General features: G+C 36.8%; 1 protein-coding gene, 1 long non-coding RNA gene and 2 pseudogenes across 3 annotated transcripts; 2 read left to right on the top strand and 2 right to left on the bottom strand.

Annotated features, from left to right (window-relative positions):
* Window positions 1-57,711: 57,711 nt before the first annotated feature.
* Window positions 57,712-64,344, bottom strand: LOC144615843 (transcription factor IIIA pseudogene; annotated as a pseudogene).
* Window positions 64,345-70,446: 6,102 nt separating this feature from the next.
* LOC132672095 (general transcription factor 3C polypeptide 6 pseudogene) lies at window positions 70,447-71,192 on the top strand (annotated as a pseudogene).
* Window positions 71,193-83,769: 12,577 nt separating this feature from the next.
* Window positions 83,770-109,537, top strand: SLC5A7 (solute carrier family 5 member 7). 2 transcript variants are annotated; one of them, XM_060610152.2, is made up of 9 exons: window positions 83,770-84,113; window positions 85,424-85,652; window positions 89,969-90,082; window positions 90,827-90,982; window positions 95,247-95,395; window positions 98,791-98,934; window positions 102,318-102,471; window positions 106,169-106,386; window positions 107,631-109,537. In XM_060610152.2, the coding sequence occupies exons 2-9, from the start codon at window positions 85,475-85,477 to the stop codon at window positions 108,255-108,257; spliced, it is 1,740 nt and encodes a 579-aa protein (XP_060466135.1). In that variant the 5' UTR covers window positions 83,770-84,113; window positions 85,424-85,474; the 3' UTR covers window positions 108,258-109,537. The 2 variants fall into 2 exon arrangements, with proteins under 2 accessions (XP_060466135.1, XP_078300460.1); XM_078444334.1 differs by lacking the exon at window positions 83,770-84,113 and having other exon boundaries at window positions 85,275-85,652.
* LOC132663676 (uncharacterized) lies at window positions 95,055-115,190 on the bottom strand. The gene is made up of 3 exons (XR_009603212.3): window positions 115,054-115,190; window positions 111,377-111,543; window positions 95,055-95,448 (listed from the first exon to the last, which is right to left on the bottom strand). It is a non-coding gene; the product is annotated as an uncharacterized LOC132663676 (long non-coding RNA).
* Window positions 115,191-144,179: the final 28,989 nt, after the last annotated feature.

Here is a 144,179-nt window from a genome sequence, read left to right on the forward strand (position 1 = left end):
GCTCGGATTGAAGAGGCAGAGGAGAGAATAGGTGAACTAGAAGATAAAGTTATGGAAAAAGAGGAAGCTGAGAAAAAGAGAGATAAAAAAATCCAGGAGTATGAGGGGAAAATTAGAGAACTAAGTGATACACTAAAAAAAAATAATATACGCATAATTGGTATCCCAGAGGAGGAAGAGAGAGGGAAAGGTGCTGAAGGGGTACTTGAAGATATCATAGCTGAGAACTTCCCGGATCTGGGGAAGGAAAAAGGCATTGAAATCCAAGAGGCACAGAGAACTCCCTTCAGATGTAACTTGAATCGATCTTCTGCATGACATATCATAGTGAAACTGGCAAAATACAAGGATAAAGAGAAAATTCTGAAAGCAGCTAGAAATAAACGTGCTCTAACATATAAAGGGAGACCTATAAGACTCGTGACTCATCTCTCTTCTGAAACTTGGCAGGCCAGAAAAGAATGGCAGGATATCTTCCATGTGATGAACAGAAAAAATATGCAGCCGAGAATCCTTTATCCAGCAAGTCTGTCATTTAGAATAGAAGGAGAGATAAAGGTCTTCCCAAACAAACAAAAACTGAAGGAATTTGTCACCACTAAACCAGCCCTACAAGAGATCCTAAGGGGGATCCTGTGAGACAAAGTACCAGAGACATCACTACAAGCATAAAACATACAGACATCACAATGACTCTAAACCCGTATCTTTCTATAATAACACTGAATGTAAATGGATTAAATGCGCCAACCAAAAGACATAGGCTATCAGAATGGATAAAAAAACAAGACCCATCTATTTGCTGTCTACAAGAGACTCATTTTAGATCTGAGGACACCTTTAGATTGAGAGTGAGGGGATGGAGAACTATTTATCATGCTACTGGAAGCCAAAAGAAAGCCGGAGTAGCCATACTTATATCAGACAAACTAGACTTTAAATTAAAGGCTGTAACAAGAGATGAAGAAGGGCATTATATAATAATTACAGGGTCTGTCCATCAGGAAGAGCTAACAATTATAAATGTCTATGTGCCGAATACCAGAGCACCCAAATATATAAAACAATTACTCATAAACATAAGCAACCTTATTGATAAGAATGTGGTCATTGCAGGGGACTTTAACACCCCACTTACAGAAATGGATAGATCATCTAGACACAAGGTCAATAAAGAAACAAGGGCCCTGAATGATACACTGGATCAGATGGACTTGACAGATATATTTAGAACTCTGCATCCCAAAGCAACAGAGTATACTTTCTTCTCGAGTGCACATGGAACATTCTCCAAGATAGATCATATACTGGGTCACAAAACAGCCCTTCATTAGTTTACAAGAATTGAAATTATACCATGCATACTTTCAGACCACAATGCTATGAAGCTTGAAATCAACCACAGGAAAAGTCTGGAAAACCTCCAAAATCATGGAGGTTAAAGAACACCCTACTAACGAATGAGTGGGTCAACCAGGCAATTAGAGAAGAAATTAAAAAATATATGGAAACAAACAAAAATGAAAATACAACAATCCAAACGCTTTGGGACGCAGCGAAGGCAGTCCTGAGAGGAAAATACATTGCAATCCAGGCCTATCTCAAGAAACAAGAAAAATCCCAAATACAAAATCTAACAGCACACCTAAAGGAAATAGAAACAGAACAGCAAAGGCAGCCTAAACCCAGCAGAAGAAGAGAAATAATAAAGATCAGAGCAGAAATAAACAATATAGAATCTAAAAAAACTGTAGAGCAGATCAACGAAACCAAGAGTTGGTTTTTTGAAAAAATAAACAAAATTGACAAACCTGTAGCCAGGCTTCTCAAAAAGAAAAGGGAGATGACCCAAATAGATAAAATCATGAATGAAAATGGAATGATTACAATCAATCCCTCAGAGATACAAGCAATTATCAGGGAATACTATGAAAAATTATATGCCAAAACACTGGACAACCTGGAAGAAATGGACAAATTCCTCAACACCCACACTCTTCCAAAACTCAATCAGGAGGAAATAGAAAGCTTGAACAGACCCATAACCAGCGAAGAAATTCAATCGGTTATCAAAAATCTCCCAACAAATAAGAGTCCAGGACCAGATGGCTTCCTAGGGGAGTTCTACCAGACTATTAAAGCAGAGATGATACCTATCCTTCTCAAGCTATTCCAAGAAATAGAAAAGGAAGGAAAACTTCCAGACTCATTCTATGAAGCCAGTATTACTTTGATTCCTAAACCAGACAGAGACCCAGTAAAAAAAGAGAACTACAGGCCAATATCCCTGATGAACATGGATGCAAAAATTCTCAATAAGATACTAGCAAATCGAATTCAACAGCATATAAAAAGAATTATTCACCATAATCAAGTGGGTTTCATTCCTGGGATGCAGGGCTGGTTCAACATTCACAAATCAATCAACGTGATACATCACATTAACAAAAAAAAAGAGAAGAACCATATGATCCTGTCAATCGATGCCGAAAAGGCCTTTGACAAAATCCAGCACCCTTTCTTAATAAAAACCCTTGTGAAAGTCGAGATAGAAGGAACATACTTAAACATCATAAAAGCCATTTATGAAAAGCCCACAGCTAACATCATCCTCAATGGGGAAAAACAGAGCTTTTCCCTGAGATCAGGAACACGACAGGGATACCCACTCTCACCGCTGTTGTTTAACATAGTGCTGGAAGTTCTAGCATCAGCAATCAGACAACAAAAGGAAATCAAAGGCTTCAAAATTGGGAAAGAGGAAGTCAAGCTTTCGCTTTTTGCAGATAACATGATATTATACATGGAAAATCCGATAGACTCCACCAAAAGTCTGCTAGAACTGATACATGAATTCAGAAAAGTTGCAGGATACAAAATCAATGTACAGAAATCAGTTGCATGCTTATACACTAACAATGAAGCAACAGAAAGACAAATAAAGAAACTGATCCCATTCACAATTGCACCAAGAAGCATAAAATACCTAGGAATAAATCTAACCAAAGATGTAAAAGATCTGTATGCTGAAAATTATAGAAAGCTTAAGAAGGTAATTGAAGAAGATATAAAGAAATGGAAAGACATTCCCTGCTCATGGATTGGAAGAATAAATATTGTCAAAATGTCAATACTACCCAAAGCTATCTACACATTCAATGCAATCCCAATCAAAATTGCACCAGCATTCTTCTCGAAACTAGAACAAGCAATCCTAAAATTCACATGGAACCACAAAAGGCACCGAATAGCCAAAGTAATTTTGAAGAAGAAGACCAAAGCAGGAGGCATCACAATCCCAGACTTTAGCCTCTACTACAAAGCTGTCATCATCAAGAGAGCATGGTATTGGCACAAAAACAGACACATAGACCAATGGAATAGAATAGAAACCCCAGAACTAGACCCACAAACGTATGGCCAACTCATCTTTGACAAAGCAGGAAAGAACATCCAATGGAAAAAAGACAGTCTCTTTAACAAATGGTGCTGGGAGAACTGGACAGCAACATGCAGAAGGTTGAAACTAGACCACTTTCTTACACCATTCACAAAAATAAACTCAAAATGGATAAAGGACCTGAATGTGAGACAGGAAACCATCAAAACCTTAGAGGAGAAAGCAGGAAAAGACCTCTCTGACCTCAGCCGTAGCAATCTCTTACTCGACACATCCCCAAAGGCAAGGGAATTAAAAGCTAAAGTGAATTACTGGGACCTTATGAAGATAAAAAGCTTCTGCACAGCAAAGGAAACAACCAACAAAACTAAAAGGCAACCAACGGAATGGGAAAAGATATTTGCAAATGACATATCGGACAAAGGGCTAGTATCCAAAATCTATAAAGAGCTCACCCAACACCACACCTGAAAAACAATCCAGTGAGGAAATGGGCAGAAAACATGAATGGACACTTCTCTAAAGAAGACATCCGGATGGCCAACAGGCACATGAAAAGATGCTCAACGTCACTCCTTATCAGGGAAATACAAATCAAAACCACACTCAGATATCACCTCACGCCAGTCAGAGTGGCCAAAATGAACAAATCAGAAGACTATAGATGCTGGAGAGGATGTGGAGAAACGGGAACCCTTTTGCACTGTTGGTGGGAATGCAAATTGGTGCAGCCGCTCTGGAAAGCAGTGTGGAGGTTCCTCAGAAAATTAAAAATAGACCTACCCTATGACCCAGCAATAGCACTGCTAGGAATTTACCCAAGGGATACAGGAGCACTGATGCATAGGGGCACTTGTACCCCAATGTTTATAGCAGCACTCTCAACAATAGCCAAATTATGGAAAGAGCCTAAATGTCCATCAACTGATGAATGGATAAAGAAATTGTGGTTTATATACACAATGGAATACTACGTGGCAATGAGAAAGAATGAAATATGGCCTTTTGTAGCAACGTGGATGGAACTGGAGAGTGTGATGCTAAGTGAAATAAGCCATACAGAGAAAGACAGATACCATATGTTTTCACTCTTATGTGGATCCTGAGAAACTTAACAGAAACCCATGGGGGAGGGGAAGGAAAAAAAAAAAGAGGTTAGAGTGGGAGAGAGCCAAAGCATAAGAGACTGTTAAAAACTGAGAACAAACTGAGGGTTGATGGGGGGTAGGAGGGAGGGTAGGGTGGGTGATGGGTATTGAGGAGGGCACCTTTTGGGATGTGCACTGGGTGTTATATGGAAACCAATTTGACAATAAATTTCATATATATAAAAAAAAATTTTAAGATTCTTAGAAGCCATTTTGTCTAAATTAGCAGGTCTACTTGTCACAGATGTAAACCTGGCTATGTCAGTGCTCCACAAAGTGTGGTCTCCAGACTAGCAGCATCACCTGAGAACTTGCTAGAAATGCAATTTTTGGACCCTGCTCTGAAACAACTTAATCAGAATCTCTTAGAAAAGAAGAGATACCATGTATTTTAACAAGTCTTCCAGATAATTTTGAGGCATACTGAAGTTTGAGAACCACTGTTGTACATAAGGGTCTTACATCCACACCTTGACTTGATCCTTATCAGAGGTATTTTACAGTGATAATCATTTGCAAACTAGGGAAACTAGGGATGAAAATAGTTTAATTTTTGAATCCAGCAAGTGTTACTTACACAATACTCCCTCTACATTCTACTTACAAACTGAAAATTTCCTTCCTTCATTTGTGTCTCTCATGCATCTAACAGACCACATGAAGCTTGGGGAACCTAACTGGTTTTTCAACATTCTTCCTAGAGATCTCCTTAGACAGATCTGCCTGTTTTATTAGGGACCTTTTCTATCACCTAAGTTGTTCTACAACTAAATGACATGGGCTGTCCATGTTTACCCTCAGTAACAATTTTCTCACTGATTTTTCAGCTTCCATAATAGGTTGCCACTTATTTTTTCTATTCTGGTTAACAATTTCCTCACTGTCTCTTCAGTCTTTGGTGTTCACCCTGGCTACCGCTAAAGCAAAAGCTACATGTTTTCAATTATTGATACAGCAGCATCTTACTTTTAAGTATTAAATTCTGTGTTCATTAGCTTTTGCTGTGTGTCTACCACAAAAGTTAACGTTTAAAACAACTTTATATTTCATCCTAACTCTTGGGGTGTCACCTCAGGCACAGCTGAGCTATCACTGACAGGTCTCTCATGCACTTGGAGTCACTTGGTAATCCTGCCGGGTGCCAGCTCAGAGCAGGTAGCCTCACTCACATACTGAGAGTTGGCTGCAACTGTGGGTGGAGATGTCCCTGCTCTTTCCCATCGTCCCTCAAGCACACTACACTGGGCTTTCTAACATGGCAGCCAAGTCCCAAAAGGGCAAAAATGGACACTTCAGGAATACTTAGAGCTTTATTGCATCACTTCTGTTGCATTTCTTTGGCCAACACAAGTTGCAAGCCTAACCTAGATTCCAGGAAGTAGAGAAACAAACCACCTTTTGCTGGAAGAAGTGTGAATTGCAATGAGGCCTATGTACAAAGACTAGAGAAACATTTAGCCATATTTTATAGTGCACCACATTATGCTTGGGAAATTTATTTTCAAAGTAAGCTCAAAGCAAATTTGAGTTAATATAACCTGGAACCTTGATTTAACTGCTGCAGTAGATTTTAATAAGTCTGTAAACAAAGAGACCTATGAATAACTTTATTAAAGACATCATCTGATGGTTTTTGGTGCAATTGTAAAATGGATAGATTCCTTGATTTCTCTTTCTGTTGCTTCATTGTTGGTGTATAGGAATGCAAACAATTTCTGTGCATTTATTTTATATCCTGCAACTTTGCTGAATGATCTTGGTCACAGTAACTTCTTACTCAACATGTCTCCAGAGGCAAGGGAAACAAAAGTAAAAATGAACTATTGGAACCTTATCAAAATAAAAAGGTTCTGCACAGTGAAGGAAACAATCAGCAAAACTAAAAGACAACCAATGGAATGGGAGAAGATATTTGCAAACAACATGTCAGATAAAGGGTTAGTATCCAAAATCTATAAAGAACTTATGAAATTCAACACCCAAAAAACAAACAATCCAGTGAAGAAATGGGCAAAAGACATGAATAGACATTTCTCCAAAGAGGACATCCAGATGGCAAACCAACACATGAAAAAATGCTCAACATCACTCATCATCTGGGAAATACAAATCAAAACCACAATGAGATACCACCTCATACAGAAAGTCAGAATGGCTAACATTAACAACTCAGGCAACAGATATTGGCGAGGATGTGCAGAAAGAGGATTTCTTTTGCATTGCTGGTGGGAATGCAAACTGGTGTAGCCACTCTGGAAAACAGTATGGAGGTTCCTCAAAAAATTAAAAATAAACTACCCTATGACCCAGCAATGGCACTACTAGGTATTTATCCAAGGGATACAGGTATGCTGTTTCGAAGGGACACATGCACCCCCATGTTTATAGCAGCACTCTTAACAATAGCCCAAGTATGGAAAGAGCCCAAATGTCTATCGATGGATGAATGGATAAAGAAGATGTGGTATACATATACAATGGAGTATTACTTGGCAATCAAAAAGAATGGAATCTTGTTATTTGCAACTACGTGGATGGATCTAGAGGGTATTATGTTAAGTGAAGTTAGTCAGTCAAAGACAAATATCATGCGATTTCATTCATATGAGGACTTTAAGACACAGAACATATTAATACAAGGGAAGGGAAGCAAAAATAATATAAAAACAGGGAGGGGGACAAAAACATAAGAGAGTCTTAAATATGGAGAAAAACAGAGGGTTACTAGAGGGGTTGTGGGAGTGGGGATGGGCTAAATGGGTAAGGGGCATTAAGGAACCTACTCCTGAAATCACTGTTTCACTACATGCTAACTAACTTGGATGTAAATTTAAAAAATTAAAAAATAATTAAAAAAAGAAAAGACATCATCTCAATGAATAATTATCAGCCAATGTATTATGGCACCAAACATGGCAAGAGGTGAACAAAATAATGCCAACAGTGGCTTTTAAAATGGCAAATCCCAGCATTTCTTAGGGCTTATATGCCATTTGATTGATAATCAAAAACTGAAAGCCAAATAAGGGAAAGAGTAGGTTAAAAGATTATCTGTTAATATACTGAGAAATATGATTAAATCAGAAGATGCTCATAATGAGATTGGAATTGCAGATTACAATATGAAGGCACATACACATATAGAGTCCCTGGAAAATATATGATCTTCACTTACTTTCACATAAAATTAGAGGGAGGCCAACTGGGAATTAGTAGATTCCCACATATTAGATAATGTGAGACACATGCTGGGGACATCAGAATATGAAGGCAGCATGTAAAACCAATTATAATGAAAAATGAAGAAAAAGGAACACCACAAAGAAAAAAGAGTATGAAAAGAAGAGATGGGAAAGAAAACAGAAGGGGAAGAAGAAAGAACCTTTGGAACCATTCATCAGGTCTATCCCAATTACAAGGAATACAAGTTTGCCCCAGAGACAAATTCCCGTTTCCATCCTGAGCACTCTTATGTGCAATTAGGTCTAATAGTTTGAGAAATGCAGTTTAGATCCATAAAGTGTGAAGTATAGTCTTAGTGCCTTCTCTGACCCCATGTACTTAACCCCAAATGTGGACAGACAACAAATGGCAAAAACTTAACTTGTCACCATTGTACTTGTCAAAACACAGCTGGAATTATGTTTCACATGTACCTATCTGTTTTCATTGTCAGTCCTCCCCTCCCAGGCAAGGACTATTTCTCTTTGGTTCAGTCCTCTGTCCTGAGTCTGGACCAGTCCTGACATAGAGGAAACACTCCTTGTTAAATGAAAGAACAAATAAATTAATGGAATGTGAAAGTGTGTGGCAATGTGGTGAGTATGCATAACATTTGCTTGATTGCTTAATTCAAGAGATTATAAATCATTATGTTAGTTAAGTTATATTCATATCTATTTTCTCACCTGGATACTGGAATAAATTCTCCTTTAACATAAAACTGAGAGTTAAAATAATCCAACCACATATAGTGTTTTCTGAACTCACAAAATACATTAGTCTTAGGAATAACAATCTTTAGGATTTGGGAATGAGATATTAGGATTCTCTGAAATTCTCAGGAATTTCTCAAATCATATTATACTGTATTTTTCATAAAATGCTATTTAAGTCTTTCAAAATACTTATTGGTAACTATAATAATAAATAGTGAATAATTTTTGTGAAACTAACAAGTTTTAGAGGTTTTCTATTAAAAAGATAAATAGGAGAAAGCAGCAAAGGAAAAAATGTACCTAATGAACAAGGGAAGACAGATCAGGTTTGCAGCAGACCTATCCACAGAAACATGGGAGGCCAGAAAAGAGTGGCAGGATATATTCAGTGTGCTGAATAAGAAAAATATGCAGCCAAGAATTCTTTATCCAGCAAGGTTTCATTCAAGATAGAAGGAGAGATAAAAAAGATTCCCAGACAAACAAAAATAAAATGAGTTTGTGACCACTAAACCAGCCCTGCAAGAAATTTTAAGGGAGACTCTCTGAGAGGAGAAAAGATGAAAAATACACACACACACACACACACACACACACACACACACACACACATAGAGATAGAGATAGAGATAGAGATAGAGAGAAATAAATAAATAAATAGTAAAAGCAACAAAGATTAGAAAGGACCAGAGAACACCACCAGAAACTCCAACTCTACAAACATCATAATGAAATAAATTTATATCTTTCAGTACTCACTCTATATGTCAATGGACACAATGCTCCAATCAAAAGACACAGGGTAACAAAATGGGTAAGAAAACAAGATGCATCTATATGCTGTTTATGAGAGACCCACTTTAAACCTAAACACACCTTCATATTGAAAATAAGGAGATGGAGAACGATCTATCATGCTAATGGTCAACAAAAGAAAGCCGGAGTAGCCACACTTATATCAGACAATCTAGATTTTAAAATAAAGACTGCATCAAGAGATGCAAAAGGACATTGTATCATAATTAAGGGGTCTATCCACCAAGAATACCTAACAATTGTAAACATTTATGCACCAAATGTGGAGGCACCCAAATATATAAATCAATTAATCACAAACATAAAGAAACTCATTGATAGTAATACCATAATAGTAGGAGATTTCAACCCCCCACTCACAGCAATGGACAGATCATCTAATAAAAAAATCAACAAGAAAACAATGGCTTTGAATGACACACTGGACCAGATAGACTTAACAGGTATATTCAGAACATTTCATCCTAAAGCAGCAGAATATACATTCTTCTCCAATGCACATGGAACGTTCTTGAGAACAGACCATATACTGGGACACAAATGAGCCCTAAGTAAGTACAAAAATATCAAATCATACTGTGCATATTTACAGACGACAACACTATGAAACTTGAAATCAACCACAAGAAAAAATTTGGAAAGGTAACAAACACTTGGATACGAAAGAACATCCTACTAAAGAATGAATGGGCTAACCAAGAAGTTAAAGAGGAAACTAAAAAGTATATGGAATTCAATGAAAATGATAACACCATAACCCAAAACATCTGGAATGCAACAAAGGCCATCATAAGAGGAGAGTATATAGCAATCTAGGTCTTCCTAAAGAAGGAAGAAAGGTCTCAAATACACCACCTAACCTTATGCCTTAAGGAGCTGGAAAAAGAACAGCAAATAAAACCCAAAACCAGCAGAAGACAGGAAATAACAAGATTAGAGCAGAAATTAATGCTATTGAAACAAAAAAAAAAACCACATTATAACAGATCAATGAAACCAGAAGCTGGTACCTTGAAAGAATTACCAAAATTGATAAACCACTAGCAAGTTTGATCAAAAAGGAAAAGGAAAGGACCCAAGTAAATAAAATCAAGAATGAAAGAGGATAGATCACAACCAACACAGCAGAAATAAAAACAATAATAAGAGAATATTATGAGCAATTATATACCAATAAAATGGGCAATCTGGAAGAAATGGACAAATTCCTAGAAACATATACACTACCAAAACTGAAACAGGAAGAAATAGAAAATTTGGACAGACCCATAACCAGTAAGGAAATCGAATTAGTAATCAAAAATCTGCCAAAAAAAACAACAGTCCAGGGCCAGACGGCATTCCAGGGGAATTCTACCAAATATTTAAGGAAGAGTAAATACTTATTCTCTTGAAGTTGTTCCAAAAAAAATAGAAATGGAAGGAAAACTACCAAACTATTTCTATGAAGCCAGAATTACCTTGATTCCAAAACCAGACAGAGACCCCACTAAAAAGGAGAACTATAGACCAATATCCCTGATGAACATGGATGCAAAAATACTCAATAAGATATTAGCCAACCAGATCTAAGAATACATTAAAAAAATTATTCACCATGACCAGGTGGGATTTATATCTGGGATGCAGGCATGGTTCAATATCCTCAAAACAATTAACGTGATTCCTCACATCAATAAAAGGACAAGAACCACATGATCCTCTCAAAAGATGCAGAGAAAGCATTTGACAAAATACAACATCCTTTCTTGATAAAAACCCTCAAGAAAGTAGGGATAGAAGGAGCATACCTCAAGATCATAAAAGCCATATGAACGACCCAACACTATCATCATCCTCAATGGGAAAAACTGAGAGCTTTCCCCCTAAGGTCAAGAACAAGACAGGGATGTCCACTCTCACCACTGTTATTCAACATACTATTGGAAGTCTTAACCTCTGCAATAAGACAACACAAAGAAATAAAAGGCATCCAAATCGGCCAGAAGGAAGTCAAACTTTCACTCTTCGCAGATGACATGATACTCTATATGGAAAACCCAAAAGATTCCACCAAAAAACTGCTAGAACTGATTCATAAATTCAGCAAAGTTACAGGATATAAAATCAATGCACAGAAATCGATTGCATTCCTATACACCAACAATGAAGTGACAGAAAGAGAAATCAAGGAATCAATCCCATTTACAGTTGCACCAAAAGCCATGAAATACCTAGGAATAAATCTAACCAAATAGGTGAAAAATCTATAAACTGAAAACTATAGAAAGCTTATGAAAGAAATTGAAGAAGACACACAAAAAAGTGAAAAAATATTCCATGCTCCTGGATAGGAAGAAAAAATATTGTTAAAATGTAGATACTACCCAAAGCAATCTACATATTCAATGAAATCTCTATCAAAATAACACCAACATTCTTCACAGAGCTAGAACACATAATCCTAAATATTGTATGGAAACAGAAAAGACCCCGAATAGCCAAAGCAATCCTAAAAAAGAAAACCAAAGCAGGAGGCATCACAATCCCAGACTTCAAGCTATACTACAAAGATGTAATCATCAAGACAGTATGGTACTGGCACCACAACAGACACTCAGATCAATGGAACAGAATAGAAAACCCAGAAATGGACCCACAAATGTATGGACAACTAATCTGTGACAAAGTAGGAAAGAATATCCAATGAAATAAAAACTGGACAGTGACATGCAGAAAAATGAACCTGGACCACTTTCTTACACCATACACAAAAAATAAACTCAAAATGAATGAAAGACATAAATGTAAGACAGGAAGCCATCAAAATCCTCAACGAGAAAGCAGGCAGAATCCTCTTTGATATTGGCCGCAGCAACTTCTTACTCAACACGTCTCCAGAGGCAAGGAAAACAAAAGCAAAAATGAACTACTGGGACCTCATCAAAATAAAAAGCTTCTGCACAGTGAAGGAAACAATCAGCAAAACTAAAAGGCAACCGACAGAATGGGAGAAGGTATTTGCAAATAACATATCAGATAAAGGGTTAGTATCCAAAATCTATAAAGAACTTATTAAGCTCAACACCCAAAAAAAATGATCCAGTGGAGCAATGGGCAAAAGACATGAATAGACACTTTCCAAAGAAGACATCCAGATGGCCAACCAACACATGAAAAAATGCTCAACATCACTCATCATCAGGGAAATACAAATCAAAACCACAATGAGATACCACCTTACACCTGTCAGAATGGCTAACATTAACAACTCAGGCAACAACAGATGTTGGCAAGGATATGGAGAAAGAGGATCTCTTTTGCACTGCTGGTGGGAATGCAAACTGGTGCAGCCACTCTGGAATACAGTATGGAGGTTCCTCAAAAAACTAAAAATAGAACTACCGTAGGACCCAGCAATTGCACTACTAGGTATTTATCCAAGGGATACAGGTATGCTGTTTCAAAGGGACACATGCACCCCCATGTTTATAGCAGCACTATCAACAATAGCCAAAGTATGTAAAGAGTTCAAATGTCCATTGATGGATGAATGGATAAAGAAGATGTGGTATGTATGTTTATACACACACACACACACACACACACACACACACACAATGGAGTATTACTCATCAGTCAAAAAGAATGAAATCTTGCCATTTGCAACTACGTGAATGAAACTGGAGGGTATTATGCTAGGTGAAATTAGTCAGAGAAAAACAAAAATCATATGACTTCAGTCATATGAGGACTTTAAGAGACAAAACAGATGACCATAGTGGAAGGGAAACAAAAATAATATAAAAACAGGGAGGGGGACAAAACAGAAGAGACTCATAAATATAGAGAACAAACTGAGGGTTACAGGAGGGGTTGTGAGAGGAGACATGGAATAAATGGGTAAGGGGCCCTAAGGAATCTACTAGTGAAATCACTGTTGCACTACATGCTAACTAATTTTGATGTAAATTTTAAAAAATTAAAAATAAATAAATAAATAAATAAATAAATAAATAAATAAAAAGATAAATAGGAGCACCTGGGTGGCTCAGTTGGTTGAGCATCAGACTCTTGACTTCAGGTCAGTTCATCATCCTACAGATGGAATCAAGCTCTGCATCAGGCTCTGTGCTGAGGGTGGATCATGGCTAAGATTCTCTCTCCCTCTGTCCCTTTCCCCAGCTTGCACACTCTCTATCTCTCTGAAAATAAATAAATAAATAACATTATTATATATGGGGACAATATTATATAATTCAACATATAAAATATTAATTTGATTTGAACATTTGATAATAGAAAACATTAAAAGAAAATAATACCAACACAAAATAAATGTTAATAAAATGCATTTAAAACTAAAGATAATGCCATAAATATTCAATATTTAAAAATTATCTTTTTTATATGTTTATTTATTTATTTTGAGAGAGACATAGATAGCATGAGTTGGGGAAGGGCAAAGAGAGAGGGAGAGAGAGAATCTCAAGCAGGCTCTGCACTGCCAGAACAGAACCCTACACAGGGCTCAAACTCACAAAACGGTGAGATCATGACCTGAGCTGAAGCTAAGAGTCAGATGCTTAACCAACTGACCCACCCAGTTAAGAATAATTTCTAGAGTTTTTCTTAAAATGAAATTTTAGGGGCTCCTGGGTGGCTCAGTTGTTTAGTGTCTGGCTCTTGATTTCAGCTCAGGTTATGATCTCAGTTTGTAAGATTGAACCCCACATCAGGCTCTGCACTGGCAGCACAGAGCTTGCTTGGGATTCTTTCTCCCTCTCTCTCTCTCTTTGTCCCTCTCCCATTCTCTCTCACTCTGTCTCTCTCATAATTAAAAAATAAAATAAAATTTAAAACAAAAAGGTAATTTTTCTGACAGTTTTGACCTTGTTCCATTACAAATATTCTAAAACAAAAAAAAATGTTTCTCTTTTATTCATTTATTTTTAAAGATGAAAATATTTTTGTCTACTTGCTTGGATTTTGGTTTTGCCATTGGAATTGATATTTCTCTGGCTAACTCAGATTTTAGATCAGTTGCTGATTTTATATCACAGTATTCCTCATCAGCCCCATATGCTCTTTGCATGTCTTCCGTTAAAGAGCACATGCCTATGCAGAATATCCTGACACTGGAAAACACCAGCAAACTCGGGTTTCATCTGAATAACACAACATCTGGGTCCCCAAACAAAGTCAGCAGCACTACACAGAATCAGAAGTTGAAATTGTCAGTTTTCAGGACTCATTTGCTTTCGATTTGGGTTTCTTAGAATGTCACTGTGTTGATTGTTAACTTTTAATTCCACAGGAGAGTTATGCTACTTTTTTTGGTTTCCTCATTTCTTGATTTTATTTATAGAACTCAGAATTCTTAAAAACATAAGTTTCCCAAGAAATACTAAGAGGAAATTTCCCCTTAGAAACACTATCTTCACTTTACCATATGCTATTCTATAAAAATCTTGACTTTGTGCTTTAAAACAATTATCTGGTGGGGGGGGGGACAGTTTTTTCTTTGTAATGAATATTCATATGAGGTTATTTTGGAATAAAGTAAAGACCTATATTCTTTTGGATGAGATTAAATATCTGTTGTCTGGTGTTTTATTTTCTTTCCAAGCTGTACCTTGCTGTGTAGAGTTGAAGTCTATTTTATGCCTTACTCTTAAATTGCTCAGATGTCTGTCTACAAAGGCTCAGTCCAATATTTTAGTTCACATTTTATTAGCTCTTATGTTATGAAAATAGGTTGTCAGTTGGTGAACCTCTTTCAGTATCACAAATGGGTAACTGAAAGGGCTGAATAATAACCAGTTTCCCTTATTAACACCTAAACAAAAGATTCTCAAACATTCCACTTGAGTATATAAAATGTAAGCATGATTTTTTGTACCTGTCCAAAGAGAGACTCTTGTATCTTTTTTGGGAGGGGACTTAAAAAATATCCTTTGTTAGTTCTTAACTTTTCTTCTTTTGTTGTACTCTTTCACTCCCTTCTGTTAGTGAATATTTTACCAAAATACCTTTTGGAATTCTTAGAGTTTTGTCATGGGAAATTTTCCTGAATCTGATCAATGTGGTTGTTACTCTTTCTTCTTTTTTATACAATATGACGGTTTGAGTTATGCAAATACCTACTTGCCCAGAAGCTTGTTCCAACAACCCTTGCGTTTTTAGATCCCAGGAAATTTAGATGCTTCCCCTACTCCATTTGCCAAGAAACAGTCAAAGGCCAACATCAGTGTCTCCTGTATAACATATTCTTGGAAAAGAGCACAAGGATAGACCCCTCTGGATAAAATGAAGGTCACAGCTCAAAGTATTGTTAGATCTCTGCTTGCACCAAAAGTGCCTTTTGCATAGCTTGACACAAATGATTAAGTCCTTTTATTTGTGGTGATGTTGGAAATGGTGGAAGATGAGAGTGGGGTGTCCTCACAGTTCCATAATGGATGCAGAATAGCCAGCACGCTATAAGAACACAAATTCTACAACACTTCAAGTGCCTCTCAATATCTACACAACCTCAATACTCAAAGCTACCCCACCTCCACTGGCCACAGGTGTCTATATTTATTCTGCAATTGTCTGTATCAGGAAGCAGGCCAGCCAGGCTCCCTCTACATATGTAGCTAAGAATGCAGTCTTGCCATTTCAGCACCTGAAGTTAGCCACAGATACCCCTGCTTCCCGCTTCAGGAACAGCCAAGCTCTGCCTCTCACACTTGTCCACTCTGATATCTAACATTCCATCCACAAATGCCTTTTGTAGGACAGCCTCTGAAAGGGTCATTGGGTTGCTACGTTAAGTTTTATTATCTTCCTGGTTTCCACTTACCCTACAGTGCTATCCTTTGGATCATTCTCAGCTTCAAACTCAGAAGTCCTGTCACCCAGCTAGGGACCCAGTCACCCTCTGGACTGGAAGGAGATTTCAAATAGCAGAAGCAACTCTGTGATAATGCCACAGGCTCCATAACCGTCTGCAGTCAACCCCTTCCCTCCTTCTCTTGCCTCAACCCAAAAGGTCCAATTTTCATTCTAAAGAAACAAGGCAACTTCCAATTAAGGATCCTAATTTATGGACTGTGGTCAAACACGAATGCTATAAACATAATGTATACAACATATATTGATTAAGCAAAATATAGCCCTATATGATGCAATTAATCATTGATTCTCATTTTCTTATTAACAAACTTAGACAAACAGGATTCAGAGCAGAAGCCACACTGGAATAATCATAAAATGCATTTTATGAAATAGTATGGAACAATAAGTGCTCTTACATATAGAGAAGATACTTGATTTTAACGTTCAAATCCTTAAATACATTTCATTTTGCATTTTATTCTTCAAACAATTCCCAAAGATTACAAGTTTAATATCAGCACCACCATAATCTGGAAGTTGGAAAGGTGATAGCCACTACATTCCTGCCAGTCTACATTCTTCTGTAACTTCATTTAAATTTGTAATTAAACTTGAATTACCAATGCTTTCCATGTCCTCAGGTATCATAGATGCTTCCAGGCCAGGAGGGAGTCTACACAGAATGAAGTCAGCTGTGAGTCTCTCTTTCCTCTTCTTCCTAGAAATTATAAGTTACCGAGAAACCAATGGGTACACTCCCCAATTACTACTGAGAGGGAGCACAGCAATATTTTTATCTTATATACTACTTGTATGCTACTCACATGCTGTAGAACACCTGCTTCACCTTTGATGCTCTGTTTTTACTGAGAGGATTTAAATAACAACAGCAACAACAATAAAAGCCCAAACTTGTCTTAAGGGCTTATAAATGTAAGAGCATTTACGGGAAAGTAGCACAAGGCATGCAACTTGTAAACCAGCTTCTTTTATTTCTTCCTTCTTGATACAATGAAATGACTCTCTTACAGTAAAAATCTGTTTTTATCATTCCTTTTATGTTTGTTTTTGTTTTAGTGCTTAAATGACCAGAATTCTATTTTTTTTCTTTGGGGGGGTGGTATGAAAGACTGGGGTGATATGTTTTAAATAAATGGTAGCTTGGGAATAACCATGACATTGGCCTTCACTTGCAAAAATAAATTGTTTACCTAAATCAGTAAATGGAATAAGTATTTAAATGCATTATTAAAACCCAATACACAAATAATCTCAGCAATTATAACAGCACCTGTGCCTGGGCCAGTTGAAGAAAATAGACACTTTTCACTTTATTATGCATAAACAGAGTAAACAACTTTCATCACCACCAACATAAACCACACACACACACACACACACACACACACACATACACACACACACAGATGGTTAGTTGTCACAGAACATTCATGCTTCTTTCCTTCTCATCAGTAATTTCATCCCTTTGTTTCTGATATAGTCACACGTGACTTAGAGTAGGATGGGTCTGTAAACAGCATGTTGTACTAATGGATGACACTGGGGTAAAGAGAGATCATTTGTTGCAGAGCTAGGACTAAAATGAGGTTCTTTTCAAAAATCTAACCAGACTTAAAACTCTAACCTTGCTTAAAACCTTTCAGTGGTTCCTGATAATCTGATAAAATTCCAAACCCATGGCCAACCTCTCCAACTTCATTTTGCTCAACACTTTCTTGAATTCTCTGTGGTCTAGCCATATTGAATATTTATTTTCTGTGCCTCAGATATGCTGTCATTCCAAAAGGACATTCCCATGTGGTTTTCTTGGCTCAAAATACTTCCCTTATGTCTTTGACCACAAAATGTCTACAAATGTATAGGTCTCTAGCTAAATATTATTCCTTAATAGTCTTTCCTGAGTTCTTGGAATGAGTTACATTCACTCACTATGAGTTCGTTTAGCAACACTCACCTTCCATTTTGTTAAGGCCCATCACGTTTGTAATTAGTTGTCCAATGTGCGTTCTTTATGCTGGTTAATAAACAATTAGAAGGCAGGAATGACTCCTGTCTTATTATATCTTCCATTTAGTGGGCAGTACGTGGTACATACTTCACTTCCAATTAAAATTGGATAATTTAGGGGCACCAAGATGGCTCAGTTGGTTAAGTATCTGACTCTTGGTTTCAGTTCAGATCATGATCTTGCGGTTCATGAGATCAAGCCCTGCCTCAGGCTCCATGCTGCCAATGCAAAGCCTGCTTGGGATTCTCTCTCTTCTCTCCTCTCCACTCTCTTTCTCTTTCTCTCAAAATAAATAAACTTTAAAAAAAATAAAATAAAATTAGATAATTTATTGTTAATCGATTGATAAATGTGTCTTGCTTCACTGATTATTTCCAAATTGCATCATATTGTTTCCCCAATATAAAATCCATTTTACAAATACATAACTTTATAAATGTTTACCATTAGTTTCAACTAAAAATTATTCGAGGGTTTTTCCCCAGTAATTAGAGTTACTGCAATTTCCAAATAGCACATAGTGGAAGAAACCAGAGATTTGAAAGAGATGGTCTCACATTATTTCTAACAATGAGTCTAACTGCCTTTTACTATCCTACTTGAGTAATGAAGCTCAGGAGAAGACAAATTCTGATATTTATCATACATCTGAGCCTTCCTTATCATATCCTAGTTCCAACATTAACCATAACTGCCAAGTTATGAGCATTTTTGGATACTTAACTGACATGTGAAAGGTGCTCAGTGTCCAGGGAAAAAATTTAGATATTTACTCTCATATGCATTTATCTGGCTTTTAAAAAATTAAATATTCATGTTCAAATGATTTAATGCTTTGCAAAATTTATTTTATATCTCTATGCCAGCTAGAGAAAAATGCATACCCAAGTACGTTTAATTTGCAAAAAGCCTTAGAGTGATTGACAGTATCCTAAAAGTTTGTCTGATTCATTTAGGGTTATGAAACACGCGAAGCAGTGACTGAAGCACACAGAACAACTTGCAGTAGTAATAATAATGACAAAGGGAGTGACTTGGGATGTGATGAGTGATTTGGAAATTTAACATGAAACATCATTGTTACTGTTACCATAACCATTTCAGCATCACATCAGGATATCCAAAACTGAAAGTGATTGCTACCAGCACCATGCTAGGGATTGTCCACACAAATCATCCCTTACATTGTCATAAATGCCTACAACTCCATGTGGTCAAGTGATGTTTTAAAAATTTTTTAATTACACAATATTCCACATATTAATTGAAATGTTTTATATTTTTAGTACTTATATTTTCATTACATAAAATGAAACATATATTTGTAACATATATTAATATATAATGTTAATATTACTATATACAGTAAAGCCTTGTATATAGGTTGTATATATACAGCCTGTGTACAGTATATATACTGTATATACAGTATATATACTGTATTGCTATATACAGTATAGCCTTTACTATATACAGTAAAGATTACGAGTAACTTTTTCTGCAAGTATTCCGCAAGACAAGCAAACATTTCTAATAAATTTTAACTTGATAAATGAGCGATGTCTTGCAATGTGAGTAGTATGTGGCACCAAATGTCACATGATCGCAATGGAGCCAGTGGTTCTTCTCTCATGTGCTGTGGGATTGTGGGTGATCACCTCCCATGTTCAGATCCTCAGTCTCAGGTCACAGTGTTTGGCAGAAATCAGTGATTTTTCAGAATGTTGGAAGGTGCCCAAAACTGGCAGTATTGTATTTTTTATCACTTCAAAGTACCTATGGGCAGTCTTGTGCTTTTCTGTACAAGAGTAAGCTTAGGGATGCTTTGTTTCATTCTAGGTCAGGCTGCCTGCAGGTATAGATCCTTTCCTCTGCTGCCTTATTGCCAGCAACATTAAAAACAGCATATTATAAGAGTTTATTAATACTGTACTGTAGTCAACATCTGTGCGAGCATATACAATGGCCCCCATGCAGAAAAAGATTCCATTGAGCGATTCCATTAGTAATAGTGAAAGTTGCCCTACACAATAACCCACCTCTCTCTTGTCTCCCTCACACCAGCCACGAAGGTTTTCAAAGGTAAGTGCAGGTAGTAGATAATATAACAATATTACAGTATTGTAATCATTTTTATATGAATATTTTTGGGTTGTGAAATGAAACATCTGAGTTTCCATTATTTTTTATGGGGAAATTCACTTTGATATACAAGTGCTTTGGATTACAAGCATGTCTCTGAAACAAAGTATGCTCGCAAAGGTTTTACCGTATTACTATATATTTTTATTTAATATAACAATAAATATATATTCAGCTGTTTACGAGTGATTGTGCCTAATTTTTATGGGCACTGAGCTCAATTTGGCTTAAATTGTATTTATTCATATGTCTCATGTCCCAGGTTGTTTTGAAATGGGTGCTTGTTAATTAGCATTATCATATGTAGTATAATTAAAACTGAACAGAGAGAGAAAGAATGGAAAATAGTTCCATCCACACAAGGAATGATATGGCATGAGATAAAAATAAAGTTGAATCACACTGAGAGTCAGCTAAAAGTCTGCCCTTACTTCATATCACACTGGGAAGCCAACTTTCAAACTGTATTGTTCAGTTCATTAGGCTCTTAAAGACCTAACTTCTTTTTAAAATCAGATCCATATTCTAGTTTAGTCAATCAGGAAAAGCTCAGTGGGCCAATTCTCATTCCAGCCCTCTTACATACCAAGTCTGAGTAGGAAAGCTCATCAGTGTCAAGGGCTGCCCTAGGAACCTGCACAAGAAGGGTAGACGCTGGGTCACATGACTTCTTTTGGGAAACACTGGAAAATTCTGATGATATTAAGAAAGCAGACAAAGTTTACAAGAGATCAAATATCTTTGATTAAAAGTGGAAGAAGTAAAATCCATTCCAGTGGACATCAGGAAATTGTACTCTAGGACTGCCAAATTATTTTACAAGAGTTAACAGATCTGTAACATTTTGAACTGGTCCATCCATATCTTCCTCTTGCTAGTTAACTTCACACAATTATACTGAACAGACAGCCTCAAAATTTATGCTAAGAAAGATCATGTATTGGTACACAGTGCTCTTGTTGACTCTAGCCTAAATAATTTTAACATGATTGTTAGACTTGCACTGACTTGGTCAGGTTTCTGTCCAGTACCCAAGTAAATGTAAGAGAAGGGTCCATATTGGGTCCTAAGTGGAGGAAGCTATTCCTTGGTTCCTGGAAAAACTACTGGAAGTCAATTTTTGATGTGGTAGTTCTAGAGGTGTCCCTGGTTTGTTTTGTCTTTTGTGTCATAGAGGGGTAAGGAAAGAGAAACTTTTAGCCAAAAGTGACACTACCCATTTTTCTGCCTGAATTGATTAAAAATGCCATCATTGTCTTACTGCTTTGAGAGAAAAGACCTGGATTCAATGAGACAGAAAATTTGCTTACATTGCCTTTTTCTCATTTAAGATATATTTGGGGGAAGGGTGCCTGGGTGGCTCAATCGGTCTGACTCTTGATCTTGTGGTCCATTATGCTGTGCACTGACAGTGTAGAGACTCCTTGGGATTCTCTCTCTTTCTCTTTTTCTCTGCCTCTGCCTTGCTCATGTTTGCTATCTCTCTCTCTCTCTCTCTCTCTCTCTCTCTCACACAATGTAAATAAATAAACAAACCTAAAAAAAGATATAGTTGGGATATATGACAGAGTTATAATGAATCACCACAATTTTGATTATTTCCTTAATGAGAATAAACAAGCACTTTGATTTCTATACAAATGGAAGGAGAAAAATAGATCCAATAAAATATCCCCAAAATCAATATTTATGATTCTTTTCAGAAATACATGACCAAAGGATCACAACTTCCAGGATAAACTTCCCCCCCAAAGATATGAATAAAAAGAAACTTAACAAGTCACAACATTTTATCAAGATCATTCTTGATAATCCCTATGGCTCAGGCACAAGGGAACAGGTCAACTCAGGTAACTGACGTGCCAAGAGCAGTGCTGCCTTCCCGAGGGGCCAGTGCTCTGCTGACCCCTTTGGGCTGGTTGCCCCATCAGTTTCTTCTCTTGTCCTTGCAGATTGTGAGACAGCAGCTATAGATCTCACATCCTTTCAAATTCACGTCTAGTGACAGAAAAGCGTCCTTGTCAAAAATCTCTTTTTGCCTGCAAGTCATCTCAAGTGCTTCTCCCTGATCAATCCCTATAACCAGGGAAATGTAATATCCAGATTCCTTGTTCTACCTTTAGATGCTTAGTTAAGACTCCACTGAAGCCACGTAGTCTGTGAAGAGAGAACAGGGTAGCTTTCCACAGGAAAACGAAGGTATGGTTACCGGAAAGCAAACACATGCCTTTGTGGGGAACCAAGACAAGAACAAAACAAAACAAAACATACTCACACAAAGATTTTTTTTTCCTTCTGTGGAAAATTTGGAATATAAATCAAGAAGAAATCTACCAGTATCCTTGCTCCAATATCCAGAAATATATTCTATTAGTATTTTGATGTATTTCTTCTGAAGATACCTAATTTTTTTTCAACATAGCTTAATATGTTTTATTTTTAACCAATGGACTTATTTCTTTACAAAAGTTAAAATCCACCTGTTCTTGAATAATATACTTTTCTGTATTTAACATTATTCTGTGAAGACTTTTAGAAGTATCAACATAGCCCTCCTGTCAATTCCTCTTATAGCAAAATGTATATCAGAAAATCTGATACTTAAGCTTATTCTGCTCTTAGGGCAAAGTAGTTGTGTGTAAAAAGAGTGCAAAAAAATGCCTCTTTAATAATCATATGTATTTAACATCATTGGGAGCCTGCTTTTGAAATAGCCTCACCACCATGCAGCCCTGTATTTAGATCATTTTTTCCTGTGTGTCACTGAATGGTATTGATAACATGAATATTAATAGTACCTCATATCCCTTTGTCTGGATGTTCCATAATTTATTTGGCCGATCTCTACTCTGGCACTTCAATTATTACAGCTTTTAACTATTATATATAAAAAATAACTCCAATGAATATCTTTGAATATAAATCTACACTTGCATCTCTAATTATTTCCGTAGGATAAATACTTCAAAGCAGAATTACTGGATAGGATGGTCTAAAATGTTGTAAGTCTTCTGGTACATATTGCCAAAATGCCCTCCAGAAAGATAGTTCTATTTATATGCACAACACCACTCTTACTACACTTGGTATTAAAATTGTTTTATTTTAAGTTTAGAAATAGTGTTCCTGTAGTTAAGAAATTCCAGACAGTCCCATTATTTCAATAAATTCTACTTTCAGTGCATCTGCTGAAGAACATTATAAATCTATGGAATCTGTTTCTGTTTCCTAATATATCACATTTGAATTGCATTTATTAGCTTCTGTGCTATAAAATAAGAAAAACAGTTTAACACACCTGTACTACATTCCCTTCTACACCTTCTAGCAATTTTATATTATTATATTTAGATTTCAATATAACTTGATCTAAAACCAAGAGTTTGTTGTTGTTGTTGTTGTTGTCTATCTGTTGGGGTTTTATTACATTTGGGCAGAATCCTACTCCCCTCTGCTAAGTAAATTAGAAAATTTGTTCAGAGGAACTTTTCCCCACCACCACGACCCCTCTACCTCTTGCCTCCATTGGCGGTGCCATTTCTCCTCCATTAGAGAAGGGCATGCAGGAAGATGGGGTTCATCAGAGGGATGTGCTATAGACCTCATTCTGGATACAGTGGAAGCCACAAGAACAAGGCATGAAAAGCAGAGCATAATATTAATATGATAATATTTAAAGCCTTTTACTTCATCCATAACAGGCTTTCCCACCTCTGTACAATTAACCTTTTGGGCCAGAACTTTGTTGTGGGGCCTGTGTGGTCTGTGCAGGGTATTTCCAGTATCCCTGTCCAACAGATGCCAGTACTAACCCTACCACTCTGACAACAGAACATGTCCTTGGGTATCACGCACTGTCTCCTGCTGGCACAAATTGTTGGGAGGCCAACCGCTGGGCTGTCTGAATCTCCCCATAGGTCTATCCACACTGCTACTTTGATTTCAGTGGCAAGAGCAGGCCACTTACCATACCTGTAGCAGAGGCAGTTCAGGGGCAGGGCCAATAATAGAGCAACAGAGGGGTGAAGCAGGAGGACTCCTCGGCTTGGTGCTTTTCCTTCCTGGGAAGAACTGACTGTTTTTGTTTTCTCTTTCCTCTTCAGTTTTACTGTGGACAACTGTTTTCCTTTTTCCTCAAAGGACACACCCAGCCGAGAGCCAGAGCAACAACTCTCAGTATTTACTTCCCTTTCAAGTCTATCTGTAATGTTTACCTCCTAATGTTTTGTAGTTTCCTTACAGATTCAAGCCCTACCCTCAACATTTTGAATAATTTAAGCACATGTCTTTAAAATTGTTTTCAGATTGCTCTGGATTTACAGTGCCTTCGTTGTGAATTCTCTATGTTACATTTTTGCTTTTAATTTTTGACTCTGAGCTTATCTTTGATGGGAATCATTTTCTACAAGAGTCTAGAGATAATAATGTGGGGAAGTTTTTGCTTCTCACTAGGCACTATGAGTTTTATCAGTTTCACTAACCAAGTATTTAAGGTTAATTTCTCAGCTCATTATTTCCTCACCATGTACAAAATTCAAGATTGGATCACATCCTCCTGCAGAGCACAAATTTGGGTATCTGTTTTCTTGCTCCTGGAGGCTCTTTCCACATCCATGGTCCAAGGCAGATGGCATGCTCCATGGGGCATTTCTGGCCTGGTGAGCACAATTTTATTTTAGTTCCCATTCATGGATGGAACACCTCTCCCCTGCTTCCTCATTCGACAGCCTCAGTTCTATTTCATGTGGAGCACAGGGAATGCATTCTTAACTCTTCAATAGAATGGGTGTGAAAACCCACTCGAAGAGATAGATCAAATACTAATGTCTTTTTGAGTTAATGGACATTCCAATCTGGTCATCAAGCAACTGAAGATGTCCCCTACTTTAAGCTCATCTGTGCATTTTATTTTATATTGTTTTATTTATTGCTGCTGTTATCAATTGCTCAGCTCCCCTCTGTCTTTAGAATAGAGGTAGAAGAGGCACCTGGATATCTCAGTTGGTTAAGCTTCTGACTCTTGATTTCAGCTCAGGTCATGATCTCGTTTGTGAGTTCAAGCCCTGCCTCAGGCTCTGCACTCTCTGCACTTAGGATTCTCTCCCCTTCTATCTCTGCACCTCCCCTGCTCTCACTCTTTCTCTCTCTTTATCAAAATAAATTAATTAATTAAAAAAATAATGGTGGTAGGGGACAAGAAGAGCACATCAGTCTAGTCTGCCATCTTGGAGTGTCTTGACAGTACTCCCATGCATGGTGGGGAAAGCCAGGCTGGTGTAGGTAGAAACTGGGTACATGAGCAATGGGATGGGCATGAGCTGAAGTGGTGAGGTAGACACCAAACAAGTCTCAAGGTCCTCACAGGGCACAAAAAGAAATCCATGCTTTCTTTTCTTCACAGGACCAGAGGTCAATGGAAATTTTTAAGTACTAGCAATGCATACTCAGACTTTTTTTTTTCAGAAGCAAACTCTGACAGCATATAGGATTGATGGCATGGAGTACAAAATATCTAGTGAGCAAAGACAATTAGAGTGTGGGTGATAGTGTCAAACAGAGATAAGATGGTAAGGAAGAGCATTAATGCAGTGGTAGTTGTGATAGATAGGAGACAAAATTTAGGGAAACTTCCTGAGATAGACTTGCAATGTTTAGTGAGTATTAAGGGTGAAAAAAAAAAAAAAAAAAAAACGGAGCTTGGGAGGACACTGAGGTTGCTGCATGGGATACACTAAAATACAAAGGACCAGCAGGGGCAGATTTGAGTGAGGCTGCCCCACACTTGGAAATCTATGTCTATTGCTCAGAGGAAAATTGTGTCCAAGAAAGAGAGTCAAGCTTGGAAAAACAGACTTGGAAAACATGGGCACAAGGGAAACGAGGTGGACAAGTGGACAGCATCACTATATCCCAGGCAAAGCAGCAAGCCAGAACCAAGATGGAGCCCATGGGAATACCAACAATTAAGAGCCAGGCAGAGAAGGAAGAATGAAAACCATGGATGAAAGACACAGACCTAGTAGTAGGAGGAAAAGACAAGAAACACGGCTGTGCTGGGGAGAAGCAAGATGTTAGGAAGAAAGGATCCATCTGCACTGTCAGTGATGCAGAAAGTGAAGAGAGAGGTACTAGAGTTAAGAAAAAAGGACAAAGTGAGGATTTAAATGTACTGAACCATTTTATTTCTTAAAAGGGGCATACTGAAGGAAATATGATAAAATATTAACATAAGATACAATCTAGATAGTACATTTGTAGATATATTATACAGTATTATATTATTTTGTATATCTCATACACTTTCTATGTATATACAAATATGTAATATATGATTACTAAATTTTAACAGAAACTTGAAGTGAAAAAATTAAACTGCTGACTAGTTCGGGAAATTAGAAGACATTAGCTACCCTATGAAAACACTTTCCACAAAAGGAGTGGACACACGAGTCAAGTCATGTTAGCTACAGGGAGATTGACAGTGGAGTAAGTGAGGACCAGAAAAACCAGTTATTCCAGAAATTTATAAAGGAAGAAATGGTGGGGGCGATAGGATTGAAGTTTTTAGAACAGCGCACTAGTTTGTGGACTCCTGGTAGATGAAGAGAGGTGGAAGATTTAGTAGACAGAAGAAATTATTGATGAAGAATCATGGAGAAGATAGGCCCTCTTCAGATTAATAACTAAAGGCCACATGGAAAAATTTTAAATGCAGTATTCAAATAATCAATTACTGCTGTGTAACAGTTTGAAACTAGCACTGGTTTTCTTGGATACAGAATATATTCTAAATTGAGGCTTCCCACGCAAGCTTTACAAAATAACTTCCAGAGGACTCACTTTCAGAAAACACCGCCATTTGTCCTGGAGGTGAGCTGGAAGGGGCGTGTTACACTGATGCTCCCCACATCTGGATGAGCAGTGGGGTGGGGGGGACACAGTTAACACTCAGATGCAATGTTCATCAATAAGTGTACTGGTGAGTATTCCTTGCTAAGCAGACCCTCAGAGAATACAGACATCTCAAATTCTCATGATCCCAGGAAAAAGAGAAGCAAAATGGATCTTCAAAATTTCCTTCAATTGCAGTTTCATCAACATGTGAAGTTTATGTTGTGTAAAATACAGTAAAAGGGATCTAGTTTCCATGATTTAGTTTTATTTGATTCACATTTTTTTTGTATATTTGTCATAAAATTTTAGGCTTATTCAAATAAAAGGGAGTTCTATATAGTGTAGCATCCAGGGAAGATTATCTGTATCTTTCCTTTTAAGCATCTTCATTGACAAACATTTTTAAAACATCAGCTATATAGGAAGCAGTGAGTTAGGCATGGGAAAGATTATGATAATAAAAGGTGTGCCTTCAAGAAATCTGTATTCTAACAAAGCAGACCAGTGGTGCAGGGCCAAGAAAATCAGCAGGTGAAAACAACCAGAGCTGAGTGTGGGCTGAGCATGGAATTAACTTGTTTCAAAATGGACACATTGTACTAATTTTATATTTCAGCTCAATAGCAAGTAGGCAATTTTATCTAGGTGTAAATGTAAGAAAAAAGTAAGACTGTGTGGGTTACCTATAAATGTGAGCATAATCCTTGAGTTGAAGGGAAACAGGCATATGGTTAACATGTGGTGCTCACCACAGGAAGGGACTAAATAGCAATTGACATTTGGAGGGCCTGAATGACACCAGACTTGACACCAAGGATTTGAATTTGTGATTTGTGTCCTGCTTTGCCACTTACTACCCTATGTGAGTTTGGAGAAGAAATTTAATCTCTCCAAGTTTCTGCTTCCTCATCTGTAAGCAGGATAGTCATTCTTATCTCTGAAATTATTCTAAAGATTAAATGAGATAATGTATCTTAAACTGTCTTATAAATACAAAGCTTTATGTAAATGTTAATTATACATAAACATTAAAGGAAGTTATAAAGAGACAAATGCTTTAAATATGAATAAGCTAATACATCTGTAGAGAATATGTGCCTTACATGAAAGTAAATTCTCTCTATGTTATTCAGAAATAAAAAATTCATTAGCTTAATAAAAGCAATGAAAATTATGTCCTAGGATTTCTCTCAGTATCCCCAGAAATGATGCATGACTTTGGATTTGGTAGGGTTCCACAGAGCAGACGGTGTTTTTAATCTTCAGCTGCATTTTAAATTTTAGAGTTGGTTTACCAGGAGGCGGGGAAAGTGGGCTCTTTCCAATACATTTTACATTTTGATAAACCTGGACATAGCCAATAAAACTACAAACCTTCAAGCAAAGAAAACACATTTCCTCTCTGAGATCATAAAAATAAAATCCAAATTACATTGACTAGTTAAATTAACTCACAGTTCTAGGTTTAATCACATTTGGTGATTGTATGAATTATCATTTATTGTCTCTGTGCATTCCATTTCTTTCCTTCCTAAAAGTCATATATTTTCAACTTTCCATGTATCATTTCTGCGAAGAATCAACTGTTAGTTTAGCTATATTTTAAACAAGTCCCAGATTGTTTTCACAGGAAGGATAACAATATATGAAGCCACCCACAGTGTCAGAGACATAACTGAAGGATTCAAACCAGAATGGGCAAAACATAATTGGATAAATGGAAGACAGTTGTTCTCTGGGTGAGGCCACATGTCATTTGAATTAATGGCTAACTCATTTCTGCAGTTTAACAGGCTTGCTTTTTTTTCCAGGGTTGAAATGTAAGGATTTGTTCCATATTACAATTGGAATAACTTAAAACATCTTAGAAAGTGTCTTTGGAATGCATACATTTGCTTTCCAGATCATAAAACCAACACGAATAATTTAGGTCAGATTGGAAAAACTATAACTCACTGATCACCAGCAAAGCCCAGTGCTAATCCATATTTTATGGAATGTACATATTTAATGAAGCAGGAACAATTTTCCATTTCAGAATGAAATGAAATGTTGGTTGTTCTGTAATTAAAGGGAAGGGTGATGACACCCACAGCTGCTTTTACTTTTCAGGATCCAGCTTCCTGGTGGGGACTCACCCCAGGGAAGGACCTGCTGTGGTCCCTTTCTGCCACAACTCTTTCCATCTTTTATTAAAGCTGCAGGGCAGGGGGCAGGAACTGTGTTTACTTCTTCACAATCAAACTTTGCACATACCTGTCGGCAAATATTTAAGGCTATTCCACATGTGTTTGCCTTACTACCCCAGGGAGACCACACCAGAAGCCCACATGGCTTTTCTCTCCAAGGGCCAATTTTGTATTCTTCTGTAGGTTTTGGCCCACATATGAGACAGAACTGGGTAAAGGTTTGCTAGGGCCTGAGTGTGGGAAGAAAGACAAGATCATTTCTGACAGAATGACTCACTCCTGTGGACTGAACCTGAGTTTTGGTAGAGAGATAGCAGATACACAGTCTCAGAAATTTGACTCAAAGGCCTTCCCCAGTGTCCAAAATGTCACCTTTAATGATTTGATCCTCTATGTAAAAATGCATGTGTATCCAGAAAGAACCCTGGAATGCACAAAACCTTTAAAAAGTCATCATATTTCAAAGCATGATGAGTCATTTATATCTCGGTATGTGTTTGTGATCAGGTTACTTACTGGATTACGGGTGAATGGAGCTACAGGACAAGTGGGTTCTTATGAGAAAACCTACACAGATCCAGGTGTGGATCCAGGAGTGATGGGTGGGCATAACACGTATGCCAGGTATCCTAGTAACTAGGGTTCAACATTGAGCCACAATTTCTTGGAATAAGGGGTGGAAGGAGACCTGATCGAAGGGAACAGAGAGGAAAATTTGAAAATCAATTGTGCATTGATGTACATTTCTTTCCATATCTAACTGATGAGCCTCCTGTTATAATGCAGGAATCAAATGAATATGTCTACAGGACTCAAGTGCAATGCAGACTGAAATACTTTTATTGCGATGGGCAAAACTAGAAGTACCAGAATGAGAGAGAAAGAGAGAGAGAGAGGGAGAAGGGGCTATTTCTGAAGAGAAATATTACCTGCTTTAGATCCTTGCTTAAGGTCAACTAGTTACTGCATTTGGAATAAGTATAGTCCATATTACTCATTTGTTTGCTTTTCTTTTTTTCTTTTATTTATATTGAGAGAGACATAGAATAGGGGATGGACAGAGAGAGAAGGGTATAGACGATCCTAAGCAAACTCCATGCCAATTGTGGGACTTGAACTAATGAACTGCATGATCATGACCTGAGCTGAAGTTGGACGCTCCACTGACTGAGCCACTCAGGTGCTCCTGTTTATTTTTCTTTTTAAGGAATGGAGTCACCCTACTGTTTCCAAATACACATGTTGTCTTCAGAGAGTGGGGAGTGTGGGGGAAGGGACAGATTGACAGACTTGGCCAAACATCAAGGGTGCTTGATCTCAGATGCCAACTCTTAATGGCTAACTGAATTGAGATCGCTTTCTTTTCAAAAATATACTCAGTCATCCAATCCCCAAAAAGGATGCGAGGAACCATGTTTAACTGGCAGGTTACCATATTATATAATATTGTGAGTGCACAGAAATTGTATTTATGTTTTCATTCCTTACGATGTTCATGGCTGAGCATTAACTTCAAAACTTTTAAAATACTATTCTGCAGTCTATAAGCAAGACAAAATTTGGGGCACTAATAAGGAAGTGATTTCATTAGGATATTTCCAACAAAAATTGAAGGAAAAGTGGAAGAAAAAAAATAGTGTGAATGCCTTTAATTAACATAAAAATAGAAGGCATCAAATTCAATCAGTAATCAGCTCCTAGCCCATGGATGCATTGACTGAATTATCCATAGTAAGTTTATCCTCAAAATAAGGGTGGAGAAAAAAAAGTATCTTAATTTGCTTCACCATTAGATTTGACATTTGGACCCTAGTTGTTTTTAGGAAAATATGGAACACTAGCCTAAATAGGTATTTAGTTTTCTATGTAATTTCTGGCCTTGCTTCTTTGAAACCTTTTCCTCTATCCCCCTCTAGTGAGTCAAAAGCAATAAAACAGAAGAAGCACAAGAAACTCATTCTGGTAAAAGTTTAAATTGTGGGAAAAAATAATAAAAACAGAGAACCCTCAGGACCCTTATGCTAAAGGTCAAAGTAACTTGTTTTTAAGCCTGCATTGTTCTCAGTTTGGATATTAACTCTATTTTTGTGGGGGTTATTTCAGAATAGCAATGATGAGATCTTTAAAGTAATGCTATCTAGTAAGTCAGGACAAGGTAAGCTTCACTGAGACAGAGCAGGCTTTGTCAGAACCAGATGGTGTCCATACAGGTAACATGTTTCAAGTACCAAGGCAGACAGGTCAGAACGGAAGACATGCAGTTGGATCCACCATCTAAATCATCAAGAAAACAAAAAGAAGAGACCATGCAAAATCAGTTAGATAATCATGGCCCCAGATTTCTACCAAGCTCCTCAGAACCTGACAAGTCATGAGAACAAATCCACCAAAGGAGAGGAAGTGGAAAAATTTAATTCCATAACTTCTTAGAAAGGATAAATGGAACAGAAAATGACTTGTGTTATATCTGTGATTGCTGAACTGTGTGACTGAGAAGGCTATGAAAACACTCTCACTTTAACTGTGGGGTTTGTTCTCAGAGGATGTGGAGGCTTGAGTTACAAGCAAGGCTGGGATGGACTTCTTCCCACTCTCTGAGTCTGACTTTGGGGTCCTCTTGGTGGCTTATTAAGAAAACTGGTAACTCTAGCTGTTCCCAGCTAGCACTGAGCAAAGAGAATAAATAGAAGTATATAAATCAAATAAATAAAATAGAAGTGTCTAGTGGTATAAATACGGTTTTCATAAGCATATATCTTAACTTTAAAAAAGAAAAAAGAAAAAAAATAGATCTGCAGTATTTTAAAACCTTGGGATCTGCTAAGCCCTCTGTTGCTATGAGTCTCTAACCTTATCTGATGCTGAAAGCTTGGGTATGTTCTTCACATAACATAAACCAATGTTTATGTTCTTAACCAATGTTATGTTCTTAACATAAACCAATGTTAAGTAGAAGCCATGACTGCTGATCCATCAAGACAAACCACATGATTGAAGACATAATGGGAAAGCCTTCTCCTCCCACTGACACTCAAAAATGCCAACTCAGTATCTGTTTATGGGAGTTCAACTTGCTGTCATGAAAGCTAGACTATAAAACAGCTCAACAACTAAGTTTAGAATAAAGATAGTAAACAGATAAAATTTGAAATTTTATTTTTTAAAAAATTTTAACATGTACTCATTTTTGAGAGACAGAGCATGAGTGAGGGAGGGGCAGAAAGAGAGGGAGACACAGAATCTGAAACAGGCTCCAGACTCTGAGCTGTCAACACAGAACCTGACACAGGACTCAAACTTAAGAGCCGTGAGATCAAGATCTGAGCCAAAGGCAGACACTTAACCAACTGAAACACACAGGTGCCCCTGAAATTATCTTGCTATCATTAAGTGGGACCACCATCAACTTTGATTCAGTAAACAGCAACAAATAAAATTTCATTTTAGATATCACCAAGATAGTGACCTAGGAGGCTCATAAATTTTCCTTCTGCCACAGATATGCCAAATGTAGAGCTACACACCGGGCAATCTCCTCTGAAAGAAATCTGGGAACTGGTTGAGTGATTCCTATACCTCAGATGACTGACAAAATACCTACACTGAAATGAGTAGGAAAGGCTGAGACACACTATTGTTACCAACCCAATACCTGGCACAGCACCTTACAACGGGGAGGGACCCTCCAACTCCCTGCTTCTCCCTGAGGAACAAAAGGTTTGGGCCTTACATCAGGTGTCCCAACTTTTAAGGTTGCATCCTGATGGATAGGTGTCCACATCACATAGTTCTGAAAGCCAGCAGGGCTTGTGGTCACAAGTACCACATGAGTATAGCAAACAAAGGGCAGTTGTTAATGGGTACATGAGCACTCACCACAGCTATCCTCTCAGGGCCCTATACAGAAGGAGCATGCATCTAGGTACTATCTGCAATCATCCTGGGAGCCAGAAAAATCAGTGGCTCTTCTGGGTGGGCTCTTCTGCCACCTGGACCATTCCAACAATAAAACCAAACTTCCAGCTTCATCTTAGAAGATTGTCCATACATCTAGTGCCCCAACTTTTATGGCTGCCATTAAAGAGATGGGTCCCCAAATTACCTATCCCTGATAAACAATGGTGATTATATTAATGAGTCCGACAGGACTATAGCAAACAAAGTAGTTGTTAAACAGGAACACAAGCTTTGTGTACCTCATTACTGTCCCCCTGGGATCAGCACAGGAAGAACGGGAAAAAATGCCCATCTCCAAGTTTCTCCCCAAAAGGTATTTGAGTGCATACATTCCTAACGACTTCCTGAGGTTCTGGATTCTAATCGATTTGCAGGTGGGAGCTGCCTACATTCCCCCAAGAAACCTATTAGAGCTAGTGGGCACATCCTCTGCTGCTTCCCTTTATCTTGCTCCAATAGTAAAACGAAGTCTCCAGCTTCTTCCTGGAAGGAGCTTGTCCACACATCTGTACTCTAATTATTATGGCTGCCAAGGAATAGGCTCCCAAGTTATCTAACTCTGAAAACTGATAAGGTTCAACATTCATAAGTCCCCTAGGATCACACAAAACAAAGACACATTTCCATCTGGAAGGCCAGTAACTTGTCCCTCTAACTCAAAACAGTAAGTAAGCAAAAACACCCAGGTCCCAGTTTCACCCAAATAGGGGGTAGATAGACTACACATATACCTAACAGCTTCACTTTCCAATGTGCTGTCCAAAGTGGATTAATAATTAGCCTGCATCAGGGAGCTGAAGGGACAGACAATTAGTCATGTTCCAGGAGCCTCAATAGGTGTATCTCCCCCACCTTTGGGAGATCTTGACACATGCCCAATTACTGGGAACCACTAAAAAGAAAGATAATGGTTTGTGCAAACCCAAAAGTTTGAGTGGCAACCAGGAGCTTGGTCTCAGGCTGACTGATGAAGCTCATTTCCCTACCAGGAAGTCAAGATTGAGACAGGTGGCTCTTATATCTAATGTGCAGAAACCAACACAGAGACTCAAGGAAAATTAGGAAATATGGTAATAAGGCTCAAACAAAAGAAGAGGAATCTCAAAAAAAACCCACAAAAACAAACAAACAAACAAACAAACAAACAAACAAACAAAAAACAGTGCTAGTGAAACAGAGATGAGTGGTTTGCCCAATAGAGTCATAATAATGGTCATAAGCATGCTCACTGAGGTCAGGAGAGCAACGTGTGGACAAAGTGAGAATTTCAACAAAGAGAGAAAACATCAAAAGTGTCACACACAAATAATGCATCTGAGAAATAGAATAGCTAAACCGAAAAATTCAAATGAAGGTTCTATTACCAAACTAGATCTAATGGAAGAAAAGATCGTGAACATCAACATGACACTGGAATTCATCTAACCAGAGGTGGAAAAAGAGAAAAAGAATGAAAAAGAATGGAGATAGCTTCAGGACTTGATAGACCACCATCCAGTGGACCAATATTCAAATTATAGAGAGGACAAGAGAGATATAAAGGGCCAGAAAGCTTATTCAAAGAAATAATGCCAAAAACTTCCTTAACCTCAGGGAAAAAACAGATATCCAGATTCAGGAAACACAAAAGTACCAAAAAAGATGAATGTAAAGAGACCCACAACAAGGTACATTATAATTAAATTATCAAAAGTTAAAGACAAATATACAAAGAGCGCCTGAGTGGCTCAATCAGTTAAGCATCTGACTCTTGATTCTGGCTCAGACCATGATCTCACAGTTCATGGAATCAGGTCCTGCATCAGGTTCCGTGCTGACAGCATGAAGCCTGCTTGGGATTCTCTCTCCCTTTCTCTCTGCCCCTCCGCTCCCCTTCTCTCTCTCTCTCTCTCTCTCTCTCTCTCTCTCTCTCTCAAATAAAGAAATACTTCTTACAAAGGCAAAAATGTGTGCCTGGATGGCTCAGTCAGTTAAGTGTCTGACTCTATGTTGGCTCAGGTCATGATCTCACAGCTTGTGGGATTGAGTCTCACATCCAGCTTTGCACTGACAGCATGGAGCCTACTTGGGATTTTCTCTCCCTCTCTCTCTCTGTTCCTCTTCCTCCTCAAAATAAATAAATAAGCTTAAAAAAAAGACAATGAGACACAAAAGCATCAAGAGAAATGCACCTTATTACACACAAGGGACCCCCACCCATAGGACTATTAAAGGTATTTTCAGCATAAATCTTGCAGTCAGAAGAGAGTAAAATAATATATTCAAAGTGCTGAAAGAAAAAAAAAATGCCACTCAACAACACTCTACCCAGGAAAGCTGTCATTCAAATTGAAGAAAAGATGAATTGAAGGAGTTCATATCCATTAGACCAGTCTAAATGAAAAGTTAAAGGGAGTTCTTCCAGCTGAAATGAAAGGATGTTAATTAGTAATGGGAAACATACAAAATATAAAACTCACTATTAAATGTAAATGTAGTGTTAAATAGAACACTTTATTTTTTTTTTATTTTTTTTAATGTTTATTTATTTTTGAGACAGAGACAGACAGAGCATGAACAGGGGAGGGTCAGAGAGAGAAGGAGGCACAGAATCTAAAACAGGCTCCAGGCTCTGAGCTGTCAGCACAGAGCCCGACGCAGGGCTCTAACTCACAGACTGTGAGATCATGACCTGAGCCGAAATCGGCCGCTTAACCGACTGAGCCACCCAGCCACCCCAGAACACTTTAATATTATAACAGTGATGGGCCAATCATCTATAACTCTAGTATAAAGTTTAAAAGACAAAAGTTTTAAAAATGAGTATAAATGCAACGTGTTGTTCATGGACACACAATATTATGAGATGTAAATTGTAACATCAAAAATATAAAATGTGGGAGACTGTAAAAATGTAGAGTTTTTGTATGTGTTCAAAGTAAAGTTGTTGGCAGCTTAAAATAGACTGTTATAGGGACATCTGGGTGGCTCAGTTGATTAAGGGACCAACTCTTGATTTTGGCTCAGATCATGATCTCACAGCTTGTGAGATTGAGTCCAGCATTGGGTTCCACGCTGACAGCATGGAGCCTTCTTGGGATTCTCTCTCTCCTTCTTTCTCTGCCCCTCCCCATCTCTCTGTCAAAAAAAAATAAAACTTTAAAAAAATAGACTGTTATAACTATAATGTGCTTTCATGTAAACTTCATGGTAACTAGAAACAAAAACCTATAGTGGATATACAAAAGATAGAGAGATAGGAGTCTGAACATACCACTACATAAAATCACCAAGTCACAAATGAAGAGAGTAAGAAAGAAAGCAAAGAACAAAGGAAACATAAAAAATCCAGAAGACAAATAATAAAATAGCAATTATAACTCCATATCGATCAATAAATACTTTGAATATAAATGGACTAAATTTCTCAATCAAACTGAGGATGGCTGGAGGGGTGATGGGCTAAATGGGTGATGGGCTTTAAGGAGGGCATTTGTTAGGATGAGCACTGGGTGTTATATGTAAGTGATGAATCACTAAACCCCACTCCTGAAACCATTATTACACTATATGGTAATAACTTGGATTTAAATAAAATTTAAAAAATACACAGAGGGATGAATGGATAAAAAGTTAAAAAAAAAAAAGAATTCAACTGTATGCTGCCAATAAGACTAACTTAAGCTTTAAGGACACAAGTAGACTGGAAGAGAAGGGATGGAAAGAGATACTCCAGAAAAACAGAATGAAACAGAAAGTAGTGGTAGCTACACTTACATCAAACAAAAGTAGAATTTAGCTAAAAACTACAACAAGATACAAATTAAATCATTATATAATGACAAAAAGCCCAATTCATCATAGTAATATAACAATTATAAATACTTATGCACCCACATTGGAGCACTTAAATATATAAAGTGAATATTAATAGGCACAAAGAAACGAATAGACATTTGTTCAATAATAGTAGGGAATTTTAAAACCCACTTTCACCAATGGATAGATTTTCCAGGCGGAACATCAATGACATATTGGACTTAACTATACATTAGACCAGATGGACCCAACAGATATGTACAGAACACTCCAACCAACAGCGGCAGAATACACATTCTCATCAAACATACATGGAACATTTTCTGGGATAAGTCATATGTTGGTCCATTAAACAAGAATTAATAAATCTGACAATACTGAAGTCTTATAAGACATCTTTTTGGACCACAGTGACTAGGAATCAATTACAAGAAGATTGGAAAATTTACAAGGATGTGGAAATTAAACAACATGCTCCTAAACAACCAATGGGTAAAAAATAAAAAGGAAAATGAAAAAATATCTTGAAATAAATGAAAATATAAACACAATGTATCAAAACTTGTGGGATGCCCACAAGCAGTTCTTAAAGAGAAATTAATAGCAATAAATGCATACTTAAAAAAAAGAAAGATCTAAAATAAAAAATCTAAATTTGCACTTCAAGAAAGTAGAAAAAGAAGAACAAATGGAGCCCAAAGTTAGTAAAAAGAAGGAAATAACAAGGATCAGAGTGGAAATAAATTAGATAGAGACTAAATGAACAATAGAAAAGATCAGTGAAACTAAGAGCTTAATTTTTGAAAAGGTAAACAAAATTCATAAACCTTTAGCTAGACTAAGAAACTAAGAGAAAGGACTCAAATAAAATCAGAAGTAAAAGAGAAAATATTACAAGTGATACCACAGAAATACAAAGGATCATAAGAGTCTACTTTGAACAACTATATACCAAAAAATTATATAACCTAAAAGAAATGGAAAAATTGGCGGAAACATACAACCTATCTGAACCAAATCATGAACAAACTGAAAATATGAACAGATCAATTACTGATAAGGAGATTGGATCAGTTCTCAGAAACATTTCCCTCCCCCTCGAAAAAAGTCTAAGACCAGATGGGTGGTGAATTCTACCAAACATTGAAAGAAAAATTAAGGTCAATCCTTCTCAAACTCTTCCAAAAATAGAAGGAACACTTCCAAATTAATTTTTCAAGGTCAGCACTACACTGGTACCAAGTGAGGTGACACTACAAGAAAAGAAAACTACAGGCTAATTAATATCTGAAATAAACATACGTGCAAAAATACTCATCAAAATATTAGAAAATCATTGGAGTGTCTAGATGGCTCAGTTGGTTGAGAGTCCAACTTGATCTCAAGTCATGATCTCATGGTTTGTGAGTTCAAGCCCCACATCAGGCTCTGTGCTGACAGCTTGGAGCCTGGAGCCTGCTTCAGATTCTGTGTCTCCCTGTCACTCTGCCCCTTCCCTGCTCACACTCTGTCTCAATCTCAAATACAAATAAAGAATTTTTAAAAAATAAGAAAAATAGCAAATCAAATACAATAGCACCTTAAAAAGATCACAAATTATGATCAAGTGGAATTTATCCCTGGGATACAAGGATAGTTGAACATACGCAAGTCAATTAATGTGACAGTCCACATTAACAAAAGGAATAACAAAACATATATATGATGGTCTGAACAGATTCAGAAAATGTAATTGACAAGATTCAACATCTTTTCATGATAAAATCACTCAACAAATTTTGTCTAGATATAATGTGCTTCAACATAATAATGGCCATATATAATGAGACTGCAGCTAGCATCATACTCAGTGGTAAAAAGCTGAAAACTTTTTTTCTAATTTTAGGAACAATATAAGGGTGTTCACTCATACCACTGTTATTCAACATAGTACTGGAAGTCTAAGTAAGAGCAATGAGGTAAGAAAAATAATTAAAAGGAATCCAAATCTGAAAAAGGAAAAGTAAAATGGTATCTATTTGCAGATGACGTGATCTTACACATATATAGAAAACCTTAAAGACCCCACCAAAACAACTGTTAGAGCTAATAAACCAAGTTCAGGATTCAAAATCAACATACCAAAATCAGTTGTACTTCTATACACTAATAATAAACTATCAGAGAAATTAAGAAAACAATCCCATGGGGTGCCTGGGTGGCTCAGTCTGTTAAGCATCTGACTTCAGCTCAGGTCATGATCACATGACCTGATGTTGAGTTCGAGCCCCACATCGGACTCTGCTGAAAGCTCAGAGCCTGGAGCCTGTGTCAGATTCTGTGTCTCCCTCTCTCACTGACCGTCTCCTGCTCGCGCGCTCTCTCTCTCTCCCAAAAATGATAAACGTTAAAAATTTTTAAAAGAAAATCCCATTTACAGTAGCATGTAAAAGAATCTACTTAGGAATGAATTTAACCAAGGAGGTGAAAGAACTGGGCACTGAATACTAGAAGACATTAATGAGAGAAATGCAAAAAGAAAAACGGAAAGATATTTTGTGTTCATGAATCAGAAGAATTAATATTGCTAAAACATTCATACTACATGAAGTGATATACAGATTCAAAAGAACCCCTATCAAAATTCCAATGGCATTTTTCATAGAAATAGAAATAAGAGTTCTAAAATTCATGTGAAACCACAAAGACTCCAAATAGCCAAAGCAATCTTGAGGAATAAAAAAATAATAATAGTAAAAAATTTTTTTAGAAAAAGCTGGAGGCATCACTTTTCCTAATTCCAAACTATATTACAAACCATAATAATCTAAACCGTATGGTACTGGCACACAGATACAAAGATCAATAGAACAGAATAGAGAACCCAGTCCTCATATGAGTGAAGTCATATGATATTTTTCTTTCTCTAAGATCGTTTAGCATAATACCCTCTAGATCCATCCACATAGTTTAAATGGCAAGATTTCATTCTTTTTAATCGTTGAGTAATACTCCATTGTATATCCACATCTTCTTTATCCAATCATCCATCGATAGACATTTGGGCTCTTTCCATACTTTCGCTATTGTCGATAGTGCTGCTATAAACATTGGGGTGAATGTGCCCCATCAAAACAGCACACCTGTGTCCATAGGAAATATCTAGTAGTGCAATTGCTGAGTCATAGGGTAGTTCTATTTTTAATTTTCGAGGAATCTCTTTACAGTTTTCCAGAGTGGCTGCACCAGTTTGTATTCCCACCAGCAGCACAAAAGAGATGTTCTTTCTCTGTATCCTCACCAGCATCTGTTGTTGTTAATGTTAGCCATTCTGACAGGTGTGAGGTGGTATCTCATTGTGGTTTTGATTAGTATTGCCCAGATGATGAGTGATGCTGAGCATTTTTTCATGTGTCTGTTGGCCATCTGGATGTCCTCTTTGGAAAAGCGTCTATTAATGTCGTTTGCCCATTTCTTCACTGAATTATTTGTTTGGGGGCTTTTAGTTTGATAAGTTCTTTATAGATTTTGGATTCTAACCCTTTATTTGATATGTCGTTTGTAAATGTTTTCTCCCATTCCATCGATTGCCTTTTAGTTTTGCTGATTGTTTCCTTCGCAGTGCAGAAGTTTTTTTTATTTTGATGAGGTCCTAATAGTTCATTTTTGCTTTTGTTTCTTTTGCCTCTGGAGAAGTGTTGAGTAAGAAGTTGCTGTGGCCAAGATCAAAGAGGTTTTTGCCTGCTTTCTCCTCGAAGATATTGATGGCTTTCTGTCTTACAATTAGGTCTTTCATTCATTTCGAGTTTATTTCTGTGTATGGTGTAAGAAAGTGGTCCATGTTCATTTTTCCGCATGTCGCTGTCCAGTTTTCCCAGCACCACTTGAAGAGACTGTATTTATTCCACTGAATATTCTTTCCTGCCTTGTCAAAGATTAGTTGGCCATACACTTGTGAATCCATTTCTGGGTTCCCTATTCTGTTCCATTGATCTGAGTGTCTGTTCTTGTGCCAGTACCATACTGTCTTGATGATTTCAGCTTTGTAATACAGCTCGAAGTATGGTATTGTGATGCCTCCTGCTTTGGTTTTCTTTTTCAAGATCGCTTTGGCTATTCAGGGTCTTTTCTGTTTCCATACAAATTTTAGGATTATTTGTTCTAGCTCTGTGAAGAATGCTGGTGTTATTTTGATAGGTATTGCATTAATATATAGATTGCTTTTGGTAGTATTAACATTTTAACAATATTTGTTCTTCCTATCCAGAAGCATGGAATATTTTTCCACTTTTTTGTGTGTCTTCTTCAATTTATTTCATAAGCTTTCTATAATTTTCACTGTATAGATTTTTCACCTATTTGTTAGATTTATTCCCAAGTATTTTATGGTTTTTGGTGCAAATGTAAATGGGATCGATTCCTTGATTTCTCTTTCTGTCACTTTATTGTTGGTGTATAGGAATGCAACCGATTTCTGTGCATTGATTTTATATCCTGCCACTTTGCTGAATTCATGAATCAGTTCTAGCAGTTTTTTGGTGGAATCTTTTGGGTTTTCCATATAGAGTATCATGTCATCTGCAAAGAGTGAAAGTTTGACCTCCTCCTGGCCAATTTGGATGCATTTTATTTCTTTGTGTTTTCTGATGGCTGAGGCTAAGACTTCCAATACTATGCTGAGTAACAGTGGCGAGAGTGGACATCCCTGTCTTGTTCCTGACCTTAGGGGGAAAGATCTCAGTTTTTCCCTATTGAGGATATTAGCATTGGGTCGTTCATATATGGCTTATATGATCTCGAGGTATGCTCCTTCTCTCCCTACTTTCTTGAGGGTTTTTATGAAGAAAGAATGCTGCATTCTGTCAAATGCTTTTTCTGAATCTATTGAGAGGATCATGTGGTTCTTGTCCTGTCTTTTATTGATGTGATGGATCACATTGATTGTTTTGTGGATATGGAACCAGCCCTGTATCCCAGGTATAAATCCCATTTGGTTGTGTGAATAATTTTTAATGTATTCTTGCATCTGGTTGGCTAATATCTTGTTGAGGATTTTGGCATCCGTGTTCATCGGGGAAATTGGTCTATAGTTCTCCTTTTCAGTGGTGTCTTTCTCTGGTTTTGGAATCAAGGTAATGCTGGCTTTACCAGAAAAAGTTTGGAAGTTTTCCTTCCATTTCTATTTTTTGGAACAGATTCAAGAGAATAGGGCTTAAATCTTCCTTTAAATGTTTGGTACAATTCCCCTGGAAAGCCATCTGGCCCTGGACTCTTGTTTTTTTGGAGGTTTTTGATTACTAATTCGATTTCCTTACTGCTTATGGATCTTTACAAATTTTCTATTTCTTCCTGTTTCAATTTTGGTAGTGCAGATGTTTCTAGGAATTTGTCCATTTGTTCCAGATTGCCCATTTATTGGCATATAATTGCTCATAATAGTCCCTTATTATTGTTTTTATTTCTGCTGTGTTGGCTGTGATCTCTCCCCTTTCATTCTTGATTTTATTTATTTGGGTCCTTTCCTTTTTCTTTTTGATAAAACTGTCTAGGGGTTTACCAATTTTATTAATTCTTTCAAAGAACCAATTTTGGGTTTCATTGATCTTTTCTACTGTGTTTTTGTTGTTTGTTGTTGTTGTTGTTTGTTTGTTTGTTTCAATAGCATTGATTTCTGTTCTAACCTTTATTATTTCCTGTTCTGCTGGTTTTAGGATTTATTTGCTGTTCTTTTTCCAGCTTTTTAAGATGTAAGGTCAGGTCGTGTATCTGAAACACTTCTTCCTTCTTTAAGAAGGCCTGGATTGCTATATACTTCCCTTTTATGACTAACTTTGCTGCGTCCCAGAGGTTTTGGGCTATGTTGTTATCATTTCCATTGGCTTTCATGTACTTTAAAAAAAATTAATGTTTATTTTTGAGAGAGGGAGAGAGAGAGAGAGACAAATACAAGCTGGGGAGGGACACAGAGAGAGAGGGAGACACAGAATCCAAAGCAGGCTCCAGGCTGTGAGCCCTCAGCACAGACCCCTATGTGGGGCTTGAACCCATGAACTGTGAGATCATGACCTGAGCCAATGTCAGATGCTTAACCAACTGAGCCACCAGACGCCTGGCTTCCATGTACTTTTTAATTTCCTCTTTAACTGTTTGGGTAGACCATTCATTCTTTAGTAGAATGTTCTTTAGTCTCCAAGTATTTGTTATCTTTCCAAATGTTTTCTTGTAGTTGACTTCGAATTTCATAGCATTGTGGTCTGAAAATATGCATGGTATGATCTTGATCTTTTTGTACCTCTTTAGGGCTGATTTGTGTCCCAGTATGTGATCTATTCTAGAGAACGTTCCATGTGCACTGGAGAAGAATGTATATTCTGCTGCTTTAGGATGAAATGTTCTGAATATATCTGTTAAGTCCATCTGGTCCAGTGTGTCATTCAAAGCCATTGTTTCCTTGTTGATTTGTTGATTAGATGATCTGTCCATTGCTCTAAGTCAGATGTTGAAGTCCCCTACTATTATGGTATTATTATCAATGAGTTTATGTTTCGAATAAATTGATTTACATATTTGGGTGCTCCACATTTGGAGCATAAATATTTACAATTGTTAGGTCTTCTTGTTGGATAGACCCCTTAATTATGATATAATGCCCTTCTTCATCTCTTTTGACAGTCTTTATTTTAAAGTCTAGATTGTCTGATATAAGTATGGCTACTCCAGCTTTCTTTTATTGACCATTAGCATGATAGATGGTCTCCATCCCCTTACTTTCAATCTGAAGGTGTCTTTAGGTCCAAAGTGGATCTCTTGTAAACAGCATATAGATGGATCTTGTCTTTGCTTATCCATTCTGTTACCCTGTGTCTTTTGATAGGAGCATTTAGTCCATTGACATTTAGAGTGAGTACTGAAAGATATGAGTTTATTGCTATTATGTTTCTTGTAGGGCTGGAGTTTCTGGTGGTGTTCTACAGTCCTTTCTAGTCTTTGTTGCTTTTGGGGTTTTTTCCCATCTTTTCTCTCCTCAGAGAGTCCCCCTTAAAATTTCTTGCAGGGCTGGTTTAGTGGTCATGAACTCCTTTAATTTTTGTTTGCCTGGGAAACTTTTAATCTTTTCTTTTATTCTGAATGACAGCCATGCTGGATAAGGAATTCTTAGCTGCATATTTTTTTTTCTGATTCAGCACATTGGATATATCCTGCCACTCCTTTCTGGCTTGCCACGTTTCTGTGGACAGGTCTGCTGCAAACCTGATCTGTCTTCCCTTGTAGGTTAAGGACTGTTTTTTCCTTCTTGCTTTCATGATTCTTTCCTTGCCTGAGTATTTTGTGAATTTGACTATGATATGCCTTGTTGATGGTCTGTTTTGGTTGAATCTTAAGGAAGTCTTCTGTGCTTCCTGGATTTTGATTTCTGTGTCTTTCCCCAGGTTAGGAAAGTTGTCTGCTATGATTCACTCACATAACCTTCTACCCCTTTTTCTCTCTCATCTTCTGTGTCCCCTATGATTCTGATGTCATTCTTTTTTAATGAGTCACTGATTTCTCTAATTCTTAAATTGCGCTCTTTTGTCTTAGTCTCCCTCTTTTTTTCTGCTTCATTATTCTCCATAAGTTTGTCCTCTATATTGCTGATTCGCTGCTCTGCCTCATCCATCCTTGCCACCATGGCATCCATTCAAGATTGCAGCTCAGTTATAGCATTTTTTTAAATTTCATTCTGACTAGCTTTTACTTCTATTATCTCTCAGAGAGGGATTCTAATCTATTTTCGACCCCAGCTCATATTCTTATTATTGTGGTTCTAAATTGAGGTTCAGACATCTTGCTTGTTTCTGTGTTGATTAAATCCCTAGCTGTCGTTTCTTCCTGCTCTTTCTTTTTGGGGTGAATTTCTTCTTTTCATCATTTTGAAGGAAGAAAAGAAATTGATTAGGTAAAACAATTTAAATTAAAAAATTAAAAACAACACACACAGAAAAACATCAAATAAATGATGCTAGATTCTAGGTGTGTTTTAGTCTGGTTATTGAAAGGAGCTTGATAGATTAGAAAAAAGAAAAAAAAGAAAAAAGAAAAAAGAAAAAAAAAGGAAAATGTTTGAAATCTTGAGAAAACTAATGCAATGAAATAGATTAAAGTGAAATGATAGAAGTAAAACAGAATTTGAAAAATTTACAAAAAAAGTAAAAATATAGTAGAAAAAATAAATGAAAATATATTTAATAAAAATTGAAAATAAAAATAATTTTTTTCTCTTTCTGTATTCAAGGAAAAGAAATGAAAGAAAAAAGAAAAAAAAAATTGAATACATAGACCAGCGATCTGACTGAAGTATGATAGAAATTACATCAGTTTCCCCTAGAAGTCAAACTATGAAGCACTTTTAGTCCATAAAGTAAGCTGGCAGAGAGATTTGTGGTGTTCCTAAAGAGCGAGGTTGGCCCAGTTGGGTGTGGCTTAGTGTAACAACTCAATTCTTCACTAGATGGCACTGATTAGCTTACTGTGGTGGATCGTTGTGGAGCTTGTAGGTGTATATGCACGTGCATGGGAGGGTTGAAAATGTCATCTCCTAACTACCCAGTCTCTAGTATTGGAACTCTGTGCTCTTCCTGACCAGCAACCAAGCACTGTCCTTTATCTCTGGCTTCCGTCCACTCCCTGCTTTTACACTGTGTGTGACCAAGCTTTCAGGTTGCCAGGCAGTACCTCCCTCCTGAGTTTATCTCAGATGTGGCTGTGTTTCCCAGCCCCTCAGTTTTGAGGGACTGTGGCTTTATCCCGCTCAGATCCTCTGGGGAGGATGTCACCGAGCAATAGCCAGGGGCCAGCTGCACCCAGTAATGTTTACAAGACCATGATGCTGCTTATGCCCAGAGACTATGGCTGGGCACGAGCCCACCACAGAAAAAGTTCACATGATCATGTACACAAGATTCCACGTACACACAACACACATCTGGAAGCAGGCTTCTTCTTAATGACATTGTTCCAGCACCAGTGAATGTGGTTGTTCTCTGGGGTCTGCTGGGACTGAGTGGCCACAGAGCCTCTACCAAATGTCCTTCCAGCAGTGGAACCGCTTCTCTCCATGTGGCCTGAAAACCTCCTGGACCCCACTCTGCTCCTGGGGATTCGTCCTTCCCACCAGAGCTCCAACAGGTGTTGAGCTTCAGAGTTTCAGACTCTGTGCTCCTCCTGTTTATAGAGTCTTAATAGGATTTAAACCATCTCCTTTCTCCTTTCTCCAGTTTTAGTTCAGTGCTTGTGACCGTTTCCACTTTTCCACTTTCTCTCCAGCTGCTTTTGGGGGGAGTGCTTTTCCTGAACTCTCCCCCCTTCTCTGTCCTCTCTCTGCAAGCACGAACACCTCCTTGTCCTCTGCGGATTATCTCTCCCCCAATTCACCTGTCTGCACCACGTACCTGCTGAATTCTGTGCTTCAGATTGTGCAGATAGTTGTGTTAATCCTCAAATCAGTTTTCTAGGTGTGAAGAATGGTTTAGTGTTGATCAGGCTGTGTTTCATGAATGCAAGACTCAAAAAAAGAAAGAAAAAAACTTTCATGCTGCTCCGCCATCTTGGCTCCTCTGAACCTGACTCTTGATTTGGGCTCATGTCATGATCTCTTAGTTCATGGGATTGAGCCCTGCCTTGGGCACTGTGTTGACAGTGTGAGCCTGCCTGGGATTCTCTCTTTCCTCTCTCTGCCCCATCCCTGTTTGCATGTGCATGCATACTCTTTCTTAAAATAAATAAACTTAAAAAAAGGATGAGATCTTGCCATTTGTGACAACATGGATGAAACTGAAGAGCATCATGCTAATTGAAGTAATCCAGACAAAGAAAGAAATACTGCATGGTATCACTTACATGGCTAAATAAATAAATAAATAAAAGCAATAAAGAAAGAAAGAGAAAAGAAAAGAAAAGAAAAAAGAACTCATAGAAACAGAGAGTGAAATGGTGATTGCCAGAGACTTGGGGTTGTCTTTCAGTTATAAGATTAATAAGGTCTGAGACTTATACATTAGGTATAACATGGTGACTATAGTTGATTATACCGTATTGTATAATTGAAATTTGCTAAGAAAGTAGAACTTATATGTTCTTATCTTACCAAAAAAAAAGTGTATGTGAGGTGACAGATGGGTTAATGAAGTCGATGGTAGGCATCCTTTCACAATGTATATGTATATGGAGTTATCATGTTGAACGCTTTAAATATACCACAATTGTATTTGTCAATTATATCTTGGTAAAGCTGGAAAAAAAACCCTATCAGTCTCACTGCATTTAATAGCTGAGCTTCCCATCCAGTTCTGTTTTCCACCCTACAGACCTGAAGTGTAGACCTTTATGTTTCTGAGTCTTAATCTTCTAATTCTTTAAGAGTACTGGGTGTGTGGAAGGTAGAGGTGAAAAGTGGAAGACCCCACAAAAGGTTATTTTATCCTCCCAAAATCTTAACCTATTTTCATCCCTTATGTGGGTTCACCAGCAGAGGGCCCCCCAATACCTTTTTTCTTCTCCCCCAAAGCAAAACCATTTAAACAAGTGGTCTGAAAAATCAGAATCAATTTGATTATATCATATCGATCACTTACCATCCTTACAAGCAATCAGAGATGCTCTTCAAGGCACAGAGTGCATGTGTATATCTTTCTGGAAACGGAGACAAAGCTCAGTTTTATGGAGGACACACTGAGAAGTGGTAGGTAGCTTATAGCTATTTCAGCAAATGCAACACATTTGAACTAGCCTGGTAAAGTCATGTAATTTAATATGAAAATTCTTGCAAATGATGTTTCAGAATTAACATGAAAATGCTTGTTTTTAAAAGGTTCTGATTTTTGCGTATGTCAATTGAGAATTTACTCTTCAATCAAGTTGGAGAATCCAAGATTATTTTTTTAATCTAAGCTAATCAGTTAAATGAATGTTATTGGCTTCCAGCCTACTTTTAATTGGTAAATTTAAACCTTATAAAAGCAGCATGTTATCCCACTGTTTCTTCTAGGAGCAAACTATTCTAAATCAGTAATCTACCTGATTTCCTGAGCAGGATTGTGCTTCTCAAAGCATTTAATGGTGATTAAGGACTTTATTTGCCTATTTCATTTTCCCTGGAAAACCATGTGATCTCTGACTTTTAACTTACTTAAAATTCAGTTTTGTGTTCTATCTGACACTGTACAACAGAAAAAGTAAGCCTTAATATGAATTATGGACTTAAGTTAATAATAATATATCAATATTTGTTTATCAATTCTAACAAGTATACCGCACTGAGACAAGATAATAATAGGGGAAATAGAGTGATAGGAAGAGAGTATATACAGGAACTCTTTGTACTATCTTCCCATTTTCTTGGTAAACCTAAATCTGCTCTAAGATATAAAGTCTATTAATTTTTTTTTAAGATAGAGGAAGAAATAGAATAAGATTCTAGCACTGTTTGGCAATGCCTGTTCCCACTAGATTCTGGGTAGAGCCTTGGAGAGTGTGGCCTCAGATAATTTTCAGTCTACTGACTATTTTATTCAGTTGTTGACTTAGAAGGTTATTTATTGGGAGAGGGTACACAGGACAAGTTCTGAGATGATGTTTCAAATATGTCCAGGCAGAAGAGCCACCTCACAGAGATTTCTGCTGCATCACAGGGCAAGGAAGCCACAGACATTCCCTGACCCTCAAGCCAGGCAGTCCCCATGATTGGAAGGGCCAGGCCTGTCAGCACAAAACCATGAAACTGAAAAACAAACACCACAGTGGACAAAGAACATCTCCATATCCCTGTGGGGACCAGTGATGCTAGGACCTGCCATCTCTTGCTTCCCATGTTGGCACTTCAGAAACTCCCCAACCTGATTAACACAGCCTTGGAAAAGGGAGAGGGCCTCAGTTAATAAGATTATTGTTACTGCAGCTGAGTGAGGGCTTGAAAAAGAAATAAAGCTCAGTTACAGTAAAAATAATATTTGTTACACATACACATAAGATATTGAAGTTGTGGTAAATCCATTGTTTACCAAAATTAAGGAAAAAGGGAAAAAATTTTAAGCAATTAATAGAGAAATTCATTCCTCATCATTTGTGTTATAACATATATTAAAATAAATAATTTCGGGTGCCTTGGTGGCTCAGTCAGTTGAGCGTCTGTCTCTTGACTTAAGCTCAGATCATGATTCCAGAGTCTTGGGATTGAGCCCTGCATGGGGCTTCATGCTAAACATGGAGCCTGCTTGGGATTCTCTCTCCCTCTCCCCCTCTACCCACTCTCTCTCTCTCTCTCTCTCTCATATATATATATATATATATATATATATATATATACACTTCAATGATTTCATACTTCTCAGGTTTGAAGAAACATATTTGTTTCATCATAAAGACTGGTACAAATTGATATTTATTTACAAATTTTGATATGCTTATCAATCAGAGACAATGTCATAAGATTCAGGATATAAACAAAAAAGCACCTGAAATTTTTTGATGGTCTCACTATTTATAAACTCTTATATACAGGGTAATTAGTGATTACATCTTTACATACTAATTTTTTTGTTATTACTCAAGAAAGAATTCCACTACTTCATTCTGATAATGCTGGCTAACATAGTTCATTAGCCAGAACAGTTCAATTTTATCACAAGAGCAGAATTAAAAAATGTCATTGCAATCTTAAGCCAGCATTGACAGAGCAATTGTATTCACAATTGCTAAAATTGTTTCTGACACATATTCCACCTGCCAAACCCATAATCCTGGCACAACTGTAAAGGGGGGGGGGGGATGTAGGAAAGAATGAAAGCCCTAAGTTTATTTGAACATTTGCAGTGGATTTTATACAGTTGCTCCATTCAAATGGATATATGTACTTACTACTGTCCATTTTCTGGATGGCTGGATGTTTATCCCATGTGAGAAATAGAAGGTCTAGAGAAGACAGTTCACTTTTGGTAGGGATAAACATCCAGCCATCCAGAAAATGGACAGTAGTAAGTACATATATCCATTATTCACCTATTTGTGTATTGACATATTTTGTAAATTTTGCAGAGAAAGTAATGTGAAAGAGCTTTGTAAGACGTGGCTCATCATATAGGAACTACATTCTCTTATCATCCTCAGTTATCAGAGAAAATTAAATGAGGAAACCACACCCTCAAATAAGCCTACAAACTATCTGAAGTCTTACCGTAAAGTTTTATGCAGGCCACCTCAGTTTACAACCAACAGATATAGACAGATTTTTCTACACATGAAGTACAGGAACCCTTGCAAAAACTTCAGCTCAGAGACCTGGAAACATCACCAGTATCTGACTACCCTTGAACCTCATGGAACTAAATCACAGGTACTGTGGGGGAGGGGAGTGTACTATGGTAAAGCCTATGGAATCAACCTCTGAGCTCACATTTCTCCATTAAACAGGTGTGACATAACCATACCTTGGACTCCATGCCTGTGAGTTATGTAAACTAAGAATCTCTTGAGATTCTTGGCAAGCAGATTATAACTTGAAGGAGAAATATTTCCCAAGACTTTTCAAGACTCTTGGGTAAGAAAGGCTTCTACCCAGGCATTGAATCAAGAGTACCAGGAGCTTGTAACCACACACCCCACCCCCTTTTCTTTCATTCTTTTCCTCCTCCTTCTAGCTGCCTTTCCCTCTCTGTTAGTTTAACATTCATATTTGTTAAGTATCAAGGACGGAACTTTTATCTTTCTAATAATATCTTCCATTAATTCTGATGCTTTGGTTTTCAGGACTAATCCCCAGCATTTTGATAACTGCCTAATAGGCAGAGAATGTGAGCAAGTTTGGAGACTACAAACTACAGCACTCTCGGGGTGGACCTGGGATCTCAGACACAAGATAGGGTTTGTTTTTCTGGTTGGGACTAGAGAAAACAGGTGAATGGATGAGGGGAGCATTTCATGGCACCTTGATTATATTATTTCTCACCTTTCTCTACATCACTAGGGGCAGGTGTACTCCTATTCTTCATCATTTTTTTTAGTCTGGAAAATTGAAAACAAAATAAAAAACAACATAACCATCTACTCTGATAATATTTCCAGGCTTCATCAATATCAGACCTCTTTTCAGAAAGATGATTATGGCCTCACACTCAGGTTAATTCTGAAAAACAAAATCCAATAAATATTATGTTTGCACTTTTATTGTGTTTTCAGTCTTCAAGATATTTACTCAACTGAGCTTTTAGATGATGTGAAGTTTGTTGACTTCGAACTATTACCTTTTCTTCAATAAAATACTAAATTGCAAGAACACAGCTTTAAAGAGATAGAGAGAGAGGTCTCTCAAGCTTTGTGGTTTCCATAATAATAAAAAATATTTATTGAGTCCCCACTGTGTACTAAACTCTATACCAAGGGCTCTACACTTATTATCTCATTGAATCTTCAAGTATTATCTTGTGGTAAGATTAGGACTTTGGGATTCAAAGAATTTAAATAACTTGCCCTGTGTCAGGAGATTAGTAAGGACCTATGAATGAGTGCCTATATATGTGTATGAATGGGATCTTTGTATGAGTTATTAAATATCACTGATGCTGAAAAATGTTTTTAAGATTTGTGCTTTGGGGCGCCTGGGTGGCTCAGTCGGTTGAGCGTCCAGCTTCGGCTCAGGTCATGATCTCACAGTCTGTGAGTTCAAGCCCCGCATCAGGCTCTGTGCTGATGGCTCAGAGCCTGGAGCCTGCTTTGGATTCTGTGTCCCTCTCTCTCTCTGCCCCTCCCCCACTCATGCTCTGTCTCTCTCTTTCTCAGAAATAAATAAACATTAAAAAAATAAAAAAGATTTGTGCTTTGGTGAAGATGATACCCACAGTCCAAGCATCATTTATTCTACTGCCAAATTAGACTGTGAATCCAGAAATGTTTTGCTGCTGCTCAGAAGTCAATCAATACCTCTGCTGTAGATGCAAACACATAGCTTTTGTGAAGTTTCCCACTTAATGTAGAACTGAGTGGATCATGAGAAATCACTATAGTTTGAAAAGTTAAGTTGTCTCTCTCTGAGCAGGCTGTAAGGGCCACTGTCAATCATGTCTGTTTGGGGGTGCAGCTCTGTTCACAAGCAGTTCTCCTACATTGTAAATGAATCTCCTCACTAAGTGAACAACCTCCATAAGCTTGCCCTGTCTCCCTAGTCTTAAGTGACCTTCTCCAGTTACATGAGAGATTGGCAAGTTGCAGGTGCCCATTTCTTTGCACAATACTGTGTGCCTGCCCCAAACCAAGCCCCACACTTGGCATGGAACTCCCCACCAGACTACATGCTCATTCACAGTAGGGACTTTGTCCTTCTGCTTAAAGTCCTCAATTCCTAACTGGAGATGCTTACAATTTTTTTTAACCACTGAACAATGAAAATCTTCAAATGAATAAACTAAGAGTTTTGTCCATAAGTCTTCAATGACTAAATTCATAATCTAAACAAAACATATAGGGGCACCTGGATGGCTCAGTTGGGTAAGTGTCTGACTCTTGATTTCAGCTCAGGTAATGATCTTATGGGTTCAAACCTGGTGTTGGGCTCTGTGCTGACAGTGCAGAGCCTGCTTGGGATTCCCTTTCTCCCTCTCTGTCCTTCTCTCTCTCTCTCTCAAAATAGATAAATAAAATTTTTAAAGCATATTAAAAACCCCAAATTATATAAATCTTTCTCCCAAGCTCCAAACTCATAACTTTATTCACTTTCATCATGGACATCAGGAGAAAGAGGAGACACATCCACTAGGAAAAATCTCTGCTCCTCTTATACCCTCAAGTAAATTCTAAAAAAGGAAATATTTTGAGAACAGAAAGTAAAGTAACATAGTAAGTAAAAAATATGAAATAATAAAGGTAAAGATTTGATAAAGAAAAAGAAAACACCTTAAGGAGGGAGTAATACAAATGCACATGTAGGTGAAGAACCCATCTAACATTTACCATGTAAGTTGCTCAAATGTTTGTTTAGGACATTCTGTCTTTAAATTTTTCTCTGTCTTACAGTGAAGTCATATTTATGTATGTTTATCATTGTTGAATGTGTGTGTGTGTGTGTGTGTGTGTGTGTGTTTGTGCTATATGCTTGTGTAGTAAGGATCCAAAAATTAATAAATTGTAGAAGGTAAGATTTACCAATATATCTGGTCAAAACTAATGGAGAACAAAAGTGTAGTGACTATCTTCTGTTTTCTACAATTCAGAATTCCCTTCCCTGTCTCTTTTTAACTGAATACCTTATTTTCCAGAGGAGAACCAGCTTATTCTCACTGTTTTGGTGGGACTCCCAGTCTTGGTGGGAACATTCATAATGGTACCCTCCCCACTTCTACCCAAGGTACAAGTGTCTGACCCAGCAAGTTCTATCTGACACTCTCTCCAGAGGTTTTAGCATTTTAATGAATCTGCACAGGATGGAAAATAATCTGCTTGAGTATTTCCAATGAGCATCCTGCAGAGGCTCACCCTCTGTTCTTACTACCTAGGTCTCCAGGACAATCCAACACTTCTTTTCCATTGATTGAATGAGCTACCTCAAACCTTTTCTTTTCACCTAAGTTAGAGGCAGATTCTGTTTCCCAAAATCAAAACATCCTAATGGGCCCAAGAAAAGTCAGATAAAGTAGTCTGAGAACTATGAAGAGATTATTTTTTGGTTAAAGGGATTAGAAAAGAATCCATGGATAGACTGGCACTTTAGTTAATCCCTGAAAAAAATAGCTAGGTTGAATTAAAAAAAAAAAGAAGAAGAAGAAGAAGAAGAAGAAGAAGAATAAGGAAAGGGGTGCCTCTAATAGGATAGTTATGTGAACAAAGATATGTGGGTAAGAAACTGTGGAAGATTACAAAGGAAACTTCAAATAGTTTATTTGACAGAAACCATTTAAATGGAAAAACTAATAAGATTGAAAGATAAAGAAAGTAATACAATTGACTAAAAGTAAACTCAATGCACAAAACAAGGGCCTCAATTTCACAAGTTGGACAAGTAGACAACTTGTCTGTCAAGTGTGTCCTGTCACTCTTTTCCACCCTTGTTCTAACTTTGTTATAATGAATACCTGGAAAGATAATGGCCTCCTTATAGGGACCACTACATTATTTAAAATATTGTCCCCTTAAGACACCATTGAAACTCTATGGGGAAGACTTTAAAATCTTACTAAAGTGTGACTGGTTCAGATTTGAATGCTAGTATTAAAGAGAAAGTTTTTTATATGACAGCAATGCCATAATGTCAAATGAGAAGATATAACTCTATTCACAATAAGTGAAAATCAGAAAAACTAAAAATAATTCTGTAAAAACCCACAGGAAGAAAAGTTTTTAAAAAGCTAAATATTCAGTGAAAGTAGAGAATAAAATTTATAGCTATTTCAATACTTCTCTGGTTTGTTTAGAAAACCTTACCCAAATTTACAGTTTTTGTCTTAAATAGAACTTTAATGATTCCAAGATTTATTTGAAAGAATAATATAGTCAAGAAGTTTTTTTGGAAAAATACCAAAATACTTTTAACAAAAAGGTATTAGCTGTATTTATATATAGTTATACAGAGTCAACAAAAATCCATGAGGCAAGAAATATTTTCAAATGTATTCAAAGACACTATAGGGACAGAGGTTCAGAGCATGGACTTTGGAATCATGGAGAATTGCAACTGACTCTTGGTTCCAAGACTCATTTACCAGCTATGTGACTTCAGGCAAATTATTTACTCTCAAGAGAGCCTTAGTGGCCTCATCTGATAGTATCTCATATTGCTTTAGGAAGATTAAAAGGATGAACTGATAAGTAGTCAATTCTTTCTTCTCATTCCTTCTGGGCAACAGAACACTAAACGATACTCAGAAAGCTCAATACTTGTGCTGGCTCATATCACTTGGGCAATTAGGCCATCATCCAATCCAGTAGTAATGATGATAAAATGGAATACATGGATATTCAAGAACATGCTGAGCCTTAAAAGGAGTTTTGTAATATTACTCATGGAGGAAAGAATATGTGTATTAAGGAGTCCTGTCTTTGAGTACTGGTTAATCACTCAGCCATTAATATGACATTTTATTCAGGTGATACTTTTAGCTCATCACCCAGAAATCTAATAATTAATCTTGCTAATTCAGATAATGTTGCTGAAATGCAGATAATTCATACATGAACTGAGTATAAAGGAGAATTATTTGAAAGATCATTTGCTTGAAGAGAAGTACAAAGAAATCATTTCCTAATGTGGTTAGAGGCAGTTTGGGGAAAAGATTTTACACAATAAATTAGGAAATCTTTATAAGACTTTTAATGTTTGCCAATTTTAGACATGAGAAATGACATTTTAGTCATATTATTTTAAAAATTATTAACGTGATCTGAGTTCTAAAGACAAAAAGACTGTCAGCAATAAGAAGCAATCAGATCACAGTATTCTTTTCCTTCTGGAGGCATTAAGGACATCAGATTAAACATTTGCTTTTCTCAGATGTTCCTGAATTATTACAACTGTTTTGCTTTAACCATTTGCAAACAGGAAAAGTTTTAAGAGAGAGAGAGAGAGAGAGAAAAGAGAAAGAAACAGGGATACAGCTGTGCTGTAGGGGAGGCAAATTTTTTATGGCTTTCCTAAGAATATATCAAACTTCCACCATTGTTACTCCATAGCTACTTTCCAAAGCAAGCCATAGGATTTTTTTTCTCAGCTTCACTCTGTTTCTCCATAATGGAGAGTCTCTAGCCTCACCTTTAATAGTGCATCAACCAACCTATAATCGCCTTGAGGACTCTCAACTGGGCAATCACTTATAGCTTTAAATTGTAAGGGCATTAGCTAAAGCCACTGCCATTGTGACTTATGAATTGACTTCCCTCTGGTGGACCCTTTCCAGCAGATGGATTAGGAAATAGACACCATAATCTCGTGAACCCCCAGTGTGTACAATGAAATTGTTTACAGTTAGTGATGGTGACACCTGCCTGAAATTATAGATGTTTGCCTTTTTTTACTTCCTGTCTCAAACAAGATTATAAATCCATTCATAGATCTGACTGATGCTCAAGTAATGACAGATGAATTGTTCTATTTTTCTTTGGAGGATATTCTCCTTTTCTCCAGGGAAACTCTATAATTCTTGCCAGGATTACTTTTTCCTCAGTAGAAATAATCTTCTCCTCCTCAATAAATCAGTTATCAAATTTTTTCACTGCACACTATCAATAAGTTTTGGGAAATTCTATCAGACTTAAATGGAGAGTATCTATATAACATGTGAGTTTTTATTTTGGCTCCTATCTAAAGACTAGTATATATTTGTACTAACAGCTAATGACATAGGGAATTCAACTCTCGTTCAAGAGATTATCATGTAACACACAATAAAAGGAAGTACATTTTAAAGAAGTAAAATTAGTTAGGAAATAATTATTATGGACTTCCATGATAGTTTCCTGGACCATGCACTCCTTTATAATAATATCATGTCTCCCTCATTTCTGCAAAATCAGTTCCTAAATGAGTGCATAATATTTCATTCATTCAATGGCCACTGCATAGAATTTAGCTAATGAAACCTCCAGTACACATATGTACACAAGTGCATACTTGTTCAGAATAATGTTCAAGTATACTAGAGGTCACAAACTAGAATGTATGGGCTCCAGGCAAATAATACAATTAAGGGAGATAGAAATGGTGAAACAATTGACCCTCTCTATCTCTTATTTTCCTACTTTTGAAAGAGCCATTTTATTTTTCACCTTCACTCTATAAAAGGCAAAATACATATGAAAAAAGGAAGGCAAGATGATGTTTGCTCTTAGTCTCAGGAAAGTCAGAGCGGTCACTAAGGTCTATGGCTCCACATTTCAAGGGAGTAGTGATCATTCATCCATGCCTGGTATTGTCCTATGAGAACTAACAACCCGCCAGGTCAGACTTTCAACTTTCATGGGAAATCTGAATTTTTATGTGAAATCTGATTTCAAGATGTTCAGATAGGCCAAAACTATGTGGCTCAAACAAAGCAGATATTTAGATTGAATCCAGCTCATAGAACACCACTTTGTTGCCAGAAGAGCCATATGGAAACCAGGTGATGCCAGAGAACTGAGTAAAGAAGAGTTGAAGCCTCAGTGAAGGTATGTCACTAATGCCAATAATAACAGTAACAATAAACCTTGTATATTTCCATTTGTGTCAGAGATTTAGACTCACTTTACTAGTGATAATTACTGGGATGGAAAGAAAAAGAAAGTCCTATCCATTCCCCCCGCCTCCAGGATTTTATTCCCCAGATATAATGACTTATGTTGTAGAGGTAGAGAGAACAGGCAAGTGGGTCAAAACTGTTGCCTTAGGCACAGCCCAAGAGCATCTAATAAGTGAAAGAATTGTTACTATTTTTTTAATAAAAGACTATTCTGTTTATAATACTGCCACGTTTATTTTCATTTGAAATATTTTCTTTTTGTTGTTGTGCATCAGTGATTTTAATCAGCAAAAATGTTTTTCTGGGATGAAATAACTGAGCCGGCCGGTCTACAGTCCTTTGAACAAAGCAATCTGATGTCTGGTTGGGGTAAGTATCCCAACCGTCCAGGACACCTTGTTTTCAGGACAGTTCAGTGACGCACCACGTTCAGGCGAGGATAAACCTTGTTCTTGTTTCGTGTTAGGAGGATTATATCCACTGAGACGAGGGGCCAAACCCCATTTTTCAAGGGAAGGTTTTACTTCATTTTCTTCTTGCCATGGCCACGCACAACAGCATGCCCAGTGAGACTCTGTTCCATCGTAAACGTTTAGCCACAGCTGCCTGGTTCACCTGCAAGCGCGCGCCTTTCCTCCTGAGAAGAGAGAGTGTGGCTCTGCAGATGAGACGCAGCAGTGCACAGGTTGACTCACAGGGCTCTCTTGGCAGCTGCATGAGTTCCTTTCTGGGGTCTGGGTTTTCATATATTGCTTATGGGAATGTTTGTGTTCACGTGTTTTCTGGCATACTTTGCATTTTCTGTCCTCTTTATGGGTTTCTCTCGCATGTTTTAGAAGCTCTATCCACGTTTTTGCCACAAAGGAGCATTCTGTTGGACACACAGAGCCGTCGTGGCCTTCCCATGTGTCTTTTCAGCCTGCCAGATGAGGCAAAGTGAGTGTCCCACCTTTCTTGTACGCATTTGCATGCGGTGCTGGCACCGATGGATTCGTAGCCCCTGGGGTTTCTTAAAGGTTCTTCTCACAACCTTCGAAAGTGCATATATATCGTTTTTGCTGATTTTTATGTCTGCATTCACAATGCCCCTTCAAGTTTGGTTTTGTGTTGAATTTGTGATCACAGCCACTAGTTGTACAGACGGTTTTTCCCAGGACGGTGAATCAGGACATGACAGCTCAGAAGATAGTCCCCGACAAAGGTTTTGCCCCACCATTCGTGGTAACACACAGCGGGTCTCTCTCCCTGTGGGCTTGCACAGGTGAGGGCCTAGCTTCTGCGCCTTGTTGTGATCTGAGCTGCAGTCAGGCAAGGGGCAGGTGAACCTCTGATAGGGTACAGGGGGGCAGTGGGGCGGGGCTCTCTGTCTCCTGGGGGAAGGGGGGTGGGGATGTTAGTTCTTGACCAAGTATCACCTTGACCTTGGCCTCTGGGCCTGGGCTCAGCTAAGCGCTGAGCTGCTACGCACAGCCAACTATCCCTCGGCTCTGGAAGTCCTTCCGCACGACTTGAAATACTTTGTAAAGTAGAAAATAAGTGTAGTGACAAGCCCTGGGCCAATCATTAGAAATGCACAGCTATGATGACATTCTATAGTCTTTGTTGCTGTATACAAAAGAGTGAGAATCTCTGGTTGAGCAAAGAAAAACACAAATGATGATACGTGCTTCATTTTGCTTACTCAGAATAACAGCAGAGTTTGAAGAAATACTTATTCCCAGAGGATCACAATAGCATGATTATATGCATCTTTAAATAAAGTTTTACTTTTATTATGCAACTTTTATGTCAAATGCAAAAAAAAAAAAATGTTTAAAAGCTGCATAAGTGCACATAAGCACATAAAAGTGCACATAAGCCTGGCACGTGGTAGGTGATATATATTTGTAGAAAGAATAAATGGATTATTTTACCAGCAGGAGAGTGTACATGTGTCTAAATCATCTATAACTAACATTAACAGAAACATATAATTAGATCTGCTTATGTAACCATCTAAATGTAATTAATTACAGACTAATTGCATGCAGCTAATAAAATTTAATCTGAATAGAAACGAAACATAAAAGTGTCTAAAATGGAATTTATAGTTCAAATAGGCTTAACTATTGTCTGAAACAAAATTAAATTCTTTGCATAAAGAATTAATTTCCTTTTAATAACCTAAGGTGTCTCTAAACTATTTTGCATTGGGAATATAGGTAGAATATCTATCCTTAGTGCTATTTGAAAATTTTCTATTCATTAATTTATTTAAGGGAGTTAGTGACATAAATGATTTCAGTATTAATTTCTATTAATTTTTGTATCAAATATCTTCTGAATACCCACACCCAACTAGTAAAGACAATGCTCATTTTTGTTTTCTTCCTTACTGAGCAGCAATGCTTAATGTCAAAAACATTTATTAACAGAATGTATTTAAATTCAGCATGAACAGAGCAAACAGATTCTAATCATTAATTACAATATGAAGAACATGATGCAAAATCCAGATGATTCTGTGTAAGGAATGATTAATGTCTCTTACTGTTAGGAATTGGAGAAGACTCACCAAATGGCCCATTAGATGCACATTCACAGACTTCGTAAAATTGAATTAAGTGAGGCGTTAATGCTTATAGATGTTTTAATCTTTCAAATATCAAGATTAAATCAACAGTCTTTAGGAAAAAATAAGCAAAGAGACCTGAGGTATGCCTATAGTTTCCAGCTTTTAAAATATTTATCTTTTAAAAATCTAGGATTCCGTAATTTGAAACATAAGAGTTCCCCAAAGGGGCTTCTGGGTGGCTCAGTCGGTTAAGTGTCCAACTTCAGCTCAGGTCATGATCTCACAGTTCGTGAGTTCAAGCCCTGCATTGGGCTCTCTATGCTGACAGCTCAGAGCCTAGAGCCTGCTTTGGATTCTGTGTCTCCCTCTCTTCCTTCCCCTCCCCTGTTCACACTTTATCTCTCTGTCTCTCAAAAATATCATAAAAAAAAAACTTTTAAAAAAGAGTCCTCAAAAGAAAGATAGCATATATATTCTAGATGAAGTCAAGATGATGAGAATACAGGAAACTCTTTCATGGTTAAAGGGTAAGTATTTATGTCTGGTGGATTAAAGCAGGGCTTCTTCATTGTAATATTAAATTTCTCCCAACAGTAAATTGGGACATTAATTCTTTCTAGCCCCAAGAGTGATGGATGAGGAATTAGCTTATCTCTTTTCCTTTAATTACCTCTGTACTTCTAAGTAGCAAAAATTAATAATAATTCATTTGAATTAGAGACACAAAAAATCTAAGGTTTACTTTCAATTATTCATTTTAACTGGATTTTAACTTCCTTAAATGCATAAAATAGTTCTTGTGGGTCCTTAGTACAGAGTCCTTTATCTTACTATAGAAAAATATACAAAGTTCAAGGATGGCCTTGGCTAACATTATTTTGTTTTATCATTAAAAAGTGATGTTGAAATTATGAAATGACTACACAAGTACACTGGAATTAAACAAGTAAGTAAGTTGATAGAAGATGATAGAAACCAAGTTTATCACTGTTTGAGTTAGGAGTTACAGGAAAGAGATAACAATGGAAAGAATGATGAAAGTGGTCCTGGATTTGAGTTGGAGACAACAGTATGAATTCATGTTTTAATATAAATATAGATGGGTATAGATGATATATAGATAAAAGAAAAAGAAAGAAAGAAAGAAAGAAAGAAAGAAAGAAAGAAAGAAAGAGATATATGTAGAATACTTACAGATATATGTGTAAACATGGTTAGTATTCATACATATTTCCAAACTCTTATCTGAGATAAGTAGAAGCAATGATGTTTCAGAAACAAGGAGCACACCCAGAGACCATATCTTGTTTTGTAATACCATTCTCCATAAAAGGAACTAGAATTTCCTGAAAAAAATTACTTATTCTACAACTGGGACAGGAAATGTATTAAATGAACTTGGACCATCTTGCAGTGGTAGAAGGTAAAGAAATGCTAACACACACACACACACACACACACACACACACCAATGTCAGTATGGCAAAAGGACATGGCAAAAGATCCTAATTCCAAAGCTGGAATAATTTAAGCAACAAAATAAATAATTTTATTTTGGATCATAACCCCAGAGCATAAAACAAATATCCTTGAGACAATACCAATATAAATAAATGGCTAAACAAATAAATGAATAGATTGAAAAGAAGAGACAATTCTATCCTTCCATGTGGAAAAATATCAAGAAATTTATGTAGATATTCCCACCTCAAAGAGTGGAGTGTAAGTCTCTACCCCTTAAAAGTGGATTGCACATAGTAACTTCCTTCCAAAAAGTATAGTATGGAAAGAGGAAGGGGACAGGAGAGTAACTTTTCAGTGGAGATAAGTGAAAAACGCTATCTCAGCCAAGTGATCTAGGTCAACATCAGTGGTGAGAAACTATGTTGATAGCATGTATGCTTGATATGAAATGATGAGAATGATATCATACATCCCCCAATGGCCTACATCCCCCAAGCCCATAATTACAGTCTAATTGTGAGAAAAACATCAAACCCAATTGAGGTACATTCTATAAAATACCTGACCAGTACTCCTTAAAACTGTTGAGGCCATCAAAAATAAGGAAAATCTGAGACACTGCCACAGTCTAGAGAAACATGAGGGGACATGATGACTCGCTATAATATGGCATCCTGAATAAGGTTCCGGACAGAAAGGGACATTTGGTAAAAACTAAAGATGTCTGAATATATTATGGGTTTTAGTTAATAATAATAATATATCAATATTAGTTAATTGTGACAAATGTACCATACTAATGTAAGATACTAACAGTAAGAGAAATTGAGTGTCGTATATACCCTCTACTATCAGAGGTTTTCTGGAATTTAAAAATATTTTAAAATAAAACTTCATTGAAAAAACCATGATATTGATTTTTCTCCTATTGGAATAATGATAATTGTAGAGTTTTTATTTGATTGGTTTTATTTTACATTAGAGCTTGCTTTCTCTCCATATTCTTGGCATTTATAATCCCCTATTGACTTCAGTGCTATAAACCGGTTACCCAAATCCTTACTGATGATACCTGAAATATAGAGAGTGAATCTGCATTGTTTTAAATTATATTTGCAATAATAAGAAATGTGTTGTTTTTCAAGGTCAAGATATGGTATTGTTACTGCAATCAAAAACCGGTTAAGACCAAATGTGCTCAGGTAGCTCATGGACTCATTTTGAAGTTGCTTTAGCAACAGTTTATTCAATTCATTTGACAGCCCATCCATCATATATCATGTTCCTATGCTCTTTGTAAATGGAAGGTTTTGCAATCAATGAAAAGCACCCATAATACTATTCTCTTAAAAGAGCATAATTTAAATTTAATGGAAAACTTCTCAAAGGGATGCAGGAAAAATGTTACTGTAGTTTTGAAAAACAAAACCCTTCTGCCTTTTAAGTAACATATAGTACAATAAAATACACATATAATTTCACATATATATGCAGAGAAAGAAATTATTATTAAGTATAACAGAAGCCTTTATTTCCTGGTTGATAATTTCACAGAAAAAGTTTTTATGTCAAAAAACTAAGCAAATATAAAGGGGTGGAATGAAATGTAATTATATCCTCCTAAGAGTAAGTGGCATTGAAATTTATTAAAATTACCTTTTTTGCAAGAAGACTAGAAAAGATTTATAAAAGGAAAAGTTTCAAGTATCTAGCCTAAACATGAAATGCAAGTATACAATTTTGGTTTAATCACATGTTTTCCTTCTTTTTATGTTAATCTTTTTTTTAAATTTTATGTAAATCCAAGTTAGTTAACATATAGTGTAATAATAGTTTCAGGAGTAGAATTTAGTGATTCATCTCTTACACCAAGCACCCAGTGCTCATCCCAACAAGTGCCCTCCTCAATGCCCATCACCCATTTCCCCCATCTCCTCCTCAACCCTCAGTTTGTTCTCTGTGTTTAAGAATCTCTCAAGGTTTGCCTCCATCTTTGTTTTTATCATAATTGTCCTTCCTTCCCCTATGTTCATCTGTTTTGTTTCTTACATTCCATATAGCATATGTTTCTCTTTTTATTACAGCCAATTACCTTAATAAATTTTTTGGTACTGGGCTACAACTTTTAATGAAAACAAACCATAAATCATTAAATAATTGACCCAAATGTTTATTCCAGATATCACATTCCAGGTTCACTTCAATTCTGTAAATCAAACAGGCCCTAAAGCTGAAAACTATGATCAATTAGAGGATTCTGAAATTTTATCCTGTAGATCTCCAAGCCATTTGCTTCTCGACGATCATCTTATTTCCATGGTTTATTTGGAATCTGAAATAGAAACAAAGACATGTAGTGGCAATCCTAACACTTCTTTTTAGATTTAAGTAACAGCACTGAACAAACCTCTGGTGATATTAACAATTTTGTAGAAAATTACAAGTTATTCTTTCTCAATAAAAAGGGGAAGATTCCTACACTTACCAAATATATTAAAGAATATACTGGTCTTAAATATAATTGGCTTACGACCTTGACAAAATACTATTAGTTGGAGCAATACCTATTGTGTTATTTTTCCACATTATATCATGAGAATGTTTAAACATACAAATAAATGGAAAGCACTGTATAGTAAACATGCACAGTCTCATCACCTAGATTCTGTAGTTAACATCTTGTGATTATTTGCAAATTTCACACATTTACTCATCCTTCCATCCATCAATCATTCTACCTTATTTTTTTCTGGATTTCAAAGTAAGTTGTAGACATATTTCACCCATAAGCATTTCATTATGAATATCAATATTTGTTTATGTTTTTTGAAGTAGAGTTTACAAAATGAAACATCTAAGTCTCAAGTATACATTTAAAAAATTTTAGCAAATCTAGATACACAAACAACTAGCGAACTGCTGTCAAGATATCAAATACCGCCATTGCACCAGAAGATTCCTTCACATTCTTTTCTAGCCAGCGCCTACCCCACCCCAACAGAGGGAACTAGTGCTCTATGTTTCACCACAAATCAGTGCTGCCAGATTTCATGCAATTGCATTCATTTAATCTGTACTCTTCTCTGAAGGCATATTACATTCAACAAACTGATTTTGGAATTCATCCATGTTTCATATATCAGTGATTTTATAGCAGTTTTATTGAGGTATAATTTACATATCATGAATGCATCTTTTTTTTTATTCAAGTATAATTAGCATGCAGTGTTATATTAGTTTGTACAACATAATAATTCAACAATTCTATGCATTTCTCAGTGCTCATCAGGAGAAATGTACTGTTAATCCCCTTTATCGATTTCACCTCCACCCCCCCACCTCACCTGTGGCAACCACCTGTTTGTTCTCCGTATTTAAGAGAAATCCCTATTTTAAGTGTAATTCAGTGAATTTTTGGTAAATATACAGAGTTGTGTGACAATACTGCATTTGAGTTTTAGAATATTTTCTTTAGCCCAAAAAAGTTTCCTCACGCCAGTATGCAATTAATTCCCTCTCTGCTCACCAGCCACAGGCAAATAATGATTTCCTTTCTGCCACTCAAGACTTATCATTGCATAGAATCACAAATATACAGTCTTTTGAGTCTGGCATTCTTTCACTTACTATGTTTTTGAGATTCATACATGTATTAGGTTGTATCAGTACTTCATTCCTTTTATTATTAAGTAGTATATTCCATTGTATTGTTATACCATGTATTGTTTATTCATTCACCAGTTTATGGATATTTGGAGTACCTACTTTTAGACTAATATGAATAATGCTAATATGAACATTTACATATAAATCTTTATATTTACATATAAACTTTTGTGTGAATTCCTGTTTTAAGTTGTCTGAAGTTGCTGCATTGTATATTATGTTTATTATTTAAAGCTTTCAAAACTTGTCAAATTATTTTCTAAAGTGGTTGTATCATTTTATGTTTCTGCCACTAATGTGTGAGATACCAGTTTCTACACATTCTTCTCAACACTTGCTGTTATCTTTTTTATTGCTGCCATGCTAGTAAGTATGTATCTCATTGAGGTTTTGACTTCCATTTAATATGCGTTCCTCTAATGACAAATTATGTAGAGCATCTTTCCATATGCTCATTAGTCATTCTTCTTTGGGAAATGTCTCCTTGGATACTTTGCCCATTTACAAAATTGAGTTATTTGCCTTTTTTAGTATTGAGTTGTGTAATGGTTAATTATATGTGTCGATTTGACTGACCCACAGAATGCCCAGATATTTCTAGGGATGTCCATGAGGGTGTTTCCAAAGATATTAGCTTTTGAACTGGTGAACTAAGTATATAGCAGATGGCCCTCCCCCAATGGGTAGGCATCATCCAATTCAGTGAGGACCTAAACAGAGAAAAAGACAGAGGAAGATTGGCTTTGTTTTCTGCATGACTGCAAGCTGGGATATACATCTATCATATATTTATAATATATTATAAATCTATTATATATATATATACACATACACACACATATATATAATTTTGGCTCTGTTATATATATTTTATATAATTTTATACATATTATATATTATATATAATTATATAAAATATGTCCTTTTTGTTCTCTTTCTCTCTTGGGACCTCTAATATGTAACAATTCTTTATATTCTGGACACAAGTCTTTCATCAGACGTATGATTTACAAATGTTTTTACTATCTGGAGTGTCTTTTCTCCCCACCCCTCCAACACACACAAACAGGATAAATTTTTTAAGTGAAATTTTTATTGAGACAACTATACATTCATATGTAGTATGAATAGTATACTATGTATACATATGTAGTATGAATATTACTGATATGTAACATTTTTTCATTTACCCCAATGATATCTTGCAAAACTGTAGTACATATACTACAGTACTACAATATCACAGCAATGATATTGACATTGATACCATCTATTAACCTTATTCAGATTTTCCTATTTTCACTTGTACTTATTTGTGAATGTGTGTATTCATGCATGTGCCATGTTATCACACGTATAGGTTCATGTACAGCAGCCTTTATTTTCTTATACTTCGCTTTATTGAGCTTTGCAGATATTATGTGTCTTACAAATCAAGGCTTGTGCCACCCTTGTGTTCAGTAAGTCTATCAGTACCAGTTTTCCAACAACATTTGCTCCCTTAATATCTTTGTGTCACATTTTGGTAATTATTGTAATACTTCAAACTTCTTCATTATGATTATATTTATTATGGTGATCTGTGATCAGTGAGCTTAAAGTTACTATTGTAATTGTTTTGGGGTGCCATGAAGTGTACTTATATAAGGCAGTGAGCTTAATCAATAAATGTTATGTGTGTTAAGACTGCTTCACTGACTGGCCATCTCTCCCTCTCCTCAGGCCTCCCTATTCCCTGAGACAAAACAATATTGACATTAGACCAATTAATAATTTTACAACTACCTCCAAGTGTTCAAGTGAAAGGAAGAGTCACACAACTCTCACTTTAAATCCAAAACTAGAAATGATTAAGCTCAGTGAGGAAGACTATTCAAAAGCAGAGATAAGCTGAAAGCTAGGCCTCTGGCACCAAATAACCAAGTTGAAAATGCAAAGGGAAAGTTCTTGAAGAAAATTAAAAGTGTTTCTAATGAACAGTGGATAAGTGCAGTTGATGATAGGAATGTGAAGCAGCCTTATTGCTGATATGGAGACAGTGTTAGTGGTCTGGATACAAAATCAAACAGCCAAAACATTCCCTTAAGCCACAGCCTAATCCAGAGCAAGACCCCAACTCAATTCTTTAAAGAATGAGAGAAGTGAGGAAGCTGAAGAAGTAAAGTTTGAAGCTAGCAAAGGTTTGTTCATAAGATTTAAGGAAAGAAGCTTCCTCCATAACAGAAAAGTGCAAGGCGAAGCAGCAAGTGCTGATGTAGAAACTAGAGCAAGTTATCCAAAATATTTAGCTAAGGTAGTGAACAAAGGTGGTTACACTAAACAATATAGTTTTAATGTAGATGAAACAGCCTTCTATTGGAAGAAGATGGATTAGGACTTTCATAGCTAGAGAGAAGTCAAGCTAGAGAGAAGAAGTCAATGCCTGGCTTCAAAGCTTCAAAGGACAGGCTGACTCTCTTGTTAGAGGCTAATGCAGCTGGTGACTTAAGTTGAAGCAAGGGCTCATGTACCATTACAAAAATCCTAGGGCCATTAAGAAGTATACTCTGCCTGTGATCTGTAAATGGAAAAACAAAGGCTGTATGACAGCACATATGTTTGCAACATGGTTTACCAAATATTTTAAGCTCACTGTTGAGACCTACTACTTAGGGGGAAAAATTCCTTTTAAAATGTTTCTGGTCATTGACAATGCATCTGGTCACCCAACAGCTCTGATTGAGATGTACAGCAAGATGAATGTTGTTTTCATGCCTGCTAACACAACATCCATTCTATAGTTCATGGATCAAGGAGCCATTTTGACTTTCAAGTCTTATTATTTAAGAAATATATTTTATAAGTCTATATACAGCTGCCATAGATGGTGATTCCTCTGATAGACCCAGGAAAAGTCCATTGAAAACCTTTCAGAAAGGATTCACCATTCTAGCTGCCATTTAGAACATTTGTGATTCATGGGAAGAGGTCAAAATATCAACAATAACAAAAGTTTGCAAGAATCTGATTCTAGTCCCCATGGATAACTGTTAGGGTTCAAGACTTCAGTGGAGGAAATAACTCAGAAATGGTGGAAATAGCAAGAGAACTACAATTAGAAGTGGGGCCTGAATATATGACTGATTTGGTGCAATCTCATGATAAAACTTGAACAGATGAGGAACTGCTTCTTATGGATGTGCAAAGAAAGTGGTTTCTTGAGATGGAATTTACTCTTGAAGATGCTGTGAAGATTGTTGAAATGACAACAAAGGATTTAGAATATTACATAAACTTAATTGATAAGACAGAAGCAGGTTTGAGAGGACTGACTCCAATTTTGAAAGAAGTTCCACTGTGAGTTTATAGAAAACATACTTCAACATAATAAAGACTATATAAGACAAACACACAGCTGACATCATACCTAATGGTGAAAAGTTTTCCAAGATCAAGAACAAAGAAAGATGTCCACTCTTAGCACCTTTTTTCAACATAGTACTGGAAGTCCTAGCCACAGCAATAAGACAATGAATGAATGAATGAATGAATGAATAAATAAATAAATAAAACAAAACAAAAGACATTCAAATTGTTAAGAAAGAAGTAAAACTGTCACTATTTGCAGATGATATGATACTACATATTGAAAACCATCAAGACTCCACTAAGGAGTTATTCGAATAAATAAATACAGTAAAGTTTCAGGATACAAAACTGAGATGCAGAAATCAGTTGTGTTTCTATACACTAATAATGAACTATAAGAAAGAGAAATTAATAAAAACAATTCTATTTACAGTTGGATCAAAAGGGATAAAATACCTAGAAACAATTTTTTTTAATTTTTATAATGTTTATTTATTTCTGCAAGCCAGAGAGAGACAGAGCATGAGTGGAGGAAGGGTATAGAGAGAAGGAAACACAGAATCTGAAGCAGACTCCAGGCTCTGAGCTGTCAGCACAGAGCCCCATGTGGGGCTTGAACCCATGAACAGTGAGATCATGACCTGAGCTGAAGTCGGACGTTTAACTGACTGAGCCACCCAGGCACCCCTAAAATGGGAAAAGGAATAAATTTAACCAAGGAACTTAAAGACCTTTACTCTGGAAACTACAAGATATTGATGAAAGAAATTGAAGACAACACAAATGAATGGAAAGATATTCTCTTCTCACAGATTGGAAGAATTAATATTCTTAAAATGTCCATACTATCCAAAGCAACTTATATATTCAGTGAAATCCTTATTAAAATACCAATGGCATTTTCACAGAACAGAACATATACTCCAAAAATTTCTATGGAACCGCAAAAGATCCCACATAACCAAAGCAACGTTGAGAAAAAGAACAAAGCTGGAGATATCAAATCCTCTGATTTCAAACTATACTAGAAAGCAAATACTAAAACAATATGGTACTGGCCTAAAAACAGACATACAGATCAATGGAACAGAATAAAGAGCACAGAAATAAGCCCACACTTACATGATCAATTAATACATGACTAACGAGGCAATAATACACAATAGGAACAAGATCAGGGCATCTGGGTGGCTCAGTAGGTTAAGCATCCAACTCTTGATTTTGGCTCAGGTCATGATATCATATTTTGTGAGATCAAGCCCTACATCAGCACAGAGACTGCTTAGGATTCTCTCTCTCCATCCCTCCCCTCTCCCCTCTATGCCTCTCTCTCTCTCTCTCTCTCTCTCTCTCTCTCAAAATAAATAAATAAACATTTAAATATATATTTTTAAAAAAGGGAAAAATACCATCTCTTCAATAAATGGTGTTGGCAAAACTGGACAGCTACATGCTAAAAAATGACACTGGGGCCACTTTCTTACACCATATACAAAATAAATACAAAGTTAATTAAAGACCTAAATGTAAGACCTGAAACCATAAAACTCCTCACAGAAAATATAGACAATAAACTCTTAAACACTGGTATTGGCAATATTTTTCTGGACCTGTCTCCTCAAAGCAAAGGAAACAAAAGCAAAAAATAAGGAATTGGGACTACATCAAGCTAGAAAACTATTACATGGTGAAGGAAACCATTATCAAAATGAAAAAGCAACCAACAGAATGGGAAAAGATATTTGCAAATGATACATCAGATAAGAGGTTAATATTGAAAATATTTAAAGAACTCACAACTCAACACACATAAACACACACACACACACACACACACACACACACACACACAAACTAAAAAGTGAAAAATGACTTGAACAGACATTTTTCCAAAGAAGACATACAGATGACCAACAGGTACATGAAAATGTGCTCAACATCAGGGAAAATCCAAATCCAAACCACAAAGAGATATCACCTGACTCAGTCAGAATGGCTAGGATCAAAAACACAAGATAGGCCTCTACTCAAGATGGTAGCCCTGGAGAGCATGGCCACTGATTCAGAGGTCCCAAAGAGGTGCAGGATTAGGGTGGCCACTGATGAGAGGAGCTGGGAGGAGAAGGAAGAGGAAGAAGAAGAGGTAGAGCAGTGGGTTTTGGTGGAATTGTCTGGAATTATTGATTCAGACTTTCTATCAAAATGTGAAAATAAATGCAAAGTTCTAGGAATTGACACTGAGAGGCCTATTCTTCAAGTGGACAGCTATGAAGAATAGTATGGAGAGTATGAAGACACTCTTGGGACCTGGATTGTATCTGAAGAAAATGTTGAATATGATGATACAGAGGGCAATAAAAAAACAGTGCTAAGATAAAATGCCATACAATGAAGAAACTCAGCATGACAAGGACTCTTCTGACAGAAAAGAGGGAAGGAGAAGAAAACAGGTGATGTGGAATGGCTACAAATCAAGGACAACAATTTCTTCTATAGACCCAACATGATTTTAGCTTTCTGCATGAAAATGAAGATAATAAGCCTTCAGCCTCAGACAAACCTTTGGAAGTGGAAGAGGAAGAGATTAAAATGAAAGATAATTCAAACCTGAGTTATGAACAGGGGAAACCACTGAACTTGGAAATAGAGAAGCCTGGTCCTCTTATTGATATCCCTTCTTCTGAGACAGAGGTTCTGTTTTTATGGAAACTCATAAAACTCACTTCTATTGCCTTAGAAATCACTCCTAGAAGAAATGTTTCTTATAACAACTACTAATGAACTTTTTGGAGTTTTTATATAAAATTATCGTGTAACTTTCAGTTTTTTACTATTTTACTAGTTTTGTTGGCTATACACACATTTCCAATATAGCACAGTTTAATATACCAGAATCATTAAGGATGAGATATGAGTTGAAAGTTTAAAATTTGGTATAAATGACTATAGGGACCCATCACTGATAAGTTCTTTACATTGGAAGTTTTATTAAGGTAAGTGTAAAAGTTTTTTTGTTTTGTTTTTGTTTTTGCTTTTGTTTTTCAGCCATCACAAATCACCATGAACTTAGTGGCTTAAAATGACAGAAGTGTATTATCTTGCAGCTTTGTAGGTCAGCCATCTGACATGGGCTGGGCTAAAATTAAAGTGTTGACAGGACTTCATTCTTTTCTGGAGGTTGGGAGTGGGGGATTATATTTCCTTGTTCATTCAGTTGCTGGCAGATTTCAATTCTTTTCAATTGAAGAATCAAGGTCCCATTTTCTTGCTGTCATCTGAGAACTGTGCCCAGCTTCTAGAGCCTGCCTACATTCCCTGGCTCTCTTCAAAACCACTAATGGTCAAGTCTCTCTCATTCTTTGACTGTCTCCTGTTTCTTCCATCATCCTATCTCTGACCCAACTTGCTAATTACCTCACTCAATATCTGTTCTTTCTTTTTTGGGTTTGTAACAAAATCCCAGAATTATTCTGGTTAGCGATGTGTATATGTGGTCACATGGCTAAGTTCTGGCCAGTGACATGGAATTATAAGTATTGAGTGATAAATGCTTCTGGAAAGCTACCTTAAACTTTAAGGCATGAAGGGAAATGGGCCAGTTCATCTTCTCTTTCTTCTTGCTGAAACATGAACATGGTGGCTAGATATTCAGGAGGCTTTTTGGACTATAAAGTAACCTTGGAAATAGAAGTTATGAATGGCAGAGCAATAGATAGAATATTGGACTCTGTAGTACTTGGATGGCTCAGTCAATTCAGGGTCCAATTTTGATTTCAGGTCAGGTCATGATCCCAGGGTCATGGTATTGAGACTCACGTCAGACTCTGCACTAAGTATTCTCTCTCTCCTTTTGCCCCTGACCTCACTCTGCATCTCTGAAATTAAAAATAATAATAACAATAATAATAATAGTAATTAATAATAATAATGGATCTTGATGATAGTGCCCTGTACTGACAAGAATAAAGAAGGTTAATAATAACCTTTAATAGATTAATAATAATCTTTTTCTTCCTGGTAAAATGACTTCAAGATTACCTTTTGGCATTGTTTTCTCTGGAAATCTACTAGATAAAATAACAATAGAATGTCAACTGCGATGTCAGGCAATAGTGTTTATAATTAAAAATATCCCCTTATTGGTAAACTGTATCTAGACCAAGAAGGCTATGACAACTCTGCCCATTGGAAAATATGGACTTTGGGCTTCTTTAAGTGCTGTGTTTCTTATTACAAAAATCCCTGGAAACTACACTCATGGATGTTACAAGAAATATTGCTTCTTGAGGAGACTGAAGTTTCTAAACCAGTGTGGCTTGTGCACCCACCCAAATCATCTTGTTCCCTTACACCTGAACTGACAATTGGGTGCCAGAGTAGAGCCTCCTATTGCAACAAGCCTCAAGCTGCTGTGCTGGTTCGTATGAAATTAAGTGAGCCTGGTGCCGGGTTCAGTCCCATGAAGCCTATTGGGTACTGTAAGTGTGAATACCATTACAAACCTGTGACTACTGCTGCTGTTCAGGTAGATAAGGCACTGCAACTATCTACTTCTGGCCTTTTATGTGAGAGAGAAGTAACTTTTCTCTTCTTTAAGTCACTCTGTATTAGCCACACATAATCCTACTTAATTCATTATGCATTTTGAAAAATAGAGAAAAGTCCAAGGAAGTAGAATGGAAGATTCTTGAGATTTGTAATCTTGCAAAAGGAACTGATCTAGACTGCAGTGTAGTTCTACCTTATTGGGGAGTAAGGTTAGGAATTCCCTGAGCCTGCACCAATGGCTTAACACAGTTTAGGACGAAAGCATCCAAGAATAGACAAACAGAAAAAGTGCCCCCAGCATAGAACAAAAGCAGAAAGCTGCTTCCACAGGATGAAAGCATCTGAGAAGTGGTAAACAGGGCAATAGACCACAGCAGACGGGTGAAACTGCCTGGAGCTAATTAGCAAAAGAAAAGTGCCTTGTTGACCCTGAGGTAGCATGCTCTATCTATCTTACCCCCTAGGCAAGTTAAGATAAACAGACAGGATGCCTGGTGCCTGCCATAAACAGCCACCTGCTCAACACCAGGGTTTTGTTTTGTATTGACCCAAACCCCTAACACCACATATCTTCAAAACCCCCTTTCTCTCACACACTGGATTTAATGATCATTGTTTTATTGTCTCTTTCTGAACATCCATCACATTTGTAAGCCTTTTGATCCTAATAAATAGGGAGCAAGGACCCATACTCGGGGTTCTTGTCTCCTCCCAGACATTCGCCTCTCTTGTATTTAATTCTGCATCTGCTGTCTTGCTGGACAAGAGAGAATTCCATACTCAAAGTCTGCAACATACCTTACATTGAAGAAGTTAATAAAGTCTTATATTCTGAAGAAGAAGAAGAAAAAAAAAAGACAAGATATAAGTGTTGGCAAAGATGTGGAGAAAAAGGAACAGTCATGCACTGTTGGTAGGAATGTAAATTGGTACAGCCACTGTGGGAAACAATGTGGAGGTTCCTCAACATATTAAAAATAGAGATACCATATGATCTAGTAATTCCACTTCTGGATGTTTATCCCAAGAAAAAAAATGCTAATTTTAAAAGATATGTGCACCCCTATGTTATTGCAGCATTATTTATAATATCCAGAGTATGGAAGAAATCTGTCTATTGATAGATGAATGGATAAAGAAGATTATATATATAAATATATATATATATTTTTATATATATAATGTATATAATGGAATGTGTATACACACATATATACACATTACATTATATATATATATATATATATATATATATATATATATATTCTGTTTTAAAAAACAGAAATAAAATCACAAATACAGAGAACAACCTGGTATTGACAGAGGGAAGGAGGGTGGGATGATGAGCAAAATAGGTGAAAAGGATGAAGAGGGACAAACTCTCAGTTATAAAACAAATAACTCACAGAGATGTAAAGTGCAGCATAGGGGATGTAGATAATATTGTAATAACTTTGTACGGCAAAAATGGTAACTACACTTGTGGCGAACATTTTATAATGTATATAATTGCCAAATCACTATGTTGCACATCTGAAACATAATATTGTAAGCTAACTATACTTCAATTAAAATTTAAAAATATGTTTTAAAAACAGAGAGACAAGTCCAGTATTTGGATATGAAAACATCATATATAGCAAAATTCTTTGGAAGAATATACCAAAATCCAAAATCTGTCATTCATATTATCTAGGATACAAACCAAACTACTCAACATAATTAATAATGAAAAACAAATGTGAAAAATTCCCAGTAGAAAAGATAGTAACAGGAAATAAACTGTAGGTGACCCAGATGCTGCCATTAGCAGACCAGGACACTAACATACCTATTTTTAACTATGTTTGACTACATAAAGAAAATATGTCATACTGGAAAGATAGGGAATTCAGCAGAGATAACAATTTAAAGGTAACAAGTAGAAATACCAGAACTATAAAATACAATGTGTGCGTTTTTAAAAAAATATTGGATAGAGTAAAAGTACAATAGAGATGACCCCCCACACCAAAATTTCAAAAGTCAGTGAACTTAAATGTATCTCAATAAGAATGATCTATTCTGCAATACTAAGGGGATAAACTGAAAATACAACTAGAATCTTAAGAATCTGAGGAATAAATTTCAAAAATCTTTCATGGAGACACAGATGTGGAAAAAAGAGAGATTGGGGCAGAAAAAAATTTTAATAATGTAAAATTTCCTGATACCATACACAAAATTAATTTGAGATAGATTATAGAACTAAATGTAAAACCTAAAATTATAAAGCTTTTTAAAGAAAATATTAGAGAAGATTCTTTGGAGCTATAAAGTCTTAGAGGAACAAAAGAAACTAAACAAACTAGAAACTAAAAAAAACTACTCAACTACTTTAATAAAACTAAAGAGAAAAATTAGATTTGATCAGAATGAAAAACTCCTGATCTTCAATAAATAAATAGATATATAGGGGCACTTGGGTGGCTCAGTCTGTTAAGCATTTAACTCTTGATTTTGGCTCAGGTCATGATTTCACAGTTTGTGAGATCGAACCCAATGTCAAGCTCTGTGCTGACAGTGTGGAGCCTCCTTGGGATTTTCTCTCTCCCTGTCTCTCAGCCCTTCTCCCACTCATGCTCACGATCTTTCTACATCTCTCTAAAAACAAATAAACAAACATTTTTAAAAAGGTAAAATAGATATATAAAGAAGGTCTACAACAAAATAATTTTTTTAAAAACAAGTAACTCATCACAAATGGAAACAAAATTGAATGTATATTTCACAAAAGAAGACATACTATTTTTTTTTAAAGATTTTCTTTTTTTAAAGTAATCTCTACCCCCAACATGGGACTGGAACTCACAACCCTGAGATCAAAAGTCACATTCTCTATTAACTGAGCCAACAAGTACCCCAAAAGAAGACATACTATTAATCATTAAGCACATCAACAAAATGAAAAATAAACTCACAATGACACATCTCTACATAAAGCCAGAATGGCCAAAATTAAAAGGAAAATTATATATATATATATATATATATATATATATATATATATATATGCTGGCAAGGATATGAAGCAAAATCTTATACGTTGTTGGTGGGAGTGTAAAATGGTACCTCTACTTTGGGAAATGATCTGGCATTAAAAACAAAATCTAAGTATACATTTTCTGTGACCCAGAAATACCACTTTTAGGCATTTACCCAAGAGGAATAAAAACCTGTAACCACAAAAATAGCTGTTCATAGCAGCTTTACCCATAATAATCAAAAATTGAACGCACCCAGATGCCTATCAATAGATTATCAACTGTGATATATTCACACAATGGAAAATTACAGCAAAAAAGGAACACATTGCTTATTCAGTCAGCAACGTTGATGAATCTCAAAAAAAAACATATGCTGGGTGGAAGTACATACATTGTGTTTCCATTTACATGAAGTTCTAGAATAGGCAAAATTAATCCACAGTAGAAGAAAATTTAGAACTTCACTTGTCTTTTTGGAACAATGGCAAGGATTGGTTCAGAAGGGGTATAAGAGACTTTATGGGGTGCAAAGTAATGTTTTATATCTTCATCAGGGTCTGGTTACATTGGTCTTTGCTTTTACCAAAAATCAGCTAATACACTCTCAAGATTCATGAATTTCAGTGCATGTAAATTTTACCTCCATAGGAAAGGAAACAACTGTAAACAATTAGTGAACTCTAGTTAATGATATGTTTGTTCAGGGGGAATTGTACTTATGTCATTTGTTTTCAAATGCATCAAACAAATGAGATAAATTGATGAATAGGTAGAAGATAGATATGATAAAAAGAAATGTTCTGAAAGAATCTAAATTGTGGCTATACAAGTATTAACTTTGATATGTGTTTCAACTTGAATGTTTTTTTGAGTATTTTCATAATATAATGTTAGGAAAAAAACATAAGGAAAAATGTCTTCTGCTACTACCAAGAATAACAATGGTTTCACAGAATGACTTTGACACCACCAATAGAGGGTGACCCTAAAATACATTACTCATCACTGTTATACTTTTAAAAACTATGATGAGGCTATACAATTATATAATTCCCATATAACTTCTTGTTTCAAATATATGAAGATTTAGTCATCATGTGCCATTTATCATAAGGATAGAAGGAAAAAACTTGGCATTTGCTAGCAATTGCATTTGAATCTAATTGATTTGTTTCCAAGTGATTAATTTGAGTGTTATTGTCAGCACATGGAGGTCTATTCTAATGCACTCAGGTCTTCATTTACTTTGAGTCTCAATTTTCCTTCTGTAAAAGAATAAGGCAGTTCAGCTCAACTAAATTTTTGACTAGTAGTATTCCAGGCACAGTGCTAAGTGTGACTAGATAAAATTTATGGAATGTGATCTTTCCCTTCACAGAGTTCACAGGCTAATAGAAAAATAAACATATGATCTGTTGACCATCAATAGGTAGCAGTAAGTGCCATGGGAAAACAGCCTGGAAGAGGGACATATCACTCTGGCTGCATGTAGACAAAGGATCATGGAAGTTTCTCTTGGATGAAAAGGGGTTAGCCTTATACAAGGTGACCAAGGTGAAGAGGGTTTCACTGAAAAGTTTCTGGGGACTGTTGGTGAGGACTGAGTGTCAGGAAGATGATGAAGTTGGATGTCTCTTCCACATGTATCTCTATGAAAGTGAATTTTTACCTGTCCTTCCAGCCCTACCTACAAAGGCATAAATTGGCTTTAGCTAAAAATGGATCAAGAAGTAGAATTTGCGCCTTAGTCTATGATGTGGTTCATGTAATATATGAGCTTCTGAAGCAGCTCTGAGGTTATTAGCAAAACATTTCTTCAACATTAGGTAAGGAAATGGTCAGGAACATTTATCCACCACAATAGTTGTGTAATTAACTGCTACCAGAGGCTGGAACATCAGCAGTTCAACAGTGAATCAAGCAGCAATAACAGAAGTTACAGCTGAGGCAGCAATTACCTACTGTATACTGATCACCAGTGGGAAAATACGTGTTGCACTTAGTGTTTTAAAAAATACTGTCCCGGGGCGCCTGGGTGGCGCAGTCGGTTAAGCGTCCGACTTCAGCCAGGTCACGATCTCCCGGTCTGTGAGTTCGAGCCCCGCGTCAGGCTCTGGGCTGACGGCTCGGAGCCTGGAGCCTGTTTCCGATTCTGTGTCTCCCTCTCTCTGCCCCTCCCCCGTTCATGCTCTGTCTCTCTCTGTACCAAAAATAAATTAAAAAAAAAAGTTGAAAAAAAAAAATTTTAAATAAAAAAAAAAAAAAATACTGTCCCAATCATTACATTCCTATGAAATCAACAATAACCTTGCACATTTTTTTATTTCCATTTTAGAGGAAAATAATTAAAACTCAAAAAAGGCAAAATAATTTTCTGAAGTTCCCATAACTAGCAAATATCATCTAAAGTTGTGTGGTTTGACTTCAAAACTTTTTCCATCCTGAAAAGCAGTAGGATCCCCAACTTAGCTGATTATCAAAATCACCAGGAAGCCTTCAAAAAAAAATTCTGCTTTCCTATATACCTATAAACACAATGAACAAGTGGAATCTGAAATTAAAATCACAATAACACATTAGTACCCCTAAAATAATACAGATATAATAAAAAAAACATGTACAAAATCTATGGGATAAAAACTATATAACTGATGAAAGAAGTAAGTAAATGGAGAGATATCCTATGTTCATGGATAAGAAAGGAAGACTTAATATTGTCAAGATGTCAGTTCTTCTCAATTTGATCTATACAGTCAATATAATTCCAGTCAAAATCCCAGAAGTTATTTTTGGGGATGTTGAGAAACTGATTCTCAAGTTTATATGGAGAGGCAAAAGACCCAGAAAAGCCAACACAATATTGCAGGAGAAAAACAAAGTTAGAGGACCTACACTACTCAACTTTATGACTTGCTATAAAGCTACAGCAATGAGACCAAATGGTATTGGTGAAAGAATAGATAAATACATTAATAGAAAAGAATAGGGAGCCCAGAAAAAGACCCACATAAATGTAATCAACTGATAACTGATCTTTGACAAAGGAGTAAAGGCAATGTAATTAAGCAAAGGTAGGCTTTTCAACAAATGGTCCTTGAACCCGCTCCCCCCCCCCACACACACACACACATGAATGTAGTCACAGACCTTACACTCTTCACAGACATTAGCACAAAATGGATCCCAAGCCTATATGTAAAACACACAACTATAAAAGTCCTAGAAGATAACAGGGGAAATTTAGATAACCTTGGCTATGAAGATGACTTTTTTATATACAACATCAAAGACACAATCCATGAAAGATATAATTGATAAGCTGTACTTTATTAAATTAAAATTTTCTGCCCTGCAAAAGACATTGTCTAGACAATCAAAAAAAAACACAGACTGGAAGAAAATTTTTATGAATACATAGGTAATAAAGATAGAGATACAGAGAACTCTTAAAATCCAACAAAAGATACAGAGAACTCTTAAAATCCAACAACAAGAAAATAACATTTAAAAATGGGCTAAAAGTCTTAAACAACACCTCATAAAGGAAGATATACAGATGGAAAATGAGAATATGAAAAGATTATCTGTGTCATATGTATCAAGGTAAATGCAAATTAAAATAAAAATATAATAGTATACATCTATTAGAAGGGCTAGACTTCAGAACACTGACAACACCAAATGCTGCTGGGAGTGTGGAGCAATAGGAACTCTCATTTATTGCTGATTGGAGTAAAAATTGGTGTAGACATTTTGGAAGATAGTTTGACAGTTTCTTACAAAACTGAACATACTCTTATCATGTGATCCTGCACTCATGCCCCTTGGTATTTACCCAAAGGAGTTGAAAACTTATGTCTACACAGAAAACTGCACATAGATGTTCATAGCAGCTTTACTCATAATTGCCCAAACTTGGAAGTAAACAAGATGTTCTTCAGTAGGTTGATAGATAAAAAAAAAAAAAAAAAAAAAAAAAAAAAAAAAAAAAAAACTGATACAACCAGACAATGGAATATTATTTAGCACTAAAAAGTAATGAGCTATCAAGCTATTGAAAGGCATAGAGGAAACATAAATGCACATTACTAAGTGAATGAAGCCAACTTGACAAGGCTACATACCATTTGATTTCAACTATATGACATTCTAAAAAAGCAAAACTATGAAGACAGCAAAAAGATTACTGGTTGCCACAGGTTAGTGAGGAAGGAATGAACCAGTAGAGTACAGATTATTTTTAGGGCAGTGAAACTACTCTGTATGACACTATAATGGTGGATACATGTCATTGTACATTTATCCAAACCCACAGAAAGAACACCAAGAGTGAAATCTAACATAAACAATTGACTGTTGGTGATAATTATGTGTCAGTATAGGCCCATCTATTGTAACAAATGTACCCCTGGGTTGTGGTAGTGCTGAGGATGGTATTGATAACAGTGGAAGGTGTACATATCAGGGAGGGAGTATTTGGGAAATACCTTCTATTCAATTTTTCTGTGAACCTAAGATACTCTTAAAAAATAGTCTATTTAAAAAGAAATTTTTGAACTCTTACCCAAGATTTACTGAATCATAATTTTTGCTGTGGGGCCCTAGGATCCACAGTTTTTAAAGTACTCTGTGACTGTTGATGATCACCCTGGTTTGCAAATGACAGGGCAAAATTATAATTGAAGCTGAATGTAATCAATTAGAAATTATGAAAGGTTCAAGTAAAAATTGTATGAGGAAACTGAGACATGATGAAGGATAATGGCTTAAAGAAGACGGATCCTTCAAAATCTTATTATGCATTGTCATTCATATCTGAGTGATGTTCAATGTGTGTATACCAAGTGATGTCCTTCTCAAATTACCAATGTTATAAAAACAAAAGAAAAAGAAATAGAGATGATGTTTGACACTTGTTTCATGGACCATAGTTTGAGTAGAAAGGCCATAGACTATAAACTCGATGAGGACAGGGCTGTCTTCATTTCAGGCTATTCACCTCACACCTTTCGTAATTCCTAGCACAGAGTAGGTCCTCACATTGCATTTGTTGAATGTATAAATCTCCCCTTCCTCCAAGAACAATACCCCAGTCTTATCAAAGCCTTTTTGTGTGTTTTCTCTAAAATCTGTGTGCGTAGATATGACACGTCTTTGCCAGTATTTATAATAGTATATTCAAGTAGAGCTTTTGCTTGTTTGTTCCTGCTTTCCTTTCACTAATGATAAATTGCTTGAGGGCAGGGACTATATAATTTTCCACATGCTTCTTAGTACTCAGAACAGTGCTTGGAACATAAAAGGCGCTTAGGAAATTTCTGTTAAATAAATAAATGATTTGGAAAGGCAAAACCTTCTTTTTTTATTGTCCAAAGCTGAAGTTGAACTTCCATTGCCATGTACTTCACATATTCTTAGAAGAGCAGAAGAAGAGGTGCATATTAAAGACAAAAGAGGAGTGGGTGTCTGGAGCAGACATCCTACAGCAGAAAATCACAAGCAGCATCCTGATCAGATCAGAAGCAGGAGCTCAAAGGGCTCAGCAAATGAGGAAATGTCTCCACAGAAGTAGGCTCAATACATCAGCAATTGTTATTTTCGACTGGTGCTTTCTGTCATGAAAGATAGCTGCTCTGCCAGGTCAGAATTGTTTTGGCCACCTTCAAGGTCATCGTACCTTCCCAGATCTGGCACTGAATCTAGAAGCTGGCAAATCTGGCTTCTTAAAGTGGATTAGGTGGGCCCCACAGAGAGCTTTGTGCCCTGGCTGCCTTCCTGATTCTTGTAGCTGAAAGCCATGGTGATGTTTCTCTGAGGACAGCCACCTCTTTTGTCCCTCTTTGGATTTGAGTCTAGCCCTCAGGACCTTAGCCTTGTGCACTATTTCAAACACTATCACTGCCCACATATGCCCTGCTACAACCACAAGATTTTTATCATTTTGACCTGAAGTGTATTCTGGTAAGAAAGACAGAAATTACTCTGTGGCCTAAGTCCAGAATCAGAAATTGACTTATACATAACTGTCAAATACAAAATCAAGAATGAATGAATGAATTTCTATTGAAAAGCACTTGAGGGGCCCTTGGGTGGCTCAGTCAGTTAAGCATTAGACTTCAGCTCAGGTCATGATCCTGCGGTCTGTGGGTTCAAGCCTGGCATCAGGCTCTGTGCTGACAGCTCAGAGCCTGGAACCTGCTTCAGATTATGTGTCTCCCTCTCTCTGCCCCTCATCAGCTCATATTCTGTCTCTCTCATTCTCAAAAATAAATAAACATTAAAAAAACTTAAAAAAAAAAAAAAGAAAAGCACTTGAGTAATAATATGAAATTCCATCTATGTTTTCCTTCTATCAGTTCCTTAAAATTGCTTAAATTCATAACCCCTCATGTAAAAAAAAAAAAAAAAAAATGGAGTGACATTGAAAGGTTATCTAAACCTTTTCCAGAAAAGCAGTGAGCTAATCATTCAAACTAAATGAGATAACTGTTCACGCAGACCCTTCTCCCTTGTCTTAATTTCAATTTGAATTCCATGGGACTTCTTATCTCAAACAAGGTGATCTGATGTAGTTAGTGTTTATACAGAGAACAAAGAAAAGGGGTAGTGACATAAATTTGAAAGTTAACTTTCAAATGCAGCATAAGAAAATGGGGGATGGTGTGAAATTTCACCTTGCAAGAAGTGGACAGTAGTTAAGAACTACTCTTACTTATTCTATCAGTTACTAGATTTTCATATTTCACTGGTTAATACATTGGCATGTTTCAACGTGGAAAGAAAGCAAAACGTGGCCAGAGGGACTTGTTGCTATTCTATCTTTTTACATACACTCACAAATGTATATAAGGGGTATACAAGGTATATACAAGGGTATATAAGGGGTAGCGGGAGGGTCGGTGGGGGTTGGGTGGGGGGGTGCTTGGGGAGTCCCCAGGCTGGGCCCAAGAAAGAATGTATATAAATAAGCAGATATTTATATCTACCAATCCATCTATATATCTAGATAAATAAATATAACTCTATGCTATGCATGTGTAACTATATCCGTTCATATGTAAATAATCTAGGCATTAAATATAGCTATCTAGGGATGGATAGATAGATAAATGATAGATAATATTAAACTTACAGCAAAATTTTTTGTGACGCTAGAATAGGGGATTTGGGTGGGTAAGCAACCTAGTTACATCTACAAGGAAAACTATCTTGTCTGGCTTGTGCGATACTTCATTGTTTTGGACAACTCTTAGAGTCTTTCATTTTAACCCCATTTTTAAGCGAAAGGGATATGAATTTAAAAATGACTTCGGAAACTTTCCTGAAAAGTCTTCTTCAGAGAACCCCTCACCAGGGCAGCTGGAACCAGCCTCCACCCAAGGCCCATGGGACGCAGTGGGAGATAGCCCCTCTACTCCGTGAGAGGCACAAGAAACCACTTCGGGCCAGTCTGGGAAGACAAGAATTCTAGACCCTTCCGGTCTGTTGGACTTCCGCTGCTCCATCTGAAAACAAGATGCCCTGGGACCCTCCCAGTTTCCCCATCCCCTGCTTCGAACCAGAGCCCAGGGAAGTCAGAATGGAAAATGACCCTCCGGAACACGCCCTCCTTTCCGGAGGAGGGGAGAGGGAGTGGCAGCCACTTGGTCCGCACCGCCTGGGCTCGGGATCCCGCAGAGGAGCCACCCCAGAGCCCGGGCTCCCGCCCAGCTCCTCAGCCCCCGCCCCTCCTCACCCCCACACCCATCCCGCGCGCGAGGGCACTTTCCCCGGCACCCGCCCCAGCACCACTTTGTTCTGACGTCCGCCTGCCCAGCTCTGACGATCGCCCCCGCCAGCCACCCTTATAAAGGGGACTTTTGCCAATACTGGCATCGATCGCCACCTCAGCCGCGTCGCGCGTCCTCCGCTGGGGCGCCCACACCTGTCAACTCCGCGCGCGTCCAGGTTCTGGGAGACCTGGGGCAGGAACCCAGCAGCCTGGCGCTACGCCTCGCCCCTTGGCACCCCGGACCCTCCCCCTCCCTCGGCAGCCTTGCAGCCCCCAACCACCAAGGTGCCTGGGCGGCGGTCCCGAGAGGAGCTCCAGCCGGCGGAGCACTTCTCTGCGCGGCGACGACTCCAGGTAGGAGCAGAGCAGCCATCCCGGGCGCGTCGGAGCCCGCTCCCTCGGGGACCCGGTGGCCGCCCAGCCGGCGTTTTAGGTCGGAAGGACTCGGCTTTTGTTGCCTCTTGGTGGGGATGCGCGGGCGGGTCCACTGTCTGGCACCCAAGGCTCTTAGGCTGCAGCGGCGGGAAGTCTGGGCGCGGGAGAAGGACCGAGGGGTAGCGGGAGGGTCGGCGGGGGTTGGGTGGAGGGTGCTGGGGAGCCCCCAGGCTGGGCCCAGAAAAGAACTTCCCAGCTCGGTTGCTCACAAAGGCGGAGCGCACCCAGCCCGCCCGCGCTTCTTTTGCTTCCCCTGAATCAGAGGGAAGCTAATTCTTTCACCCAAGGACTCATCACCCACCTGCGAACACAAATACCTGCATTTCCCCCCAGAAACGTGCTTGTGTGAACGGCGAGTGCATGAAATAGCCATGGTCACGAGGGTTGAAAAATAACACAGAACAAGAATTCCTGAAGGTGAAGGCGTTAGAATTTGACATATGTCTCTTAAGAAGTCTTGTTTTTAATACGTTTGACCCCCTCTTATATATTTAGTCAATACTGTATTTTTAAATTGTTTTCTTGTACCTACCATTAAGTTCAGGAGGAGGGAGAGATGAAAAGAGCAAAGAACAATGGAAGAGCCAGAAGAGCAGGCTAAAAGGTACATTCTTTAAACAATGTACCATCTATAGTTGCTACAGTAACTTGGACCACAGGCACTTGTTGAAAATTAGAGTTGATGTGCTTTTGAAACTGGTTTTCCTAAAGTTTTTTTTTCCCCAGATATTTGTATGTCACATTACTTTTGGAACCATTCCCTACAATTGTTTGAAAGGAGAGATGGAAGAATGAATGGATGACTGAATGTAAGAATATGTTAGAATTCTCAGGGTAGTCTTACAATAATTCTAGATGGAATAGTAAGTTAGTTCCAAAAGCCAGATGCATCCTCTTTGTAAATGATCTTGACTGAGACTCAGTTACGATACAAGACAAGGTTAATTTTAAATTAAAAGAATTTATTAAGCACAAAAAGTGACCATGATTACATTTGGTAAACAGCCATTTCTATTTTTTTTCCCCCTTGGAGGCTCAAAACAATGTTAAACTGTTAAATACTAATTAGAATAAAATAGTGGACATGTGTTGGCAACTGGTAGTGTCATATGCGATTTCAATGTGCTTTTTCTGTAAGTGGCACAGGATCTTTCATGAGCCAGCTGGTTTATTCCCAGCTGCTTATGCATGCTTGGCTGGTTTATAATGCATTACTGTATTTCCTTCAGAAATCTTAATGAAGTAGCTCACTGTGGAAGAATCTGGACCCCTAGATAAAAATGGCTTTCCATGTGGAAGGACTGATTGCTATCATCGTGTTCTACCTTCTAATATTGCTGGTTGGAATATGGGCTGCCTGGAGAACCAAAAACAGTGGCAGCTCAGAAGAGCGCAGCGAGGCCATCATAGTTGGTGGCCGAGACATTGGTCTGCTGGTGGGTGGATTTACCATGACAGGTAGGTTCTGATGCCTCTGGTCCATGCTGCCCACCCCTCCTTGGCTTCTCAGAGTGACAAAGCAAACATTAGCCTTTGTCCTTTGGGGATTCTTTAAGTTCATTACTTACATATCCTAAGAATAATTTTACTTTTTTGAAACAAAAATAAGTGGGTGTCAACTCAGTAGTACTTGAACAAAATGATTTTATAAAAAATCGCTGGACACAATATCAATGAAACAAATCTGGAGGATCCGGACAGTTCAGTGGGTGGGAACAGAATAAAAACAAAGGAGAAAAGTGTCTTAGTCTTACAAGCTATGTGATAAAGTCAGTGTCTCATCATGTTCATTAATACAGGTACAAAGTTGTGAATTTTTGTTGTCTTAAATGATGAATGTCAATGAACATTAACTCATGATAGTTTTCAACTGAATAAATCAATTAGGGGCAACACAATTCCATATTGAGAGATGCCCTGTTTTGAAACCTAATCCTCCCATTTAATAAACCAATTTCCTCAGAGGAAGATAATCACATGTGAAAAATCCACAGCACTGGGGAAAAAAAAAAAAAAGATTTCCAGGAGGCTTGATATAAAAGGGGGAAAGCTAGGGCGTGTCCCAACTGAAATGCCTTAGCCTGCATCTGCAGCCCTTTCCTATTCAAAACCCTTTGGGCTCAGAGAAGCTGATATCTTTCCTCCTGTTCCCAAAGGTGGTTCTGTTTAAGTGGTAACTTGTTTCTCTTTTATATTCTTATTTGTTGTTGAAAATATTTCTGAAAAACAACAATTTAAAATTATATCTTTAATATTATTTGATATATATTCACTAACAATAACATTTCACTTCTGATTCTTACTAGGTTTTTAAACATTAGCAACATAATCCAGACTAACCAGAACTCTGAGGGCCCATTGGAAAATATCCCATGAGAAATCATATCCAAATGATGCCCAGTTTCCATCCTGATGTGCTATTTAAATATGACTCATCTGTATATGAAATAGTTTAACAGAACAGTCTGTGAAGACTGCATCCCTGCTGGCCATCTGAAACCTACAATGTTCTAGAATAGTTTATGGACTATAGGTTTTATTTTTCAGACATGCACATTTTATGTTCCTTTAATTCTTCTTCAACTGTATATAGTTTCTTATGATCATTATGAGGCAGTTTATATTTGACCACTGTGAAAGGTCTCTGGAAGTAAGGACTAGAATTAGCACCAAACCCTGGTCTTTTGGCAGCCACACCCTGGGACCCCTCCGCAATGCACCAAGTGCAGGCCTCTAGCTGGCTTTGCTTCCTTTCTAGAATATAAAGGCACAACATTTGTAAAAAGGTCCTTTCTTACCCCCGTGTCTCAATTTTTCTATATACTCACATATATAGAACAAATTGTATTGTGCAAAATATTTTCTGTGATATCTAATATACACAGATAAGTAGGAAAACATAAAGATTAAGAATCATCCATAACCCTACAACTTGCGTATGTTTACTGAAATATTGGTATAGATTTTCAGATGTTGTTTCCTTATTATCCTGATGAACACCATGCACAACTTTACATCTTAATTTTCATTTTTCATTATAGCAACAATGCTTCTTTTTTTACCCTAAAGATCCAGATGTGATACTGGCATCTGAAGTGAAGCAAAACATTGTGATTATGTATTCCCTTCAGGTTTCTCCTATACCAAGAAAATGAGAAGAAAAGCGAAATAAAACAATAAAAACTGATTTCACTCAAAAAATTGTTGAAAAGAATAAATGAGTTGCTGTACATCAAAGTTTTTATTCATTGAAAATTATTATGGTGTTCTATGACTCTAGTTTAATATTAGATCTATTGTGTTCATAAAGGTAATATTTCAGAATTTGTTTTTATGGTCTAGAATGATTATTTCAACCTAACAGTTTTTTAAAGTGTATAGAAGAATTTGAATCATGATTATTTCATATGAAGTTTCATAGTCTATCTCAATTTTTAAAGATTTTTTTTTTTCAGTCTTTAAGAACTGAAAAGAACCTTGGTCAATATCATAACTCATTTAAAATCTGAACCATATTATCTACACCTTGTCAGATTCATTGATCATATATATTTGTTAAAGAATAAAGATTAAAAAATAAAAATGCATATATTTTAAAAGAGTTATTCTCACTGATAAATCTGACATGAAATATACAAACATGCAGAGCAAATTCTGGCATAGAAGGGACTAGAGTGATAAAAATGGATGGACTTTAACCAGGATAAGTAACCAAGTCTTCACTTCTTATGTTTACAATCATTCAGACACCAATTTTGTTTTTGGATAAGGGAGAGGACATCTACACAATGAAAAATGATCACTTATAAGCTTTGTGCTCATAAGACCATTTCCTTTATGCAATGAAACATTGCTAGTGTGTTCTTAGGAGTTCCAGTTTCCTAGTTTTCAGATTCTCCTAGAAGGAGGATCAAGTCTGATTCTATGACTGTGAAAATAATTTCTTCAAGTCCTAGTTAGACACTTAGTGGAGGGGGAAACCCTGTTTAAATTTACAGGAGGGCTTAAAATGAGAAAAACAAATAATAGCTTTTGTTATTTATTCACAGCCATGTAAAAGCTAGCAAGCAGATGAGAGGGGCTGATATATGCATATTTGTCCTAATTTAGGGTTTTTGTATTTCCATTTAAATGCGCTTAAGATTTTTTTTCTAGGGAGGTCTTTTCATGTTAACCTTTAAAAAAAACACTAACCTTAAAACATTCCCTTCTTTGCTTGGTATCTGGATTAAATGCAGATAAATTTTGGAATGAACACAGTAGAAACACTTGTCTTTGATAGTTTCAAATACATGTTTACTTTACTTACATTCTAATTGTGAGATTTCAGAGAACTTTTCAGAGTCAAACTTTTTTCCCAGTTGGATGATATAGCCTAGAATTCAGACTCCTATCTGATAAGCCAGCCCATGTTCCTCATAATTTTTCACACATTCTACAAGGGATTCTTTTAGATATTTTGGCAATATTCTTAAAAGGAAATAAACTATAAAGATTTGGGGCACCTGGATGGCTCAGTTCAGTGACCAACTTCGGTTCAGGTCGTGATCTCGTGGTTCATGAGTTTGAGCCCTCTGTCAGGTTCTGTATTGACAGCTCAGAGCCTGGAGCCTGCTTGAAATTCTATGTCTCCCTCTATCTCTCTGCCCACCCACCCCCCCACCCCCGTTCTTTCTCTCTCGCTGTCTCTCAAAAGTAAATAAACATTAAAAAAAACTATAAGGATTTAAGTGTTCCATTAACTTTAGCTTTTCAGGAAGAAGCATATATGATACTGCCTTCTCAGAGAAAATGGTAGAGTTTATAGATCCTTCTTTGCCCAAACTTGTTTACCCAACATGTGTTTTCTTTGGACCCTTGACCTCTTCCTTCAACTGTTATGCTACAGGAGTTCTATTAAATAACATCTGGAGAAGACATATTTCTTATTATTCTCTGTGAAATATCAAATATCTTACTAAAAGACCCAGGTTAGAATGAAGAATGCAAGTGGGTATGCAGTCAACATTCAAATTCTAATATCAGCCCAGGTCCTAAGCATATGTTAGGTACTTGAAAAGAAGGAGGAAAAAGATAATTTAAAGTCACTTTAGGACACCTTGGAGTAAAAGTGTCCTCTCTCCTTTAATAATTCAAGACAGTAAATAAAATGTTAGGATGCAGAACAGCTCTGCCAAAATCCTATGTACCCAGAGTGTTTAAGAAGTGACCCTATTAATTAAAAATAAAATTTTTAAAAATACATACATCTACAACTGTGAATGCCTCTCCCTGCCCCCTCCTTGAGAAGATAATCGTGATCCATGTGAAAAGATCAATACAATTAAAACAGAAAAACCTTAAAATAAAGAAACTTGACCTCAACAAACGCCAGGCAACACTGTCCAATAGAAATACAATGTGAGTCGCAGAGGTAATGTTAAATTTTCTACAAACCTTTTTTAAAGAACATTAAAAAGTAGAGGAATAAGTATAATGTAGAATAACGTAATAAAAAATAAAGTAGAATGTATTTAACTCAATACATTGAAAATGTTTCCATTTCACCATATAATTAATGCAAAAACAATTATTGAGACACCTTACATTCACCTTCACATATGAAGTCTTTGAAATCCAGTATATATTTTACACCCAGAACACTTCAATCCAGACTAGCCACATTTCAGGTGCTCAGCAGTCACAGGAGGCTACTGGCCACTGTGTCAACGTGAGCAGGTCTGGGGTATGAGGAGTTTGGCAGCGTCTTTCCCTCACTCTTCATTCTATTTCAGCCACCTGGGTCGGAGGAGGTTACATCAATGGGACAGCTGAAGCAGTGTATGTACCAGACTATGGTCTAGCTTGGGCTCAGGCACCAATTGGATATTCTCTGAGTCTGATTTTAGGTAAGTGAAAATTTAAACTTTAGTGACACACTCGGTAAAGCATAAAGAACAGGAGTACAAATAACAAATGAAATAACAAGTCAAATTGTAAATAACTATTGTGCAAAAAAAATGTTACCAGAATTCTCTCAAGTAGGTATTACAAGAAATCAGTAACACTAATGCTTAGATTATTTGGTCTCTTGATTATGGAATATGTTTTTAGTCCCTTGATCTGATGGCAAGAGAATAGTTAATTTCCTAATGTATGATTTTTTTCTTTCAAAAATAGTGTAGAGTATATCATTAACAATGAATCAACTTGAATTGTACCTGAATTTCTTTTTGTGAATAAAACTAAGAAAAGGTCAAGAATATTATATAACAGAGTTCCTAATATTTTTTGCCCTTAAAATACTTTTATTGGATTTTGTGCTTAATCAGTGTCTAAATGTTATTCTGGGTGATACAAAGGCATTTTAGCGAATGCCACGCTGGTCCATGTTTTTAAATTTACATGCCTCAGATATACTATTCAATGGCCCTTTCGATGCATACAATGACAAACGTATTAAGAAAGTCATGTTTTGTTACTAAGTATGTCTTGGTTCTGTATTCACAGTGTATTTTAGTCTGGTTCCTCCACACATATAAATGTTCTAAAAAATGTATTTCCCTTGAGAAATTATAACATAATAAAATGTTGGCAAAGACTATTATATTATGAATTTTTTATTTTCTCATAAACACTTTAATTTCTTTTAGGTGGTTTGTTCTTTGCAAAGCCTATGCGTTCCAAAGGATATGTGACTATGTTAGACCCGTTTCAGCAGATCTATGGAAAACGCATGGGTGGGCTCCTATTTATTCCTGCGCTAATGGGAGAAATGTTTTGGGCTGCAGCCATTTTCTCTGCCTTAGGTAAGGACCTCTGCCTCTCTCTGGTTGATGAGCAGCACATACACAAATTTACTCCCTTCAGCCACAAGCCAGGCTACCTGCAGCTTCCCTCACCTGATTTAATGCAACCATCTCCCTGCTTATGGTTCAGCCCTCTTCCTCTGGTCTACATATGGTAGCCAGACTCATCCTTCTAAAACACAAATCTGATCATGTCCCTTTACTGTCCCTTTCTAAACTTTTAAGTGGGCCCATAAAGCTTTTTATGACTTAGTCTCTTGTTTCTTTCATCATCCTCCCCCCCACTCCTCCTTACTTTTCCAGAACTCTAGACCTCCTGTCTTACCTCTGACACTGTGCAAGCCCAGGTGCCCTCTGCTTTGGACTCCTTTCCCCCCCTACAATTTTGCACATCTGCCTAGAAAACCAGGAAATGTCCTTCAATCTTCTTATAGATGTCACTTCCTTGGGCCAGACATCCTGACCTTGCCAGATGCCTTTCCCATGGGCTTCCTTAGATACCTAGAGTTTTATTTTCATTGGACTTGTCACTTTGTATTATTATGTGCCTGTTTATCTATATCATGCCCAAATCCAACCTCACAAAGGGCGTTCTAAAGTTCTTGAAGATAGGACTTGTATCTTGTTAACAGTTATAATCTTCTCACAAATGAATGAAAGAATGAATGAATGAATGAATCATCTATGGCTATACTTTCTTCAAAAGAGGAGAAGAAGAACAACATTATTTCTTTTCTCAGTGTAATCCCAGTACATCCTAAAGTACTGGGTTGTATATATGTTTAGGGATCTAGAAAATGAATGGAGACTTCTTAGGGTCTAACTTACTACTAAGACCAATTAATGCTAAGAACAACTTATCCTTGGCCCATCAGTTCTCAGCCCACTTGCAAGGTTTAGAAAACAAGATAGTGGAAGATCGGTCAGGCTCAATAATTTGCCTTTTCATCAAGGGGAAATTTCACTGAGTGCTGAGTTCCTTCTTGAAGATTAATAGAGTTGGAAGTTCCATAACCTTCCTCAGTGAGCTGTGTCCGTGTTTGATATCCAGGCATCCACATATGTTTCTCTCCATCTCTTCTTACAAATGAAGATAAAAGGCTTATGTCTATAGCTAGACCCTAAGTGGTCAAAGCAAAAGTAAGATAAGATGAATTTCCTTCTATGGTGTATATTCTATACTACAAACTTACCTTCCGGCTTCAGTATTATCATCAGATCTGACCTCTGTAATGTCAGACATTAGTTTATACTTCCTTTCATGACATTATTTTTTAAACTCCCATATAATCTTATCTTCTTGATCTCCAACTATAAAATGAAGGGATGATTTGATGTAGAAAAGAAAAGAGTTTGATAGCTATAAAATATTGTAATAACTCAGTGGAAAATGTTGCACTTTCTAGGTACTATATAATAATTCTCCACAACTACCACTGCACCTATAGCCTAATGAAATTATGTGTAAAAATACATCTCCTTTCCCACCTCGCTGTCATTAGCCTACAAGCAATGGTAGTTTGTCATTGGTTTTAACACTAGAAAATGTTGGTTTTAAGAACAGCCTGCTGAGATATTTAAAAAGGAGTGGGCTCAGTAGCTAACAGAATGAATACAAAATGTTCACTTTCATGGAATACAGATCAATTTATGTAACAGAGCCCTGAAGGGAGAGTGAAAATAATAAACTAATATTTCTAAAGTATTTTTGAAATATAAACTTAAACCAAACTCTAAACTTCACTCAGTTACTTATTATTGTATATGTGTGTGTATCTACATCTGTGTGTTATGTCACTATATATGTAAAATGTGTTGATATCTATATATCCCTCTCTACACAGATGCACACACATATCAAAAACATGTATAAAAAACATTGCTGCTATTGTTTGGAATATATGCTTTTGTAAAGAGAATGTGTCTTTCTAAATTAACACATATTTTCTTCAAAAATAATAGTGGGACAATTCAAAATTAGTGTCTATTAGAAATGAGTTGGAACACTTAAGAATAGACAAATATAACATTATCACCTTCTTGTGAATGTGCTGAAACTTAGGAGAATTTTAAACTACCTTCTTGGCATAAATGGACAACATCCTTTACATACATTTTTTTTTTAAATGTGTATTTATACTTCTCACAGCTCAAATTCGATGAATTTTTATAACTTTATTGTATGTTTATTTTTATGGCCTCATGATTAAACTAATATTTCACAGCAGATCTGGAAATGTAACTTCAATTTTAGTCACTATAAATGATGGAATTATTTAGAAAATATTTTAGAGAAAAAATTAACCCCAATTTTAATAGTGATAGAAAAATTGGTGATTTCTTTAAAACCACTGAGTTACAACCAAATGGCAGTATTTACCAGGACCCAAGTCTTTAAAATCCTAGTCCAGTGATCTTTTTTTCTGTAGCATGCAGTCTCCCTCCCTACCTTTTGGAGGTATGGAATTAATAAAAACGTCACAACGGTAGAAAGTTAAACAGCAGCCCAAAGAGGCAGGTAATAATTGGAATTTTCATTCCTGAGACATGACTTAGAAATGTTGTTAAAGTCAAGAACCAGACCAAAAGAAGATTGGCAAAGAATCACAACTAAGGTTTCAACATGAAGCAAAAACTCAGTCTGCTATCCAAAGTCACCACCTTTGCACTGATCCAAATTGACCACCTTCCTTCATCTTCATTCTCCAATACCAGACTTATCTTTTTACTAATTCATTTTTACTCATAAAAATAATTTAATTTTGTTACCAAAGCCAAATCACTCAGAAAAAAATTCTTGAAAAATATTTTATATTGTTATCTTAGATCAAAATAGTTTACACTGCTCCTTAAGAAAATGGATTTTCGTCTCTGGTGGTTTGCATATGCTATTAGCATGCATTTGAGGAGTGGTAGCAGAACATAAGATTGAAATTAATGATACAAAAAATCACAGATTTGTTGCACGTATGTTGGGGTTCCTATAATTGCTGTGTTTAACAATATGAAACATAAACTATGTAAATTTTGAAAATGGTGGAGAAAGGATTTGTAAAGCAGCAGGTGAATTCTGAACTGGAAGTCCAAGAACCATAGTGGTCCAGTGTCCCTATCCTCATATTCTCATTGGAAATATAGACATCAAAAACACATAAACAGTCAGAAAGTAAGAAAAACATAAATTTTATTTCTAAGGCAGGTTTAAAATTCTGATAAGGAAAATTACTTAAAAATATGATGTTGAGGGGCGCCTGGGTGGCTCAGTCGATTAAGCGTCCGACTTCGGCTCAGGTCATGATCTCACGGTCTGTGAGTTCAAGCCCCGCATTGGGCTCTGTGCTGACAGCTCAGAGCCTGGAGCCCATTTCAGGTTCTGTGTCTCCCTCTCTCTTTGCCCCTCCCCGTTCATACTCTGTCTCTCTCTGTCTCAAAAATAAAATAAAATGTAAAAAAAATTAAAAAAAAATATGATGTTGAAATCTAGGGTTCAATACATTTGTGTCCTAGCAGTAGGACTGGATTAAATTTACCAGTTTTATTACTTTCTCCTACAATGTTGTCTTAAACCTTGGCACTTTATACCATCTGTCATCTAAGAAAAGCTAGCAGGGGTCAGAGTTAATGCAAAATGGAAAATGAACATTAATTGTAAAATGTGGAAGTGGGTGATTGTGCTTATCTCGTGAATATGAGTAGATACATTGCATATATTTAATTAAAGTCTGTTTCAGATAGCTAGTAAAATTATTGTAATTTCTTTTTTTTTTTTAAGTCTATTTATTTTGAGAGAGACAGAGATAGTGCAAGCAGGGGAGGGGCAAAGAGAGAGAGAGAAAGAGACAGAGAATCCCAAGCAGGCTCCACACTGCCAGCCCATGCAGGGCTTGAACTCACCAACCATGAGATCATGACCTGAACTGAAACCAAAAGTTGGATGGTTAACCAACTGAGCCACCCAGGTGCCCTTGAAAGTTCTTATAATGGTATTAAATTTAATATATTTCATGGAATTCTGAGGTCATATCATCAATTTTGGGTGCCCCCACCTATATAAGTTACCAAAGTGCCAATTTCAGGAAGGAAGAATATATTATAGATTTTAAGATTTTGATATGACAATTCACTTTGGCTGTTATCATCCAATACATTTCACATGACACAGAGGCACTACCTGCTGGTACTGAACATTCAGTGTATCCTTGAACAGAAAGTGGAATCCATTTGAGTACCTTGACCATAGCATTCTCTTGTCTGCTTTCTTCAGGAGCCACCATCAGCGTGATCATTGACGTTGATGTGCAAGCTTCTGTCATTGTTTCTGCGCTCATTGCCACTCTGTACACGCTGGTGGGTGGTCTGTACTCCGTGGCCTACACGGATGTAGTTCAGCTTTTCTGCATCTTCATAGGCCTGGTAAGTGGGGCCATTCACAGACTTTCTTTCTTCCTTTCCTTTCCTTCTTCTTTCTAAAAGATAATGTGGTATTTTATACTAACTCAGCAAAATTGAATAGAAACGTTATTTTCCATCATGAGCAATACATAGTAAGTTGTGTATGATTTGAGACTTTAAATTTCTCAATTAATTGGATGAAAAAATGTAGTCATTTAGTTGGATTTTGACAGAAAATATGCCCTCAGTTTAATTCTTAGCAAGGTCTAGGACTTGCTTTGCTTCATGCCCACATTTGATGGAAACTTATGTATGCTCTCCCTTGAGTTTGAAAGCAAAAAACACTTCACTCAGAGTTAAAATGTCAATGTTGGTGCTTACCTGCATTAGTCTTTTAACCTTCCCCTGTATTAGTTTTAATTCCATAAGACTGCTCATAAGACAGAAACTATCCCATTGGAAAAACTGTGGATTTCAATATTTATCATCACTATTTGGGGTCTCGAAACAAAGAAAGGGCACAAGATTTATTATGTATTGTTTGTAAGTTCTAGATTAAATTAGGTAATATATGTGTGTTTATTCAGTAAAAAATACTGAATTATGGAGACGTGAATATTGTTGGTATTATATTAAAAGTGCTTTTGTGTTTTACATGCACATTTTAGTCAATGTTGAGCCTTTGCAAACTCAACATCTTAAAATGTCAAGACTGTATTATTATCCATATAATATCCAATGCCTAAGACAATTCTAAGGTAGTATAAAGAAAATGGTGTGACCACTCCGTGCTGGGCACTGTATTGAGTTCAGACATGTGTATGTTATCTCAGCTGTGTGTCCTGTAGGGGTGGTGCCCTTGTAGAAAGGCCACGGACAGAGCACATTGAGACTGCACATCATGACTCACTTTCCACAGATGATTAAAGCACCCTTGAGCCTCCTCTTTTTTCCTTATTTTTCTCATAATGAAAAGCTCTTCACCCTATGCTAGTGTTCACACTAGACAGTCAGAAAAATTAAGTTGAATCTCAGACTCATTTTTTGTTTTTGTTTTTTTTGTTTGTTTTCTAGCATCATTAATAATGGAGGAAAAAATTTAAAAGAACTGACTACAACTAAAGTTACAGTTCAGCCTTAAATTAACATATGCTAGCAATGATCATAATATTTCCTCTTTTTCCCCTAGAATTGATGTGCATTTCATGGAATTTCATTCACTTATATTTTAATTGAATTCAAGTATATTTAATTTGCTCAATGACTCCTACTTTTTTAATTTTTAAATTGCCAAAAGCAAGTGGGCAGTGCTGAAATTCACAATTCTCCTTAGCATCATCATACACTTCCAGAAATAAATCTCTGTTCAGAACCTTGGAGGCATGGTTGGTTTGGCAATGACAGCTCTCATGATGCACTTGGTATTCTAACAAACACAACCCCAGGGGATGAAGCTATTTATTGACAATAAATGTAATTTCTCATCGCTTTTCATGAGACCAGACCTTAAAATGCACAGGTGCATAAATCAAGCATGCCAGTAGAAAGATGGTAGGGCAAATATATGTGGGTATAAATGTTAGAGTGCTTTTATGCTACAGAATGTAACTAAACTGATAAGGAATCAAGTTGTCTTGGTTATAAGTTAAGGGTCTATTGATCTGACTGAATAAAAGGCCAAGAATGGTTTGTTTTCCAACCTTCAAATGGCTATACATGGATGCATAATTAATGTATCAACTCACACCTTACCATTTCCTTTTCTCAAATTCTCCAATTCTGTTGATTTTATCACCATCCTTGGAGCTCCACAACTGTAAACATGAGGTTCATCTGCTCATTTTCCCTCTCTGAACTCTCTTACCACTCTAATGTAAGGACTGTTGAATCTCTCTTCATAATCCTTTTTAGTACCAATGTCTTTCTATTTCCAATATCATCACTCTATTTCGGGCCTTTACCTGAGTCATATCAGTGTACCTACTGCTTTTTCTGACTTATCCTTCTCCTAAGCTCACTGTTCACATCTAGAAATTAAAATGCAGAAGAAATATACTAAACTCTTTTTAAAACTCAGAAGAAACAACAGGTGTTGGTGAGGATGTGGAGAAAGGGGAATCTTCTTACACTGATGGTGGGAAAGCAACAGGTGCAGCCACTCTGGAAGATATTATGGAGGTTCCTGAAAAAGTTAAAAATAGAACTACCCTGCATTCTAGCAATCATACTACTAGGTATTTACTCAAAGAATACAAAAATACTAATTCAAAAGCATGCATGCACCCTGATGTTTACAGAAGCATTATATACAATAGCCAAATTATGGAAGGAGCCCAAATGTCCACAAACTGATGAATAGATAAAGAAGATATGGCTCATATACACAATGGAATATTAGTCGTAAAAAAGGGAGTGAAATCTTGCCATTTGCAATGACATGGATGGAGCTAGAGAGTATTATGTTAAGCAAAATAAGTCAGTTGGAGAAAGACAGATACCATATGATTTCACTTATATGTGGAATTTATGAAATAAAACAAACAAGCATATGGAAACAGAGGTGAGCCAAGAAACAGACTCATAACTATACAGAACAAACTGATGGTTACCAGAGGGGAGGTCAGTGGGGGAATGGATGAAATAGGTGATGGGCATTATGGAGGGCACTTGCCATGATGAACACCTGGTTTTGTAAGTATTTAATTGTACACCTGAAACTAATATTACACTGTATGTTAACTAACTGGAATTTAAATAAAAACTTAAAAAAAAAAAACTTAGAAGAAATGCCACTAGCTTCTAGCTGCCTGCAAAACAAAACACCAACCCTCAGCTTACAATTCAAATTTCTCTCCATATATTTATGTTTATCTTTCCCATTTCCCTAAGCCACTTGTAGCCCAAAAGATGTGTGTGCACATCCTGTGTGTTCTCCTCTTTGCCTTGTTCCATATAGATGGTCTCCCCATTCACTTCCTTCTTTTTGTATTAGCACCGGACTCATGCCTGAAGGTTTGTGTCACCCACCAAGTTCTCAATCAGGTCTTTCCTTGTCATGTTAAAAATTGGACATCTTTATCTAATTCAAAGAAAACAACAAGTGTTTATATATCAATATACTCAATGTTCTCAAATTTAACATTTTCTTCTTCAAAGATTTGTTGACTGCTCTTATATTTGATATGATATGGTGTAATTAAGCACAGGTATAGATAATATGTTAGTCTAACTTTTGTAAATAAGTATTTCATGGCATCCCGCAGAGAACTTAATTCCAAGTTCTCCTCTGTCTGAACAAGAGGAACAACCAAGCTATGTGGTCTATGAGGAAACAAAATATGTGGCGAAACCTTGCATATGTTAAACAGGTAAAAAAAATTGTAGCTTAACAGTCTCATGTCCCTCTTTGGTTGCAGTGGATCAGTGTCCCCTTCGCCCTGTCACATTCTGCAGTTGCTGACATTGGGTACACTGCTCTGCACACCAAATACCAAAAGCCTTGGCTGGGGACCATTGAATCATTTGAAATCTACACTTGGCTTGATAGTTTTCTGTTGTTGGTAAGTAATGCCCTTACCTGAGGAATGCAGTCTCATTTTTCCTAAAATCAAGCATATTTTTAAGATTTTAAGACTTATATGTATATGTCACCTACTGGCTCATGTATGTTTCCACACTGACTACTTCCTGTTGGAAGGCTGGAGCCACTTACTGACTGTGGTAGCTGATTAGTGTCAAAGTGGAGAGAGAGTGAAGCCTTCAAGGGACAATGTCAATGGGGTAATATATGGTGTGTACCCATTTCTGCTGTGCTATAAGTGAAGAACACCATGCCCTACCCCCAGGTACCTCCCCAATCTGAAGCCAAGCCTTCTAAAAGCTTTAATTTGTATTTTTGGTTTAGGCATTACAACCCACTTATTCTGAAATAAGTAATCCATTCAGTCTCTAATTACTGAGTAAGTTAGTCATGCCATAAGACCTTTAGTGCAGACAGAAATTGGAAAAAGAGGTGTCCCTCAGGAAAGATCCCAAGAAAGAAGTCTTGGGAAGTTGGAGATAGCTTGGGAACTTGACAGGACTTTGTGGTGAAGGTGGGGCACAGAAGAAATAAAGGCAGATCACAGATTGAGGAAAAATGGGAAAACCAAAAGAAACTGCCAGGTATTGTGATTTTGCTACTTGGAATGGTTACTTACAAAAATAAACACTTATTTTGATTTCAAAGTAAGAAATAGATTAACAGTTATATCAAAATTAAAGGGAAATTGTTTATTTTTTTTCCTTTTTAGAGGGTTCACAATAGTTTGTAATTTCACTTTGTCATTATGGCACTTCGGTAAATTTCAGCCCTGAAGGCAGATTTGTCTGTCCCAATAAGGAATTTCCTGGTAAGAAGACAGGAAAACAAGAAAACAAGTTGTTTCTAGTGTTGGTGAGGAGAGCTTCTTTCCCAAGGATTGTAAATGTATTGGCCGACATTTTTCTAGATTGGATTATAATTATGAATTCAATGGATAATGGGGTTAAATATTATGTGTGTATGAACTTATATCTGCATAGCAGATATATTTATGGTTACATAGGAGAAGATTATGACAGAGAAGATAGGCAGTTTGTTCATAATCACACCATTGTCTGAGTGAAGGATTGAAATGGAGAATCAAGACCCAAAAGTTATTTCTCCTACACGACACTTTAGTCCTCAGATTTACAGATCTTGAAGATAAGGCTATATATCCAATGACTGCTAAGGTTTCTTCCACCTCAAAAAATTATATGACTAAGTTATGTTCATTCTTCAAAATGCAACACAAGTGAAAAGTGGAATAATAGATAATGAATGAATGGATGAACTACAGAAGGAAGCCTCCAAATGTTTCACGAGTGGTCTCCAGCCTTCCAATTGTCTCTCTGAACTTCCACTTGTCATAAATTTATGATTTATGGACTCCTGCTCTGGATACCTTTAAGGTATCACCCTGAACCTGCTCACTGACAACATTCCTCACCTGGCCCATTGTAATGGCCCTTCACGGTCTCCCTGCAGCAGCCCACCCAAATCTCACTTCTCCACACCCATCTTCCACCTCACCATCAGAGCTTCTGTTTGTTTGTGGAGGTCAGATTTCACCTCACTTACAAAGCTCTGGTGACTTAAATATCCAGAGAGATTGGCATGTAATTTATGGTGTAGAGATTCATATAAGCATCTAAATTGTTGATGAATGTTCATTGGCATAGAAAATGTTAGTGATATACATACATTCCTGACTTATCACGGTTTGACTTAACAATTTCTCAACTTTATGGTGGTGCAAAAGCAATAGAATTCAGTAGAAACCATACTTTGAATTTTGATCTTTCCCTGGGCTGGCAGTATGCGGTACTATCCTGTCTCTTGTGATGCTGGGCAGCGGCAACCAGCCACAGCTCCCAGCCAGCCACGAAGAGTAAACAACATACACTGACAAACATTCTGCACCCATACACCGTGTTGTTTTTCACTTTCAGTCTAGTAATCAATAAATTATATAAGATATTCAATGCTTTATTATAAAGTAGGCTTTGTGTTAGATGACTTGTCCAACTGTAGGCTAATGTCAGTGTTCAGAGCACCTTTAAGGTAGGCTAGGGTGAGCTATGATGTTCAGTAGATTAGATGTATTAAATGCATTTTTGATTTTGACTTCAGATATTTTCAACATATGATGGATTTATTGGGATATAATCCCACTGTAAGTCAGAGAAGATCTGTATTGACTTACAGGTTGCAAACCAAAGGAAAAGTTTTGGAAAAATATAGACTTGAGACATGGATTATGTATTTTAGAATTTATTATTTTACTTTTTTTTTTTTTTTAACTTTTGAACATGTATAGCTTTATAAGGAGGAGATTGTTCTGGAGTCAATATGTAACAAGCACTCTCATTGGCACAGGTGTGACAATGATAAACAGTACATTCCAGAGGCAATTAAAGAAACAACTTCAATACATTGTGATATGGGGAATTCATTCACCAGTTCACTCATGAGCAGTGACTGTATGAGAGTCAGAGGACCATGGCAGTAATCAAGGGGAAGGTATTCCCTTGCCTCCTGTCTCCCACACACCCTGACCTTTAATTAAGCCAAAGACATGGTGGTCTCATAGTTGTTTCATTGTTTTTGTTTGTTTGTTTCTTCTTGTTTTCACATTAGATTCTTTGCCAGGTGCTGCTGTCTTCTCTCTCCATCTCTGCCTAGTGACACCTTCTCAGTGCTTCAGAACTGACTCCCTGTCATTTCTGACAGGTGTTCAATCAGGTGTTCCTGATTGCCATGCAGCTGTATATACTTCTTTATAGCAGGCAACAAATTACATTATAGTTCACTGTATCCAAAATGTTTATGATTGTGTATCCTCAGTAAGAATTTTAAGTACATCCCCAGGCACCTGGGTGGCTCAGTCATTGAGTGACCTACTTTTGGTGTCAGCTCAAGTCATGATCTCATGGTTCATGAGATCAAGTCCCACTTCAGGTTCGGGGCTGACAGCATGGAACCTGCTTTGGATTCTCTCTCCCTCTCTCTGCCCCTCCCCCATGCTTGTTCTCTCTCTCTCTCTCTCTCTCTGTCTCAAAATATATAAATAAACTTTAAAAAAAAGAACCTCCAGATGAAAACAAAGCTAAGGCTTCTGGGCTTCTGGGTAGTTGCAATGCAGCTTAAAGTAGGGAAACCAAAGAATAGAAAAGATTGTGTGATATAATTATGAAGGAAAAAAACTTGAAGAAATTCTTTGCAGTTGAAAATGTGATGATTGCAGTTGAGATGTTTGGCATGTATGAGAGCCATACAAATGACTACTGTGCATGTAACTGTACAACTTCTTATTTAAAAAATACCTAATAGATGTTATTTGCCTCTAATTTATTCTGAGTCCCTGCTGTTCCCATGCAGATGCTGGGTGGAATCCCATGGCAAGCCTACTTCCAGAGGGTCCTCTCTTCATCCTCAGCCACCTATGCTCAAGTGTTGTCATTCCTGGCAGCTTTTGGGTGCCTGGTGATGGCTTTACCAGCCATACTCATTGGGGCCATTGGAGCATCAACAGGTATATCTCTTGCAACTTCACTAATGGACCCACTGAGGCTTCACTGAAGTGACCAATTACCACCCAACCGGCCTCCCTCCCCCGTTTTCCCTCTTATCCGCACATAGTTGATTGTTTCTCATCATATTCATATACAGACATTTGTTATAGCACTCAAACAATTGTATTTTAGCTCCATGCCTCCAAAAAGTGTTTGATTGCTCTCCCCACCAATAAAACATTTGTGAGCATGCCCTTCCCCCCCCCCCCCTTGCTGGTATACTTATCAATTGTGTCTATGTAATCCTGTTAGCAATGTTTCTCAACCAAGGTGCACATTGACATCATCTGGGGAGGGGAAGGGACTCTTGAAAAAAATACCCATTTCTATCCTGCCCCACAGGGATTTTATTTTAATAATCTAAGATGGATCCTGAGAGCAGTGGTTTTTAAAGCCTCTTGGTGGCTCAAAGTGCAGCCCAAGTTGAGAGCCACTGGCTTAGAAATTTACCTGACACCTACAGACCATTTTGAACTTGAGATTCCTGATTTACATTTTTTATAGTTTGCTAATTACAGGTTTTCTTTCTTGGAGAAATAAATAAATAAGTTTTCAAGATAAAGATAAACTCAAGGCACTAAGTAACTTAGAGAATAATTTACTCAAAATCAGTAAAAAAAAAAAAAAAAAAAGGCATTATGAAATGCTTATCTTCCAGTAGCCTCTATCTAGAACATTTTTTAAATCTCACCCTTAATTTTACTGAACTCGTTAATTACTCTTGATGCTTATATATCTATGCTATGCAGCTTCCAAGGGTATTTCATGAAAATACAACAGAATAATCCAAATTCAAAGGGGTCCTGTAGGTAAAGGTCATTAAAACAGATTAAAGAAGCTTACCTTTTACTCTGCTGTGTTTGTAAAGTTGATACAGGATGATACTCATGTGGATACTTTTATTTTCAATTAGTACAGCTGTTTATTAGATTATTTAACTTTTACAAGAAGTAGTCATGATTCATAATGTACACTCTTAATTCCAATTGTTCATCCATGACATAAACAAACACTTAACAAGATGACTGACAAAGGTGATTATGTGCCTTTGAATAAAAGATAGCATTTATGTCACAATCAGAAAACAGATCCGGCCATCAGGAGCACTCATGCATATGTGCATGTATGTGTGCGTGTGTGTGTGTGTGTGTGTTGTAGGGCAACACACTGAAAAACACAATGTCAGCTATTTTTTTGGAATAGGTTCATATTCTTGGTTGTTGTTTCTGGTACCATAATATCTCAAGGAATGCTGTAAAATTGGCTTCAACAAAGCATGGGTTTGAACTGCAGTGGAAAATGGGGGAATAAAAAAATAGTAGGATCCAAGGGAAACCACTCTTATTCAGTCCTGTACTTATGCCATCAAAGAAGTTCAGCAAATAAAAAAGGAGCTATAGTAATGTACATTTAAAGATTCCATTTTATTCTTCAGCATATAATGGTACAAACAGTAAAGAACTATATATTCAAAGACAAACTTTTTTGTTTGTTTTTCACCACTATTTTCTCCATCTTGTGTGGTGCACAACAGGATATTTTTTGTAACCCTTACAATGAAGCCTTCATAGCCATTCTGTGAATAATATGCAAAAGCATATTAGCACAATGCAGAATTACCTTTGTTAAAAAATAAATTTAAAGATGTAATTCCTTCTATGAATTCTAGAGTTCAGCAGGCAAACATATCATAAAATTTAAATGATCTTATCGCATATTTTACTAGTGGTTCACCTGAGATTCTGTTGGAGAAGCATAGTATTAATGTTGGTGAGTCTTAGACTGCTAATTGATAGGTTTTTATAATTCAAAACACTCAGTTGTATGAAAAATTAATGGTTCATGAAATCAAGCCCTGCATTGGGCTCTGCTCTGACAGCACAGAGCCTGCTTGGGATTCTCTCTCCTCTCTCTCTGCCCCTCCCCAGTTCATGCATGCACACTCTCTCTTTCTCTCTCTAAATAAACTTTAATTCATAGATACATGCATAAACAATGGAAAATTTTGGAAAATAATGCTGACCGTGTTTAATTGATCATGCAATTCCTTCAATTATGATAAAAAACTTAAATTTTCTGAAATAAAAAAAGTACAGTGTTTTATTTTCTTTATAGTATCAATAGCAGGAATAATTTCCAAGTTTCAAATTTTAAAACTTAAAAGCACATTTACCTATTTTATTTTTTCAAAAAACCTTTTATATATTTCAAGAAACTTCATGTTGCCTACTTTAGCTTTTTAAAAAATGTTTCGAACATTTACATACATTCTTCTCTGTATGAAAATGTACAGTTGTATAATTTATGTATGTAGTTTTTCTTCTTTTTTCTTTTTTTTAATATTTATTTATTTTTCAGAGGGGGGGGAGAGAGGGGGGGACAGAGGATCTGAAGCAGGCTCTGTGCTGACAACAGATAACCTGATGCAGGGCTTGCTTGAACTCATGAACTGTGAGATCATGACCTGATGCTTAACCGACTGAGCCACCCAGGTGCCCCATGTATGTAGTTTTTCTAAGTCAGCTTCACAGTGTTATTTTGTGAAGATCACATAAATTGATAGTATTCTGTAATTAAATTTTACTCCAAAGGTCAATCTATCGAATTAACTATAATTTGGTGAATTCCCAGATTTGGCTGAATATTATCATCATTCAGACATATGCAATCAGAATATTTCAGGATAGGGATGTAGGACTCTGCATTTTAAAGGCACGCATGAGAGATCCCAATGTTCATTCAGGTTTGCAAAACACTGGATTAATCCAATGGTGATTCTTCCTTTTATTTCTTGCTTTAACAAGATCCGACACTTGCCATCCTCTGCCCATTTTTTTCCTTATCCTCACAACTATCAAACTGATTCATTGCTTTTAATAGCCTGGCCCACAGACTTAGCCAGAGATGTGCTGCAAAACATTGCCTGTACACCTCTGATGCGCATGCCCTCCTGCTTCCTCAGGAGTCCTTTTGCCTTTTATGTTTTGAGTTCCATTACATGGAGTTCAAAAACCTCCTGAAAATGTCAGCCTCATACCTGCACTTTCTACTCAATAAAACAAGGACTTTGCTTTATCTATCATGCCTCCTATTTCAAGTAAGTGGAATTCAATGCAAGAAGGGATTTAGTTGGAAGAAAAACAATGCTGAGGGAGCTCCAAAATCAAGTTTTGGAGGAACTTGTCCCCTCATACCTCCAACTGGCTGAAGAAATAATCTATGCTTTTGTTTTATAACATGTTTTCTATGTTTCTGTACAATTTGATGTCACAACTGCAGAAAAGAAATAGATAATAGGCAGGTAGTAGATAAATGAATAGATAGATGATAGCTGGTGATAGATAGATGATAGATGATAGATGATAGATAGATAGATAGATAGATAGATAGATAACAGGTCTTGTGAATAGGGCTAAGTGTAACCAAAACCCATTAGAAGCCAGAGTTGAATATAAGACCATTTCACTTGACCAGTACATGGGTTTCCTACCTATTTAGACCAATGTACCTAATTATACTAATTACACTTCTCTGATCAGACTAATTCATACATTCTGAATTTATTTCAAAAGCTCCCAGAGAATAAGATGACCCCCAAATGGATAAAGAGCATGTGGTTCTTTAGTTATTATTATATTTGTCATTTCTATTCAACAGACTGGAACCAGACTACATATAAGCCTCTAGATCCCAAGGACAACGATGAAGCAGACATGATTTTACCAATTGTTCTGAAGTACCTCTGCCCTGTGTACATCTCTTTCTTTGGTCTCGGTGCAGTTTCTGCTGCTGTTATGTCATCAGCAGATTCTTCTATCTTGTCAGCAAGTTCCATGTTTGCCCGGAACATCTACCAGCTTTCATTCAGACAAAATGTAAGAACAGTCTTTTCCAGTGTAGCATTATTGCTTTTGTCATCATTGCATTTATTTTATCTGTAATATTATATATTTACTAATATCCTATATTAAAATCTGACCCTACTCTGATTAAGCACACAAGATTAAATAATGCTGAATTTTATTTATGCTGTATATGAATATTTTTAATGCATGTTACTATTCATGTTAGTACGTAAGGGAACAAACCAACGTAAGCATTTTTCAAGAGGTACAGTCATATTGCTACAATTCACATTTCTTGTCTTTCTAATGAAAGTAATGAAACCCAAAACATCTTAGAAAAACTTTGAGTTTAATCATGTACTATAAGAAACTTGAAGCAGAGCATGGTGAGTATGTTATTTTGTGGTCATTTGTGTAGCATCTGCCCCACCCTTCACTTGAACTCCCAAGTCCATGTTCATGAGAAAATAGCCTCTCAGTGTGATTGTCCTTAATGAATCAAGTGGGTGCAGAACAGCCAGGAGTTCCTGCCCACCTTCTTCCTTCACTAAGGCTTTGTTCTTTGTTTTTCCCTAGTTTTCTAGGTCATAGTTAACAAAATGGCCCCACATGTTTTTAAGGTGGCTGGCCTTAAAGATGGTAGGACTCCTAGAAGAGAGGAAAGAAGGGTGGGCCATACATCCTCCTGGCCACATAAGAACTATTCCTTAATATGAAAAGTACATAAAATCCTCTCTTCATTATTTTTTTAAATTTTTTTAAAGTTTATTTCTTTTTGAGAGAGAGAGAGACAGAGCATGAGCGGGAGAGGGGCAGAGAGGGAGACACAGAATCTGTAACGGGCTCCAGGCTTTGAGCTGTCAGCACAGAGCCCGATGCAGGGCTTGAACTCATGAACCATGAGGTCATGACCTGAGTCGAAGTCAGTCACTTAACCAACTGAGCCACCCAGGTGCCCCATCTCTTGCATTATTATTCCCCTGTGACAGCACATAAGCTCCTCTCACCTCTCCCCCTGCATATTCAGAGAAAAGTGCAGCTGACCTGTGCTTCCTGCACAAGACACACAGAAACCTCTCCCAAAGGCCCGCCAGGGAAGCCACCTGGATTGCTTGCTTCCTATACTGTCGTTTAGGTTGGTTTTGCCTGCAATGAGCTATTTGAACCAGGGGAATTGTTTAGACCTGCTTTAAAGCACAGAAATGCATTTCATTCTTCACTTAAATGAGCCAGTGCACTGTGTGAAAAGCTGTCACTGTGGCATTTTCTTGCAGGCATCAGACAAGGAAATCATCTGGGTTATGCGAATCACAGTGTTTGTGTTTGGAGCTTCTGCCACAGCCATGGCCTTGCTGACGAAGACTGTGTATGGGCTCTGGTACCTCAGCTCAGATCTCGTTTACATCATCATCTTCCCGCAGCTGCTCTGTGTGCTCTTCGTCAAGGGAACCAACACATATGGGGCTGTGGCAGGTTATGTGTCTGGCCTTTTCTTGAGAATAACTGGCGGGGAGCCATATCTGTACCTGCAGCCCTTGATCTTTTATCCTGGTTATTACCCTGATAAGAATGGCATATATAATCAGAGATTCCCATTTAAAACCCTTTCCATGGTTACCTCGTTCTTATCCAACATTTGCATCTCCTATCTAGCCAAATATCTATTTGAGAGTGGAACCTTGCCACCCAAATTAGATGTGTTTGATGCGGTTGTTGCAAGGCACAGTGAAGAAAACATGGATAAGACAATTCTGGTCAAAAACGAAAATATTAAATTAGATGAACTTGCACCTGTGAAGCCCCGACAGAGCATAACTCTCAGCTCAACTTTTACCAATAAGGAGGCTTTCCTCAACATTGATTCAAGTCCAGAAGGGTCTGGGACTGAAGATAACTCCTAATGACCCCATCCACATAAAATACTGCTTTCACAAACAGAGTGTTATAGCAGGCTAGTCCAGGAAAGATGGGTTGCAGCATATAAAAAATATACTTAAAAAATAAACAGCATTCAGGTGGATAAAAATCCATACAAAAGTGCAGTTGCACAAATGCAAGCCAAGTTAGAAGGAATCATGTATGAAAGCAACAGATTGCTTTCTCATCGGTATTTCTCATCCTCGTTTGATTCTGACTCTAGATATTTTTGTTAAATATTCAAAAGTGAATTAAGCCCCACCCAAAGAACAGAGGGTTAGAGTATTTATCTTTATTCAGAAAAAAGAAGTAGGTATGAAACAGCCAAGGAAATTCAGTAGACTTGATCTAGACCTTGTCTGCTAATGCACTCACTAGTGGGTCTGGTTTATTTTCATGATGAAGTTCAGAGAGTAACTTGCCATCACTCAAATGAATGGTGCAAGAAATTAATGGGTGATTGTCCTGGTGTCCTGACGGTTAACCTATTCTTGCATCTTCTTAACTAGAACATTTGCTGAATATGCAATTTGTTTCTCTTTGTAGTGACACACATTATTCTGAGCACAGGCAAAGCAAACACATATGCAAAATACTGTGTCGTGGAATTTCTTTATGCACAAGGTAATAGGAAAAGTAGAATCCATCTTTGTAGAGGAGCACTGGCTGCTCTGAGTATGCCCAACAGCTACCATGTGTATTGAGAAGCATACCTAGAGTATGGAAGGCATGATTATTAGACAACCTTAAAGCAATAAATCAAGAAGGCCATTAAGCAGAAAGTGACAAGAGCAGGTTTTTGTCTTCATCTGAAGTTTATAAAGTTTTGCTTCATGATAGAAGTAGTGTCCCATATTACTATCTAAATTGGTACTGGAAGTGACATTGAGCCTTATCTAAGGTGAGATAACAGTATAGCGCCAATTAAGGTTAATGAGAGACAAATGGCACCTCCTGATAAAACTAGAAAAATAAAACCCTCTCAATTTTGGATATTCATTAGTGAAGATGATTTAATGTTAAGAGAGTGACTCTGTGGCACTTTTTGCAAAAGCCAGTCTTAGGTACTAGACAAATCATCACTACACAAAGTAGACAGTGAATTTTAAGATGCAGATGAAAGAAGAAAATAAAAATAAGTCCTAAAGGGAAAAAGCCATCGATTTTAACATTTGGTGTCCACATAACTTTCATGAGGTTGGTCATTAAATATTATTTTGCTCCTTTTCTGGAGTTAAAAAATATGTATGTGTGTGTGTGTGTGTGTGTGTGTGTGTATATATATATATATACACACACATGTATATGTATATATTTATATTTATTTATTTATTTATTTAATGGTTTGTACCATTTTAGAATTTTAAATGCTTTCCCCGTAGCCACATTATAGAAATAATCAGAGCTATGTCTACAAAAGCAGAGTGAATTGATGAGCTAAAAAATTATCTGAGCATTTGATCAAATAAAGAAAGGCACCATGACTTATTTAAACTAAAACATTTTGTCCAAAAATGTTTCTGTTTTGCAATTCATAGACAAAATGAAGTTAATTCAGTGTTCAACGTTAAGTATGAAAGTGTTGTTCAGGAAGTTACCATTCCTTTTTTAAAAAATTGTAATTGCCTAAAAGCATCAAATGACACATGAGATAAATTCACAGGTGATTCTTAGAATATGAATTAGATAATTCTACCTGTTGTAATATCCCATATTTTAATGCTTTATCAAAACTTGATGGAGAATATGATGTCGCATTCAGAATGTTTATAGAACATCATCTATACTTTGGGGCATCTGGGTGACTCAGTCGGTTAAATGTACAATTCTTGATTTCAGCTCAAGTCATGATCTCACGATTGTGAGATCAAGCCCTACATGGAGATCCACATTGGACATGAAGCCTGCTTGCTTAAGATTCTCCCTCTCTCTGTCTCTCTGTCTCTGTCTCTGTCTCTATCTCCCTCTGCCCCTCCCCAGGTGACACACACTCTCTCTCTCATAAATAAAAACATCATCTATACTTAAATAAAAAGAGAATTCTTTTTACTCATCTATCTGCTCAGAATCTACTCCATGCCTATTACCCAATAGAGCACTTGGAAGGAGCACATTTTTGGAAGTGGTGTGGGAATCCCAAGGTTCTCAGACATGGATGGAGAGAACTGGGCATGAATCTCACTAAGGACAAAGTGCAATGATGGAAACATTTGGCATGGAAAAGTGATTAATTGTTGGGGACTACAGTTCCTGATGCATCTAGTCTTTCCAATGTACCATGCTCTCCAACACACTGCCTGAATAATTATTTTTATGCACTCCATCACCCTAAGTTTTTGTACAACTTATTTATGCATCAGCTTCCATAGAAGACATCACCCATATTGTAATAGAGTAAGCGGGCATGTAGAGTCTCTTTGAAGATGTTATAGTTCATAATTTTGTTGGGCAACAGTTGTCCAAATATGCTCAATATGTGCAATAACCATATTTAAATCCAGTGAAAAAGAATAAATATTAACAATGAAAATTTCTTCCACTCCACTTATTTTGTAATAGTATAAAGATAAAAAGGGAAAAAAGTTTAACTCATCTAAAACATTAAAAACTAGGCAACTTAAAATGATGTAAGCCAATAAAAAATGTTCTTTTTTAAAAATTTTTTAGTGTTTACTTATTTTTGAGAGAAAGAGGCAGAGACACAGAGTGTGAGTGGGGAAGGGGCAGAGAGAGACACAGAATCTGAAGCAGGCTCCAGGCTCTGAGCTGTCAGCACAGAGCCCGACTAGGGGCTAGAACTAATGAACCGCGAGATCAAGCTTAACTGACTGAGCCACCCAGGCACCCTGACAATGTTCTATTTTTATTTGACACATTATTTCATACCTACTCTCAAACTAGATTTATAAAAATCTAATTTAGTATAAAATACACTTACAAATGTGCTAAATATTAACAAGATGGTTTTTTAAAAGGACAAAAAAAATGTTGACGATCAAAAAGAATGAAACAGCAATCACAGGATGTTTACTTAGGCTCATTTGCATGCATATTTCTCCATTTCCAAGGAAGAAACAAAGTTGTGACATGCAGAAGACAATACCTTATGCTCATCCCTCGCTCTGTGTTGACATCATGGGCAGTGCTGGAGGCTTTGTATACTTCCAGCTTTGCTCAGTGGACTTAATTTTCAAAAATCCATCCTCCATGAAAATAAAACGACAGGAACATTTTAGACACTGGCTATATATTAACCTCTGGAGGCAATACCTGTGGATAAAGCATTAGAATAAAGCATATATTTTATTTTCATACTTCTACAATAATTGTAACATGTTTCTTGGATGATTTTAATGTGTTTTTTTCACACATATTTTCTAAAACATCAAGCTTGGACTGAAATGTCAATAAGCCTTCAAACTCTCAGTGTCAAAATTCAACATCACTGCTACAGTTAATAGTAATGAATTTTATGTGAATGTAAAATGAATGTAAGCCTGAAATAAGTGAATTTAGTGGAATGGCTATTAGGTTTTTTAATTTAGAAATAATGAATTAACATTGTACTTTAAATATAAAGTGTAACATTTTCTTTTTAGTCTTCGAGAAAATCTACCCTGGCATAATGTATAATTTATTATAAGTTTGCTCCTGAGCAGACAGATATGTATAATGGTTCTAAATATATATTTTTGTCTGTCACAATACTATATAAACTATGCTTAAATTAAGTAGATTTTCAGCTATACATGTAAATGTTTTCAATGTAATGATATTGTATTAAATTGTCCTGGTGAGATTCAGGAGATCATTGTCTAGGCTTGGCTTTTTGGGGCCCTCTCTTAAAAAAAATATAAGTGGTGCTTCCAGGCAACTATGCAATAGAATTGAAATAAACCATCTCATTGCTGGAACCTGTATAAATATGAAATGGAAATGTTGCACCTTGTATAAATCTTAGGGCAATATATGAATATCATGTCTCAAAACAATGTGAATTATTTTTCCTGGAAAAGAAGTTCTGTCACCACACACAGTACTTTCTTTGAATCAAAGAAATCAATAGACAGAATATCTCTTCCACTAATACCAAGAAATCTGCATCTTAAAAATCAAATAGCTGTTTGATAATTATTGACCTGGGATACACAACCAATCACTAAGAACTGGTTCTCATTATTCTCTATGTACTTTAATATCTCTCACCTAACTCTATCAAAGTGTCTTTAAACGTGTAACTATATATACCCTCAGAAGAACCTTGGCCCCTTAAGCCTAAATCATAAGCATGTGTGCCTCTGGGTATATAGAGAGAAGAGGTCTAGGATGAGCTTCAGGATGAATTAAGGAAAAGAATAAATAGTTATAGGAGGAAATATACCAATTTGTCTGCTATCATGGACCCACTACTGGAGAGTCTGTATTTTGCTTTATCACAAATCTATACTACAGAAAATTAGGAGCTAGAAAAGACAATGTATATTGGAGCCTATGTATGCTTTCTTCATTTTACTCCTGTATTAAGAGAGTTTAATCTGATCATGAGCATTCTCTTAAGGCAGATATTCCAAGAGATCCAAAGAGCTACAAAGCTCTTTGTAGGACAAAGATAAGGACAAATTATTACTTCTTCATTTTTTGTATAGTGACCCAAAGAAGAACCCCCAAATGGTATTATTTAATACTCCTATTATTTAATACTTTGGAAAGTTTATTTATTTATTTTGAGAGACAGTGAGAGAGCATGCAGGGGATGGGCAGAGAGAGGGAGAGAGAGATCCCAAGCAGGCTCTGCACTGAGTGCAGATGTGGGGCTCAAACTCATGAACCGTGAGATCATGACCTGAGCCGAAACCAAGAGTCAGATGCTTAACCAACTGAGCCACCCAGGCATCCCTCCTCATATTTAAATTCTCTATAATCAAAAAGCATATGGTAAATTTGTTTTTATTTTTGGTTGAAAAGCTATGGTTCTATATTTAAAATAAGTACCGCCCTATGTACTTTGAAGCTAAAATGCTGTGTTGGTTTATTAATTTTGAACTAGAAGCAGTTAAAAACATAAACCAGGTAGGACCCAAAGCCTGATAATAAGAGTAGTGGATACTAATGAGAGGAATAAGTGAAAACCCCCCTGGTGTTGCTACAAAATTCAGCTGGAGTGAGTGAGCCATAGCACTAGAATGGCTCAGACTCCATGGCTTTTGGCCTCATTGTGGCATAACCTGGAAGACACTAGGTAAGAGTGGAAAGGCAAAGTAAGACACATATAGCTCCCACTAGTTACTTTGCCTTAGACTGAGGATCTCAATGGTATGACCAAGCCACTTAACCTCTGCAGCCCGATTCCCAAATGAAGATTGCATTTATCTGTTATTAGGCTGAAGTTATATGATAACTAAATGGTTAGGTGGTTAGATAGAACACAAACAATGTAAAAATATGGAAATATAAACATAGCACTCCAACTGAGAAAATTGGACAAAACCTATCTAGCTATTTGGGAAATTATTTTGCCTATGAATCTTGTCATATTCAACTAGTTTTAAACCTGGATTCTAAATTAGGGATGAAGAAAGAAGAGTCATGTTTTGAAATATATTGAGCTACAGGTTATATTTGCTTTATGTGGCTTTTCAAGGACCTAATGTAACAGAATTTTAGTGCTGTTCTGCAAGCACTTAAATTATGGTCCATGGATGAATACAAAGTTAACAAGGAGTGACTAAATCTATGGGAAAGTTTATCTCATTATTCATGTGGGAATTTTCAGGCAATACCACCTACCAAGAGTCCTTTGTGCTCAGAGTAAGGAATGGAAAGTCTATAGGAGGTTTGTAGGCTTGGAAAAGTCAATAAAAAAATTTCTTTAATTTAGTTATTTTGTATATTTCTGATCATTCCATTTAAAAGCATCACATAACTCAATCATTTTTTAAGATAAGAAAAATGAGAGGAGATTGAAAAAGCAAATTGTGTTTTTTTAAAAAAAAAACTACTCAAAGCTGGCCTTCGAAGCTCATAAATGTTAATCCTTGGGCAGGAATGGAAATACGCTGGCGGATACCAATAGAAATTAACATGAAGTTTAAAAGCATCAGGATCCAAAAAGTATTGCAAACCATATTACTCTATATAGGTTAAAATGTCCCAAGAACAGATGGCCATGGGCATAAAGTGTGAGCTATGACTTAAGTGCAAGGAACAATCTGGGCTGAATCCATGCAAAGCAATTGCAGCCCAGACCACATTTGTCTGTGTTCACAGAGCGTGAATAGATACAATGGATGCCGCATGATTTATTTTCTGTTACTTAAGGTTGAATCAACATTTATCCTTCAGAAAAAATCTAACCCACATTGGCTTCCATTTCATAACAACTTACTTTTCATTTTATTTCAGTTTTTAGAATAAAATTTCTATTAAATAACACTAAGTTTAGTATTTCCTACATTTCACTTTTTGGAGAGAACTATAAAGCTCCAGTAAACCACTTGCTACTAGAGATTTTAAAACATAACATAAAATAAACCCATCTATCTGACAATGGCCTTATGAATATTTGATTCAGTCTTCTTTTTTTACATCTATTATTTTCAAAATAATTCTGAGATCACTGTTTTTAGAAAGATGGCTAAAAGGAAAAAGTTAAAATTAATTTTAGTTCAATTTACCTTCTAATTTAAGAAAAACTTTAGAGAATTTTAAACAACATAAGCTAAAGTAAAACAAGTTTTCAACATTCATGTTGATGACCTATTAGAAATTTTACTTTCTTACCTTCATCCCAGTTGAACCAAGGAGTTAGGAGATGGTACCCTTCATTCTTGGTTTAATCTTGAATGAGTTAATTGACCCTTCATGGTGCCAAGTAATTTTTTGTAAATGATGATCTTTAGAGTATAACTCTAACTTGGAATTTAACAACTACATGAGTCTACATCTGACACAATTGCATAGAACAATGGGATTCCAAGAGTTCTCTGGATATCTTAGTATTCCTGTCAGTGCCCAAGCTTTCTGTGACTCTAAATACCATGAGAATTATCTCTGAGGCCATTTTTCTAGTTAATTGATAAGACCCAAAGTATAAGAAAACTTCTATATTAAATGACTGTTGCCCACAGTAGGGCTCTGGATTATACCCAAAGATGTTGGGAAGACTGGAGTGTTTTCTTGCTATATATTTACATTTCAGGAGAAACAAAGCTCAGATCTTGGAAGAGCTAGATCATAAAAGCCAAATTTTGAGTTTTTCTGAATTTTGGAGATTTTATTTAAATACCAAAAAGTTTGGAATTAGAACCCATGCCCATTATCCTTCCAAGGAGACTACAAGGTAAGAGGGACAACTGTGTTCTTCACCTCTATAAGCAAAGAAAAATCATTTGTTTTCATCTCTCATCTGTAGTGTTCACTGCTCAGGAACACTGTGTGCCATACACTGTCATACCTTTCTATGTGTCATGCCCCCTTAACCCAATCTTGTTGCCTATTAAAATAATTATATCTCCTGACTTACTATGATTGAGTACCTCCACTTTGACTCTACTGTTTTGAGGTCCTATCTCCTGTCGCCCTGACTGCTATCAATGAGCCCCTGCTACCATTAGCTTTGGCCTACAAAAGAAAACACCACTGAATTTCCATCACTACTGTGTATTCCACTCCAGTAAAGCACACTTCCCAGAATGTTTTAATCCCTTCCTCTACTGTCTAATATGGTAATTCTGGTATTTCAACTTCACTGAGCTAGGCCAAAACATTTTTATGTTTCTGGGAACCATTCCAGGAGTGAGTTTATACTATCTCCAGTGGTCCTTGCCAAGATGTTAAATCCCGTACCTCAGGCAAGTGTTCCCATCAAAAAATTTCTCATTTGGAATAAGCACCAATGATTTAGCATACAAGACACCACCACCCCTTGTCACTGAACACTCAAGTGCTGACAAGATGACCACATGAGTGAAGTGGCCATGGTGGCAGGGATAGAAGTTATAGATGGTACTGGCAACACAGGCTCCTTTTTACCAAGTTGATCTAGATACTGCTACCCCAAGTGTCTAGTCTACAGAAACACTGAGTCCTGATATGGCATCATTTTTTAGCGAACCAATGGGCCATGTGGTGCCAAGTTGATTTTACTGGGTTTCTTCTGCTCTGGAAGAATAAGCAGTTAATTCTGAAAAGGATAGAATATATATATATATATATATATATATATATATGTATGTGTGTATATGTATATATATGTATAATATATGTATACATATATATGTATGTGTGTGTGTATATATATATATATATATAGTTTTTTTTCTGGATATTGGCTGACTTTCTTGACAGTGCTCCCATCTAAGAGTTTATAGAGTATCGCTATTCCAATACTGGATTCCTCATAACTTCACATCAAACCAAGGGACCTACTTATAGCAAAGGAGGTGTGCAAAGTAGGCCTATGTCCATGGGATTCTTTGGTCATATTTTGCAACATATTACCCCGAAGTTGCCTGCCTATCAGAGTGTAACAACCTGGTGAAGGTACAGGTGAAACACTGCTTCAGAGGAAAGACTTTATGATAATAGAGTGACATTTTCTAGAATGCAGTATATACCTGGGAATGACCTTTATCTGGTACTGTGTGCCCAGTAGGAAAAATGGGAACCAAGGAAGGGGGAAGCATAACTGAGCCTACTAACCAACACCCCTACTGACCAATGGGGAATTTGTGCTACCTATCCCTGTGACTGTGAGCTCTGCATAGTTGAAAATCCTGACTCCAAAGGGGAAACACTTCTGCCAATGAAATCAGCAAGAATTCCATTGTATTAAAAGCTACCCCTATCTCCTGGGCACTTCAAGCTCATTAACTGAGGCTCTATCAAGCAAGAAGAAAAGTCACCACCTTAATGGGGATATTGACCCTGATCATCAAAGGGAGCTAGAACTGCTGTTGTCCCCTGAGAGTAGGGAGGAATGCATTTAGCATTCAAGAGATTACTTTGTGCCTTTGTTATTCCATTTCTTACTTGTGAGGATAAAGGGAAAAGTTCAGCAAATATACTTGAAAAGGGGCAAGGTGGCCCACCCTTATATCTCTCAGGGATGAGGCTTGCATGAGTCACCAAGTTTGTCATCAAAACCTCAGACTTGCTAGTGAGGGTAAAGGGAATTTAAGATGGCTAGCAAAGAAAGGAGACCATGAGTCCTGGTCATGGCCCTGAAAGCAGGTACACTGGTAGAGGTTATAGTTGGTATCGTTTTCTTTCCTTTTTCAAGTTTTTCTAGGAAAAGAGATCCACTGGAATCTTGAAAGAGTTGGTTAAAGTTCTGGACCCCTAAAGTAATGTTTGCCTACTCCCTCCTTCCAGGTGGTCCTTTAATCCATGTTGGAACATACTGGTGAAGGATAGTCACCTATTTCTGAGTCAGCTTACTCAAATACTAGAAAGTTCCCCATATTCAACATGTATTCATTTTATTGAGCAAAATCTGCATTTCCCTAGAACTTGAAACAAAATTTTATCTATATGACAAAGTGCAAATTAACCTTTTCCCACAATTTTGATTGAAAAAATATAACATGTAACAGAAGAGTCCCACTCTTGCCACTCAAACATCAAAGATAATGTCATATGGATAGTAACAATCTGATTAATATGTGAACTTCTGTCACCTTTTGTCCTCATGGGGAAAAAATGTAGCTAAGGTAGTAGAGAGATGATGGACTGTAAGATGGCAATTCAGAAGAAATCTGTCGTATGTTCCATTCAGAAGAAATACAAATTCTAGTCTAATATACTGTAATATAATTTGCCATCTTGAAGAGGCAACAAAAGGAAATTTCTACCAGTCCACAAACAGTCATAAGTTCTCCACATAAGTCCAAAATTCCACCACGTCTGGCCCTGCCCTGTCTTCCTTCTCTTTCTCTCCCAAAACTTCTGGCCAGGATTTCTCTGTGACCTTATCTTGCTTTTTCTTCCTCCTGGGAAGGGATTTACCCATTTTTGTCTTCCTCAGCCCTATATCTTTACTCTGTACTTTGACTAGCAGAACAAAGGCAGTCCTTTTCAAAGCATGAAAAAGTAGGAGGTATGCACACTTCCATTTTTACAAAAATGTATTTTTTCAATATTTGAGCATCAACTCTGCTAATATTTTAAGAGCACAACTTCTTCATGGTTTCTAAAACAATATTTAGGTGTTCACAAAATCTAGAGCTTAATAAAATAAAACAACAGAAAAAAATGAGAATGCTTTTAATTTTACAGGGAAAATCTACTGCCTATCAAAGGCCACTGTCATAATGCACATGGTTATAAGATATCATATTCTGTGGATTAATCTCTCCCTCTTCACTGAAGGAATAGCTTCCATGAGAGCATGAAATGATCCATCCTTTATCTAGAAGTTATTTATCTTGTCTGGCCTTTTGCTTATAGATAATGGTTGTTGGTTTCAGACATATCTTACAAAGGACTTCAGATAATTCAGGGAAAGTGTCCTAATTTATGATCATTATAAATATGTCAAAAATTGAATTGAATAGAGAGGAAGCAAACCATAGGATTCCCTGCCTTTGCCCTTTGTAGTTCCCTTACTAGAAATATTTCAGCTAATTAGGGGTACTAAAGAAACAAAATTGTACACATATTTCATTCTGGTTTTTCCCCCTTTCTGGTTTTTATTATAGTATGTGAAAAGAAACCAATCCAATACCCTAAAAATATTACTCTGTCAATATTAACCCATTGGTTACACAAATAAAACTTACAGATACTTAGAGAGTTATGGAACTCAGATCTTTTTCCTCTGAGAATATTAGTAAATCCACAGGTCAGAAGTATAATTCCAGGTATTACCTAGTACACACATATTATGCTTGGTTAGCCAACAAGAAAGCCCTGAGGTTCTGAAGAGTGTTTCTGAGGTGGAAATAGAATCATTTATTCAATTTTATGAGATAAGGCAACAATTTTATTAGGTACTAGTAGAAATCAAAGATCAAGCAATCATAAAACTTCTAACTGTATTTATTAGGAAGCAGATGATTCATATTTTTAGAAACCACATTCTGATTTCATTTAATAAACCATATTACAAAAAGACTCCAGGACATCACCCAGGTGGCCAAGTAGGAGACCCCAGCCTCCATCTCCCCACAAAGATCAACAATTGGGCAGCTATCTATGAACAAAAACATCCTTGGGAGATCTCAGGAGTCCACTTAAGAAACTTCAGGAACACAGTGGGAAACCCTGAGAATAAGTGCACAAAAAGGTAAGGAAGAACAATTTCATTTTGCTTGCATCATCCCATCCCCCTGAGCAGTGCTCAGACCAGCACTGCTGAGCACCACATGGGAATTCCTCAGCTAGAAAGGACCCCTCAATAAGAAAGACAGACCAAGGTGAGGAAACAGCCTGCCTAGGTTTTAGGGTACCACATGAAGGACTCACTTCAAAGTCACCTCACTCAGACACTTGTAAAGTAAGATGAACAGAGACAGCTAGGATCAAGGAATAAAAGCAGAGGACACTGGTACCAACCATGCTGAATGACTGAGTTTCCCTGTAACCTGCTCTGCAAAGGACCCCAGCAGCTTTCATCTCTGAAGAAACCCATGACCAGGAAAGCAGCCTTTTTACCAGGTGTTCACCCCATGGGTATTTGTATTCACAGACTCCAGCCTCCTGAGTCCCTCCCTACTTGCTTCTACTCCCACCATGACGGAGTCCAGGAGCTGCACCAACTGAGGCCTCTGCAGCTACAACACACCAGCCTTGACCTCTGCATGTGACCCCCCCATCTCAATGTATATGCTTAATACTAACCCCTCCAGCTGTGCATTTACAAATCACTAGCCTCTAGCATCATGTATGTGTCCATAGAAAGGTCTTACAGACACAGAAGTGAACCCCAAAACCTAGGTTCTAACAGATGCTTGTGGCCCATATCTGGTCCTATCTCCAGTCACCATCTTGCACCACTGGCTCTTTGGCAACTAGCCCACACGGTTGCTTGTAAGCTTGGCTCCATACCTAGCTCCTTTCACTGGCCTGCACAACTGGGTCTGCCTGTAGCAACCCCTTCCAGCTATGCACCTTCATGCCAGTGGCCCAGCTCCCTTCATCACCTTCCACTGTCATACATGCACCCATGAGGAGACTCTGAAGTCCAAGGAATACATGCTGACATGCAGGGTTCCCACAGCTTCCAGCACACCCACACTTGACCCAGACCCTTGCTGATGGCTGTGACCCCCACTACTGTGTTTGCCATTAACCACTACTACTGCACAGGTATCTCCAGCTGGCCCCCTCAACTAAGTATGTACAGAACACCACCTCTAGTCACCAATGCTGTCTGCCATAGTTCTTAGCCACTGGACTGGAGGTGACACTAAAGATCCCTATAGGCTTTACAGCCACTGCAGACTCTTGCCATGTTCATGAGAACCATTCAGTTGTTGATAGTGTGGATTCCAGAGGCTTGGGCCAAGGAGACATCATGCCACCCCAGACTTAGAGCCACCACATTGCCCTGCACAACTAGACCCAGTGTCACAGTACATTGCAAGATTCTCACACCTACAGGTGAAGAGCTTTCTTTACAGAAGTCAGATCATGAGGTCTGGAAGAGGTAATGACTTCTTCAAATGTGCAGACACCTGAAAAAGGTTATGAGGATCATGAAGAATCAGGGAAACATGACATCAACAAAGGAACACTTTAAACTTCCACGTATGGACCCCAAAGAGATGGAGATACATGAATTGCTTGGCAAAGAATTAAAAATAATTCTTCTGTGGGCACCTGGGTGGCTCAGTTGGTTAAGCATCCAAATTTTGATTTTGGCTCAGGTCATGATCTCACAGTTGTGAGATCCTCCGCCACTGTGCTTTCTCTCTCAAAAGAAATAAATAAACATTGATAATAATAATAATAATTCTGAAGATGCTCAGAGAGCTACAAGGGAACATAGATAAAGATTTAACAAAATCAGGAAAACAATATAACGAAGTGATAAGTTCAACAGAAATATGGAAAATATAAAAAAGAACCAAACACAATTTTGGATCTGAAGAATACAATGACTAAAATGAAGAATGTAATATAGCGTCAACAACCCACAGCACCAAGCAGAAGAAAGAATTGGTGAGCTCAAAGATAGATCATTTGCAGCTGTCCAGTCAGAGAAGCAAACAGAAAAAAAAAAGGATGAAAAAGAATGAAGAAAGCCTGTGGCACTTGTTATCGGAAGATAAACAAGAGAAATAAGAGAAAGGATTTACACTAGAGTCCTAAGAGGAGAAGAAAGTAATAAAGAGAAAGTTTACATAAAGAAATAATAGCTGAAAACTTCCCAAACCTAGAGAGAGTTTTGGACATCAAAATTTAATAAGCTAATAGATCACCCCATAATTTCAATCCAAAATGATTTTTGACAACAAGTATTATAATAAAACTATCTAAAATCAAAGACCAAAAATAAACTTTATTTATTGTAGTATGGAAGAGAATTAACCACTTAACTCTGATATAAAAGTTAAAATATAAAAGCATTAAAAATAGCGTTGCATTGGAGGAACCTGGGCAGTTCAGTCATTTGAATAGCAGACTCTTGATTTCAGCTCAGGACATGACCCCAGGGTCATGGGATAAAACCCTGCATCAGGCTGTGCACTGAACATGTAGCCTGCTTAGGATTCTCTCTCTCTCTCCCCCTACCCCTCTCTTGCACTCATGCTCTCTCTCCCTCTCTAAAATAAATTTTTATAAATGAATATATAAATAAATAAAACTTAAAAGACAAAAATAGCTATGCAATAACTTGTTAAACAATACACAATATAAAGAGATGCAAAATGTTACATCAAAAACATAAAACGGGGACAGGACAATAAGAGTGAAGAGTTTTTTATGCAACCAAATTTAAGTTGTTAGCTTAAATACACTGTTATATTACTAAGGTGTGCCAAGTAAGCCTCAGGGTAACCACAAAACAAAAACCCATAGTAAATATGTACAAGATAAAGAGAAGGTAATCAAAGTATATGACTACAGAAAATCAAAAATTCGTAAAGGAAGACAGCCAGACAGATAAAAAAGAACAAAGAAACTATAAGACAGGGAAAAAAAATTAACAAAATAGTAACAGTAAGTCTTTACCTATCAGTAATTACATCAAGTGTGAATGGATTAATTCTTTAATCAGAATTTTCTAACACAGAGTGGTAAAATGGATAAAAAACACCCACAAGACTTAACTATATGTTGTCCACAAAAGACTCACTTCAGCTTCAAGAATATACATAGGCTCAAAGAAAAAGGATGGAAAAAGATGGAAACCAAAAGAAAGCCAGGGGAACTACATTTATAGCAGAAGAAATATACATTAAGTCAAAACTGTAAGAAGAGACAAAGAAAGTCATTAGATAATGATAAAGTGGTCAATTCATCAAGAACTATATATATATATGTATACATATATATATATATATATATATATGCACACACACACATATATCTCCAAAATAAGAGCATCTAAATATATTAAGTGAATACTAATAGACCTGAAGAGAGTAATAAATGATAATACAATAGTAGGCAATTTCAAAATTTTTAAAAATTTTTTTAATGTTTATTTATTTTTGAGACAGACAGAGAGAGACAGAGTGAAACAGAGTATGAACAGGGGAGGGTCAGAGAGAAGGAGACACAGAATCTGAAGCAGGCTACAGGCTCTAAGCTGTCAGGACAGAGCCCAACACAGGGCTTGAACTCATGGACTGTGAGATCATGACCTGAGCTGAAGTCAGATGCTTAACTGACTGAGCCACCCAGGCACCCCAGTAGTAGGCAATTTCAATACCCCACCTTGAACAATAGATAGGTCATCCAGATAGAAAACCAAAAAGGAAACAATGGATTTGGTGTGTAATATACTCCAAAGGAAAATAACAGACCGAATAGAGCCTAACTAACAGAACCTAACAAAACATCCCATCCCATGAAAGAATACAGGCATACCTTGTTTTATTGTACTTCACAGATACTGTGAAATCTGAAAAATGAAGGTTTTTGGCAACACTGCATTTAGCAAATTCATCAGCACCGTTTTTGCAACAGCATTTTCTGACTTCATTTCTATGTGTCTCATTTTGGCAATTCTCACAATGTTTCAAACATTTTCATCATTATTATATTTGTTATGATGATCTGTGATCAGTGATTACAACTTGTTGAAAGTTCAGATAATGGTGAGCATTCTTTAGCAATAATGTTTTTTTTTAATTAAAGTACATACATTGTTTTTTTTTTTTTAAACATAATGCTGCTGCACACTTAATAGACCACAGTATAGTAGTAATTTTACATGCACTGGAAATCAAAAAATTCACTTGACTTGCTTTATTGCAATATTCACTTTATTGTGGTGGTCTAGAACCAAACCCTTAATATCTCCTAGGTGTGTCTGTACATAATCTTCTCAAGGCAGAGGGAACATGTTCCAGGATAGATCATATGTTAGTTCACTTAAAATGTCTTAGCAAATTTAAGAAGATTGAAATCATATGAACTATCTTTTCTGACCACAATGACATGACACTGGCAATCAGTGACAAGAAGAAAAGCTGAAAAATACCTAAGTATGTGATTAAACAGTATACTACTAAACAACCAGTGGATCAAAGATGAAATCAAAAGAGAAATTCAAAAAGTAGGTTGAGACAAATGAAAATGGAAGCACAGCATACTAAATGTCTGGGATGCAACAAAAGCAGTTCTGGTTTTCTCTGAGGGGGCAGCAGGCAGAGGAAGAGGGAGAGAGAGAATCTTAAGCAGGCTCTACATCAAGAGGAGAGCCCAATGTGAGGCTTCATCTCACAACCATAAGATCATGACCAGAACTGAAATCAAGAGTTGGACACTTACCTGACTGAGCCACCCAGGCACCCCAGCAAAAGCAGTTCTAATATAGAAGTTCATAATGATAAATGCCTACCTCAAGAAACAAGAGAAATCTCAAATAAATAACCTAACCTTACACCTCAAGGAACTACAGAAAGAAAAATAAAACCCAAAGTTAGTGGAAGAAAAGAAATAACAAAGATAAGAGTGAAAATAAGTGAAATAGAGACTAAAAAGACAATAGAAAAGATCAATGAAACTAAGAGTTGGGTTTTTTAATGTTTTTCAGCTTTTTTTGATAATATAAAAAAAATTGACAAAGTTTTGTTAGACTCAGCAAGAAAAAAAAAGATAAAGGATTTAAATATAAAAAAATAAGAAATGAAAGAGGAGATTTCAAAACTGAAAGCACAGAAATGCAGATCGCAAGAGACAACTATAAACAATTATATACCCACAAATTCGACAATCTAAAATAAATGGATAAAATACTAGCATCATAAAACCTACCATGACTTAATCATGAATAAATAGAAATCTGAACAGACCAATTACATGTAAGGTGATTAAATCAGCAGTCAAAAACCTTCAAACAAACAAAAGCACAGGACCAGATGGCTTCACTAGTGAGGTCTATTAATCATTCAAAAAATAATTCATACCAGTCCTACTCAAACTCTTGCAAAAATAAAAGAGGTGTAAACACTTCCAAACACGTTTTATGAGGCCAGCATTACCCTGGATACCAAAAGTAGACAAGGATGTGTCAAGAAAAGAAAGTTACAGATCAATATGCCTGATTTACATAAATGCCAAAATCCTCAACAAAATATAAGAAAAATTAATTCAATAATATATTTAAATAATCACATACCATTATCAGTTGTGTTTGAGATACAAGGATGGTTCAATATTTGCAAATAAATTATAAGGAAACACCATAATAAAATGGAGGATAATAGTAATATGATCACCACAATTGATACAGAAAAAGCATTTGACAAAATTCATGATAAAACTTGCAACTAGGTGTAGAGGGAATACATCCCAAAATAATAAAGACCATATATGACAAGCCCACACCTGAAGCTGAAACTTTTTCTCAAAGATCAAAACAATAAAAGGATGCCCACTCTCACCACTTTTATTCAACAGAGTATTGGAAGTCCTAACCAGAGACATTAGGCAAGAAAAAAAATAAATAAAATGCATGAAAATCAGAAAAGAACAATTAAAATGTCACCATTTGCAGAATGACACAATATTATATATACAAACCCCTAAAGACTCCATCAAAAAACTGTTAGAACTAATAAATGAATTCAGTAAAGTTGTAAGATACAAAATCAACCTACAAAATTCTGTTACATTTATATACACTAATAATGCTCTATCAGAGAGAGGAAATATAAATCAACCTCATTTACAATTGCATCAAAAAAAAAAAAAACAACAAACAAAATACCTAGCAATAAATTTAATCAAGGGGGTGAAACACCTGTACATTTAAAACTATAAGACACTGATGAAAGAAATTGAGGAAGACACAAATAAATGAAAAAATATTCCATGCTCATGGACTGGAAGAATTTATATTGTTTAAATGTACATACTAATCAAAGCAATCTACAGATTCAGTGCTATCTCTATCAAAGTCCCAATGGCATTTTTCTCAGAAACAGAACAAAAAATCCTAAAATTTGTATAGAACCGCAGAAATTCCTAAATAGCTAAGGCCATCTTGAGAAAGAAAAACAAAGCTGGAGACATCACATTGTCTTATTTCAAACTATATCACAGATCTATAGTAATCAAAATTGTGTGGTATTGGGGCACCTGGGTGATTCAGTTGGTTAAGTGTTCAACTCTTTATTTCAGCTCAAGTCATGATCTCAGTTTGTGGGATCCATCCATGCGTCAGGCTCTGCACTGACACTGTGGAGCCTGCCTGGGATTCTCTCTTTCCCTCTCTTTCTCTGCCCTTTCCCTGCTCGTGCTCATGCATTCTCTCTCCCCTTCTCTAGATAGGTACATGATAGATGATAGATAGATGATAGATAATAATAATAATAATAATAATAATAATGATAGGTAGATATATGATAGATAGATGATAGATAGATAGATGATAGACAGACACATAGATCAATAGAATAGAGAGTCCAGAAACAAGCCCATACAAATATGGCCAATTATATTTGACAAAGCAGCCCAGAATATACAATTGGAAAAGACAGTCTTTTCAATAAACTGCTGGGAAAACTAGCAGTTACATGGAAAAAAAATGAAACTTGATCACTCTTATATCACACACAAAAACTAACTCAAAATAGGGGATGCCTGTGTGGCTCAATTGGTTAAACTTCTGCTTTGACTCAAGTCATAATCTTGTGGTTTGTTAGTTCAAGCCCCATGTTAGGCTCTGTGCTGACAGCTCAAAGCCTGGAGCCTGCTTCAGATTCTGTGTCTCCCTCTCTCTCTGCCCCTCCCCTGTTCTCTCTTTCTCTCTCTCTCTCAAAAATAAATAAACATTGAAAAATTTAAAAAAAACCTCAAAATATATTGAAACTTGAACATAAATACCTGAAACCACAAAACTTCTAGAAGAAATCATAGGCGTTTACCTCCTCAGTATTGATCTTAGTAATGATTTTTGGGATATGACACCAAAATCAAAAGGAACAAAAACAAAATTAACACATGGATCTACATCAAACTAAAAAAGCTTCTGCATTGGAATGGAAACCATGAACAAAATGAAAAGACAACTTACTGAATGGGACAAAATATTTGAGGTTAATACCCAAAGTACACAAAGAGTTCATACAACTCAATAGCAAGACAAAAACAAAAAAACCCAATGTGATTTAAAAATGGCTAGAGGAGGGGCGCCTGGGTGGCTCAGTCGGTTAAGCGTCCGACTTCGGCTCAGGTCACCATCTCGCGGTATGTGAGTTCGAGCCCCGCGTTGGGCTCTGTGCTGACTGCTCAGAGCCTGGAGCCTGTTTCAGATTCTGTGTCTCCCTCTCTCTCTGACCCTCCCCCATTCATGCTCTGTCTCTCTCTGTCTCAAAAATAAATAAACGTTAAAAAAATTTTTTTTTTAAATAAAAAAAAAATGGTTAGAGGATCTGAATAGACATTTTTCTAAAGATGGCAGATGACCAAGAATTACATTACAAGATGTGCAACACCCCTAATCACCACTGAAAAGCAAATAAAAATCACAATGAGGGGCTCATGGGTGCCTCAGTTGGTTAAGTGTCTGACTTGATTTCAGCTCAGGTCATGATCTCACAGTTCATGGGATCCATCTTTGCGTTGGGCTCTGCACTGACAGCACAGAGCCTGCTTGGGATTCTTTCTCTCTCCCTCTCTCTCTGCCCCTCCCCTGCCCACACACTCTGTTTCTCTCTCAAAATAAATAAATAAACTTTAAAAAAATCACAATGAGATTTTATCTCATTCCTGATAGAATGGCTTCTCACATATATGGACTCTAAAACAATAAGGAAAAAATCAAGCTCATTGATACAAAGAAAAGACTGGTGATTGCCAGAGTCTGAGAGGAGGGGGATAAGTGGAATAGGTGAAGGTTTTGAAAAGGCACAGACTTCCAGATATAAAATAAGTCATTCACCAAGATACAATGTACAGCTTGGTAACTCTAGTTAATAATACTGTGTTGTTGGGGCCATCTGAAGTTCCCTTGTCTCTCAAACAAAGCAGTGTTGAGGCTATAGGACTTTGAACTCCAAGAGTTCAGGTGGCAAAGAGACACAGAAACTTTCAGGGACCCACCAGGACAACCTAACAGGCCACACGTGCGTGATTGTGAGCTTGGAGAGAGAAAAATAATGGAGGGGAGTGATCCCCTTCTGCGGAGAGACAAAGGGAAGAGAAAGAGAAGCCGGGGAAGCATAGCACTGTATCTGGACAAGAGGGGAAAAAAAACACAGAGCAGGATGGAGAAAGATCCAATCTCTAACTGTTGGCTTTCCCTAGACTGGGGCCAGCTGCCCGGATCGCACACCTGGGGAGGAGGGCAGCCAGCCTTGGGCTTGGTAACTAGCTCAGAGGCGCAGTCTACAGAGGGAGAAAGCAATTCCCTCCCTGGAGTGCTGTGGGAAGAAGGTATATATCCACTCAAGAAGTGGCACTTCCCTGAAACTGGGTGGACTAAGTGGGAACCTTAATGTCATCGGGGTTTAAGTCCCAGCAGAGAGGCATAGGAGTCAGCGGAGTGGGACAAACCATGTGCTTAGCACTGTGTGGTGGCAGAGCAGCTCTTCCCTGGAACCCGGATGCACAGAGCAGGAATCTTTAAGACATTGGGGTTTAAATCCAAGCTGAGTTCCAGGGAGGCCCAGGAGTTGGCAAAGTGGGACAAACCGCCTCACTGGCACCTGTGGCACAGTGAAGACAGCTTGAACAGAGTGGTTTGGGACACCTGGCCCATGGAAGGGTGACTGTGGTGTCACCATTTTTCTCCCCAACACCAGCGAGGTGGAGCTTCAGGGAATGGACAGAGGCCCCACAGTGGAGATGGACCCACCTGCACCAAACTACTCCCCTCCATGCCTGGTAATTGCAAATCTACCAGAATGGGATTGACACTGATGAACCAGACAACCCCTCCTCCAGACCAGCTCAGTTGCATTGCCTGATTTAATTCTCTGACAATCCTTATTATTATATAGATATATTCTTCCTTTCTTTTCTCCTTCTTATCTCTTCCCTCCTGTAGTCTGGTTACTCTGGTTGTTGGTTTGTTTAAGCAGACATATTTCATCCATTCTCTTGATACATATTCCACACCTCCTTCTTTATTTTCCCTTCTCTCTCTCTGGATTAAGCCATATACCTTCTCTGGTCAATTTTTATTTTATCTTCTTTTCCCCTGCTCTTGTCATTTCTCTCTTTGTATGGGATAAGACCTCTTCCACCAGGACTGCCTCCACCCTGTTGTTTAATGTAGCTGGTGTTTCTTGTTTTGGTTTTTGTTTTTTCTTTGTGTGTTTATTTGTTTGTTTGTTATCCTTTCCAGGGATACTTCAACAAACAAATCCAAGCACACGTGGTGCAGGGCCCAAAATATCACTACAAGTAGAGAGATAAAGTAACCAAAGTCACAAAAACAGAGAGTAAGTAACACTCTCCAAAAACTGCCTGAAGGGCCAGACCCTGGACAGTGTATGACCCCTTTTTAATATAGTAGTGCTCACAGGTGCAGGGCACATAACAAGCTTTTAAAACACATAAGAGAAAACTAGCCAAAATGATGAAACAGAAGAATTCTCCTCAAAAGAAATTCCAGGAAGAAATTACACGTAAAAATTGTTCAAAACAGATATAAACAATATAACTGAACAAGAATTTAGAATAATAGTTATAAGATTAATCTCTGGACTTGAAAAAAGCATAAAAGACAGCAAAGAACCTATTGTTGCAGAGATAAAGGAACTAAAAAATAGTCATGATGAATTAAAAAATGATGGAAATGAGGTGTAAAATAAACTAGAGGCGGTGACAGCGAGGATTGAAGAGGCAGAGGGGAGATTAAGTGAAGTAGAAGATAAAATTATGGAAAAAGAGGAAGCTGAGAAAAGAGATATAAAAAAATTCTGGATCACAAGGAAAGAATTAGAGAACTAAGGGAATTCAATGAAATGGAACAATATCCATATCATAGGAGTTCCAGAAGAAGACAGAAAGGGGCCAAAAGTGTACTTGAACAAATCATAGCTAAGAACTTCCCCAATCTGGGGAAGGAAACAGACATTGCAATCCAGGAGGCACAGAGAACTCCTTTCAGATGTAACTTGAATCAGTCTTCTGTATGACATATTGTAGTGAAAGGGGCAAAATACAAAGATAAAGAGAGAATTCTGAAAGCACCTAGGGATAAACAGGCCTTAACCTACAAGGGTAGACACATAGGATAGTAGCAGACCTATCTGCTGAACCTTGGCAGGCCAGAAAGGAGTGGCAGGAAATTTTCAATGTGCTGAAGAGGAAAAATATGCAGCCAAGAATCCTTTATCCAGCAAGCCTGTCATCTAGAATAGAAGGAGAGATCAACATTTCCCAGACAAACAAAAACTGAAGGAATTCATCACCACTAAACCAGCCCTACAAGAGATCCTGAGGGTAAACTCTGTGAGTGGAATGTTGCAAAGACCACAAAGGACCAGAGACATCACTACAAGCATGAAACCTACAGATAACACAATGACTCTAAACCTATATCTTTCAATAATAAAACCGAATGTAAATGGACTAAAGGCTCCAATCAAATAAGGTATCACAATGGATAAAAAAAAAAGACCCATCTATTTGCTGTCTACAAGAGACCCATTTAGACCTGTGGACACCTTCAGATTGAAAGTGAGGAGATGGAGAACCATCTATCATACTACTGGAAGCCAAAAGAAAGCTGGAGTAGCCATACTTATATCAGACAAATTAGATTTTAAACTAAAGACTGTAACAAGAGATGAAGAAGGGCATTATTTCATAATTACAGGGTCCATCCATCAAGAAGAGCTTATAAATGCTTACACACCGAATTCAGAACATCCAAATATATAAAACAATCACAAACATAAGCAATCTTATTTGTAAGAATGTGGTAATTGCAGGAGACTTTAATACTCCACTTACAACAAAGGACAGATCATCTACACAGAAAACCATTAAAGAAACAATAGCCTGAATGATACACTAGACCAGATGTACTTGACAGATATATTTAGAACTTTTCATCCTAAAGTAGGGGAATACACATTCTTCTAGAGTGCACATGGAACATTCTCCAAGATAGATCACATACTGGGTCACAAAACAGCCCTCAATAAATATAGAATTGAGATCATACCATGCACACTTTCAGATCACAATGCTATGAAACTTGAAATCAACCACAGGAAAAAGTCTGGAAAACCTCCAAATACACAGAAGTTAAAGAACATCTTACTAAAGAATGAATAGGTCAACCAGACAATTAGAGAAGAAGTTAAAAAACATATGGAAACAAATGAAAATGAAGACACTACAGTCCAAACCCTTTGGGATGCAGCAAAGACAGTCCTAAGACGAAAATACATTGCAATCCAAGCCTATCTCAAGAAACAGGAAAAATCCCGAATATGAAATCTAACTGCACAACTTAAGGAATAGAAGCAGTACAAATAAATCCCAAATCCATCAGGAGAAGAGAAATAATAAAGATCAGAGCAGAAATAAACAATACAGAATCTAAAAAAAAAATAATAGAACAGATCAATGAAACTTAGAGTTGTTTTTTTGAAAAAATAAACAAAATTGATAAACCCCTAGCCAGAATTCAAAAAGAAAAGAGAGAGGACCCAAATGCATAAAGTCACAAATGAAAATGGATTTATCACAACCAATGCTTCAGAAGCAATTATCAGAGAATACTATGAAAAATTATATGCCAACAAACTGGACAACCTGGAATAAGTAGACAAATTCCTAGACACCCGCACACTACCAAACTCAAACAAGAAGAAATGAAAATTTGAACAGACACATAACTAGTGAAGAAATTTAATTAGTTATCAAAAATCTCCCAACAAATAAGAGTCCTGGGCCAGATGGCTTCCCAGGGGAATCCTACCAACATGTAAAGCAGAGTTCAGAGCCATCCTTCTCAAGCTGTTCCAAAAAATAGAAACGGAAGGAAAAAAATTTGGACTCATTCTATGAAACCAACATTACCTTGATTCCCAAACCACACAGAAACCCCACACAAAAGGAGAACTACAGGTCAATATCCCTGATGAATATGGATGCAAAAATTCTCAACCGGATACCAGCAAATTGAATTAAACATCATATCAAAAGAATTATTCACCGTGATCAAGTGGGATTCATTCCTGGGCTGCAGGGCTGGTTCAATATTCACAAATCAATCAGTGTGACACATCAAATTAATAAAAGAAAGGATAAGAACCATATGATCCTGTCAATAGATGCAGAAAAAGTATTTGACAGACTACAGCATCCTTTCTTAATAAAAACCCTCAAGAAAGTCAGGATAGAAGAAACATATTAAACAGTGAAAAGCCATATATGAAAAGCCCACAGCTAATATCATCCTCAGTGGAGGAAACCTGAAAGATTTCCCCCTGAGATCAGGAACACATCAGGATCTCCACTCTCACCACTGTTGTTTAACATACTGTTGGAAGTCCCAGTATCAGTAGTCAGACAACCAAATGAAATAAAATGCATCAAAATTGGCAAAGAAGAAGTCAAACTTTCACTTTTCACAGACAACATGATACTCTACACGGAAAACCCGAAATACTCCACTAAAAGATTGCTAGAACTGATGTATGATTTCAGCAGTCACAGGGTACAAAATCAATGTACAGAAATCGGTTGCATTTTTATACACAAAAAATGAAGCAACAGAAAAAAGAAATCAAGAAATTGATCCATTTACAATTGCACCAAGAACCATAAAATACCTAGGAATAAACCTAATCAAAGGCGTAAAAATCTGTATGCTGAAACAATAGATAATTATGAAGGAAATTGAATAAGACATAAAGAAATGGAAAAACATTCCATGCTCATAGATTGGGAGAATAATTTTTGTTAAAATGTCAACACTTCCCAAAGCAATCTACACATTGAATGCAATCCCATTCAAAATTGCATCAGCATTCTTCTCAAAGTTAGAACAAACAATCCTAAAATGTGTATGGAACCACAAAAGACCCTGAATAGCCAAAGTAATATTGAAGAAGAAAACCAAAGAGAAGGCATCACAATCACAGATGTTAGCCCATACTACAAAGCTGTAATCATCAATACAGTATGGTATTGGCACAAAAACAGACACATAGACCAACTGGATAGAATAGAGAACCAAGAATTGGACCCATAAATATATGGCTAACTAATCTTTGACAAAGCAAGAAAGAATATCCAATGGAAAAAAGACAGTATCTTTAGCAAATGGTGCTGGAAGAACTGGACAGCAACATGCAGAAGAATGAAACTAGACCACTTTCTTACACCATACACAAAAATAAACTCAAAATAGATTAAAGGTAAAAAGTTTCTGTACTGCAAAGGAAGTATCAACAAAAGTAAAAGGCAACCGATAGAATAGGAAAAGATATTTGCAAATGACATATAGGATAAATAGTTAGTATCCAAAATCTATAAAGAATTTACCAAGCTCAACACCCAAAAAACAAATAACCCAGTGAAGAAATGGCAGAAGACATGAATAGACACTTTTCCAAAGAAGACATTCAGATGGCAAACATAAAAAGACACATAAAAAGATGTTCAACGTCACTCATCATCAGGGAAATACACATCAAAACCACACTGAGATACCACCTCACACCTGTCAAAGTGGCTTAAATGAACAACTCAGGAAACTACAGATGGTGGTGAGAATGTGGAGAAATGGGAACCCTCTTGCACAGTTGGTGGGAATGCAAACTGGTGCAGCCACTCTGGAAAACAGTTTGGAGGTTCCTCAAAAAATTAAAAATAGAACTACCCTACCACCTAGCAATAGCACTACAGGAGATTATCCAAGGGATACAAGAGTGCTGATGCATAGAGGCACATGTACCCCAATATTTCTAGCAGCACTTTCAACAATAGCCAAATTATGGAAAGAGCCTAAATGTCCATCAACTGATGAATGTGTACACACACACACATTCACTTAATGAGTGAATTAAGTCAGTCAGAGAAGGACAGGTATCATATGTTTTCACTCATGTGCATCTTGAGAAACTTAGAAGATCATAGGGGAAGGGAAGGGGAAAAAATAGTTACAAACAGAGAGGGAGGAAGCAAACCATAAGAGATTCTTAAATACAGAGAACAAACTGAGGTGGATGGGGAGGTGGGGGAGAGGGGAAAATTGGTGATGAATATTGAGGAGGGCATTTGTTGAGATGAGCACTGGGTGTTGTATGTAAGCAATGAACCATAGTAATCTACGTCAAAAATCAAGAACACACTGTAAATGCTGTATGTTAGCCAATTTGACAATATTTTATATTAAAAAATAATAATTCTGTATTGTCTATTTGAAGTAAGTGAAGAGATCTTTAAAGTTGTCTTCATAAGAAAAAAAGTATAACTATGGTGACAGATACTAACTAGACTTCTGGTGAATATTTTGCAATATATACAAAATAAAGTCATTATTCTGTGCATCTGAAATTAATATAATGTTATCTGTCAATTATATCTCAACAACAGAAAAATTAAAAAAAAACAATCTTAAATTTCATATAGAATAAAAACAGACCCAAATAGCTAAAGCAATCTTGAGAAAGAACAAAGCTGGGGGCATCATGCTTCATGGTTCAAACTCTATCACATAGCTATGGTAGTAAAATCAGTATAACACTGGCATAAAAATATACATATTAACCAATTTAACAGGATGAAGAGCCCAGAAATGAATGCACACATGTACAGTCAACTAATATTTAACAAAAGACCCAAGAAAATCAACAGGAAAAGGATAGTGTCTGACAAACAGTGTTGGGAAAACTGGATATTCACATGCAAAAGAATGAAAATGGATCCCTATCTTATGCCACTCACAAAAATTAACTCAAAATATATTAAGGACTTAAACATAAAACTTAAAATTACAAGATCCTAGAAGAAAACTGGGTAAGAGCATCTTGACCTCAGTCTTGGCAATGATTTTTTGGATGTGACACCAAAAGTACAAGTAATAAAAGCATGAATAAACAAGTGGGACTACTTCAAACAAAAATCTTCTTCACAGCAAAAGAAATGATCAATGAAATGAAAATGCATCCTATAAAATAGAAAAAAATATTTGCATAGCATGTATCTACTAAGAGGTTAATATCTAAAATATGGTAAGTAACTCATACCACTCAATAGCAAAAAGAAACAAAATCTGATTTTCAAAATGAATAGGAGGATTGAATATTTATGCCTCCAAAGAAGACACATAAATGGCTAAAAAGTACATAAAAAGTCATTCAATATCACTAATCATCTGTGAAAGGCAAATCAAAACCACATGAGATATTACCTCACACCTGCTGGAATGGCTATTAACAAAATGACAAGAAATAACAAATGCTGGTGAAGATGTGGAGAAGGGGGAACCTTTGTACATTGTTGATTGGAATGTATATTAGTACAGTATTATGGAAAACAATATGGAGGTTTCTCAAAATTTAAAATGGAACTACCACATAGTTCCCACTTCTAGGTATGTATCCAAAGGAATGAAATCATTATCCCGGGGTCATATATGCACTCCCATGTTCCCCAATTAACTGGTGATATTTGGATATTGTAAGTATCTTCTCCTCACTAATAAATTACATTTCACATACTGTCTGATTCACATAGTGTCTGATTTCAAAGTGTGCGCTCTTTATCGTTATGCTCACAGACTATGTTTCTTTGAGCTATCTATACATTTCTTAATCATCATCTTTCTACATGTCTCCCAACCTCCCCACCTCCTTACTTTTACATAGTCAATGGCTATGAGGATATATTATATTTCCATCTTAAAACACTTTGAGATTTTAGCCCTTGGCAGTTTTATAATCAAGGTAGTCAATTTCTCAACAGAATTAAAAATGTCTTAATAAATAGACATTTATTTAACAATGAGACAGACAATAGACAAAATTTAAACAAAATTTAACAATGAGACGCCTTTTGTCCTACCTTCAACCTCAATTCTGATACAAGGGGGAAGAGTTGATGTCTGAGAGTTCATATACAGTGTATGTGACATAGCAATGCCCCAGGAGAGACTCTGAGTACAAGGTAAGCATGTTACCATCATGATGAGTGGGGGAGCTGACAGCCCTGAGAGATCATGCTTTCCTTTAAACCAAGATTTGTTTCAGACATGGGAGAAGGCAACATTGTTCTAAGAAACACAGATGCCTGAGGAACCCTATCACATCCCTTCTTCTCATGTTACTTCCCTGTGTTAGCCAATCACTGAGACTGAAAATGATGACAAGGAAGGAATGGGAAGACAGGGTGACCCATGATTCCTTGCCTCTTCCTTCCTCAGTAGTAAGGAAGGAAGTAGTAAGGAAGGAAGGTCCTTCCTTCCTCAGTAGTAAGACAAAAGTAGTGAATTGGTAGAATGTGCACATATCAAGAAATGAAATGAAAACATTTGCAGGTTTTTTGTGCAGAATTTCCACCATTCTGGTAAGAACACAGTTAATGTATGTGCGCACAGGCTACAAAACATGAATTGTGACTGTGTTACTTTCTTGATCCCACATACAAGTCAAATGCTCCTATAATCTTATTTAAAACTGGCTTCTCAGGATGCCTGGGTGGTTCAGTCGATTAAGCTGCTGACTCTTGATTTCGGCTCAGGTCATGACCTCACAGTTGTGAGATTGAGCCCCACTTCAAGCCCCTCATTGGGCTCTGAGCTGGACATAGAGCCTGCTTAAGATTCTCCCCTTCCCTCTGCCCCTCCCCCACTTGCACGCATGCTCTCTCAAAATAAACAAACATCTATAAATAAATAACAAATAAATAAATAGATAGATAAATAAATAAATAAAGACCTGGCATCTCACTTAAAACAATTCAAACATAAATGGCACCACATTTCACATATATGACCCCAAATAAATATTTATTTCAAAAATGTTAGCAAACAAACCAAACATCTGTTAAAATTACCCACACAAGTTCAAAACCATCGTGATTATTACAGCAAGACAAATAATTGTAAAATATAATTGTAAGTTCTTTGAGTAAGTGACAGTTTAAAGAACATAAGGTTTTCAAGAATGGATACTTATAAAACTTCCAACTCTTATCTCCTCAAATGGCATTATATAGTAAAGTTATACATACAATAATTGTTTATAATCTGCATATTTATTAATCAGTTGGGAAGTATAAGTTGTTGTAATAAATATCCAAGTCATAATATTTTGTCAACAATTTCATGCCCTTCTATCACCCCAAAAGTATTCAAAGGAAATAAGCTAAGTTCTTCAAAGTCTTATTTTAAAACGCTATTTTCATAAAACCAAAGTTTTTCTCAGTTAAGGATCTTTTCTTTCTTTAAATAATACAAATTGTTGGTGAAATGGTACCTATCATTGTTTCTAAATGAATGATGTTTAAGCAAAAACAAATGTTTTTGTCTTGGAAATCTGTATGTGAAAACTCACTTTAAACTGGGGTTTACAGTATAGTGCAAGGGGGGGGGGGGCACCTGGGTGGCTCAGTGAGTTAAGCATCCGACTTCAGCTCAGGTCATGATCTCGCCATTCATGAGTTTGAGCTCCACTGAGCTGTCAGCACAGAGCCTGGAGACTGCTTCAAATTCTGTGTCTCCCTCTTTCTCTGCCCCTCCCCAGCTCACACTCTGTCTGTCTCTCTCTCAAAAATAAACATTTTAAAAAAATACAGTATAGTGTAAGGCACATACTAAGTGTTCAGGAAACTTTTCCTTAGAAAATATCCCTTAGTTGCATAAATAATAATAATAATAATAATAGAGCTATCTGGAGATGTCAATGGCACAAGAATGATCATAGAAACATTGTGCACAATTACACACAAAATAACCCAAATATACTCCAAGAAAGGAAAAGATACACATACTGTGATATTTAAAATAATAGAATAACACCTAGCAACAAAAACAGAAAAACCCAAGCTTCCTACATTATGATATAGGTGGAAAATATAATATTGCATGCAAATATCATGTTGCAGAAGAATTTATTCAGAATTACATAATTTATCCAAAATATAAAAACCAAACTAAACAATGGGTTACTTAGGCAAATGATAGACGATTAGATGGTAGATAGATAGAGCTACAGATATGGATATAGATATAAAATGAATATTAATAAGCATATCTTGATTTAAATATAATATGTAAAGGAACCTATGTGTAAGTGTATGTGCGTGTGTGTATATACACATACATATGTATACACAAAGAAAATTCAGAGAATTTTAAACACAAATTTCAAGATAATTTTTAAATCTGGTGGGGAAAACACAATGCCATCAAAGAGAGATACACAAAGGGCTTCAAAGATATTGATCAGCTATATTTCCTATTTTTTTAACAGCCCTCCTGTCGTGTAATTTACATGATGTAAAATTCATTCTTTTTAAAAAATTTACAGTTCTGATACATATACTGAAGGACTTTTGGTACAGTTCTGATACATATACTGAATTGTCCAACCATCGTCATAACCTAATTTTAGAACATTTCTATCACCCCAAAAAGACACCTGGGCCCATCTTGCAGTTTCTCTCATTGCCATCCCCAGATCCAAACAAACACCAACATACTTTCTGAAGTGCATTTGCCTTCCTGCATATTTCATAGAAATGGGATCTTATTCTGTTCTCATGGTTGATGGATTATTACCATTATTGATATAGATATTGATATTGATATAGATTATGTGTTATATGTATTATATACATGTATATAATGTATATACATTATATACATGAAATAGTTCATACTAAATAAATGGAAATAAAAAATATTCATAAGCTCTCTTGTGAACTGAAATTTTTAAATTTTAATAAGATTTTTAAAGTTTTATTTTCTCAATTCTGCTCACTAATACCTATTGGTAATGGATGCACAATGTACAAAGTAGCTCATAGCTTCTTAGTTTTATTGCCTGTAAAATGGGATGCATGAAGATCAATTAAGATGGTATTATATAGAGGACATCTGTAAACTATAAAGAATCACATACGACAAGGCTCTTTTATTGGTTCTCTATTTCTTTTTCAAGAAAAATGTTCTCAAAATTGAAGATTGTAATAATATGCTTAAGAGCAAATTGGAAATCAGGAACTGTGTGTGTGTGTGTGTGTGTGTGTTTTCCTTTCTTTGGTCTAGAATTCTAGATTCATAAAGGAATATTCTTCTTATTTAATCTGAAGTTTCATACCATGGTTCTTATCTTGACTGCACATTAAAATTTTCTAGGAATACTTTTAAAAACCCAGAGGCTCAGTCATCTTTCCAGACAACATTAAATCAGAGTCTCCTACCTGGGGCCCAGGCATTAGGATTCATTGGTCTCAAATATTTTCATTAGCATTGTTACTTTCATAAAACATGTAGAATAAATTATGACTTACATATCAACAGGCTCATTTTATCTTTAAGGATTCCAAAAGACTGTCTTCTGAAGAGGAAATTCTTTAGAGAAAAGACATTGTCAATGAAGCATTCTTAGTATATATTTCTTTATCTGAAGCAGAATGAGTGATAGAGAGTGACTCTGGTTGAATCTTGAGTGAAAGTGTTTACTTTTTTAATGTACAACCTTATATGAACTATGCTCTAGGTCACTCACTCATTTTGGGTAGAGGTGGAGTGAAAAGAAGGTCAGGGCATATCCATCAGTCTTGACATTGAAGGCAAGGTTATTGACAAAAGGGAGCTGATCCATCATGCACAGAGCACTTCCTTTCAAATAAAATACGTTCTTGTTATCACATGAGTATCGCGCACAGATAGATCAGCAGGAAGGATGCACTTATTAATGCATATCATGGATACTTTGTGTTTTATCCTTCCTTTTTCAATTGTTCTTTTCTACGTCTGACTGTAATTTTTTTAAGGAGCACAAAATGAAGATAACTTATAGAAACTTTCAATGCCAAACTTTATAAAATGGCCAGCTTCAAAAATTTGCTATAATTAAGTCTTATACATACATATTAAGGCTCAGTTTATATTTTTTAAATAAAAAAAATCAAGTTTTTTTTTTAAATTTTCTATACAGTGTGGTGGTTAAGATCAAGGACGCTGGCACAAGGCTGCCGTTCAAATCATGATTCCAACACTTGCTAACTGTGGCAAGTTTCATCACCATTCTCAGCCCCACTTTCTGCACCGGTCAAGTGAGTGTCTGTGAAACACTTGGAATACTACCCGGCACACCTGAAAGCTCCACCGAAGTATGTGTTCTGTAATTTTCATCATACTTTTATTTACAAGTGAGGAGGTATCCCTACAATAAGAAAACAAAACCAAGCACCAGTTTTGTAAAGTATTTCAAAGAGAATCCGGAGTCTGCTGCTTAGACACAGTGTGTGGTCTCAGGCTGGTGTCTTGGCTTCATTAGCTCTTTGATGAAGGTGAGTCCTATTAACTCCCACCGTTAGCCTAATCCAAAGTTACAAGGACAGGTAGCTGGCATGACACAGTGAATTTGATTATTGAAGTGGCACTGTTTGTGGTATATCTATGATTGGGCTATATGCACAACAGAAAGCTCAAAGTTCAGAGAAGATAACTATTTAGTTATCTTTAGTTCAGAGAAGATAACCAGACTTTGGTGGCTCCTCTTGAGCTGAGAATTTTCCTTGTCAGAAGAACAGACATCTAAAGCTTGTTGCTTCTGCATTACTAAATTACAACTGCACTGTTTCTGAGGCATCTCCAATCCTGTCATTGTTGGGACATGAGGCTGCCTCTCAGGTAAGTGTGGAACTCTACTAACTAGTCACTGCATTGCAGGGACCAGGAAGGACTCTTGCAGAGTACAGGCTGTGGTTTGCAGAATTGCTCATAGTGTCACAGTCCTTCCCAATTGTCCTCCAGTAGAAGTGCTTTGAAAGCACCTCCCAAGTGGTCAGCCCTTTTTAGTATAAAACCCTAAATTCACTACTACTGAAAGTAAATAGACTTGATTGAAACCATTGGAGAAATAGCCTTAAGATTAAAGATTTAAATAAATATATATATTATATAAAATAAAATATGTATAATTATAGACAGATATGCATGGTTAAAATTAGTTAATATGTATATTTATATATATAAATGATTACTTAATCCTAATGATGAATATATATGTGTATATATATATATATATATATATATATATATGATTCAAGAAAGAAATTATTTGAGTTTTAGAGTACAAGCCTGTCCCCTCAGCCTCCCCTAGCCTCATGCTTCTGGTTCCATTGCCTGGCAAGAGTTTGTAAACTCCCCCAACAAAACTATCAGGTCTTGTCAACCTCCAGTTAATGCAAGAAAGATTGGCAACTCATAATTTGGTTGAAAAGAAGAAAAAATTCAGCTTGACCGTTCAGTGAATTCTTTAGAAAATACTACAGGCAACAACAGATGTTGAAGAGGATGAGTGAAAGAGGATCTCTTTTGCATTGTTGGTGGGAATGAAAGCTGGTGCAGCCACTCTGGAAAACAATATGGAGGTTCCTAAAAAAACTAAAAATAGAACTACCCCATGACCCAGCAATTGCACTACTAGGCATTTATCCATGGGATACAGGTGTGCTGTTTCAAAGGGACACATGCACCCCCAGGAACAATAGCCAAAGTATGGAAAGAGCCCAAATGTCCATTGATGGATGAATGGATAAAGAAGATGTGGTATATATATATATATATATATATATATATATATATATATATATATATATATATATAAAGATGTGATATATATCACTCAGCAATCAAAAAGAACGAAATCTTGCCATTTGCAACTACATGGATGGAATTGGAGGGTATTATGTTACATGAAATTAGTCAGTCAGAGAAAAAGAAAAATCATATGACTTCACTCATATGAGGACTTTAAGAGACAAAACAGATGAACATAAGGGAAGGGAAACAAAAATAATATAAAAACAGGGAGGGGGACAAAACAGAAGAGACTCATAAATATGGAGAACAAACTGAGGGTTGCTGGAGGGGTTGTGGGAGGGGGGATGGACTAAATGGGTAAGGGGCATTAAAGAATCTACTGAAATCATTGCTTCACTATATGGTAACTAATTTGGATTAAATTGAAAAATAAAAAATAAAGTTAAAAAAATAAAAATAAAAATAAAAAAGAAAATACTATAGCTCCCTATAGGCCAGAGCCTCACATTTTAAAATCTGCTCTATCAAAATAGAACCCTGAAACAGATCTCACTACTTTGGGCTCACAAATGCCCTTTGTTCAGATGTTATTTCTTCTTAGAACATTTTTGTTTCATTTACAGAGAGGTTAAGATTGCATGGTCAATTACCATTTGGCAAATAGAATTTGCAAGTTTCTTTTTAATTCTACAGGCTACTTTGGTTGTGACTAATCTTAATTTTCAGTACTTTACTAATTTTCTACTATATTAAGAGCTCAGTCTTTTGTTGCATATAATTTGCTATCAGAATTGCACACATAATGTCAGCCAGAAACCAAAGAAATATATAATGTATAACTACAAATATATAAATATTTCAATATATATGTATATGAACTTACATTTCCTTATTTTTTTTCAGTAATGAAAAAAGATTAAGTGATAGAGATATGACCATAATTATTTATAAGTCTTAGGCTGTCATCTTATTGACAGTAAATCAAAATGTGGATGGTGATAATATATTTTCTTCCACAGGAGTAATTTACTGAAAAAATGAAACAGTCTAAAGGAAAAAATATTAAGGATCTAGCTGCTTCTGCAGCCAATTTTGCCATATGTTAATACTGGATGTATTTTTTGACACTTGACACATTTCAAAAAAATTGAAATAATACTTCTGTAAAAGTCATATAGTATGACTTTCTGAGGTTCTGCTAACAATGTACCTACTGTAACTCCTAGATATCTACCACAGCATTAAGCAGTGACACTTTGAAGAGGCAGGGGATATTGACACCAAGTTGAACCCCACAGACAGCCCCAAATTCTAACTCGGGTTGGTAGGGTCATAGTCTTCTACTTCCAAGTATTTATTGAACTGCATTACTTTGCAATTTCTTCCATTTGATTTTTTTCTGCCCATCATGAAGTCAGCCAGCCCAAGGAAGAAGGACACACATGAATTACACACTGGCCCAACAGCCTCCATTTCTAGGACTTTACTTACTTAAGGGCACCTTCACCAAACAGACCACCTGCTGTGCAGGCTAAAACAGAGTCCACAAATGAACACAAGCAGAAGCTTGACTAAATAAGGACTACCTGACTACATAGTGAGTGCAGAATGCCAAACAGACAGAAAACTGTCCTTTTGGGGGGACTTTAAAAGAGCAGAGACTTAATAAGCTCATCACTTACAGAGGCTGAACACCTGCCTTGGAAAAGGAAAAATAAATGGCAAAGCTGTCACATGAACCCATTTCTCTTCCTGTGGAACTTCTCAGGACTGAAGCCAATATCCTTCTACCAGTGCTGCCCATAAGAGGCAGGTGGCAGAGCAGGACTGAGTGAAACTGAGGCTTCCTTAGCCCAAAGCAACATCTTCTATTAGAAGAGCTAACAATAGAGAATGCAAATTTCTCAGGAAGCCAGCCTTATTTATTAGGATTCTTTACTCAGATTTGAACTCTGTTCTTCCAGGGCAGCAAAAAGAATGATTCTCTTCTGGAGGATATCATACACACACACACACACACACACACACACACACACAGATGCCCACACGCACACACACCCCAGAGGAAATCTTTTACTGGGTATGGATATCTATGCTATGGAAACATACTTCAAGTTGCTTTCAAAATTTGCAGGTTCAGAGTATCACCTTTCAACATACATTAATTATCTTTGATATTTGTTCATCCCAGTTGAAAAAAGCAGAATGAGAAAAAACATATTTGGTTCTGCTGTTGTTATTTGTACTCTACAGACTATAAAACTAGTACATAGGAAGCAAAATTATGATACATAAATGTTGACAGTAGGCCTTAAGGAATGAGCTTCTCTGGGGCTTAAAAATAAGTCTGTCTTGTTTCTGAAAGAAAAATATTATTTACATCTTCAAAGATAATGTGGAAGTTAATTATTGTGGAGATGTTACTTTCGTTCAATGTTTGCAATCTCGAAGCAGAATGATTGTTCCCAGACAGATGGCAGGAAAGGGTGGCCTTTGGGAAAACAATTGGCCGTGCACTATTTCAGTGTAAAGGCCTAAGAAT

The sequence above is a fragment of the Panthera onca genome, chromosome A3 (assembly GCF_046562875.1).
Source record: "Panthera onca isolate mPanOnc1 chromosome A3, mPanOnc1 haplotype 2, whole genome shotgun sequence".
NCBI lineage: Eukaryota > Metazoa > Chordata > Mammalia > Carnivora > Felidae > Panthera > Panthera onca.

Excerpts from the sequence above, each read along its gene's own strand:
- SLC5A7 (XM_060610152.2), top strand. The coding sequence starts at position 85,475 with ATGGCTTTCCATGTGGAAGGACTGATTGCTATCATCGTGTTCTACCTT. Across the intron at positions 90,083-90,826 it reads TTCTCTGAGTCTGATTTTAG|GTGGTTTGTTCTTTGCAAAG; the intron begins GTAAGTGAAAAT and ends AATTTCTTTTAG. Across the intron at positions 98,935-102,317 it reads TTGATAGTTTTCTGTTGTTG|ATGCTGGGTGGAATCCCATG; the intron begins GTAAGTAATGCC and ends GTTCCCATGCAG.